The following is a 144,179-nucleotide window of genomic DNA, read 5'->3' as shown; positions in this document are numbered from 1 at the left end:
ATGCTGCAGGGAGGGACCCTTGGGTCACTGTTTGTATTGTCCGAGAGGGGCACGTAAATCTCTAGGTCCGTTTTTGAGGCAGTTTCCCCAAGTAGTGATTACACATGTGTGTATTACGCCAATGCCTTCCTATAGGGAAGGTATTGTGTGAGAAATTGTCATTGCCTACTGTGGAGAGGCAGTCTTTTCTCAGATTTCACCCTATTCGGACATCAGTGTAACATTTAGGTATTACAGGTGAAGTATTACCAGCTATAAAAGAGAATAGAAGTAAAAACAAAAACAGTTAACAATTAATAAAACTATAACCACCTTATATCTCTATCGTGCTTTCAGCCTATAATGGGGAGGGAGGGGTAGGTGAGAGGGGAGAAGGTGGGAGTGGGAGAAAGGGATGTGGAGAGAAAAGGGGGGTTAAGGGAGGAGGGGGGAAGGGGGAGGGAGGAGAGAGTAAGGGTTGTAGTGAAGCACGTGTATAGCTGGTTATGAATGACGATAAGTTCAGCGGTTGTCTTCTGGCTGTCTTCAGGAATCAGGTCCTCCAGTCAACTTGTCTGTATCAGTCTAGTATGAAGCTTAAGGGCCTGTCTCCTTGCTGAACTTTTTGCTTGAGAAAGACTAGTGTTTTTGTAGCCTTGTATAGTAGATGTAGTTGAAGAAAGTTTGAAACACTGGTAATCCTTTTCTGGTTGTGATATCAGTTTCCTAGTGTCTAGGGTATGATAGCGTCATGTCTGATCCATAAAAGTAGGGGGGTTATCCGAATGGTGGCAATAATATAAAGTCCAATAGTTATTGGATGATCCGTTTGGTGGCTTGAATGTAATGAGATCAAGGAAAAGGTTGTTAAGGCTGCGGAAGTTCTAGTTAGTGGTATCCCGTTCATTGTTTCCTCATGGGGGATATATGGGCGCAGTGTTCCATCATTTGGATGTTAGGAATGAGTAGAATATATATGTTGATTGTGTAGGAGCAGTAAGTCTCAGGTTAGTGAGGGGTATACTTGGTGTCGTATTCATGTTGTACAGCAGGTATGAGCTTTACGTATCTCTCTGGTTAGGTTAGACGTGCCCTGCCGGGGGCTGGTGAAGCAGTTGGGCTGCCATTACGGGGCGTTTCTGAGGATCTTGTATTCGTGCGAGAGGGAAAGTGGTGTGGGCGGCGGCAACCCAAAGTGAAATTGCCTGCTTCATCTATTCCTTCCATGGATAAGGCTCTGTTGAGGGGAGGTAGGCGAAAGTCACTGTACCAATCTGGAACATCTACAAATGGGATGTCCAGGGTGCTGAAGAAATGTTCTAGATCTTCTGGTACTCTGAGATTCGCAGTGCAACCTTGATGAGTCGCAGATAAACAGAATGGGAACTTCCAGCGATATAGGATTGATCTGGCCCTTAATGCTTCCAGCAGGGACTTTAGTTCCCTTCTGCGTTGGAGTGTGATATTAGAGAGATATTGGTAGATTTTAATTTCTGTGCCCTGAAAGAGTATTTGGTTGCAACCTCTGGCTTTTCGGAGGATTTCTTCTTTAAGTGGGAATTCAGAGAGACAGCAGACTGTGTCTCTGGGGGGGTCTGTGTCTCTGCCTCTCGGGCGCAATGCTCTGTGGATGCGTTCAAATGAAATCAGGGTACCAGGGGGCCTTTCCAGAAGATTATTAAAGATGTCTGCAACTGTTTGAGAAAGACGACTGGGGTCTATGGCTTCTGGGACACCCCTTACTCTCAGGTTGCATCTTCTCCCCCTATTGTCTAGGTCTTCCATATGGCGATTTATCTCCCTGAGATGGATGGCGTGCGATTCTGTGACCTGTTGTACTTGGCAGAAGGAGACATCATGGCGGGCCTGTGTTGATTCTATGTCATCCACTCTCAGTGCTATTGCCTGGATGTCTGATTTTAAATCGGAAATGGCTGCCTGCAGTGTACATTTAATATCTGCAGCTACATTGCGTAAGTCATCTAGGTTAAGAGCAGGAGGAGTTGGCGGTGGTCCCTGTTTTGTGTCTATTGAGGCCGCCATGTGAGCTCTGGCGCGCTGTGGACTGTAGCTGGGGGAACGGGACGTACGAGCGGAGGTGGATTGTGAGGCCTGCACTCTTTCCCTAGGCCGTGAGCGGAAGATCTCGGGGATCTGAGCACTTAACTGAGTCCTCGGAGAGCGGGAGCGGGTCGCTGACATACTCCTCGGAGTCCTCACCATGTCCCAGTAGCTTTTTGAAGGGGAAAGTTCTGTTCAGCTGTGAAACGCTAATGTAGAAGGACCTCGTGGAGCGGGAGCTCTTGTCTCACACGTCCATCTTGGATCGGCTCCAGGCCACGCCCCCCTCGATTTTCATTCTATATGAAATTCGAATTTCGCAAAATGGTTATATATAGTTTACTTTTTCAAATTCGGTCAAATTTTTTTCGAATTTGATAGTTTTTTTCGAATGCGGTAGAATTTTTTCGAATTTGATCATTTTTTTCGAATGCGGTAGAATTTTTTCGAATTCGAATACGAACTTAAACAAATCCCGAAAATGAATGTAATGAATGCAACTAATTTAACTAAACTAATTTAGTTAAATAACGAACCGAAACTAAACTAAACTAAACAAATTTTTTCATCCTGCACATGTCTAGTTGCAGGCAGGACTTTCAAGCATGCCCCTTTACCTCCCTAGTGGGCAGCATTCAGTATAGGTGACGGTGGATATGACCTCAGGGGGGCATGATATACATATGAATGCCGCCTTTATTTACATATCAATGCTGCTGGCCACCACTATTTAAATATGAATGTCGTTGCTATTTACATATGAATGCCGGTTATTTACATGTAAACACAGGGTCTGCAGGTGAGTCATCCATACACAACAATAGGGCAGAGCTGGGCAGCATTAGTAGCTGCACTTCACACTGAGATAACGGGACAAAGTACGGGACTAAAACTTCAAGGGACAAGGGAATTTAAACCAGGATAGTTGGCAAGTATGAGACAGCTGCTTTGGGCCCCACAACAATGAAAGGGCTCAGGGCAGCTGCCCCTTTTGCCCTGCCTTAAAGACGGCCCTGAGCAGAGGAGTTGCCCGGGGTCTGTGTAAAGAACATAGCACATATCATGAGGGACTCCATTTTAATTCTAAGACACCATCTTATGTTTCACAGGAAAATTGAGAAAACTCATATTTGAGTTTCAACTGAAACCCACATAATCTTTAAGCTGTTATCTATAGAAAACCTTCTCAAGGTTACCTATACATTTTAATATAGCTAGAATGTGAAGTTTGTCCTAGCTCATGTTTGTTCTTGATAAGATAAGTGCCTCCTTCAACACCTGTTTAAGAATACTCTAATAGTAAAAATGATGCAAGATTTTGTCTTATAACACCAGCTAATAGATAAATATTAACTGAACCTATTTTCATTTCAATGACATGTATAAGGTTAGTAAAACTCCTCCCATCCCTCAAATAACATAAATACTGAATGTCTGAGAATTGATAATTAGATGTCATTAAGTGGCTAAGCAAACCTGTCTCCTGTGTCACTTTATTGATATCTCCAGGCCTGGGGGTCAACGGAGGTCTTCCTGCATTACCTGAACCTATCTGGGTGGTCTTAGAAGCTGAAATTTCCTACAGAATCTGGGGGCTCGTCCTCTGGGATAAAAGCCAAAAAAAATCATCTGAAGGTAAGTCTTTATTTTGTCTTTATTGACGAAATATTTCTTGCCTCAGCTCTGATTAAAGCTTTTTAGACCCGTAAATTAGTAGGGGATAAGAACCACGCCAGAGGTTAATATTGGAGGGTTTTTGGGAAACCCACAAAGATAAGCAGTACTGCATACACATATATAGAGACATTCCTTTTGGGAAGGGATATGAAGTGGTTAATGAGGAAATAGACTCCGGTGACCCCAAAATCTTTTGCTTTTTCTTATCTATCGCATTAGAAGTTATAAGATAATCTGTCGTGTGTGTGTGGGTCAGAAGACTGGGTGGTAAGAACAGTCGGCTCCCACTGTCAATATGGGTCAGAAACAAGGTAAAGAAGATCCTCCCCCTCTTCCCAATCCAGGAGAAACGTGTAAGGATTTTGTAGCCAGAATTTGTGGTACTAATTATGAATTCATAGTCCCATGGGTTTCAAATTTAGCGGGATGGACTGAAGCCATACACAGTGTAGACCCTTTTCCCCGGGATGGCGCTAATGACGAATTTCACATAGATGTGATAAAAGGATTGTGTTTAGGAGATAAGAGAGCTTTCCCTTGGTACCCCGGGGATCCTCAATGGGATTTGGATTATATGGAAAAGGGAGGAGAGAACTGGTTAAAATACGCCCCATATTGGTTTCAGAGGGATAATAAGAAACAGAAAAAGCCCACCATATGTTTAAGTAAGGAAGATTATGACCAGAAACATAGAGAAGAAGCCAATAAAAAGAGATTTGTCCCTGACCCAATAGCCCCACCCCTGCCAATAGTCAGTCATCCTCCACCCGCATATGTACATGTCTATCCAAGTTTAAGAAAGGAAGATATTGATCTTCTGGCTGGACATTATGCAACCAGACAACGGCAGGTCCCCCCCGCTCCACAACCACAACAGCAGATGCCTCCCGCTCCACAACAAGATAGACAGCACCCACAGAGGGCCCGAGTCGAGGTAGGTGAACCAGAAGATGATCAGGGAGCTATAGGAGGGGTAGTTTCACCACCTGGCCAAGAGCAGGAGGAAGAAGACATTAAAGGGGATAGAATACTTAGTCCCCCTAAAACAAAGAGTGGAACTGTATATAGTAACACTAGCCTTCAAGCACCTTTCATGACCATTGGAAATGAATTATTAAAAAAGGTAATAGACATTGAGGACATTGACAGGATAGTAAAACATTGCCCCAAACCCACCGCCTCTGCAGGTGGCACTTTAACTTACTTAAAAAAGGCCTGTAAGGGTAGAAATTACACACAGGAAGACATGCGTCTTATCATTGATGGTATCATAGGACACACCAGTTCCTGGAGCTGGGCAAATGTTCCAAGTATAAACACTATTGACACTGGAAACGCGGGAGCATATGGGCTAAACACAGTACCAGGTAGGGACACCATGTGGACAGAATTAGAGACTGAAATGATGAGAGTATTTAAAAATAAAAGTTCCCTCCCTACTGCCATAGCATGCAAACAAAAGTCAGGAGAAACTGTAGTTAAATTCTGGAAAAGGTTTCATGAAAATTGGACAACAGAAGCTGGATTAGCTACAACTACTGATGTGGGAGCTTTGTTTATTCAAACTTTTATGAATAATCTAAAACCCCAGTTCGCCTTAGTGGTAAAACAGATGATATCTGAATGGACCACACAGACGATTGACCAATTTCAGGAAACCTTAATACAGAAAGAAGCAGCAGGGTGTTTTGATGTAATAAAAGAGAAAGCAGTGAGTAGCCTTTATCAGGGTGGAGTGCGAACTCAGTCTCCCCAAGATAATGGTGGACAATGGGGCAGTGGAAACAGAGGCAGAGGAAGAGGAAGAACAAAAGGGAGAGGGCATGGTTTTTCCAGACCACCCCAGCAGTCCCGCACATGTTGTTTTAACTGTGGACAAGAGGGTCACTGGAGAAATCAATGTCCTTATGAATGGAATAACCCAAATACTCAAGATCAAGATCAAATGCATACACAGGGGCCCCAATCTAGCCAACCGAATCAAGTTGCCCCAAAGCAACAGGGTCCCCGATTCCCTATACAGTGGAATCAACAGCAACTGAAATGAAGCTGCCCGGAAGGTAGTATCCCAGCATTTCCTTTGATCTCACACTCTTACAATGAACAACCAATTGTGACCCTATATATCAAAAATAGGCCTGTTCCATTTTTAACCGATTCAGGGGCAACTCGGAGCACCCTCAGTGAGGACTACTACAGAGGTGAGACTAAAATTGCTGAACCTTCTATGGGAATTAATGGGATACTTACCAAAACATACAAAACACCACCTTTACCAGTAAGTGATGTTGAAAGGGGAGGTGCAACAGTCTTGCATCATTGTTTCAGGATTATACCAGATTGTCCTGTGAATCTCTTGGGTAGAGATTTGATGGGAAAATTGGGTATAACACTGAAAATGACTACTGAAGGAGGGGTCTTCGTACACTCCAAGGTAATACCAATATATTACACTGAGGATAGTGATCTCCCTTCACCAGATGATCCGGTATGGTCAAAAAGCTCCTTGGATGTAGGTCTTATTTCTTGTACTCCATACAAGGCAGCTTTAAAATCATGGGCACAGCCGGTTTATCACAAACAATACCCCATTTCAAAAGAAAAAGAGGAAGGAGTGGCCCCAATGGTGGAAAGGTTCCTGCAGCTAGGAATTCTTAAAGAGACACTGTCACCCTACAACACCCCCATTGACCCAGTAATGAAGCCAGACGGCTCTTACAGGTTTGTACAAGACCTCAGAGCTATAAACAACCTAGTGATACCCATCGCTCCCATAGTGCCTGACGTGCCATCACTCTTAACCTCCATACCATGCGATGCAGAGTATTTTTCGGTCATTGACCTTTGTAATGCATTTTTTTCAGTTTCTGTTGACGAAGAGACACAGCCTATCTTTGCATTCAATTTCAGAAACCGACAGATGACGTGGTGTAGATTACCTCAGGGCTATGTAGACTCCCCTGTAGTGTACACAGTGGCCCTCCAGGCAACCCTGCGGTCTTGGACACCCCGCCATGGTTCCGTCCTACTTCAATATGTTGATGATTTGTTGTTGTGTAGTCCAAGCCAGAAAGCATGTAAAAATGATGGTTTAGATCTGTTACATTGGTTAGCAGACAATGGTCACAAGGTTTCTAAGAAAAAGCTACAATGGTGTCAGGAAACTGTTGAATACCTTGGTTTTGTACTCTCCAAAGGAGAAAGGAAAATCAGTCACAAGAGAGCTGCGGCTCTCGTGGGTCTGCCCCCCCCACTTACTAAGAAGGACATGCTATCCTTTCTTGGAATGATTGGTTACTGCCGCCAATGGATACCTGATTGTTCCTACTATGATAATCTCCTGAGGCAAGCCACAGGTACTGACATGCCAGATTGTGTAAAATGGAATGATGAAATGTACAATGCTTTTGTGTATCTTAAAACTGCAATGGTCACATCTCCTGGACTTGGACTACCTGAATATGGTAAAATGTTTCACTTGTTTGCAAGGGACAACTGTAAAACAATGGCGGGGGTCCTGGCTCAGGAGCATGGGGGGAAACTCCGCCCAATTGCGTTTTTTTCAAAAGTTGTGCCGATGCCAGTACAGGGAATGCCGGCATGTCTCAGAGCTCTGGCATCCTGTGCGATGGTGGTGGAAATGGCTACATCATTCACTCTAGGACATGCCACCACACTACACACCACTCACAATGTATCCATTCTACTAAAGAATATCCATACCCAGCATATGTCAGCCCAGAGGCTGAGCGGTTATGAAGTAATTTTACTTTCTAACCCAAAACTTGAGATAAAATATGCCTCTCCCACTTCTGGCCCAGCTCCAATCCTGAATGCCTTGCTAGGCTTGAAAGGTGAAGAAGATGAGGTAGTGCCTCAACATGAATGCATGGACCTCATCCACCAAGACACATCCCCGAGACCAGACATGTCTTCAACTGCTCTCCCTGGAGCACAGAATGTCTTTGTGGATGGGTCTTGTTCAAGACCAAATGATAACACATACCATGCAGGGTATGCTGTTGTTCAGCTGCCTGATAAAATACTGGAAGCAAACCCTGTCCCATTCCAATCAGCACAAGCTGCAGAACTTATAGCCCTTACTCGAGCTTGTCAGCTTTTTGAAGGGCAGGATGTAAACATTTACACAGACTCCAAGTACGCGTACGGTGTTGCGCATGATTTTGGAGTCATATGGAAAAGGCGGGGCTATATAGCAGCAGACGGTAAATCCATCTCACATTCCACGCTTGTCACAAGTCTGTTAGAAGCTATACAATTACCAAGGTCCATAGCTATACTACACTGTAGGGCACATACAGGGCAACAGGATGACATAGCCAAAGGCAACGCCTTAGCTGACAAAGCAGCAAGAGAAGCAGCATCCACACAGCCTGCAAACATACAAATGCCATTACTCTCACCAGAAATTCCTCTTTTGGATCAAACATTGCGTGATCTCCAAGCATATGCCACAGAACAAGACATCCAGCAATGGAACTCAATAGGTGTGCAGACAAACCCAGAAACTGACCTTGTCTGCCAAGAGGGGAGACCATGTATCCCTGTAGCCAGTGCACCCATTTTTATTTCACAATACCATGGGATAGGTCACAGAGGGTGGAAAGTCACATGTGAACTTTTGGATAAGGATTTTTACATTCCAGGTCTTCCCTCTCTCGTTAAGGCATATGTTTCCAGATGCATCACATGCATTCGGAATAACCCTAGCAACCCTCACAAAGCAAAACACGAACATCTGATATATCCATCTACACCATTCACTCATCTGCAGATAGATTTTACACACATGCCCAAACTAGGTAAAAGACAGGAATATTTGCTAATAATAGTGGACATGTTTTCAAGATGGATAGAATTGTTTTTTAACTACAAAGGAAAATGCACAAACAGTTGTGAGGATTCTGATACAAGAAATTATCCCAAGGTGGGGTTGCCCACTACAGATCAACTCTGACAATGGTCCTGCATTTGTGGCCAAAGTTTGTCAAGACCTGGTAAAAACACTAAAAATAGAATGGAAGTTTCATATTCCTTACCACCCCCAGAGTTCAGGTATAGTGGAAAGGATGAACAGAACCATTAAAGATAAGATCAGGAAGGCCACTGGAGGTACGTATGCAAATTGGAAGAAGGTCCTACCAGCTGTACTAGCCGAGGTAAGAATGACACCCTCTAAAAAGACAGGATACTCTCCTTTTGAAGTCTTAATGGGTAGGCCATTCCCCACCCCATGGGCCAGACAGCCACTTATGTTAGAAAGAGGGGACCTAGATCTTATTCAGGAAGAATATGTAAAAAAACTTATTGAAACTTTGGATAAAGTTGAAAGGAATGTTGCTCGCACCTCTCCTTCTTCTTCACAGGAACCTACACACCCTTTCCAGGTGGGTGACACCGTGGTGGTCCAGAGATTGAACCGCACCAAGAAACAAGAGTTTCCCTTCGGACCCCCAACCACAGTGATCGCAGTCACACGCACAGCTATTTTGGTAGAAGGACAACAGGCCTGGATTCATGCAAGTCGCGTAAAGAAGGTCAACCAGGACCCTAAGAAGCAAGGCAAAGATAAAGCACAGAGAGGTGAAGCAAATGATATAAATCCTCGAACACTGAGTGAAGCAGGTGGTCAAGACTCTGAACAAGATGACGTCGCTTATTTCACCACGGACTTCTGGGAAGGCCTTGTGCCTCCTATGCTGGGCTGCCCTGATTGTGTTCCTGCCAACTTGGCTGATAACTAACTGTATTTATTATTCTGAAGATTTGGGACTCATAAAGGGTATTTGTGGGGCTTCTAACACTCTACAACAGAATAATACACATGACAGACACAAGAGAAATGAAAACTCAGAAAGTTTTACAGATAAAATGTTATTGTTGAAGTTTAAATATAGCTACGCCCAGAAATCTGGATTTGAAAAATGTTGGATATGTAGTAAACTCCATCCTAGCACTGCTAGAATCCCCTTAATGGCAGTACCTCTAAACTTTACCCCACTCCTTAATGGCACACCTCCTGTCGTCCTTACAGAAGTCATAAGAACACTTTCAAATAATACCCTTACTTTCCAAATTACTGGTAGAAGTCATTCCCCAGACTGGTGTTTTAGGCTGGGAAACTCCACAAATGGAGCTGAAGTTTGCCAACAAGCTAATATTAATTTTTCAATGACTTCAATTGAAAGCCCTTTCTTTCATACTTCAGAACCTGCCCTAAACACCACTCTAATAAACTTTCTTAACTCCAGTTCCACTTCCACAGTAGGACAATTATTGTCGAGTTTAACTTTTTCCAGTTTTTCTGATGAAATGATGACAATATTCAACAAACGATCCTTAGCTCTAGGAAACAGTATTTATATTTGTTGTGGAAAAATCTGTCACCCTTGGATCCCCACCGAACCCCAAGGATGGTGTTATCTTGCATCCCTAGTCCCCATCATGGGCGTAGTAGGAGATAGCAAGGGAAGACACCTCCTTGAAGCTAGCATGCATCCTAGGTACCCCCTCAAACACCGCAATAAAAGGGAGTTATTTCTTACAAAGGATAAGGCATGGGCTTGGTTCCCCTCATGGACTGGGTGGGGAATAGACTTAATGAAAAGGTTGAATAATTACACTGGAATCATTGATGAAATAATGGAAAAGAATTCTGATGATATTACTAAATTAAATATAGAAACTAGGGCAATTAGAAAACAATTAGAACTACACGAGTTAGCCATAGAAAGCATGAGTGCTGCTTTAACTGGGTTATGTGAAAACACAGAAGATTATGAGTGTTGTACCTGGTTTCATAACACAAGTATGGAGGTACCAGATTATTATGATATAATTGCACAACACCGGAAAGAAGTAAGCAAATTACAAGATGAAGCTAGAAACATTGCTAAGACATGGGATCCTTTTGCAAACCTAAGTTCTGGGATAGGAATTTTGGCATGGATAAAAAGTGCTGCCATAACTATAATTATGATTACTCTTTTTGTTTTGTTCCTATATGCCTGTTACAAGCTTATAATGTGCATAATTGTTAAGGCATCCCGAACCCCTGATCCTGCTGCTGCGAATAGAATTTATCTGAGTATGTATTATGATAGAAGAAAATTTACGTAACTGTGAAAGATAGTGAGCCATATAATAATGTCTCAAAGAGGGGATTGTAAAGAACATAGCACATATCATGAGGGACTCCATTTTAATTCTAAGACACCATCTTATGTTTCACAGGAAAATTGAGAAAACTCATATTTGAGTTTCAACTGAAACCCACATAATCTTTAAGCTGTTATCTATAGAAAACCTTCTCAAGGTTACCTATACATTTTAATATAGCTAGAATGTGAAGTTTGTCCTAGCTCATGTTTGTTCTTGATAAGATAAGTGCCTCCTTCAACACCTGTTTAAGAATACTCTAATAGTAAAAATGATGCAAGATTTTGTCTTATAACACCAGCTAATAGTTAAATATTAACTGAACCTATTTTCATTTCAATGACATGTATAAGGTTAGTAAAACTCCTCCCATCCCTCAAATAACATAAATACTGAATGTCTGAGAATTGATAATTAGATGTCATTAAGTGGCTAAGCAAACCTGTCTCCTGTGTCACTTTATTGATATCTCCAGGCCTGGGGGTCAACGGAGGTCTTCCTGCATTACCTGAACCTATCTGGGTGGTCTTAGAAGCTGAAATTTCCTACAGTCTGCACCTCTGCTTATGAGGTGCGGCTGTTTACTGTGGCTTTTGCACTGGCCTTTTTTGGATTGGGTAACTGGTTAGCAAGAACAGGTGTGATGTGGGTGGGCTGCGAGCCTCGGATATGACAGTGGCTGACAACTGTGTCCAGATTTATATTGGGAAATCTAAAACTGATTAGTTGGGAAAGGGGGTTATTGTGTCCTTATTTCGGGTGCTGCCAGCCTCGGTTTTCCCAGTCTCTTCTGTTCAGTAGTTTGTCGAGGCGAGGGAGTCGGTGCCTTTTTTGCTGCACGAGGATGGATTGTCCTTGTCGCAATTTCAGTTTTTGGCAGCTTTTCGCTGTTGTTTGGCTGGGACGGGCAGCAGGGTTTTTCTCAGTTCAATACTTATTCCTTTCGTGTGGGGGCAGCTACGGAGGTGGCCAGATGGGGTTTCGACCCTCAGGTTTTGAGACCCATAGGGAAGTGGGAGTCCGATCGTTTTTAAGATTTATGTTTGCCTTCATTTGCTCTGAAGTTGTCAGCTGTTCTTTACATTTTGTGTGGCTCTCTGTTTTCTTTTGTTTTCTTTCAGATCTTCCTCCTGGGCTTGTCTGGATCTTGTTGGATTCTTATGTTTTGGGGGGCTGTGAGGGCTGACACTCATCCTGAGGGAAGGCAACTTGGCAGTCTGCAGAGTGAGGCTATTCTGAAATGGCTGGGGATTCGGGGCATGATGTGGGGCCGGGATCTCCCTGCATTTCATTACTATTCTAAAGTCGACAGGCCCCTGGATGTTTTAGTGCTGTGGGTTGTGGGTACTGAGTTGAGGGTCTGGGCCGCCAGGGACCTGGTGAGGGAAGTCAAAATTGACATTTGCGCATGATGCGTATTTTATCCAGATGCATCATTGTATGGTCAGATATCGTGGCTAAAAAGGTTTGGCGTTTTGCTCACTCCATTGGTCATCTGAACAAGAGAATTAAGTTAAACAGGGAGGTAGGTGGGTTTGTGGCTAAGCTCCGGGACATGGTGGTTCGCCACCGAGAGCTGGAGGATCAGTCTGTCTGCTATTGGAGGGATGATGGTATTCACCTGAATGCAGTAGGGACAGATATTTGGTCTTTGGGCCTAAAGGAGGGGGTGCTGAGGGCACTGCAGTTGTGGAGGGATTCACTTGAATAAGGTGTCACTCAAGCTCATGTGGCGGGTCAAGGGGTCTTTGGGGGGTCAGTAATTACATGGTTACAAAATTGTGGGGCCCATCTAAGGCATGGCGCTTCCACTTGGTTAGTGGTTGTTCTCCCAGGAGTGAGGTCTCCTGGGTGAGGGGAATATGGAATTATGTGTGATGTCAGAACGTCTTTGAGCTGCTTGGGGCATGGCTGAGGACAGTTAAAATTGGTTCTTAAGGACACCCAAAGAACTCTTGTTGTTGGGCATTACATTGTTGAATTTCCACTTATTGGATGTTTTAATATTATGTTATTTTATTCTTTGGTTAATAAAATTGGCTGCTGTGGCCGTATAAAACCCATGTCACTCAGTCTGTGTCTTTATTCTAAGTTTGTAAGGACCTAGGTTGATTAATCCTTTAGTCAAGTGAGACCTGGAGGAGAAAATGGATGGAGGAACTGCATGACTAAGGGAGGAACAAGGTCAGGGAACGGTCAGCTAGGTCAGTGTATTGGTGGAGGTGTAGCCCTTACCTGATTGGAGACAGAGGTCAAAGGGGCAGGGTTCAGATTAGAGGATCTTTGTGGTGAGGTAGTTCTCTCACATTCTAAGGAGACAGGAGAAGTCGCAGCTTTCCACCGACCCGCCTTGGTGTTAGGGGTTTACCGAAGTGGATAGCTAAGTGGTTGTATTTATGTGTCTAAAGTTTTTATCAAGTTTATACAACACAAAAAAAACCAATAATAATATAACATAATATATATATATTAGCAATGTGCCTGTAAAACGAGTTAAAATTACAGGAAATGTGATTGATGGGATATATGTTCCTCCACGGATTCTTAGATTTGCAATCTAAGATAATTCCAGCAAAGACTTTAGGGTAAAGAAGGATAGTTCTTTACCCTGTATTGGTAAAGTCCGTTCCGGGGCTGGTTTTATTGGGAGTCTGATAGAAATCCGGGTGGGACAGACTCCCAAGTCCATGGACCGCAGTTTAATCTTTTCGTTTCAGGTCTTGATTAAGGCAGCTGGTCCTAGCTCTCAGAGAGTGTATGTCTCCATGTGAGGAGGCAACTAGGAGCATGGCTGCTTGTTTTCCCTAACTTTGGATACAAAGTGTTTGAGTTTGGAAGGATATTTGCTACATAACCAAGGACTGGTCAGACTACGGACACAGTAAGGCTCGGTTGAGCAGAAGTTTGTTTTTGTTTGATTGATGGCAAGATGCCCTTTTTCTTCTGTTTGGAATCTCCTGTGCATTAAACATGGTGTTTTCCTAAAGAGACTGTGTGTTTGTCCCTACCGTGAGTCTGATCCCTTACAATTAGTGTAGAATGCGGGCACAAGACCCAGAGACTGTACCCCTTGCAGTGGCATTTTTGAAAAAATAAATAAGAGCAACAAGAAACTAACCAATTGTTGATAACCGCTACCCAAGTGGCCATGCAGGAGCAGAAGGATTTCAATAGGCTTATACAGACTCAGCTGCAGTCCTTGACTGACATAGTCCTACGTGTGGACAATGTTGCAGATTTACGCAAGCGAGTGCAGGCTGCATTACAGAAAATGACGGCCGAGGATGATGTGGAGGCTTTCCTCACGGTTTTTGAGAGGGTGGCAGAGCGTGAAGGGCTACCCCCGGACCAATGGGCTGAGGTCCTTGCCCCTTTTTTGACCGGAGACCCACAGAAGCCTATTTTGATTTAAATGCTGCAGAGGCCGGGAAATATGAAGCTCTGAAAACTGAGATTCTAGCCCACCTTGGCGTAACAATGGCTGTGAGAGCTCAGCGCGTCCATGCTTGGCAATTTAAGGTGGACCAGCCTGCAAGGTCCCAGATGTACGACCTCATTCACCTCACACAGATGTGGTTAGAGCCAGAGGTCGTCACTCCAGCCCAAATCTTGGAGAGAGTTGTAGTAGACCGCTTTGTGAGAGCCCTTCCAACCCCTATACAGCGGTTTGCCGGGAAAGCTGATCCTAAAGATGCCAATGAATTGGTGGCCCTCGTCGAGCGGTGCTTGTGTACTGAGGATTTTCTTTGGGTGTAGTACCCACAGAATCCTTCTCCAAGAGACAGAAGCCCACCAACCCGGGAAAAAGCGATCCCTCTAAAGTGGGGGAAAAGGGAAGTAAATGCGATGGAGGATCCTGAGGTGCAAGGAGTGAAGAGGCTCAATCACCAAAGAGAGACCCACCAGGACAGGGGTCCTATAGTGTGCTGGTGTTGCCAAGAACCAGGACACCTCGCCGCCAGTTGTCCGCTAAACCAGAAATCTATGGATTACAGTATGACCCAGAAAAGCTCTTTTGTTGCTACACCAGGAGACACCCCACAACAGCCAGGCGGCACTGAGAAACAAATATGTGCCATTAAAGAGGACGGTTGCCAAATGACTGCCTTGCTGGATTCTGGCAGTCTAGTAACTCTAGTGCATGCCAGTCTCGTGAACCCCCAAAACCGTGCTACCCCACGGGCATTGTATCTATCGAATCTCCCTGTGGCACTATGGACCATGAGGTGGGAGTAGTCCCATATCTCATGTAAAACACTTTACTTGGACGAGACTTCAGTTTTTCTGGGATTTATGGGATAACGCCAAGGGAGCAAGGCCCCAGTGGGATCGGATTCCTACTGCCCAGAACTGTTGGAGGGGCAGAACAAAGAGAGAGTCTGCCCATTTTCCCTTGGAGGTCCTTGCAGGTGACACAGAGAACCCCCATCCAGAGTTAGATCTGCCGGACCTGCCCACGACCCAGGAAAACTTTGGCACAGCCCAGCTTAGGGACCCCACTTTAGCTAGGGCAAGGGAACGGGTAAAAGTGATAAATGGGGTATCCCAAGAGCTTGGGGAGGAGGCCATATTCCCACATATTGCTATGGAAAATAACCTGTTATACAGAGTCGATGAAGTTCGAGGAGAGAGACTTGAACAGTTGCTAGTACCTCAACCTCATAGACACATGGTACTGGACCTGGCACATTCTCATGTTCTTGGGGAACATCTGGGGGTGGATAAAACTAAGCAAAGAATATTGCAACGTTTTTATTGGCCAGGTTTACACAAAGAGGTAAAAGTGTACTTTGAATCTTGCCCAGTTTGTCAGCTCACTGCTCCGGTCTCATGTTTCCGGAGTCTAATGGTACCTTTACCCATCATTGAGGTGCCCTTTAACAGGATTGCCATGGATATTGTGGGTCCCTTGGTTAAGTCCGCTGGGGGGCACCAGTATATCCTGGTTGTCTTGGACTATGCTACCCGGTATCCAGGGGCAATCCCGTTAAGGAACCCCTCAGCTAAGAGTATTGCTAAAGAGCTTTCTCTTATATTTTCACGTGTGGGTATTCCTCAGGAGCTGCTAATTGACCAGGGCACGCCCTTCATGTCAAAGGTTACTAAAGAGTTATGCCAATTGTTTAAAATTAATCACTTACGTACTTCTGTGTACCACCCACAAGCGGATGGACTAGTGGAAAGGTTCAACAAAATGCTGAAATAAATGTTAAAACAAGTGGTAGCGGCAAATGGTAGGGACTGGGACTGCCTCTTGCCCTATCTCGTGTTCGCTATACGGGAGGTACCCCAAGCCTCCACCGGCTTTTCCCCTTTCGAGTTGCTGTATGGCAAACACCCGAGGGGCCTATTAGATATAGCAAAAGAGACCTGGGAACAAGATGCGACCCCACTCAAAAGTGTAGTGGAACATATTGCTCAATTGCAAGACTGGATTGGAAAGGTCATGCCCATTGTTAAGTCCAACTTGCAACAGGCTCAGCAGGCTCAGGCTAGAGCCTATAACTCTTCCGCCAAAATCCTAACCTTTAACCCCCGTGACAGAGTCCTTGTGCTGGTACCTACAGTGGAGAGCAAATTTCTAGCGAAATGGCAAGGGCCATACGAGGTCGTAGAACAGGTGGGAGAAGTTAACTATAGGGTACATCAGCCTGGTAAAAGGAAACCCTACCAAATCTACCATGTCAATCTATTGAAGCCCTGGAAAGACAGAGAATCCCTTATGGTCCAAGCACCCTTGGCGATGACTACCACAGGTCCTTCTACCATGCCAGGGGTAGAGATCGCTGAGGCCTTGTCCGTAAGCCAAAAACAAGAAACCAAGGAATTTCTGCTAAGAAATAGGGAGTTCTTCTCTGATCTTCCAGGGGTAACTTCAGTAATAAAGCATGATATTGTGACTGAGCCAGAGGTGAAAGTTAACTTAAAACCTTATTGCATCCCCGAAGCTCGATGCCAAGTAGTTGCAGAGGAAATAAGGAGGATTTTGGATCTTGAGGTAATAGAAGAGTCCCATAGTGAGTGGTGTAGTCCAATCATCCTTATTCCCAAGCCGGATAGGAAGCATCCGATTTTGTAATGATTTCCGAAAGTTAAATGAGGTGTCAAAATTTGATGCTTATCCAATGCCCAGGGTAGATGAATTAATTGAGTGTCTAAGACATGCCCGATATATCACCACCCTGGACCTTACGAAGGGGTATTGGCAAATACCACTTACAGAACGTGCAAAAGAGAAGACAGCCTTTTCTACTCCTGAGGACCACTGGCAGTACATGAGGATGCTATTCAGCCTACATGGGGCCCCAGCCACTTTTCAGAGGATGATGGATCGCATCCTTAAACCCCACCAAGCCTATGCATCTGCGTATTTAGATGACGTGGTAATTTTTAGCGCAGACTGGGAGAGCCACTTACCTAAAGTGCAGGCTGTTATTAACACCCTCCAGGGTGAGGGTCTGACAGCCAATCCTAAGAAGTGTGCTGTGGGATTAGAGGAGGCTCGGTATCTGAGGTACAGTATTGGCAGGGGGATAGTAAAACCCCAAGTCACAAAGATCAAAGCAATCCAAAGTTGGCCAAGACCCCTGAATAAAAAACAGGTCAGGGCTTTTTTGGGGTTAGTAGGCTATTGCAGAAGGTTTGTCCCCAATTTTGCTACATTAGCCGCTCCCCTTACCAAGGGCGGGAGGTCCACAGGAGTAACTTGGTCCCCAGAAGCTGAGAAAGCTTTCCAGAACCTAAAGACAGCTCTGTGTAATAGTCCTGTCTTAATCACCCCAAATTTCACACAGGAATTTATAGTACAGACGGATGCTTCAGAAGTGGGATTAGGTGCAGTGTTGTCCCAAGTGGTGAATGGGGAGGAACCCCCATAGCGTTCTTAAGCAGAAAATTGACCCCTGCTGAAAAAAGGTACGCCATTGTAGAACGGGAATGTTTAGCCATCAAATGGGCTCTTGAAAGTTTAAAATATTATCTGTTAGGGCAACAGTTTAGGCTCCTAACTGACCATGCCCCACTCAAATGAATGGCTCAAAATAAGGAGAAAAATGCAAGAGTTACTAGATGGTTCTTGGCTCTAGAGAATTTTAAATTTTTAGTAGAACATAGACCAGGTAGCCAACAAACTAACGCTGATGCCCTCTCCAGAGTTTACAGTCTGTTTGCCCAAGGTGCTCAACCCCCCAAGTTTGAGCAGAGGGGGGAGATATGTAGCAGGGTGCCTGTAAAATGGGTTAAAATTACAGGAAATGTAATTGATGGGATATATGTTCCTCCACGGATTCTTAGATTTGCAATCTAAGATAATGTAATGGAATGTGATTATGAGCGTTATTGTGAAATGCCTATTTCTAATATAATCGCATAGATATAAGTGCTTATTTTCTTATAACCAGCTATTAGCCTTAATCATGCTCAAATTAGATGTCTGCCAGCTTCTCCTTTCATGTGAAACAGAACTGCAAGAGTTAAAGTACAAAGAACAAAGTTAAGAAGATTGCACCTATTTTTCAGGCCTATGAGGCTACACTCAAGACAAACAGGAACTGAAAATAAGACATAATTAGCTATGATAGTCTGCTATCTCCTTATACAGATATAACCCAGCAAAGCTTACATTTTGTCACCATAATGAATATGTATAATTTGCGGTTTGTACACGCTTGTTTTATTCGATATTTGATTTGATAACGAAACATCCGGCTCTCAATATATCATTTTTGAGCCCAGGAAATAAACGTCAGAAGTAGGGATGAGCCGAACACCCCCCTGTTCGGTTCGCACCAGAACATGCGAACAGGAAAAAAGTTCGTTCGAACACGCGAACACCGTTAAAGTCTATGGGACACGAACATGAATAATCAAAAGTGCTAATTTTAAAGGCTAATATGCAAGTTATTGTCATAAAAAGTGTTTGGGGACCTGGGTCCTGCCCCAGGGGACATGGATCAATGCAAAAAAAAGTTTTAAAAACGTCCGTTTTTTCAGGAGCAGTGATTTTAATAATGCTTAAAGTCAAACAATAAAAGTGTAATATCCCTTTAAATTTCGTACCTGGGGGGTGTCTATAGTATGCCTGTAAAGGGGCGCATGTTTCCTGTGTTTAGAACAGTCTGACAGCAAAATGACATTTTGAAGGAAAAAACTCATTTAAAACTACCCGCGGCTATTGCATTGCCGACAATACACATAGAAGTTCATTGATAAAAACGGCATTGGAATTCCCCAAAGGGGAACCCCGAACCAAAATTTAAAAAAAAAAAATGAAGTGGGGTTCACCCTAAATTCCATATCAGGCCCTTCAGGTCTGGTATGGATATTAAGGGGAACCCCGGCCAAAATTTTAAAAAAAAATGACGTGGGGTTCCCCCTAAATTCCATACCAGACCCTTCAGGTCTGGTATGGATTTTAAGGGGAACCCCGCGCCAAAAAAAAAAAAAAAAATGGCGTGGGGTCCCCCCAAAAATCCATACCAGACCCTTATCCGAGCACGCAACCTGGCAGGCCGCAGGAAAAGAGGGGGGGACGAGAGTGCGGCCCCCCCTCCCTCCTGAACCGTACCAGGCCACATGCCCTCAACATTGGGAGGGTGCTTTGGGGTAGCCCCCCAAAACACCTTGTCCCCATGTTGATGAGGACAAGGGCCTCATCCCCACAACTCTGGCCGGTGGTTGTGGGGGTCTGCGGGCGGGGGGCTTATCGGTATCTGGAAGCCCCCTTTAACAAGGTGACCCCCAGATCCCGGCCCCCCCCCGTGTGAAATGGTAAGGGGGTACATAAGTACCCCTACCATTTCACGAAAAAAGTGTCAAAAATGTTAAAAATGACAAGAGACAGTTTTTGACAATTCCTTTATTTAAATGCTTCTTCTTTCTTCTATCTTCCTTCATCTTCTGGTTCTTCTGGTTCTTCTGGTTCTTCCTCCGGCGTTCTCGTCCAGCATCTCCTCCGTGGCGTCTTCTATCTTCTTCTCCTCGGGCCGCTCCGCACCCATGGCATGGGGGGAGGCTCCCGCTCTTCTCTTCTTTTCTTCTCCTCTTCTCTTCTTCATTTTCTTCTCCGGGCCGCTCCGCAATCCATGCTGGCATGGAGGGAGGCTCCCGCTGTGTGACGGCGCTCCTCGTCTGACAGTTCTTAAATAACGGGGGGGCGGGGCCACCCGGTGACCCCGCCCCCCTCTGACGCACGGTGACTTGACGGGACTTCCCTGTGACGTCACGGGGAATGCCACAGGGAAGTCCCGTCATGTCCCGTGCGTCAGAGTGGGGCGGGGTCACCGGGTGGCCCCGCCCCCCGTTATTTAAGAACTGTCAGACGAGGAGCGCCATCACACAGCGGGAGCCTCCCTCCATGCCAGCATGGGTTGCGGAGCGGCCCGGAGAAGAAAATGAAGAAGAGAAGAAGATGAAGAAGATGAAGAGAAGAGCGGGAGCCTCCCCCCATGCCATGGGTGCGGAGCGGCCCGAGGAGAAGAAGATAGAAGACGCCGCGGAGGAGATGCTGGACGAGAACGCCGGAGGAAGAACCAGAAGAGCCAGAAGAGCCAGAAGAACCAGAAGATAAAGGAAGATAAAGGAAGATAGAAGAAAGAAGAAGCATTTAAATAAAGGAATTGTCAAAAACTGTCTCTTGTCATTTTTAACATTTTTGACAGTTTTTTAGTGAAATGGTAGGGGTAAGAACCCCCTTACCATTTCACACAGGGGGGGTGCCAGGATCTGGGGGTCCCCTTGTTAAAGGGGGCTTCCAGATTCCGATAAGCCCCCCGCCCGCAGACCCCCACAACCACCGGCCAGGGTTGTGGGGATGAGGCCCTTGTCCTCATCAACATGGGGACAAGGTGTTTTGGGGGGCTACCCCAAAGCACCCTCCCAATGTTGAGGGCATGTGGCCTGGTACGGTTCAGGAGGGGGGGGCCGCACTCTCGTCCCCCCCTCTTTTCCTGCGGCCTGCCAGGTTGCGTGCTCGGATAAGGGTCTGGTATGGATTTTTGGGGGGACCCCACGCCGTTTTTTTTTTTTTTTTTTTGGCGTGGGGTTCCCCTTAAAATCCATACCAGACCTGAAGGGTCTGGTATGGAATTTAGGGGGAACCCCACGTCATTTTTTTTTTTTAAATTTTGGCCGGGGTTCCCCTTAATATCCATATCAGACCTGAAGGGCCTGGTATGGAATTTAGGGGGACTCCCACGTCATTTTTTTTTTTAATTTTGGTTCGGGGTTCCCCTTTGGGGAATTCCCATGCCATTTTTATCAATGAACTTCTATGTGTATTGTCGGCAATGCAATAGCCGCGGGTAGTTTTAAATGAGTTTTTTCCTTCAAAATGTCATTTTGCTGTCAGACTGTTCTAAACACAGGAAACATGCGCCCCTTTACAGGCATACTATAGACACCCCCCAGGTACGAAATTTAAAGGGATATTACACTTTTATTGATTGACTTTAAGCATTATTAAAATCACTGCTCCTGAAAAAACGGCCGTTTTTAAAACTTTTTTTTGCATTGATCCATGTCCCCTCTGGCAGGACCCAGGTCCCCAAACACTTTTTATGACAATAACTTGCATATTAGCCTTTAAAATTAGCACTTTTGATTTCTCCCATAGACTTTTAAAGGGTGTTCCGCGGCATTCGAATTTGCCGCGAACACCCCAAATTGTTCGCTGTTCGGCGAACTTGCGAACAGCCAATGTTCGAGTCGAACATGAGTTCGACTCGAACTCGAAGCTCATCCCTAGTCAGAAGTACCAAACTTACTGAACGTGTCCGTGTCAGTGATTGTGGTTAAATGTGCACATTTTCACATCGAAGGTTAATTTGGCCAGGGGGACAGAAACAAGACTACCGAGCGGTTCTGTTCGGTCCAAAACATTTGGCGCCCAACGTGGGGCTCGAGATTTTGGCCCAAAAGGAAGCCGTACTTAGAGGACGCTGAAACAAAATCAAATACGGGCGGAGCAGAGCCTGATCAACTCTGGAGAAAACGGTAAGACACTTTTTAATAATTTGTCTGCTGTTTGATCCGCATCCGTATTTGGTTAATTTCTGTCTCCGCATTGGCTTCCCAAGGTCCACAAAGACAGGTATATATCTTGTCTCGAGCCTATTTATATAGTACGAACCTGCGATTGTTTCTGACCCGCCTGTATTTGTATTTGGAGTATATTGTGTTTTGTTTTGTCGAACGATCGTGTTGTGTGACGGCTGTTGTGAATGGGGGATTGATTATATGTTCGCAGATGGAGGTGACGTGGTTAAACTTCTCTTGAGGATTGATATCAAGAGAGGGCGTCAGGACGCGGTAAACTCCTCCTGGGGCAAATAAAGCACGGGTGCGGTAAAGCACGGGTTACCAGGAAAGGGGGCGTCAAATTACGCCCAGCGGTGGCGTGGGGATCCCGTGAGGATCTGATTAAGTCCAGAATTCACTCCAGTCGTCACATCAATTGTTGTTGACAATGTCATGTCCTAGATGTGTCTGTGGACTGTTATTTGGCATTAATGAGGAGGCCTGGGGCTTGGTCACAAAGGTAGAGCCAGGTTATAAGAGATCTATTCTCGGTTACAAACCCCTAGTGCCAGAGGTCCCCCAAGTAATGGTATTCAGATTGAATGTACATTATCCAGTGAAGTTTTCAGTTGGTAAGAAATTGGAAGTTATTTAGGCTGAGGCTAGGATAAGAGGACAGGGAAGTAAAAGTTGTCCCCTGCAACCTCAGCAGCCAGAAGATTACGAGGAGGCAGAGAAAGCCAGAGTAAGGAGTTTGTGTTTGAGTTGGGACGTGTAGAAGACGTTTAAAATGGGTCACTGAATACCAGTTGTTGACTCACATTCTGTGTTTTGTCTGGTCTGTTTCATGTCTCCCCTTTTGCAGATTTAACAGAGATCTCTTCACTTCCTCATCTTCTATATCACCCTGTCACTGCACATCATTTATTTTCTGTTTTATTTCAACCTTTCTTCCTTTCCTCTCCTCCTATTCAATTCAAGAGTTGTGTGAAATGGGAAATAAGTTAATTATGCCCACAGAGGGCAGTTTGGCTTGTGATTTGGTATTAGAATGGGAGGGAGAGGCTGCTGTAAAAAAGGGAAAGAAATTAGCAAAAGTTTGTGGAATTGATATGCATTTGGGTGGGAGATTACAAGTAGATGAATGGCGTACTGTTTTTTGAAACGTAAATAAGGTCTGTTGCCAGATTATAGGTTGCTACGGGCAGCAGATGCTTGGTTTAAAGTTGCAAACGCTATTCATGAAGAAGAGGGTGGATGGAACCAAAATGGTTGCATCGTGTACATGTACAAGAAAATTAGAAAAGAGGAAGCTAAGTAGTCAGCCACTGCCCTATAATGGCGTCTGGTCCCCAAGTAGACACTGCCCTTCGTCTACCACCCCTCTGTTCTAAGTGACACCTCCCCCTGTGGCAACATGCTCTATGCAACCGCCTACACCGAAACCCGCCCACATGTTTCCAGTGATGGTGCATAGTAGCAACCAATGTAGCATTTTAATTGAATAAATAATTTATGTATAGGATGTATTGAATATTTCTGAATATTTCAGTCAGAGTCTGAATTTATTTTGGTTTTAATTGTGTTTAAGTTGTATTAGCAAAAGAGGAAGTTTATGTATTCTAGGCATTATGCCAGAAGAGCAAAAGAGGAAGTGCTTTCTTTGCTTAAATCTATGTGCTGAGCATTTTGTATTCTAAAAAAAAAAGACTCAGTATCTAATTAGAATGTTTAGAAAGAAAGATAAATATCTATGTTGTGGAGATCGGCTGGACCGAGGCTCCCTATAAAAAAATTATTCTGTATGGAGATGGTTCACATCTCTACTCTAAAATGCCTGAAGTCAATATGTGTACAAGAAGTTTGCTGATTTGAGTTTTAGCGTGCTGAAGAGAGAGCATAGACACATGTTAGCTGCCGCATTTATTTCAGGTCTTAAAGAGTCGATCCGAAAGGGTCTGAGTATAGAGAACCCACAACCTTTGAGCTTGAGGCATTGTTATTAGTAGTTATTAGGTCCAGAATCCTCACAGAACAGTAGAGAGTAGCTCCTCTCATGATGGCCTCTGACACACCCTATCTGCGCCCACCAGTACCAACTCCATGTGTCTGCTTGCTACAACTGCGAAAGACCCAGCCATTCCAGAAGGGAATACCGAAGCCCATGGAAATTCACCCATAGTCCCCCAAATCCCAACCACAGTCAAACTGGGCCATACAGAACCAGTCACACTCGTTGTCAAGAATCTCAGGACCCACCTCACCAACCGCCACACCCCACTTCGGAACACATGGACCTTCTCCGCTAGGATTCCAGCAAGCCTGTGTCACCTGCCCCTGTCATGACACAGGTGCAGCCCGGTCCGTAATCAGGGCAGAAGAATTACCCGATACCTCATTCCTATCGGACATTAACATTGCATGTGTAGGGGTTGATGGAACGCCCAGAAAGAGCCCGTTGACCCGCCCCCTGCAAGTCGGCAACTTTCCTGACTTATTAGCGAAATTTGTGGTCTCATCCACATGCCCCTTGAACCTACTAGGAACTGATGTTCTGTCCAGGCTCCAAGCCTCTATCTCCTTCAAACCTGATGGTGGTGTTCTGATCACCTCACCACTGGCCATCAATGACGCATCGGCACTCTGCCTCATCCCACTCCTGTTATCCCTGAACTGAAAAGACGAACCTAAAGTCCCTGAAGAATCTTTGGATCCGGTCCCCACATGCCTATGGTCCACAGGGCCGGAAGACATAGGATATCTGAAAGTGCCGCCAGTCATGGTACAACTGAAATCTGGGGCTCTCCTACCCAGAAAACCACAATAACCCTTGAAGCCTGCACAATCGACATCCATCTCAAGACAAGTTGAGGCTTTTCTGTCAAATGGAGCCTTGGTACCCTGTAAATCTCCTTGTAACACACCACTGTTCCCAGTGAAGAAGCGAACCACAAAAGAGGAACCAGAAAAGTACAGGATGGTACAAGACCTCAGAGCAGTGACTGAAGCTATCATCCTGGAGACCCCCACCGTCCCCAATCCCCACATGTTGCTAGCAGAGCTACACCTGGACTGTTATGCCACAAGGTGCCCAGAACTCCCCTACTCAATTTGCCAAAGCAATGGCTCTCATCCTGGACACATGGATGAGACTACACCCAGATGTTGTACTTCTCCAATATGTATATGACCTCCTGCTGTGTGCAGATTCCTTCGGTGACGCCTCCATATTTTCAGAAAGTCTCCTCCACTACCTGGTTGAGCAAGGTTGAAAAGCCTTAAAAAGCAAAAAGTCCAGAAAGAAGGTGATTTTCCCAGTCCTCTGCATCTCCCAAGGCACCTGACATCTCACTGAAGAAAGAGTTGCTGCAATCAAGGGCATCCCTTTGCCTCAAGGTCAAGCAATCCCTTTATGATGCCCTGAGATCTGACCCTTTCCTGCTTTCTCCAGAAGCTGTGGACAATTTTGAAACTCTGAAGGAGATCCTCTCAACAGCCTCTGCTTTTGGACTAAAAGACTTTCAAGACTTTTCAAACTGTTTGTCTCAGAGAGGCAAGGACATGTCACAGAAGTTTTGGCTCAGGCCCATAATAACAGACTCGGTATCACTCCTATCAACTGGACTCAGTGATCAAGGGGGGACCTTCCTGCCTCAGAGCCGTCTTTGCAACCCAAGTTCTCTTGGACAAGACTGCGGACCTCGTCTTGGGTCACCCCTTAATCCTCCTTGCTCCTCATGACATCCCTGCCATCCTGAACCAGATCCAACCCAGACACCTGTCTTCACAAAGGCACCTCAGACTCCAGTGTGCCTTACCTCCCCCTGACAATATCACCATTCTCCAATGTGATACCCTCATCCCATCCACTCTACTTCCCCTTCTCGAGGGGGGAACCTCTGTGGAAGATGATTACCACTATACCGCCCATGACTGTTTTGAAGTGATGAAGATGGAGACATCACACCTGCTGACAGTCAGTGAAACTGCCCTTGAAAATCCTGACCTGACAATCTTTGTGGATGGTTCCAGATATGCAGATGATGCTGGGCGGTACCATACAGGATATGCAGTTACCACAGAAGATACAGTCCTCCAAGCCTCAGCGTTACCCCCCTCCATGTCTGCACAAGAAGCAGAGTTGCAGGCCCTAACTATGGCATGCAAGTTGGCAGAAGGAAAATGAGCTAACATCTACACAGACTCAAGATATGCTCTGGGAGTAGCCTGTGATTTTAGGATCATCTGGAAAACTAGAGGATTCCTGACAGCAGCAGGAACTCCTGTAAAACACAGCACAGCTATCAAGAACCTAATGGATGCCTTACTGCTCCCAACGCAGGTGGCCATACTTAAAGTGAAAGCACACGGCAAGCTGGTTTCCCAAGAAGCACGAGGCAATTATTTGGCAGATACTGCCGCAAAGCAAGCTGCAGATGGAACGCGAGAAGTGGTCAGCAGAGTGAATGCACCTATCCTGGATGACCCAATAGACAGCCCTGAAGAGACAACACAAACGACCATGATTCTACAAAACCTTCATGTAAACAGGACTCACCTCAAGGAGCAACAAGAGACAGCTGACAAAGAGGAAAAAGAAGTGTGGATCAAAAAAGGAGCCACAGAAGTTGAAGGAATCACTGAATTAAACAAGAGACTGCGTCTGCCACGTAGGCTGGAAGCCTATCCCGTTACCAACATGACGGCGAACACCACAGCTAAAAGACTTTTAACAGAATTAGTGTGCAGATATGGTGTTCCAGAGGTTATAGAGAGTGATCAGGGGCCGGCTTTCACGGCCTCAGTAACCAGGGAGATATGGACAGCCTTAGGGGTCACACTAGCTTTCCACACTCCATACCATCCTCAGAGTAGTGGGAAGGTGGAAAGACTAAATGGCACAATAAAGTCTAGAATGCTAAAAATGTCTCAGGAAACAGGAATGAGTTGGCCAGACAGCCTACCCATTGCCTTGTTCAGTGTCAGGTACACCCCAAGGGGAAATCATGGTTTGTCACCCTATGAGATATTGTTTGGTTCAGCCCCCAGACTGGGTTGTTACTTTCCACAACAGCTGCAACTGCAATCTGATGTATTAACTGATTATGTGACTGCCTTATCTCGAGAATTAATCCATGTGCAAGTGTTTTCTTCCATTCCAGATCCTGAGTTAGACACAGGACCGCACAAGTTGGTCCCTGGTGATTGGGTCCTGATAAAGAAGTTTTTGAGGAAACACACCCTTGAACCCAGATATGATGGTCCTTTCCAAGTCCTTCTGACAACCACCACATCAGTAAAAGCGGCCGGAAAGAACTTGTGGATACACGCCTCTCCTTGCAAGAAAGTCCCTGTGCCCAAAGAGGAGGCTGAGGAGACCAAACCATGATCCTGCTTATCCTTTTTGTCATAATCTTTGCTCAAGCCCAAGAGGTGGCCATTAAACAGGAAAATGGTATAACTCAATTCTGGTACAACTCATCCAACACACATGTTGCCACGTTTATATCCCCTTATAGTAAGATACTTCCAGGTACAGATTACAAAATCCGAACCTATGAAGGAACAGTAGGTCCCATGACTGTGTATGTATGTGTCACTGATGACTACTGGGGCGACAACTGTGATTACTGGGGAACAGTGGGTTGGAACACTGGGGACACAAACTGGGGGTATAAGCCTGAAATCGCCCAAAATAAGAAAGACAAGAATGGGAAATCACTCCTAGACAGAATGACAATCAACAAGCACACAGATCAATACTTCACAAAAGAGTTTAGACTAACCATTGAGAATCCCAGCCCAGGGGACAGTGGGACCTATGTATTGGGTCTGTGGTGGGCAAATGGGTATCCCAGCTTTAGGAAACCTTTTCAACTGAAAGACATGTTCAATAACCCAGAGTGGACAGTTCCCCAATCTACATCCAATTCGAACCCCCTAAAGCCTCACATACAATAATTAGGAGACATGGTAGCCATAGCAGACCCTACCTTTGAGGACACCATGGCTGCTGAGACCGTTTTTTCAGATGTCAACTTATCGCTCGAATGGATGAGGTACAATGCAGGGAAACATAACAAGACTAATTGCTACGTGTGTGGAGGGGCTAAACCACATCTAGGAACAGTCCCCCTTAACATACCCCCAGAACATGAGACCTGTGTCCTTAGTTTGTTCACAAACACAGCTACAAACCACTCCCTATGCGAGTATTGGAAAAAGGAGTACCCCATAGTCACTAAAGCCCCTAAACCAGCAGAAGGTATTACCATATATCCTGGCAATTATACATGTTATGAGAAGTACCATGGGGTGGGAAAACCCCTTGGGAACTTCACTGAGGGTTACTGCAAGTCTTATAGTAAGGTGTCTGCAGACCTAGTGCAGAATCAAGTCCAGTCCCTAGGAGATGTGTACTGGATTTGTGGGGACATGAAAGTTAGAAGTAGAATGACAGGACAGTGAACAGGAGAATGTGCAATGGCTAAAACCATAATGCCCCTGCATATTTTCTCAGAGAACCCAGAGCCAGAAGCAAGCGATGTACCCAAACCCAACAGGAAATGTAGGAGTGCCCCAGCAGGGAGCTTTGACCCCCATGTATACATAGATGCCATAGGGGTCCCAAGGGGGGTCCCAGATGAATTCAAAGCAAGAGACCAAGTAGCAGCAGGTTTCGAGTCACTGATTCCCATTATCACTGTAAACAAGAATGTAGACTGGATAAATTACATCTACTACAACCAGCAAAGATTTGTCAATTACACCAGGGACGCACTACAAGGTCTGGCCGAACAGTTAGAGGCAGCATCACACATGACTTTCCAAAACCGTATGGTCTTAGACATGCTCCTAGCTGAGAAGGGGGGTGTATGCAAGATGATCCCTGAGACAAGTACATGCTGCACTTACATCCCAGACAACACTGGTCCAAATGGTAAAGTGACTTTAGCCATCCAAAAACTAGAGAATCTGTCTAAAGAATTAAAACAGAATTCAGGGCTCACCAACCCATGGGACCAGTATTTTACCTGGATAAAAGGAGGATGGCAGGGACTACTGACCCAGATAGGGATAGCCGTCCTGACAATAGCTGCCATAATCTGCTGTGTCTTCCCCTGTATTAAGAAGTGTGTAGAAAAAGCTGTTGACCAAAATATCCCCACGTTTGTGAACCAAAAGATCCCAGATGACGACGATGTCGATGTAGGGCTTGATGAAACCCATGATGAAAGTTACACATTACGCTCTGTTACAGTCACCCTTCCCCGAGATGCAACACCGTAGGGCTATAGGGACAGATAGCACCTGGCGGCGTTTCACCAGCTGTATTGAGGGGGGTGGTGAGCTAGTTACAGCCCTTTCTCTACATACAGCCTAAAAGAGTTGCAGTCAGTGAAATGAGCCGGGTGAAAATGACAGGTTGTTCTCCAGTGTGAGGGACAGTTTTAGAAAATACGCATTTCAAGGGGGGACTGTAATGGAATGTGATTATGAGCGTTATTGTGAAATGCCTATTTCTAATATAATCACATAGATATAAGTGCTTATTTTCTTATAACCAGCTATTAGCCTTAATCATGCTCAAATTAGATGTCTGCCAGCTTCTCCTTTCATGTGAAACAGAACTGCAAGAGTTAAATTACAAAGAACAAAGTTAAGAAGATTGCACCTATTTTTCAGGCCTATGAGGCTACACTCAAGACAAACAGGAACTGAAAATAAGACATAATTAGCTATGATAGTCTGCTATCTCCTTATATAGATATAACCCAGCAAAGCTTACATTTTGTCACCATAATGAATATGTATAATTTGCGGTTTGTACACGCTTGTTTTATTCGATATTTGATTTGATAACGAAACATCCGGCTCTCAATATATAATTTTTGAGCCCAGGAAATAAACGTCAGAAGTACCAAACTTACTGAACGTGTCCGTGTCAGTGATTGTGGTTAAATGTGCACATTTTCACATCGAAGGTTAATTTGGCCAGGGGGACAGAAACAAGACTACCCAGCGGTTCTGTTTGGTCCAAAACAATAATTCCAGCATAGACTTTGTCATGTACCTGATGGTGGAGCCCGATATGCAGGGAGAGGCCTCTCTTACAACCCTGACTCGAGAACCCCTGATAGGACAGACAGGAGGCTCGGGAGTACAGCGCAGCACAAGTGCCTGACAGGAACTCTGGTGCTGGAGCTGAGCTGGGTCTCAGAAGACTCTGCAAAGATACTGGCAGTGTAGAAGATGACTGGAACTGCAGACTGGTTGAAGACAGGAACAGCTGGAAGCCGGACACAGCAGTCAGAGAGGGAGGTGTTCTGTAGATCGGAGCACAAGCAGATGGAGACAGGCCGGGTCGGTAACAGGCAGGCAGATCAGGTACAAGTTCAGAGGCAGAAGCAGAGTCATGGTGCAGGCCGGGTCGGTAGCAGGCGGGCAGCAGGCAGACACGGGGGGAAGACAGGAGCATAGTCAGGACAAGCCGGGATCAGAGGCAGGCAGAAGGCAGGGGTAGTCAGGAACAAGCCGGGTCAAACAGAAACAGGTATACAGGAATAAACAGGCAGCAGGGATCTCCAGGAAATGTTGTAGACCAAACAGCAAGAGGCCTGGGCATCAGTCTCCTCTAAATAGCGCATCTAGCGCCAAGAATTGTCTCAATGCGCGTTCGCCTGCCGCCTAATGCACGTCTGCGCATGCGCAGGCGCCAAACAACTCTTCTTGCGGGAGAACTGCACACAGGTGTTCTTCTGCCATCTTGGTTTCTGGCTGCCCTTATTGACAGACTTTAGGGTAAAGAAGGATAATTCTTTACCCTCTATTGGTAAAGTCAGTTCCGGGGCTGGATTTATTGGGAGTCTGATAGAGATTCGGGTGGGACAGACTCCCAAGTCCATGGACCGCAGTTTAACCACTTGAAAACTGGGCACTTTAACCCCCCTCCTGCCCAGACCAATTTTCAGCTTTCAGTGCTCTCACACTTTGAATGACAATTACTCAGTCATGTAATACTGTACCCAAATTAATTTTTTGTCCTTTTTTTCATACAAATAGAGCTTTCTTTTGGTGGTATTTGATCACCTCTGGGTTTTTTATTTTTTTGCGCTATAAATGAAAAAAGACTAAAAATTAAAAAAAAAAAACAATTTTTCTTAGTTTCTGTGATAAAATTTTGCAAATTATTAATTTTTCTTCATAAATTTTGGCCACAATTTATACTGCTACATATCTTTGGTAAAAATAACCCAAATTAGTGGATATTATTTGGTCTTTGTGAAAGTTAGAGAGTCTAAAAGCTGTGGTGCAAATTATAAAAAATTGATCACAACTGATGTACTGTCGGCCTCATTTCTTGCAAGCCGAACAAGTCAGGGAAATAAAAAATACCCCCCAAATGACCCCTTTTTTGAAAGTAGACATTCCAAGGTATTTAGTAAGATGCAATGCATGGTGAGGTTTTTGATGTTGTCATTTTTTCCCACAATTCTTTGCAAAATGAAGATTTATTCCCCCCCCACAAAATTGTCATTGTAATAGGTTATTTCTCTCACATGACATGTGTATACCACAATTGACACGCCAAAATACATTCTGCTACTCCTCCTGAGTATTCTGATACCACATGTGTGGGACTTTTCACAGCCTAGCCACACAGAGAGGCCCAACATGCAGGGAGCACCATCAGGTGTTCTAGGAGCATAAATTACACATCTAACTTGTTGACTACCTATTACACTTTTGAAGGCCCTGGAGCACCAGGACAATGACACATGACACTGACGTGGCACTGATGACAGATGGCACTGATACGTGGCACTGATGACACGTGACTCTGATGTAACACTGATGACAGATGGCACTGATACGTGGCACTGATGACACGTGACACTGATGTGGCACTGATGACAGATGGCACTAATATGTGGCACTAATGACATGTGACACTGATGACAGATGGCGCTAATATGTGGCACTGATGACAGATGGCACTGATGACAGATGGCACTGATACGTGGCACTGATGACACGTGGCACTGATGACAGATGGCACTAATACGTGGCACTGATGACAGATGGCACTAATACGTGGCACTGATGACAGATGGCACTTATACATGCAGGGCCAGATTAAGAGCAACATGGGCCTGGTGCTAAGGATTTTGGTGGGCCTTTTTATAATAATAATTAAAATTAAAACGCAAAAATTTTTTTTGTTGAATTAAATTAAAGAGAGAGAGAGAGGGGGGTGATAGCGAGATGGGGGGCTGAAAAAAGAGGGGATGAAAGGGACGGGAAAAGAGAGAGAAAGGCGTTGAATGAGAGAGAGGGGGACGAGAGAGAGGAGGTGAGAAAAAGGGGAATAGAGAGAGGGTGAAAGAGAGAGAGGGTGGTAGGAAAGAGGGGGATGAAGGGGGCGAGAGAGAGAACAGGGTGAAAGAGAGAGAAGGGGGGCATAGTACATTACACGGGGGGGTGTATAGCACAGTACATTACATGGGTTGGCACTACACATTACATGGTGGATACATGGATACAACATTTAATGGTGGGCGAAGCACAGCACATTACACTGTTGGCACTGCCCAATACAGCACATTACAAGGTAGGCACAGTACATTATATGGTGGGCACAGCACATGACATGGTTGGCACTGCACAACACATTGCATGGTGGGCACAACACAGCACATGCACACGGTGGGCACAGGACCTTATATGGTGGGCACAGCACATGACATGGCGGGCACAGCTGAGCACATTACATGGTGGGCACTGCACGTTACAAGTGGGCACTGCACAGCACATTATAAGGTGGGCACAGCATATTATATGGTGGTTACTGCACATGACAAGGTGGGCACTGCATGACACCACATTATATGGTGGGCACTGCATGACACAGCACAGCACATTACATTGTGAGCACAGCACATTAATTGGTGGACACCGCACATGACATGGTGAGCCCTGCATAGCGCATTCCATTGTGGGTACTGCACGGCACATGCCATGGTGGACAATGTACAGCACATTACATGGTAAGCACTGCATGGCGCAGCACATGACATGGTGGGCACAACAAAGCACGACAGGGTGGGCACTGCACAGTAATTTACATGGTGGGCACTGCACATGACACGGTTGGCACTGCATGGCACAGCACATTACATGGTGGGTACAGCGCATTACATGGTGGGCACTGCATGGCACAGCGCATTACATGGTGGGCACTGAATGGCACAACACATTACATGGTGGGCACTGAATGGCACAACACATTTCATGGTGGGCAATGCAACTGCACATTACATGTTAGGAACTGCACATGACATGGTGGGCACTGCTGAACAGCCCAGCACATTGCAAAGTGGGCACAACACACTACATGCTGGGCACAACACATGGCAGGGTGGGCACAGCACATGACATGGTGGGAACTGCATATGACATGGTGGGCACTACAATGTACAGCACATGACATGGTGGGCACTGCAATGTACAGCACATGACATGGTGGGCACTGCAATGTACAGCACATGACATGGTGGGCACTGCAATGTACAGCACATGACATGGTGGGCACTGCAATGTACAGCACATGACATGGTGGGCACTGCAATGTACAGCACATTACATAGTGAGCACTGCAATGCACAGAAAATGACATACTGGGCACAGCACATTACATGGTGGGCACAGCACATTACATGGGGGCACTGCAATGCACATGACATGACATGGTGGGCACAGAACATTACATGGGGGGCAATGCAATGTACAGCACATGACATGGTGGGCACAGCACATTACATGGTGGGCACTGCAATGTACAGCACATGACATAGTGGGCACAGCACATTACATGGGGGCACTGCAATGCACATGACATGACATGGTGGGCACAGCACATTACATGGGGGCACTGCAATGTACAGCACATGACAGTGTGGGCACAGCACATTACATGGGGGCACTGCAATGCACATGACATGGTGGGCACAGCACATTACATGGAGGGCACTGCAATGCACATGACATGGTGGGCACAGCACATTACATGGGGGGAAGCAGCAGTCTTTCCCCTAGCACAATAAAACACCTCCCTAACAAATGTACTAACCTTATCTCAACAACAGCATGTAAGATGTCCTTCCTCCCGGGCTCCTGCTGGTTAAGACATCAGCGCCCCTCCCCCAGACAGCTCCCAGACACTGAGGAGGATAGGAGGATCTGTGTGAATGTAACAGATCCTGTGATAGGAGTCAGGCATCGGTAGAGACAAGACTGGGCTGCACTGACTAACTCTTGTCTCCTCCATGTGTGCACAGAGGGCTCCTCTTCCTTCAGGAAGGCACACAGATATTCAGAAGCCACTGCTATGGGCCTATATTGAGGGAGGGGCCTGGAGCTGCAGCTCCACCAGCCCCTATGTTAATCCGGCCCTGTATACATGGCACAGATGACAGATGGCACTAATACGTGGCACTGATGACACGTGACACTGATGACAGATGGCACTAATACGTGGCACTGATGACACGTGACACTGATGACAGATGGCACTGATACCTGGCACTGATGACACGTGACATTGATAACAGATGGCACGTGACACTGACAGGTGGCACTGATGACAGATGGCACTGATACACGGCACTGATGACAGATGGCACTAATATGTGGCAATGATGACAGATGGCACTTATACGTGGCACTGGGGACAGATGGCACAGGAGACAGATGGCAGTGGGGACAGATGGCACTAACAGATGGCAGTGGGGACAGATTGCACTGACAGATGGCAATGGGGACAGATGGCAGTGGAGACACATGGCACTGACAGATGGCAGTGGGGACAGATGGCACTGAGGTACTGTGATCACTTTATTTGCCTTTTTTTTCTGACACTCACAATCTGCAGCCGTTAGCCGGCGATGAGAGATGATCTCATATGTTTACATATGAGATCATCTCTCATTGGAAGCTCTGAATGCGCTGTAAACGGCCGCTGTGATTGGCCACTTACAGTGATCTGTGACTGGCTGTGTCCAAGGGACATGGCCAGCACAGAATTTCCAAGATGCGGGAGCGTGCATCGCGGAAGTAAACAGGAGGACGTCCAGGGATGCCGTCCCGACAATTGACGTCCGCGCTGTGGCCGTCTTTTGGCTATAGCGCGGGCGCGAAGTGGTTAATCTTTTCTTTTCAGGTCTTGATTAAGGCAGCTGGTCCTAGCTCTCAGAAAGTGTATGTCTCCATGTGAGGAGGCAACTAGGAGCATGGCTGCTTGTTTTCCCTAACTTTGGATACAAAGTGTTTGCATTTGGAAGGACATTTGCTACATAACCAAGGACTGGTCAGAAGTTTGTTTTTGTTTGATTGATGGCAAGATGCCCTTTTTCTTCTGTTTGTAATCTCCTGTGCATTAAACATGGTGTTTTCCTAAAGAGACTGTGAGTTTGTCCCTACCTTGAGTCTGATCCCTTACAATATATATATATATATATATATATATATATATATATATATATAATATTTTACTAAATGGTGTATGTTGCTTATTTTGTCACAGCAGTTGGCGGATCAAGGGGTCTTTGGGGGGTCAGTAAATACATGGTTACAAAATTGTGGGGCCCGTTTAAGGTATGGCGCTTCCACTTGGTGGTTCTCCCAGGAGTGAGGTCTCCTGGGGGAGGGGAATATGGAATTATGTGTGATGTCGGAACGTCTTCGAGCCGGTTGGGGCGAGGCTGAGGACATGGATGATTCCAGTTAAAATTATGCCTTAAGCACACCCAAAGACCTCTTGTTCTTGGGCATTACATTGTTGAATTTCCACTTATTGGTATGTTTTAATATTATGTTATTTTATTCTTTGGTTTAGAAATTTGGATGCTGTGGCCGTATAAAACCCATGTCACTCAGTCTGTGTCTTTATTCTAAATTTGTAAGGACCTAGGTTGACAAATCCTCTAGTCATGTTTTACACTTTTTTTTTTTTTGGTAGAGGTTTCAGTACTTCGGCATGCCCCTACAGAGATTATCATATTATATTTTATATACTAAACACTTAGCTTATTGCTTCTAGACTTTTCTCAGTGGACACTCTGATTGGTATGCATTGTTTATTATGCTTTTTCTCAGTGCCGTCACAAAGTAATCTAGAGCGATGTTGAGATGTATGAGCATTATGTGTCAGCAAAAATCCCCCCCCAAAATTGAGCACTAATCTGCATGCTTACCCCCAAGTACAAATCTGCCCCCCTGCTGAAATCCCCCCTTCGAGCACAAATCTTTGCCCCCATCCCCTAAACCCCCCCCAACACAAATACCCCTCCCCAAAAAAGTCACGTCTCCTACCACAAATCCTCTATCCCTCAAAATTCCCTCCAAGTCTACATAGCCTCCCTCTCAACCTCCTTGCAGCGTCCCCCCTCCCTCACATGAACCCACAGTGCTTTTTATTTTTCCCTCTTTTTATTATTTTCTTTCTTCCTTTATCATTTTTGGTTATTATCTATTAATTAATTCATTCCATTAGGGTAATTAAATATTTTGGTATCAATACAGATATCATCCATGAGTCATACAGACATTCTCATTATCAATCATCAAGAGGAGTTGTCTACAGTTAATTTTATTAAGTCATAGGTTTTGGTTTCTTCATAATTTTTAATATTTTTTATTTTTATGTTTGGTTTGTAATAGGTCTTTACAGGGATTTTTGGCATTATTATATATATATATATATATATATATATATATATATATATATATATATATATATATATATATATATATATATATATATATATATATATATAGTTATATATATATAGTTATATAATATTTAATTCTTATTTAATTAGATTAGATTTATCATCAGCTCTGGATGGCTTACAATGAGACATTCTGCATTTCGTTTAGATATGCAGCATCGTTTATGTGACAGCAATATGCATCTTGACATGCACTCTGGGTCAATCTGGCTGTATGTGTGACGGAACAGCCTCACATCGACTTGTTTGTCACTTCATCCATAGGATGTAACACTTGTACGTTGTTCAGTACGAGCGCCACGTTCATAACAATGTTTGGAATGCACGTATCGGCAACATATCGAGTCATGGAATGCACGTCGGTCTGCCATTTTGGACGAACCGGAAGTAACTACCAAATCTGTCCGTGACGCGGCGTGAGCTGGATTCTCGTTATTGGGGTCACATTTCTTTTATAAGTAAATTGGGCTGCAGTGGAGGGATACCCCAGAAGAAGTCTAATGAGACGAAACGCATTGGGAGGACTCCACTGCCGCCATTATTTTATACAAGCGCTTCGTCCTAAATGTGAGTTTGTTTTTTATATTAATACATTTTAACAGTTCATACGGAATTATGCTATGTGGCTCTTCTTTCTGCATTTCTCCTATCCTATCAATTGAAATCTGATATCACTCGATGTGCAATCACCTACATATGGAGACGGATTGTCCATGCGTTTTGGTTCGAAGTCAGAGAGGATTCCTAATACTACGCACTGGTTGTCAGTTGATAACACAAAGTATGTTTGACTCATAGAGCGTATGTTCTTTTGAGTTCAAACCATTTGGTAAGCTTACAACTGTCTCGGTGGAGGTTTTGCTGCACTGGTGTTCTCAGCCTTTTTTCATTTATATATCAGATTGGATGTCTAAGCGGTGATTTAGAACTTTCCTTTTATTCAATCAACACTGTGGATCGTTCATTTTATTTCACGGACACATTTATTTGAATTTTTCCTTTTCATCATCACTTTTCTGCAATGTTTAATTTTTAGTCATTCACATTTGTGGAATTTTATGATTTATTCATGTATTTATTTATTTTTTGCACATTGTATTAATTGTCACTTTATTGGGTTACATATCAATTTATTTACAGTCATTTGTGATTATTTTTGAAATATATATATATATATATATATATATATATATATATATATATATATATATATATATATATATATATATATATATGTGTGTGGTTAAGTTTAGTTTAGCCAAATTTAACACTTTAGCGCTACACTTAGTTTACCTTTACAATTAGCAAAATGATCTGTTTGTTGTGCTAGCTGCTATCACTTATTTTGGCAGCACGGGGTACCCTTTTTTAATATAAAGTACTTCGGCATGCCCCTACAGGGATTATCATATTATATTTTATATACCAAACACTTAGCTTATTGCTTCCACTTAGACTTTTCTCAGTGAACACTCTGATTGTTATGCATGGAACACATGAACTTCCCCACCAGTGTAGCACATTGAGAGGGTGGTCTTGTATTTACATTAGTAATATTTGCATATTTGAACCATTTTGACGTTTTGTTTGGATTATAGTCTATTCCACTATCAAGGAGAGTATCACCATCCTTTCATATGCATTTAATCAGATCAGGATTGAAAATATTTCTACCATGAGGACTTGTTTACACCATACGTGCATGAAAACTGATGGGAACTGAAGTGAAAACCGCACAGGTTTCACTTGGAGAGACATCAGTTTCACATCAGTTTTCATGCATGTCAGTTATGTGCCCTGGTCACACCAATGTTGATGTCATGTCAGTTTTTTTCCCATGCAGAAAACTGCATACAGTTTGCAGATTCCTACACAGAAAAAAATCTGCATGTTGAGGTGTGAGGCCTTAACCCCTGGATCACACCATTGTGCAGAGACTCCAGTTTTTCTGCATGTGTTCTGAAAGGGCACAAAAAAATAATGGTTCTCTATGTGCCCTGTTCACACCACAACACTGGTATCACGTGTGGATTTTTTCTGTACAGAAATCTCATGAGAGACCCCTTTAGCACCTGTGGTATGAGGAATTCAGAGAGGAGAATTTAAGAGAACCTGCTTGGAAAGGACCAAAGGAAGCAGTCAGGTAAGTGTAAAAATAGTACAAAAATGATTTTTATTAGTAATTAATTTCTTGCTAGGGACAGTAGCTGCATCCTATTACTGTGAGGATAAAAAAAAGGATTCTGATGCTAGGTAGAGTTTTTTTATTTATGGAGTAGTCAGCCTTGTAGCCCTGTAAGGTTTGACCCATCAATATGCTGCCATGCCATGCACAGGAAAGGACTATTAAGCAGGCTGCAAAAATGAGAAATGTATTTAGTTGAAGGTAAAATGTATTGAAATGCAATCACAGTGAATAATCAGTTAAGAGAATGAACTTAAAGAGGAGGCCCCTGAAAAATTAAAAGTCATCAGCTACAAATACTGCAGCTGCTGACTTTTAATATATGGACACTTATCTGTCCAGGGAGCCTGCAATGTCGGCACCCCAGGCGATCTTCTGATTGACTGTCGGGTGCAGTTGCCACCATTGCAGGTAAGGGAACCCGGCTTTTGGCTTCACAGCCAGGTCCCTACTGCGCATGCGTGTAGCGCACTGTGCTTTCTAATTGGTCCAGCGGCGGAGGAAGGAGTAGGGGGCTGAACTTCCAAGACACGGGGCTGCGGCCCCCTCTCCTGGAAGTGGGAAACAGTACCTGTCAAAAACAGGTACACGTTCCCCCCCCCCAAAGGTGCCAAATGTGGTAATGGAGGGGGGGAGAAGACGGATAAGCAGAAGTTCCACTTTTGAGTGGAATTCCACTTTAACAGGTGCTGACCAAAGAAACAAATTGTGTGTTATAAAGGGACAGCAAGAGCTTGGATTGTGTTTGGTTGTATTGTATGCTATGTGGTAAGAAATATCAAATAACATTTAAATAAATGCACTCATTATATTGCCTCTTTGTTTTTTAGGGTGCTATTATCACACTTTTTGGAGTTAATTTCCTAAAGACAAATAGACATTGCAAGGGAGGTTGTAGTTTGCAAGTTAATTTTACCCTGCACTTAGCGAATAAGGTGAAGTTCTGCTGGCTTCCATCATCTAATACATGCAAGTAAAACATTTTTTTTTCAGTTTCTTTGTACTTGATTGGATAATGTTTGCAAAGTGAAATATCACCTCATTCACTAAGCTCTGGGAAAATGCCCTTGCAAACTTCACTTTCAAAGTCAACAGCCTTTTTGCCTTTAGTAAACCAACCCCATTGTCTTACCAGTTCAAGGAACAACAAGCAAACACAAACATGTTATTTCAGTGATAATAGCTTGTCAAGCAGCCCTCCAGAGGACCTAATTTAAACATAAAATATGACCTCCTATTGACTGCAATGTAATTCAATTTCAAAATCCTAGTGTAGCACCCTTCAGTGTGTGCTACTAGAAGGGAGATTAGGCAAACTATAGTCTAGCCCAGGGATAAACCTGAGTCACTGGATCTAGGTCAGGGTTATTAGAGGCCAGGGCTGGATGATTCATAGCAGCTCTCTGATGCCCCCACCCTGTTTCTAGAATGTTGAAGAACATTCTGGAAGATAGTGGGCGAAAGCTGGGAGGCTTTGCCTTGAATATTTAGGGGTCCTTAGCCAATACCCAGGTTGGGGGCCTGCCAGGGAACTAATGAGCCATGCCAACAGAGGAGTTGAGTGGCTGAAGGACAAGCAGTGTTGAAGAGAGTCTCTCGGTGGCCCTTGAGGGACCCCAGCCAGGAGGGGTTTTACCTCAGGCTGGAGCTCGGGAGGCTGGCCTGGTAGAATCCCATTACAGGAGTGGGAAGAGAAAGCAGCCAGGTGGGCTGGTGGCAGCCAGGTGGGCTAGCATTTCTGCAAGCAGTAGAACTGGGACAAGTGTCTACAAAGAGGCAGAAGGTTATGTGAGATGCTGTTCACTCCACATTGCAAGTTTACCAAGGGACTGTTCCTAGCCTGTAATGGGCTTTCGCTGAACTAACTAGGGACAGTTAGTTCCCACAGGAGTGAACCAGCAGGATCTGTACAATGGAACCAAGTTTGTGCAGGTGGAAGGAAGAAAAGGAATCTGTAAATAGGGAGGAAGTTGTCCCTGGTTTTAATTGTTGGACATTTTCAAGTTGGGTATCCCATAATCCCTTAACCAGGGCCATCTTAATGCAAAGGCACTCCTGGGCACTGCCCAGGGGTCCCAGGTGCATGGGGCCCCGCAATAATCTTGCATGACATCATATTTGCCAACTGTCTGGAACATTCATGCTTTTTACTAAACTGTCCCAAGATGGTCGTGTCCCAGGAAGCATCCCAGAACCTATACTGTGCCCTCCTGATCCCAGTATTGTCCTGACCCCTCCTGTACTGTGCCCTTCTGCATTCCCCACTGTACTGTCCCCTTTGTGTTGATTAGTCTTTGATTTATGGAATGTTTTCTTTTTGAAAAATTTATTTTATTGAAAGTACTAATGAATCTATGTTTAATTCTATCAACTATTTCTTGAAAGTAGGTGCGTAAGTTGGGGCAAGCTGTTAGGGGCCCCAGTGCATTACTTTGCCCAGAGGCCCATGATGCTATTAAGATGGCCCTGCCCTTACCCCATCCAAGTTATTATCCCATAATAAAACAACAAAAAAACAAGCCAAAGGTCTGATAGTGGGGAACCCTGCCATTAGCAACTCCTACAGGGGTAGTGCTACACTAGTATGACAATTTTATTTTAACTTGTCAAATTAAAGTCTAATGTCGCGTACACACGAGCGGACTTTACGGCAGACTTGGTCCGGCGTACTGGATTTCGTCGGACTATTCGATCGTGTGTGGGCTCCAGCGGACTTTGTTTGCTCCAAAGTTGGACGGACTTATGCCGCGTACACACGATCTGACTTTACAGCAGACTTGGCTCGGCGGACTTTTCGCCGGACTTTGTCGGCTCCTTGCGCCGGACTTGAAAAGGGACGGACTTGGCCACACACGATCACTGCAAAAGTTCGCTGGTTTGGAACGCGGTGATGTACAGCACGTACGACGGGACTATAAAAAGGAAGTTCAAGTCCCACTACGGCACCCTTTGGGCTCCTTCTGCTAATCTTGTGTTTATCTCGTGTTAGTAGAAGTTTGGTTAGAGACGATTCGCGCTTTTCACACTTCAGCTTATTTCGATCATTTTCTGTGGTTCAGTTTGTTCTTGTGAGGTTTGTATCTGCTTTTCAGTGCGTGTTGGTCAGTTCGTAACCTGCCTTGCAGGCCGTTCTGGTCCGCTCGTTCCTGATTTTCAGGTCGTTCTTCATAGGCTTTGCTGTTCTTCAGTGCGTTTGTTATAAGTTTGTTTGTTTGACCAGCCGACCGTTTTGAAGCCATGTCGTGTGGACGTACTCGTTCTCGAGTTCATGCTGCATGGGGACATGGTGTTGGGGTTAATACTTTGACCCGAGTCCAGTCCATGAACAGGGCGAGGAGGAGTTCATGGATGAAGAATTGGTTGCGCCAGCGTGACCAATTCTCGCACATGCCTTTGCTCCGAGAGATCCGTGAGAATAATCCTGAGGATTTCAGGAATTATCTCCAGATGACAGACCACGTTTTTGAGCGTCTTCTGGCTATGCTGACCCCCTATATCAGCAGGCAGGATATCTGTATGAGGCAAGCCATCAGTGCAGAGCAGAGGCTAGTTGCCATGTTACGTTACTTAGCGACTGGGAGAAGTCTTCAAGACTTGAAGTTTTCGACAGGTATCTCCCCCCAGGCTCTGGGGATAATAATCCCAGAGACCTGTTCTTCCATCATTCAGGTCCTGCAGAAGGACTATATGAAGGTAAGTTTTCTACTTTAACATTACATGATATGTATTAAATGTTTGCTAATGTATTGTAAAAATGTCCTCCTTACCTAATTGCCATGCTTTCAATATGCTGTGAATGTCCCCTTTATCTTCATGCATGCCTGTTTTTGAACATTAATTATTTATTGCCCTACATGCATATTTACCTTCAATAACCTCCCCACCATGCAATCCTGGGTCCATTTATATCTCTAGCCTATAGTCCCTTGAACAATGTATATTGTCTGCTCCATTGTCTTGTTTGCCCCTCCCCCACTCCACAAATGTTTAAAACAGTCAGGTGTGTTTGTTAACCTAATTAGAACCCCTCCCCCACCCCACATATGTTTAAAACAGTCAGGTGTGTTTGTTAACCTACTTAGAACCCCTCCCCTACCCCACAAATGTTTAAAACAGTCAGGTGTGTTTGTTAACCTAATTAGAACCCCTCCCCCACCCCACAAATGTTTAAAACAGTCATGTGTGTTTGTTAACCTAATTAGACTCCCTCCCCCACCCCACACATGTTTTAAACAGTCAGGTGTGTTTGTTAACCTAATTAGAACCCCTCCCCCCACATTCAAATGGATCAATGGGCCATCAGAGGGGGTGATTAATCTTATAAGTGGGCCTTATGTTTTTTACAATTTAAATTACACACACACATATTAATAATGTTTGACTGCTGTTGTTCAATGTTTGTGTGTAATCTGATATCCAAGTTATGTTTAAAAGTCCTTATCTTAATGTTTGTATTTTTTTTTCACTTTTTCACTCCACAGTTTCCTTCCAGTACACAGGAATGGCAGACTGTGGCCTCCCAGTTCGCTGACCGTTGGGACTTTCCCAACTGTGTTGGGGCGATTGAGGGGAAGCATGTCCGCTTTGTGCCACCACCGCATTCGGGGTCTTATTTCTACAACTATAAGGGGTTCCATAGTGTAGTTTTGATGGCGGTGGTCTCAGCACATTTGGACTTTCTGCTTGTGGATGTAGGGAAGAACGGCTGGATGTCTGATGGAGGAGTCTTTGCACAGACTGAGCTGTGCCAGCGTCTCCAGACTGGTGGCCTGGGATTGCCACCTGATGACCAGAATGTTGATGGACTCCCCTCAGTTTTTATCGCTGATGAAGCGTTTGCTCTCGGTGAGCACTTGATGAGGCCATTCCCCCCAAAGGACACTCACCCCTGAGAGGAGGCTCTGGCCAGAGCAAGAAGAGTTGTGGAGAATGCCTTTGGGATTCTGGCCAACCGGTTCCATTTGTTCCTTTCAGCAATAAATCTAGCAGACTATAAACTAAATTAGGTCATACTTGCTTGCTGCATCCTACATAACTTTTTACGGAGACATTCTGCGACATATAATTCTTCTGTTGGGCCTGAGGCTGGACTGGTACAACATCAAACAATGACAGGCCTAGAAATTGGCCGTATTGACTTGGCCCCCCGAACCGCATGTCAAGTGCATGAGCGATATGTGAATTATTTTAATGGTCGGGGGGGCCATTGCTATTCAGCAAGAGCTTTAATTTTTCAAAAAAATACAATAAAAAAATTAAAAAATATCTTGTTTTTATTCTTGTTTGCATTTAGTTTGGTCTGTCTTCTAGTGCACTTGTAATAGTGGCAAGTGCATTTACCTTTAGTTAATCAGGCCCTTTGTCACTGTAACCACACACAAAAAAAAAAATATTATTGAGAAATAATCAGCCACACACATTGTAGTAGTAAAAACATTTTACTGTGTGCACATTGAAAGGTGCATTTTTTGAAACTTTTTTTTTTTTTTAGAATATATATATTTTTTGGTAAAAATATTTATTTTATTTTAACGTTATTAAAGGCATATTTTTACAAAAATAGACCTTGTTTAAAATCTTTACATTCACAACAGTGTTTTGAAAAACATACCAAAAAATTAAAGAACTTACAAAGTTCAACATTTTCAGAACGGTGCATGTGATGTCACCCTTGTAAATCGTTAATTTTTAATATGCTCAAAATTGAGCATTACAAAAGGGCCAAGTCAACATGTGCTATGTCCCATCATGGGTGAGCAATGTACGTGTTTTGTGTGTGCAATCCCTTTGTTTCTATCACCACTAAATAATTTTGAGGATGAAGGGGTTGCAAACACAAAACAAGTACATTGATAACCCATGATGGAAGATAGCACATGATGAAACACCGTGTGCATCCAAAAAATATTTTTGGGATCCAAAAAAAAATTACAAACAAATTTCTAGAAGAAACAAACTTCACAAGGAAATGAAGAACATGATTGATGTTTTTAGGAAAAAAGTTATTATATTCTGCCCAAAACATCAATCATGTTCTTCATTTCCTGTTGCATGGAGTCCAGGCGAAGTTGCATGCTGTGAATTTGGTCACGTATTTTATCAATTTGGCCATTCCACAGCATTATCTGGCCAATCAGTCTTTGGGAACTGTCTGTGCTGAATGGCTCTGCCGCTTGGCCTTCCACAACCAGAAGCTCACCTAAAATGAGTGAATAAAAACAAGGGTTAAAATATGCACGCCAAAATACATTACCTTAAGCTGGGGTGTCAGTCACTCACTTGGTGGGGTTGAAACCTCGCACACTTCCTCCACCTCTCCTTCCTCCAGGTCGTCTGCTGGGCGTGGTCTTGGGCTGGGGCTTGGGGTATCTTCAGCCTCAGGCTGGTGACTTGGGGGGGGTCCTGGGATCCTTGGACTGTTGTATGAGTCTTTTCTCCCCTATGATAATTCAACAAAAGGTATAGTTAAAACACAGTGATATTTTAGATTTTATCAAATAATATGAAACGTTGGTTAGGAGTTGTGGACAATTGCCTTTTTTTGTCCTCAAAAATTTAGAAGACAGGATGAACATTCCCTCTGAACAACAATTATAAATAATGCACATTTTCAGGCAAGTTTCACAGATGCAGACACCTCAATTATCTCCTATGTGTATTACCCCTCAAAAATGTATTTATGGTCACATAGTACACTATAGTGCTCGTAAATGCAGATGTGGAACCAGCTCCTGTGTCCTGTCCTTACATTACATTCATTTTTGAAGAAGCATTATATTTTCAAACACATCTACACCACATCAACAAATTGTGGGAATACGAAAAATTATCAAGACATAAATGTATGTCCAACCCTGTACCATCGTATTTGGCGAAAAAATAACGTCATTTTCGAAAGTATCATATGTATTTTACAAAGAACGGTCTTTATGAATGATGCTGTATAAATTAAAAAAATATGGATCAGCATGCAAGTTAAGTATCTCAATATGAAAACGCAACAAGTACTTACTTTTTTTAAGCAGCTTCTTTATTCGCCAATATTGTTCTGGCTCCCGACTTTTGATGTCAGACCACCGCTTCCGCAATTGTTCTTTCGACCGTTTAGTGCCAAATTTTGCTTCTAGAGCAGTGACAATTGAGGACATTATTTTGTCCTTACGCATATTCGGTCGTGTGTACGGTCCTTTTTTGCCATCGTAGTCCTCCCTTCTCAATATGGACACCATCTCCACCATCTCTTCAAAAGCCATGTTGGTGGCCTTATATCGCCTCCGGGATGTGGATGGTTGTGGCTCCGGGCTTTCCTTCACGCTACTTCCACTGATTTTCTCCGCCATCTTTAGCTATATACTCCCACTGCGCAACGAAGAGTGAAGGGGCGGGGACAAATCGTACTAAAGAATGTCAGGGGCGGCGACGCAGGCGGAGCATGACACATGCACAGTGTATATAAAGCTATTATGATGACCTACGTATGTCCGTGTGGAAGTAGTGAGCGCCAGAAATGAAGGTAAGATTAAAGTGGGTTTGTGTGTGTTTGGTGAATGTGTTTGGTGTGTGTGTGTGTTTGGTGTGTGTGTGTGTGTGTGTGTGTGTGTGTGTATGTATGTATGTGTCCCGTAGATTCCAAACACAAATAATCCTGTGATTTGTGACTGACATTAGTTTGGATCTTGTGTCTTGTCTTTCAGAAACAATGAATCCCTTTAAAGAGGCAGATTTTTTGTCCCAATTTATTGAGCTATATCAGGAAAAGAAAAACCTGTGGGAGGTCAAACACCCACTATAATACAATAGAGATGTAAGGAAGGCAACACTGGGCACACTTTTAGAATTTGTGAAGACTCGAGTCCCCCAGGCAGACCTCAAGTTTGTGGACAAGAAAATTGGTATCTTGCAAAACCTGTACAAGCGGGGACACAATAAAATACAGGAGTCGCTCAGATCCGGTGCAGCAGCTGACCAAGTTTATGTACCGAAGTTGTGGTACTACCACAAAATGCAATTCCTGGATGACCAGACAGAAGCCAGGCATTCACTTTCGACCCTCCCCCCCCACCCTTCCCCCCACCCTTCCCTCCAGCCTTCCCCCCACTCTTCCCTCCAGCCTTCCATCCACATCCACCCCAGCTGAGGAGTCCCAGGAAGAACTGGGCCTTTTCATCATTGATGAAGTGGATGCGCCCAGCTTCAGCCAGGTATCCTTTTTTGTGGAATTTGTGATTGTGTAAATGTTATTAATGATGTTAAAATTTAAGTGCTTCATAAAAAATTATTTCATCACAAATATTAATATGTAGACATGTCACTAGACAGTAGTGGCCAAAAATATACTTCTGATATTGTCGATCAACTGAAATAATGGTGGTGTCAAATAGATAGCCTTTACTATTTGTTGAGAATTATATTTGCAAGTCATGAGCTGAAAACTGTATGTGATTGCGTAACACAAAATTACAACTATGTCCCTTTTTTGGACACAGGATGACCTCAGCCAGGAGGAGGCCTTGACTAGTGGGAGAGAGGAGGAGGCTGTGGCTGGGACAAGTAGAAGCCGCACAGAGTGTCAGGTGCCTCCCCTCTGCAATTTCTAAAGTGAACTTTTCACTAGTACTTTTCACTTGATTTTAGAAATGATTTAGCCTTTTGGCAAAAACACACATAGGGGTTGATTTACTAAAAGGAAAAAGACTGTGCACTTTGCAAATTGCAGTTGCCCTCTGCAAGAGCAGTTGCTCCAGAGCTTAGTAAATGAGCAGAAGCTCTGCTGACTTCCACCATCCAATCATGTGCAAGCAAAAATGCTGTTTTTAGAATTTTCCTTGCACAGGATTGGGTACTCTTTGCAAAGTCAAGCCTTACCTCATTTCCGAAGCTCTGGAGCAATTGCAAAGTGCACAGTCTATTTGCTTTTATTAAAAATGGCGTTTTTGAATCAAAACACATAGTCAATAGTGTAAGGTAACATAAAAATCCATTTATTTTGGTCAAAAAAAATTAGGAAGACAACACTGGAGACACTTTTAGAATCTGTGAAGCCTTTCGTCCCCCAGGACACACATCAAGTTTTAGGACAAGAAAATTGGCATCTTGCAACTATAGGGAGCACAGGGAGCACAGTCAGACCAGACAGAAGCCAGGCAATCACTTTCGACTCTTTCGTGGAGCCTTCCCTGCACGCTTCTCTGCAGCCTTCCCTCCACGCTTCTCTGCAGCCTTCCTCGGAGGTTGGGCCTCTGGTGGTGTACTTGGGGCAGGAGGAAGAGGAGGAGTGGCTTCATCTGCCAGATACGTGGTAGCAGTAAGCTCCCCTCTCAAGCCCTTCTGATATGCCTGAAAAATCAAACCCTCACAGAGGAGGCGTTGGCCCTTTTCCAACTCCAGCAATCTGCTGGCTATATAGGTGCCATACGCCTCCTCTGCATTGGGTGGTGTACTCAGGATTTGGCTTGCTTCCCGTATGAGGGCTAGGGATTCCTGCTCAGTTTGTGTCATTCTCCTGGGCCTTTGGTGGAGAATGCAGAGGGGAGGCACCTGACACTCCGTGCGGCTTCTACTTGGCCCAGCCACAGCCTCCTCCTCTCTCCCACTGGGCAAGGCCTCCTCCTCTCTCCCACTGGTCAAGGCCTCCTCCTGGCTGAGGTCAACCTGTGTCAAAAAAAGGGACATAGTTGTAATTTTGTGTTACGCAATCACACACAATTTTCAGCTCATGACTTGCAAATATAATTCTCAACAAATAGTAAAGGCTATCTATTTGACACCACCATTATTTCAGTTGATCGACAATATCTGAAGTAGTATATTTTTGGCCACTACTGTCTAGTGATATGTCTACATATTAATATTTGTGATGAAGTAATTTTTTATGAAGCACTTAAAAATTTTACACGTTAACATCATTAATAACATTTACACAATCACAAATTCCACAAATAAGGATACCTGGCTGAAGCTGGGCGCATCCACTTCATCAATAATGAAAAGGCCCAGTTCTTCCTGGGACTCCTCAGCTGGGGTGGAGGTGGATGGAAGGCTGGAGGGAAGGGTGGGGGGAAGGGTCGAAAGTGATTGCCTGGCTTCTGTCTGGTCATCCAGGAATTGCATTTTGTGGTAGTACCACAACTTGGGTACATAAACTTGGTCAGCTGCTGCACCGGATCTGAGCGACTCCTGTATTTTATTGTGTCCCCGCTTGTACATGTTTCGCAAGATACCAATTTTCTTGTCCACAAACTTGAGGTCTGCCTGGGGGACGCGAGTCTTCACAAATTCTAAAAGTGTGCCCAGTGTTGCCTTCCTAACATCTCTATTGTAATATAGTGGGTGTTTGACCTCCCACAGGTTTTTCTTTTCCTGATATAGCTCAATAAATTGGGACAAAAAATCTGCCTCTTTAAAGGGATTCATTGTTTCTGAAAGACCAGACACAAGATCCAAACTAATGTCAATCACAAATCACAGGATTATTTGTGTTTGGAATCTACGGGACACATACATACATACACACACACACACACACACACACACCAAACACATTCCACAACCATCCACATCCCGGAGGAGATATAAGGCCACCAACATGGCTTTTGAAGAGATGGTGGAGATAGTGTCCATATTGAGAAGGGAGGACTACGATGGCAAAAAAGGACCGTACACACGACCGAATATGCGTAAGGACAAAATAATGTCCTCAATTGTCACCGCTCTAGAAGCAAAATTTGGCACTAAACGGTCGAAAGAACAATTGAGGAAGCGGTGGTCTGACATCAAAAGTCGGGAGCCAGAACAATATTGGCGAATAAAGAAGCTGCTTAAAAAAAGTAAGTACTTGTGTTTTCATATTGAGATACTTAACTTGCATGCTGATCCATATTTTTTTAATTTATACAGCATCGTTCATAAAGACTGTTCTTTGTAAAATACATATGATACTTTCGAAAATGACGTTATTTTTTCACCATATACGATGGTACAGGGTTGGATATACATTTATGTCTTGATAATTTTTCGTATTCCCACAATTTGTTGATGTAGTGTAGATGCGTTTGAAAATATAATGCTTCTTCAAAAATGAATCAGTGTAATGTAAGGACAGGACACAGCAGCTGGTTCCACATCTGGACTCACAAGCAGTATAGTGTACTATGTGACCATAAATACATTTTTGAGGGGTAATACACATAGGAGATAATTGAGGTGTCTGCATCTGTGAAACTTGCCTGAAAATGTGCATTGTTTATAATTGTTGTTCAGAGGGAATGTTCATCCTGTCTTCTAAATTTTTGAGGACAAAAAAAGGCAATTGTCCACAATTCCTAACCAACGTTTCATATTATTTGATAAAATCTAAAATATCACTGTGTTTTAACTATACCTTTTGTTGAATTATCATAGGGGAGAAAAGACTCAGACAACAGTCCAATGATCCCAGGACCCCCCCCAAGTCACCAGCCTGAGGCTGAAGATACCCCAAGCCCCAGCCCAAGACCACGCCCACCAGACGACCTGGAGGAAGGAGAGGTGGAGGAAGTGTGTGAGGTTTCAACCCCACCAGTGAGTGACTGACACCCCAGCTTAAGGTAATGTATTTTGGCGTGCATATTTTAACCCTTGTTTTTATTCACTCATTTTAGGTGAGCTTCTGGTTGTGGAAGGCCAAGCGGCAGAGCCATGCAGCACAGACAGTGCCCAAAGACTGATTGGCCAGATAATGCTGTGGAATGGCCAAATTGATAAAATGCGTGACCAAATTCACAGCATGCAACTTCGCCTGGACTCCATGCAACAGGAAATGAAGAACATGATTGATGTTTTGGCCAGAATATAATAACTTTTTTCCTAAAAACATCAATCATGTTCTTCATTTCCTTGTGAAGTTTGTTTCTTCTAGAAATGTGTTTGTATTTTTTTTGGATCCCAAAAATATTTTTTGGATGCACACGGTGTTTCGTCATGTGCTATCTTCCATCATGGGTTATCAATGTACTTGTTTTGTGTTTGCAACCCCTTCATCCTCAAAATTATTTAGTGGTGATAGGAACAAAGGGATTGCACACACAAAACATGTACATTGCTCACCCATGATGGGAGATAGCACATGTTGACTTGGCCCTTTTGTAATGCTCAATCTTGAGCATATTAAAAATTAAAGATTTACAAGGGTGACATCACATGCACCGTTCTGAAAATGTTGAACTTTTGTTGAAGTTCTTAAATTTTTTGGTATGTTTTTCAAAACACTGTTGTGAATGTAAAGATTTTAAACAAGGTCTATTTTTGTAAAAATTTGCCTTTAATAACGTTAAAACAAAATAAATATTTTTACCAAAAAAATATATATTCTAAAAAAAAAAAAAAAGTTTCAAAAAATGCACATTTCAATGTGCACACAGTAAAATGTTTTTACTACTACAATGTGTGCGGCTTATTATTTCTCAATAATATTTTTTTTTGTGTGTGTGGTTACAGTGACAAAGGGCCTGATTAACTAAAGGTAAATGCACTTGTCACTACTACAAGTGCACTAGGAGACAGACCAAACTAAATGCAAACAAGAATAAAAACAAGATATTTTTAACAATTTTTTTTATTGTATATTTTTGAAAAATTAAAGCTCTTGCTGAATAGCAATGGCCCCCTGACCATTAAAATAATTCACATATCGCTCACGCACTTGACATGCGGTTCGGGGGGCCAAGCCAATACGGCCAATTTCTAGGCCTGTCATTGTTTGATGTTGTACCAGTCCGGCCTCAGGCCCAACAGAAGAATTATATGTCGCAGAATGTCTCCGTAAAAAGTTATGTAGGATACAGCAAGCAAGTATGATGTAATTTAGTTTATAGTCCGCTAGATTTATTGCTGAAAGGAACAAACGGAACCGGCTGGCCAGAATCCCAAAGGCATTCTCCACAACTCTTCTTGCTCTGGCCAGCCGGTAATCAAATACCCTCCTCTCAGGGGTGAGTGTCCTTTGGGGGAACAGCCTCATCAAGTGCTCACCGAGAGCAAACGCTTCATCAGCGATAAAAACTGAGGGGAGTCCATCAACATTCTGATCATCAGGTGGCAATCCCAGGCCACCAGTCTGGAGACGCTGGCACAGCTCGGTCTGTGCAAAGACTCCTCCATCAGACATCCGGCCATTCTTCCCCACATCCACAAACAGAAAGTCCAAATGTGCCGAGACCACCGCCATCAAAACTACACTATGGAACCCCTTATAGTTGTAGAAATAAGCCCCCGAATGCAGTGGTGGCACAATGCGGACATGCTCAATCGCCCCGACACAGTTGGGAAAGTCCCAACGGTCAGCGAACTGGAAGGCCACAGTCTGCCATTCCTGAGTACTAGAAGGAAACTGTGGAGTGAAAAAAAAATACAAACATTAAGATAAGGACTTTTAAACATAACTTGGATATCAGATTACACACAAACATTAGTGAACAACAGCAGTCAAACATTATTAATATGTGTGTGTGTAATTTAAATTGTAAAAAACATAAGGCCCACTTATAAGATTAATCACCCCCTCTGATGGCCCATTGATCCATTTGAATGTGGGGGGAGGGGTTATAATTAGGTTAACAAACACACCTGACTGTTTAAAACATTTGTGGGGTGGGAGAGGGGTTCTAATTAGGTTAACAAACACACCTGACTGTTTAAAACATTTGTGGGGTGGGGGAGGGGTTCTAATTAGGTTAACAAACACACCTGACTTTTTTAAACATTTGTGGGGTGGGGGAGGGGTTCTAATTAGGTTAACAAACACAACTGACTGTTTTAAACATTTGTGGGGTGGGGGAGGGGCAAACAAGACAATGGAGCAGACAATATGCATTGTTCAAGGGACTATAGGCTAGAGATATAAATGGACCCAGGATTGCATTGTGAGGAGGTTATTGAAGGTAAATATGCATGTAGGGCAATAAATAATTAATGTCCAAAAACAGGCATGCATGAAGATAAAGGGGACATTCACAGCATATTGAAAGCATGGCAATTAGGTAAGGAGGACATTTATACAATACATTAGCAAACATTTAATACATATCATGTAATGTTAAAGTAGAAAACTTACCTTCATATAGTCCTTCTGCAGGACCTGAATGATGGCAGAACAAGTCTTTGGGATTATTATCCCCAGAGCCTGGGGGGAGATGCCTGTCGAGAACTTCAAAGTCCTGAAGACTTCTCCCAGTCGCCAAGTAACGTAACATGGCAACTAGCCTCTGCTCTGCACTGATGGCTTGCCTCATGCAGGTATCCTGCCTGCTGATATAGGGGGTCAGCATAGCCAGCAGACGCTCAAAAATGGGGTCCGTCATCCGGAGATAATTCCTGAAATCCTCAGGATTATTCTCACGGATCTCACGGAGCAAAGGCATGTGCGAGAATTGGTCACGCTGGCGCAACCAATTCTTTATCCATGAACTCCTCCTCGCCCTGTTCATGGACTGGACTCGGGTCAAAGTATTAACCCCAACACCAAGTCCCCACGCAGCACGAACTCGAGAATGAGTACGTCCACGCGACATGGCTTCAAAACGGTCGGCTGGTCAAACAAACAAACTTATAACAAACGCACTGAAGAACAGCAAGACCTATGAAGAACGACCTGAAAATCAGGAACGAGCAGACCAGAACGGCCTGCAAGGCAGGTTACGATCTGACCAACACGCACTGAAAAGCAGATACAAACCTTACAAGCACAAACTGAACCGCAGAAAACGATCGAAATAAGCTGAAGTGTGAAAAGCGCAAATCGTCTCTAACCAAACTTCTACTAACACGAGATAAACACGAGATTAGCAGAAGGAGCCCAAAGGGTGCCATAGTGGGGCTTGAACTTCCTTTTTATAGTCCCGTCGTACGTGCTGTACGTCACCGCGTTCCAAACCAGCGGACTTTTGCAGTGATCGTCTGTGGCCAAGGCCATCCCTTTTTAAGTCTGGTGCAAGGAGCCGACAAAGTCTGGCGAAAAGTCCGCCGAGCCAAGTCTGCCGTAAAGTCCGATCGTGTGTACGCGGCATAACTGAATTTTAGCAGAATTGCTTATCAAACCATATCACTTTATATTGAAATATTTCCTGTAATGTCCATATTATGTTTTTTTTTTCTTTCAGAGATCAGCTTCAGGAGCAAGACATGCGCCTAAGGTCATCCATCATGCAGATTTTGAAATGTGATTTTGAACAGGAAAACATATCTTCCCCGGTGCTACTTCCACTTGCTGATTGTATTATCAGTGTGTGGATACTGGAAATTATCAGTAAAAATGAAGATGAATACATGAAGAATCTGGAGAAGACAATAAAGCTGCTTCCATAGTTTTAAATGTAATGAGGAGTTTGTGAAAAACGCCTTTGGTAAACTGGGTTTAGTCATTAATTACTGTGCAGTGCAGAGGAGAAGCAATATTAGTGATTTAGCTGATTATAAAGCTGTTCTATTCATTGTAGGACTTAAAGGGGAGTAGATGATTGGAGCCAATAGCATTCATCTGGAGCCAAATCGAGCCAAATAGAATTATGTTGGCCTCCGGGTTTTATTGCAGTCAGAAATCACAGCAGTTGCGCTAAAGTCAGCAATGTTATTTTGCATTAATCTGTGTTAAATTGTGTTAACAAATATCGCTATCTTAATAAAGATCATTCAGAATATAAATGTGTGTTGACTTGTCTTGGAACAATATTGTAAATCTTTTATGTATACAATATATCTTTTTATCTATTTATTGATAACAAACACATTTCAGGACATTTACTGTGTTTCATCAGAATATGGATAAAGATTATTTAAAACTACAATATCAGATACAGTGTATGGACAATATATTAGAAAACATAAAAAATTAACATTGTCAGGTTCAATACCTAAACATTATTAAAAGATTGTGAAGAGAAAAAATATAGAAGAGATTAAATTGATAAGTGTTGTACAGGACGGCAGGGATGGGTCCTGGATGGCAGCTATATTTCCCCACTATTTATTCCCTTTGTGTTCCCTTTAACCACTTGCTTACTGGGCACTTTTACCCACTTCCTGCCCAGGCCAAGTTTCAGCTTTCAGCGCTGTCACACTTTGAATGACAATTCGAATGACAATTCAGCGCGGTCATGCTACAGTTTACCCATATGACATTTTTATCATTTTTTCACACAAATAGAGTCTTTTGGTGGTATTTAATCACAACTGGGTTTTCAATTTCTTTCTAAACAAATGAAAAAAGTCTGAACATTTTTCAAAAATATTTTTTTTTCATAGTTTGTTATAGATTTTGGCAAATGTAATTTTTCTCCTTCACTGATGGCCATTATTAGGCTGCACTGATGGGGACTGATGAGGCGGCGCTGATGGGAACTGATAGATGGCACTGATGTGCACTGATAGGTGGCACTGGGCACTAAAAAGTAGCACTGGTGGGCATTAATGAGGCTGTCCTGATAGGTGGCACTGATAGATGGCACTGATAGGCAGCACTGATGGGCACTGGTAAGCAACACTGATAGGTGGCACTGATGATGAGGCACTGATGGTCACTGATTGGCAGCACTGGTGGGCACTGTTGGGACTGCATTGATAATCAGTACACTGATAATCAGTGCCCTTATTAACAGTGTTGATGTCCCTTTAATACAAGCCGGTTTTTGGTTTCCTTCCTCTCTCCTAGCGCTGTCAGTGTGAGGTAAGAAATGCAGATAACCGGCTTGTGTTCACATCCGTGATCAGCTGTCATTGGACACAGCTGATCACGTGGTAAAGGACCGCTGTGATTGGCCCTTTACCCCAAACTGTGATCAGTGAGTCTGAACCCAAGGGAGAGAAGAGGACTGACTTATGGTCCCCTCTGGATCGATAAGTCCTCATTTGTGACCAGAAACTTGGAGTTTCAGAGAGATATTTGGGTGAGAATGAACTTCCATCCCTCATTACAGGGACTTTTACCCTGAAAGGGTTCACCCGTTTGCATCAGAGTCATGTTTTGTTCCAACAATTGATCGACAGTTTTTGTTTCCGGAGGACCAGCTGTTTTTTCTGTTTGCCTGTTTTTGACCGTAAAAGGGACTGTCTGCTTTTCCTAAGGTGCTTGGCTGATGATCTCCGGCTCCAATATCACAGTGTATATATAATAAATAAACTACGTTTTATAAATAGCATGCCAAATAAATTATTTTAAATATTAATTAAATATACACATCATAGAAACTAAAAAGTAAATGTTTACATTATTACAAAAGGTGACTTTCTTTAGTTTTACTTTTTCGATTCTATAATGTGTTTATATATGTAGTAATAACTGATGATTTGTTATTACTATACATAAAGCTTTAGGTTAGTGTTTTTTTTTTAAACCAGTACCAGGGACAGTACTAACATAAATAACTTTTGCAAAGTACCTACAAAAGGGCATCTGCAGGTCTTCAGGCAGAAGCTGCATAGTAGCCAATTACAAGATGTGCTGACCAGGATATTTGAGGCCACATAAATGGAGTGATGTAAGTAAAGAACTATACTTTAAAAAAGATGTCTTTTTCACAAGATAGAATATACAAGACTACCGAGATTGTTATAGAATAAAAATCACACTACATAGGTTTAACTTGATGTATTTTTTTCAACATTATAAACTGCATAACTATGTAAAGGAACATAAATGAGGGTAATTACAAGATGCAATAGGCCAGGCCTAGTCTTATCTATACCTGTTTGCCAATGCTGTGTCTTAGACCAATAGAATTGGAAAAACAAATTATCAAAGTAATCTCTACCTCCTGGAGTTGGTGATGTTTGAAGTCCTGCATCCAGAACCTTCCTAAAAGATAGCACTGAAATTGACAGCTGCAGTCCTCATTTTCTATGACCTATGGTGATGAGGAAAACCCCTTGGCGCCAGAGCCTCCTGGCCCTTTAAGGGGTTTCAGATGCCAGGAGGCAGGGCGGGGTTTATGATCATGTGACCACCATAATTGTCTGTCACAGCAGTCACATTATTGGAAAGCTTTCTGTTAGTCGCCGGTAACTGTGCTGGGAGCGCACAGAGCGCGTGCTTCCGTTACAGCTGTGTTTACAAAATGATATGAAAATCTGCAGCCAAGAGCTGTGCAGTGAATACTCCAAGTGTGAGGTCTGTTACACAGGCTGGTGTGGGTGGTCATAATATACTGTATAAGTGCAGCAGAGATTGGGGGAAGGGTGTTAGGGTGATGTGAGCTAGTCCATCTTTTCATAAAAATTCAAAAATTCTTTGGTTTTCACTTGTTAGAGCCTCAAAATTATTACATATACCTTCTCAATGAATTATACTAATCAACCTCTGGATAAACCTTTTAATACAGAAAACTAAAAGACTCTGAGAATTTGCCCAGAGTCTAAAAGGTTGTTTGAACTTCAGACCTTAAGAACTTAGGACCTGGACCCAGAAAGAAGTAAACTTTTTTTAAACTGAAACTATTCCATGTTTACAAGGCTTTCAAAACTTACAAGTGTTACTGCTGCCAACCTTTCTATTTAGCTTACCAAGAGTCAACACTCTTAAATTCGATGACGGTGTCCTCTATTGTTCAACTTAAAGTGAAAGTAAACCCAACTATCATTTTCAGCCAAGGAAGCTTTCATCTTGGTCTCTGTTTACTCCTCAACTGCCATTAAGCTGCACATGTGATCAGTTGATTGGATTGTTTATCGTGTTCTATCGGGTTGAGGTCAGAACTCTCTGCAGGCCAGTCAAGTTCCTCCACACCAAACTCGCTCATCCATGTCTTTATGGACCTTGCTTTGTGCACTGGTCCAAAAAAAATCATTAAAAAACATTTTTAAAATTGCCCCTTTAAGAAAAAAAAGTCCTTTAACTTTTTCTTTATAATCAAATTTTTTTATTTTTTTATTATAAATTTCATCTTCACAATTCAATATTATCTATACCTAATATGCCTGGACACATATTCAGCCACTGGTACCATGCAACATCACCTATTGCTAGGGCAAGGGGGGTTACAATAGTGTTCAAGAAAACTTACCCATGGGTATTGACGTCTGTACAAGCAGACAGAGAAGGTCGCTTCCTATTTGTCAAAGGTACAATACATAGCCAGCAATACATTCCATACTGGATATCAATAGTTTTGTAAGAAATCTAATGCTTAGGAAACATTTCAAGGATATACCTTCTGATAGCGAATCCACAGTGTGTCACAATGTTCAAAATGAGACCACCTCCTTCAGATTTGATTATTTAGTAGCAAGGTCTGCATTGGAGAGTCTGCAAGCAGAATCAGAGGGGGGATCTTTTGGTATAAAGGAATCAAACATCAACATGGGGGATAAATATTTTTACCCTGTTCAAAACAGGAATGACATTGTGGATTTGTTTCAGAATATTGTGGAATCAGAATTGGTTAAATTGCAGGAATTGTGTCAACAAGACAATAATAGAAATAAAATTAATTTGACCAAGCAAGAAACCACAGCCTTGAAAATTAGATCTGACATAGTGATTCACCAGGCAGATAAGGGGGGTACTGTAGTGATCCTAGATACTGCTAGTTACAAGCAGGAAGCACTCAGGCAGCTGGAAGATCGCATCACATATCGCCCCCTCAGTTCTGATCCCACAGTAACGATACAACAAAAATTGTTACACTTATTGGATGAAGGCAAGGAGATGGGTGTTTTAGATCAAAGAACTGGAGATTATCTCATGGTGACACATCCCATTACTCCGGTTTTTAACCATCTCCCCAAAGTGCACAAACAAGACAATCCAGTGAAAGGTTGCCCCATAGTTGCCGGCATAGGATCAATATTGGAGAGATTAGGAGAATGGGTTGATCAATTTCTTCAACCGCTTGTTGTCCGTCTACCTGGGTTCATAAAGGACACTGGACATTTGTTAGCCTACACACAGGAAATTTTTTGGTCCACAGAATGCATTTGGATCACCATAGATGTTAGATCTCTGTATTCCTGCATTCCTCACTCTCTAGCACTATTAGCCATCAAACATCATCTTTCATGCTACAGTAGTTACAGTCCTAATGTACGTGAGTTTATTTGTAGAGCAGTAGAGTTTCTCCTGACACACAATTTCTTCATGTTTGATGAACGATACTACATTCAGAGTCAAGGTGCGTCCATGGGGGCTAAATTTTCCCCCTCTTTGGCGAATCTTTACATGGGCTGGTGGGAAGAATCCACTTTATTTGCCCATGGTAACCCATTCAAAACCAACATCGCTTGGTATGGTCGTTTCATTGATGATCTGATTGTGGTATGGCATGGATCGAGTGGTGACATAGGTGACTTTATGAAATATATTAATACCAACTCCTTAAACCTGGAGTTCACCTGTGTGCACCACCCGACCCAAATAGACTATTTGGATTTGACCTTGATGGGGCACCCAGATAGCAAAACAGTGACCTCCAGAACTTTTAGAAAGCCCTGTGCAGGAAATTCCCTTTTATTGGCCAATAGCTGTCACCCCAGTCACACCATCAAGTCTTTGCTGGTGAATTCATCAGGGCCAGGAGAAACTGCTCTACAGATAAGGATTTCTTGCAAGAATGCACAGCGATTAAAAAACAACTCAAAGAAAGGGGCTATAGTAACACAATCAATAGCTAGAAGTCAAAATATAGAATTTTATAGAGATTGGTTGGAGATGATTCAGAATAGTGGCACAAATAAACACAAACAGTGTGGGGATTACAATAGAGATAAAGTTCATTTTGTCACTACTTTCTCCTTAGAATACAACAAAATCGTTGCGATTCTTAAAGCGCATCTCCCCATCTTGTATGCTGATAAGGATCTGTACTCTGTTATCCAGGGTGGTTGTCAATTTTCCAGTAGAAGGGCCCCCAGTCTGGGAAGTATGTTGTCACCCAGCTTATTTTGCTCCCAGAAGTCAAACAAATCGCAGACCTGGCTTTCCACTGTAGGTTCCTACATGTGTGGCCATAACACCTGTAGGCAGTGTCATAAACATAAAAAAAGCACCTCAGTTTTTTCTTTTTCTACCAAGAAAACTTATACCACCAAACAGTATATAAACTGTAACTCTAAATCGGTGGTATATGTTATTCAGTGTAGTGCCTGCAGTCTACAATACGTTGGGTGCACAATACGCCCGTTGAGAGTTAGAATCTCGGAACATGTGAATGACACTACAAATACTATCGCTAAAAATATCTTAAATGTGTCAAAACATTTCCGGGATTTCCATCATGGTAATCTTGACACTTTTTTCCTTTTTTGGTGCTGAACAGGTTAAAAAACCCCCAAGAGGAGGTGACACTCATCGTATTTTGCTCAAGCGTGAAGTATGGTGGATACATACCCTCAATACTAGAAAACCATATGGTTTGAACGATAGGATGGATATAAATCTTTTTTTAACATAATCGCATTTTTCAACATAGTCGCATTGTTTGATACATTTATCGCACCATTTTGAATATGCTTTATTTGTTCATGATATGTTTCTCATGTGCCTGCTGTGCTTCTTTCTTTTCTCCATGTGTTTTTAATTGTTTTGATTGCTCTGATTAGGATGCACCCGCCCTATTTGGAGTGCTTACTCTGTTATAAATATCAGTTTTTAAATCAAACATGTATGCTTTGATGAAGGCTTCTTAGCCGAAACGCATCAGCGTAGCCTGTACCCGTGTATCCATGTAACCCAATAAAGGACTTTTATTCAAGAGCATCCGAGTTGCCAGCCCTTTTCTGATTCAAGTATTGCATTTTGGGGCCTGAATGTCCTGGCTAGAGCACCGGATCACAGTTCATAGAACATCATACTGGCAGTGGAACTGGGGTATCATTTTGCTTCTTCTATAGCCAGCAATACACATTTGCTGCAATTTATGCTCCAAATACAGGGACAGTTAATTTTCCTGCCAAAATGTTGAAGACGCTGGAGAAATTTAGGGAAGGGTGTTTGATCTTGGGTGGAGATTTTAATATTGTGCTGGATCCAGGTCTGGACACAACATCAAGGAAAACTTCCCTAGCCTTTAAAGCCCTAAAGCATTTCAAACAACTTTTACGCACTCAACATCTGGTTCAGAGCTGGCGGGTAATGCACAGTGGAGTAAAGGATTATAGTTATTACTCTAAAACACATAAAATGTACTCGCATATCGATGTATTTATGGTAGATCAATTCTATTTAGAAAAGGTCCGAAATTGTACCATTGAGTCTATAACTATCTCAGATCATGCCCCAATAACGTTAACATTCTCTCCAATCCAGGCAGGCTACATAGAACGAACTTGGCGATTGAATGAATCAATATTAGATAACAAAAGGATAGCCGAAGAATTATTAGTCAAAATAAGGGACTATTTTGAGAGGAATATGCCAGGTGAGGTGTCAGACCAGTCAGTATGGGAGGCCCATAAATCGGTCATAAGAGGAGAATTAATAGCTTATGTATCCCATATTAAGAAAGAAAGAAAGAAGGAAGTGACAGAGTTATTAGAGAAAATTAATACACTGAAGATTAAACATAAAAAAAATTAGACCCCTTAGATATCCAACAATTAGGGAACCTTCGAGCAGAACTTGCACAATGTCTAGATCGAAAAGTCAATAATAAATACAGATACTTTGCCCATAGGTTCTATGAGCAAGGGAACAAATGCGGTGCGATTTCTGGCTAAACAACTTAAAAAGCAACAAGAATCTAGACATGTCCATAACCTATTAATATGCAACAAAAAGGTAATGGAAACACAGGCCATAGCGACAGAATTTCATAGATTTTATGAAACCTTATATAATATTCAGACACCTGAGACCGTACAATTAGAAGATGGGGAGGACCAAAGAAGGGAAGAAATATGAGAGTACATTAGGGAATCATTAATGCCGACCCTAACGGAGACAATTACAGCAGAAATCCAATCAAAGTAGAAGAGTTGAGCAGAGCAATAGCAGCCTTACCGACAGGGAAAAGTCCTGGTCCGGATGGTTTGACAAACATTTACTATAAAAAATTTTCTTCGGAGCTGATAAAACTGTTATGAAATTATTTTAACACAATTAATGCAGTTAATCCATTGCCTCCAGAAGCCCTGTTGGTGTACATTACTGTACTCCCGAAGGAAGGGAAAGACTCTCAGTACTTGCCAACTATAGGCCTATTTCTCTGCTCAACTCGGATACTAAACTGCTCACCAAAATTTTAGCTCTGAGATTGCAAGAACATATCGGGGATTTGGTGCACCCTGACCAGACAGGTTTTATGAAAGGACGTGAGGCAAGGGATAATACCATCCGGGCACTTCACCTGCTCCATTGGATGCAGCATGGCCCAGAGAAAGACCCAAATATCGTACAATCGATGGATCCTGAAAAAGCCTTCGATAGGGTGAACTGGGGCTTTATGAATGAAGTCTTGAGGGGGGTGGGTCTGGGTGACTGTATGATGGGATGGATAATGGCTCTCTATGTGGACCCAAGAGCAAGGGTCAGAGTAAATGGTACAATATCTGACTATCTTAATATACGAAATGGAACAAGGCAGGGGTGCCCACTCTCACCATTATTATTTGCTATAATATTAGAGCCATTTCTATGTAGGATCAGAAGCAATGGGGAGATATTGGGGATATGTATTGGGGATGTGGAACATAAAGTTTCAGCCTACGCTGATGATTTACTATTCTACCTTTTGACACCTCAGGCATCCTTAATAGCTCTCATGCAGGAAGTGGATAGATATGGGCATTTATCTAACTTTAAAATTAATTATGAAAAATCAATACTCCTACCCAGCCATGTCCCTCAAGAGATGGCGAGGAGGGAGTACCCCTTTGTGTGGAAGAAGGATTCCCTGTTCTATTTGGAGGTACATATCACTTCGGATCAAAAAATGTTATATGACCTTAATTATGCCTCCCTAATGGCAGGGGGGACTTGAAATGGACAGGACAATATCTAGCATGGTTTGGAAGGGTGAGTGCCATTAAAATGTGTATATTACCTAGAATTATCTACATATTACACACAGTTCCGATTAAGTTGCCAGGAACCTTTTTTAAACAGATACGGAAGGCTTTTGTAGCATTTGTGTGGAATAGTAAACGACCAAGGTTGACTTATGACTAGGGATGAGCTTCGTGTTCGAGTCAAACCCATGTTCGACTCGAACATCGGCAGTTCGATCGTTTGCCGAATTGCAAACGATATGGGCCGTTTGCGCCAAATTCATGTGGCGCATCACGGCCCATAATTCACTGCGGCATCGCAGTGCACTGCTGGCTGATGATTGGACAAGCATGCACTATGACCCGCATGCTTGGCCAATCCCAGCGCCATCGGTAGAGAGAGCTGTAACTGGCCAAAGCCACGGTGGCTTTGGCCAATTGCGGCTCAGGTAGTTTAGAACACGCCCCACACTATATAAGGCCACCTGCACGGCGGCCCTGTGTAGTGTGTTCCGGCATGCTTACAGAGAGAGAGAGACAGTGTCATTTCATTTGAGTTAGCTAGATTAGGCAGGACAGTCAGTGAATTAGCTGCACTTACAGTATATTGTGTATATATATGCATCCCAGGTGTTGTGTATATATATATATATATATACACTGTATTCAGTTTAGCTAGATCCGTTCCTGTTATCTTCCTACTGACAGGCAGGCTTGTCTTGTTACAGTATTTACAGCTACCTGAAGAAAATTGCTGGTGTTCTTTTGATCCTATTAGTACCACAGTCAGGCAGCTAGACTATTTACAGTTAGTGTAGTGCGTCCTCCTCACAGTGTTCAGCTAAAGCTACAAGTTAGTTTAGTGTGACCTCTGCACAGTGTTCAGCTAAAGCTACAAGTTAGGGTAGTGCATCCTCCTCACAGTGTTCAGCTAAAGCTACAAGTTGGTGTAGTGCGTCCTCCTCACAGTGTTCAGCTAAAACTACAAGTTAGTGTAGTGCGACCTCTGCACAGTGTTCAGCTAAAGCTACAAGTTAGTGTAGTGTGTCCTCCTCACAGTGTTCAGCTAAAACTACAAGTTAGTGTAGTGCGACCTCTGCACAGTGTTCAGCTAAAGCTACAATTTAGTGTACTGCGTCCTCCTCACAATGTTCAGCTAAAACTACAAGTTAGTGTAGTGCGACCTCTGCACAGTGTTCAGCTAAAGCTACAAGTTAGTGTAGTGCGTCCTCCTCACAGTGTTCAGCTAAAACTACAAGTTAGTGTAGTGCAACCCCTGCACAGTGTTCAGCTAAAGCTACAAGTTAGTGTAGTGCGTCCTCCTCACAGTGTTCAGCTAAAATTACAAGTTAGTGTAGTGCGACCTCTGCACAGTGTTCAGCTAAAGCTACAATTTAGTGTACTGCGTCCTCCTCACAGTGTTCAGCTAAAACTACAAGTTAGTGTAGTGCGACCTTTGCACAGTGTTCAGCTAAAGCTACAAGTTAGTGTAGTGCGTCCTCCTCACAGTGTTCAGCTAAAACTACAAGTTAGTGTAGTGCGACCCCTGCACAGTGTTCAGCTAAAGCTACAAGTTAGTGTAGTGCGTCCTCCTCACAGTGTTCAGCTAAAACTACAAGTTAGTGTAGTGCGACCTCTGCATAGTGTTCAGCTAAAGCTACCTGTAGAAGGTTGGTGGTGTTTTCCTGATCCTATCACTACCGCAGGCAGCTAAATAAGCTACAAGTTAGTTTTTTGCGAGCTCTGCACAGTGTTCACCTAAAGCTACCTGTAGAAGGTTGGTGGTGTTTTCCTGATCCTATCACTACCGCAGGCAGCTAAATAAGCTACAAGTTAGTTTTTTGTGAGCTCTGCACAGTGTTCACCTAAAACTACCTGTAGAAGGTTGGTGGTGTTTTCCTGATCCTATCACTACGGCAGGCAGCTAAATAAGCTACAAGTTAGTTTTTGGCAAGCTCTGCACAGTGTTCACCTAAAGCTACCTGTAGAAGGTTGGTGGTGTTTTCCTAATCCTATCACTACCGCAGGCAGCTAAATAAGCTACAAGTTAGTTTTTGGCAAGCTCTGCACAGTGTTCACCTAAAGCTACCTGTAGAAGGTTGGTGGTGTTTTTCTGATCCTATCACTACCGCAGGCAGCTAAATAAGCTACAAGTTAGTTTTTTGTGAGCTCTGCACAGTGTTCAGCTAAAGCTACCTGTAGAAGGTTGGTGGTGTTTTCCTGATCCTATCACTACCGCAGGCAGCTAAATAAGCTACAACTTAGTGTAGTGCGAGCTCTGCACAGTGTTCGTCTAAAGCTACCTGTAGAAGGTTGGTGGCGTTTTCCTGATCCTATCACTACCGCAGGCAGCTAAATAAGCTACAACTTAGTTTTTTGCGAGCTCTGCACAGTGTTCACCTAAAGCTACCTGTAGAAGGTTGGTGGTGTTTTCCTGATCCTATCACTACCGCAGGCAGCTAAATAAGCTACAAGTTAGTTTTTTGTGAGCTCTGCACATTGTTCACCTAAAGCTACCTGTAGAAGGTTTGTGGTGTTTTCCTGATCCTATCACTACCGCAGGCAGCTAAATAAGCTACAAGTTAGTTTTTTGTGAGCTCTGCACAGTGTTCAGCTAAAGCTACCTGTAGAAGGTTGGTGGTGTTTTCCTGATCCTATCACTACCGCAGGCAGCTAAATAAGCTACAAGTTAGTTTTTTGTGAGCTCTGCACATTGTTCACCTAAAGCTACCTGTAGAAGGTTTGTGGTGTTTTCCTGATCCTATCACTACCGCAGGCAGCTAAATAAGCTACAAGTTAGTTTTTTGTGAGCTCTGCACAGTGTTCAGCTAAAGCTACCTGTAGAAGGTTGGTGGTGTTTTCCTGATCCTATCACTACCGCAGGCAACTAAATAAGCTACAAGTTAGTTTTTTGCGAGCTCTGCACAGTGTTCACCTAAAGCTACCTGTAGAAGGTTGGTGTTGTTTTCCTGATCCTATCACTACCGCAGGCAGCTAAATAAGACACAAGTTAGTTTTTTGGGAGCTCTGCAGTGTTCACCTAAAGCTACCTGTAGAAGGTTGGTGGTGTTCTCATATATATATATATATATATATATATATATATATATATATATATATATATATATATATATATAAATATATATATATATATATATATCCCAGCTTAGTGCAGCTACAAGCCATTAGTATGTCTGGAAGGCCAACAAGGAGAGGCAGACAGTCACAAGCCAATAAAAGAGGGCAAGCAGGCTCTGTGTCTAGAGGCAACAGTGCTGGTCGTGGAGACGGTGCATCCTCATCAGCACGTGGCCGTGGGACACGCTTGGCCTTTTTTTCGGCAGCTGGCCGCATTGAGCCGCAACATGCGGAAGCCTTGGGCGAGTGGATGACCAAGCCATCCTCATCTTCCTCATCCTCTCTCACCCATGCTCAGGATACTTTGTCTGGCAAAGCAGCTGCCAACGCTGCCTCTTCCCTCGGCTCAATGGAATCAGTGACTCCTTCCCTAGCCCCACCATGTCCTCCTCAGGAGTCCCTCGAACTGTTTTACCACAGTGCTGGGTACATGCTCCAGGAGGATGCCCAGCATCTGATGATGATACTGAGCTAGATGAAGGCAGTAACGTGAGCACGGACAGAGGGGGTGCCCAAGAAGGACAGCAATCTGGCAGTCATGCTCCCCCTGCTGCAGCATACTGCCAGGTTTGCCCCAGTGATGAGGAGGGAGGGGATGATGAGGTCACTGACTCAACATGGGTGCCTGATAGGAGAGAGGAGGAGGAGGCACATCACCAATCAGGCAGGATGCCCTCCAGGGGCCAGCCTAAGGGCAGCACACTGACTGCATCACACCCCAAAGCTCCGCATGTGCAGGGCGCTTCAGTCTCTGCGCATTATTCAAAAAGTTCTTTGGTGTGGGCCTTTTTTGAGACGTGTGCATTAGATCGCACCTCTGCTATTTGCAACATATGTCTAAAGCGTATTTCGCGTGGCCAAAACATCTCCCGCTTGGGCACCACATGCTTGACCAGACATATGTTGACCTTCCATGCAGTTCGTTGGCAAGTGTATCTAAAAGACTAGGCATGTGCATTTCGTTCCGCATTAGTTTTTTAATGAATTTCGACAAATTCATTAATTCGGAAATATCCGAATTAACGAAAACCAGTTTAACAAATTTTTCCGAATATTCGTAAATTCGAAAAATTTGTACATTCGTAAATTCATACATTCGTAAATTCGTACATTCGTAAATCCGTACATTCGCACATTAGTAAATTAGTGAATTTGTAAATTTGTAAATTCGGAAATTCGGAAATCTGAAATAATAATTAACTAATAATAACTTAACTATTACTAGTAACTATTAAATTATAGGTATTGTAATTTCCTTTCAAATTTGTCTGTTAGTGAACGTAACACATACTAATTTATCCGAAGTTATGAATGATCTGAAATAACAAATGCCGTATCCAAACGAATGGAGCGTAGTGAATTAAAAATACTAAATAACAATAATGATAATAAAAACGTTTTATTATTATTATTTATTATTAATTTGTTCTGTTCCATTTGTTTAGATGCAGCATTCGTTTTGGATAATTCGTAACGTCAGATAAATTCGTATTTGTTACATTCACTGACAATCAAATTTGAAAGGAAATTACAATACCTATAATTTAATAGTTAGTTACTATTTCAGATTTTCGAATTTTCGGGTTTTTAGATTTTCGAATTTACAAATTTCCGAATTTTCTAATTTACAAATGTACGATTTTACGAATTTACGAATGTACGAATTTACGAATGTATGAATGTAAGAATGTACAAATTTACAAATGTAAGAATGTACGAATTCACGAATGTACGAATGTAAGAATGTACGAATTCACGAATGTATGAATGCACAAATTTACGAATGTACGAATTTACAAATGTATGAATGTATGAATTTACGTATTGCAATCATAACGAATGACCTGAAAAACGAAAAAAAAAAAAAAACGAATGAAACGAAAACAAAAATGAACGAATGTTTTGGCTGTGCACATGTCTATAAAAGACCCACACCAAAGAACAAAGAGGACCTCTCCTTGCTCCTCATCAGCTGAGATCTCCAACTCCACTATACCTTCAGTCCTCTCTGAGACCTGCACTGAGAGGAATAAAGGTGTAGAATTAGGTGTGTCACAGCCAAGTACTTGTGGGCAATCTGCTTTCGGTACACCGACGTCAGATTGTACCAGGCAAATTTCCCTGCCCCAGCTACTGCACCGCCGAAAGAAGTTCGCTCCCAGCCATCCACATGCCCAGCGGTTGAATGCTAGCTTGGAAAAATTGCTAGTACTTCAACTGCTGCCTTTTCAGTTGGTAGACTCTGCCCCCTTCCATGAGTTTGTGGAATGTGAGGTTCCTCAGTGGCAGGTACCCAAACGCCACTTTTTCTCACGGAAGGCGATCCCGGCTCTCTACTGGCATGTGGAAGGCAATGTCCATGCCTCGCTGGACAGGGCGGTCAGCGGTAAGGTGCATATTACCGCTGACTCATGGTCCAGCAGGCATGGACAGGGACGTTACCTAAGTTTCATCGCGCATTGGGTGACTCTGCTGGCAGTTGGGAATGATGCAGGACAAGGTGCAGTAGTGTTGGAGGTTGTTTCGCCACCACGCCTCCAAAATGCCACTACTAATGATTGTGACAATTAAAAAATGGAACTGCGCTAATGAAACAAACTATACAGATGACAGTTAACCATCATAAAGTGCAAAACCTCGTGAAAGGTATATGAAACATATATGTAGTGCACATTACTAAACATATGCATTACATGGACATAAAAAAGTGCATATTCATGTGCAACAGTGCAAATTATAGAGTATTAAAAAGTCCATGAAGTTAATAGGATGGTCACCTTGATGATTAGGAATAAAGTGTCTGATCCACCATCACCAATGAAAATGCTGGCCGCTTACCAGAGACCCATGACCCCCCACTACAGAGGGTCTGGGTAGGCTGTTAAGAATGGTTACTCCGGACCACCATCAAGGAACCAGATAGTATCGCTATGTTGAGATATTGGGAGCCTCGATGTCAGATGGATCAATGGCACAATGGCATCAAACTCTCAGCAACGAGGTTGACCAGAAATGGAAAAGAGAGCTCCTCTGCTGCCTCTTCCAGCAATGTCTTCTCTCTACTTCCTCCCGACTCACCTCTCACCGGAACTTCCTGTCTGTACCTGGCAGACAGGAAGTTTATGTTTAGTAATGTGCACTACATATATGTTTCATATACCTTTCACGAGGTTTTGCACTTTATGATGGTTAATTGTCCTCTGTATAGTTTGTTTCATTAGCGCAGTTCCATTTGTTTAATTGTTTACCCTATGTTTGTGTTACACATAGGAATTTGCAGCTTCACTTTTTGTTTACACATTCACCTATGCGCAGTTTTATTTCCTTATTTTTCTAATGATTGTGGCACACCTCTCTCCTCCACCCCCTCCTCTTCTTCTTCCTCCATGGCCTCTTCCTGTACTTTGTCCTCGAAACCAACGGTGCTCCGTAGGCATTCAAGGGACTACACAAGTACACAGGCCAAAAGATACCATGCGGTGCTTGAGCTGGTGTGCTTGGGGGATAGGAGCCACACTGGGGCAGAGGTTCTGTCAGCTCTGCAGGGGCAGATTCAGAGGTGGTTGAAGCCATGCCAAATTAAGGCAGGAATGGTGGTTTGCAACAATGGCACCAACCTCCTCTCTGCCCTCCGACAGGGACAAATGACCCATGTGCCCTGTTTGGCTCATGTCCTTAACTTGGTGGTGCAGCGGTTCTTGGGCAGGTACCCGGGCTTACAGGATGTCCTGAGGCAGGCCAGGAAAGTCTGTGTGCATTTCTGCCGGTCATATAATGCCAGTGCTTGGCTGGCGGACCTCCAAAAGGAGTTTAAACTGCCCAAGAACCACCTAATCTGTGACATGCCCACCAGGTGGAACTCAACGTTGGCCATGCTGCAGTGGCTGCACACACAGCAGAGGACCATCAATGAGTACCTGTGCGACTATGGCACCAGGACAGGGTCAGGGGAGCTTGTTTTTTTTTCACACACCAGTGGGCCATGATCAGGGATGCATGCACTGTCCTGTCACCATTTGAGGAGGCCACGAGGATGGTGAGCAGTGACAGTGCATGCATCAGTGACACTGTCCCCCTTGTCCACCTGTTGGAGCACACGCTGCATGGAATAATGGACAGGGCACTTGAGGCAGAACAGAGGCAGGAAGAGGAGGACTTCCTTAGCTTTCAAGGCCCCCTTTATCCAGACAGTGTTCCTGCGTGCCCGCCGATCACACAGGAAGAGGACAAGGAGGAGGAGGATTGTGTCAGTATGGAGGTGGAGCCTGGCACTCAGCATCAGCAGCAGTCTTTAAGGGATCAGTCCCAAGAAACACATGGACTTGTACGTGGCTGGGAGGAGATGGCTGCGGACCATGTCGTCCTTAGTGACCCAGAGGACTTCGGACCGAATGCCTCAGCAAACCTACGCTGCATGGCCTCCCTGATCCTGCAAAGCCTGCGTAAGGATCCTCGTATTCGTGGTATCAAGGAGAAGGGCCAATACTGGCTAGCGACCCTCCTTGATCCACATTACAAGGGTAAGGTTGTGGACCTTATCTTGCCGTTGCAGAGGATGAAACATCTTCGGGAGGCCTTGCAGAAAGGTCTGTGCAACGCATTCCCAGAGACTGGGAGGTTACAAACCCCTGTTTGACAGCGTGTTGCTGAGGCTTCGGTCAGTCAAAGAAGGAGCGGTGGAGAAGGTGGCCGTCTGACCGATGCGTTCAGACACATTTTTAGTCCGCAGCCCCAAGGTATGATCGGTTCCAGCAACCATCGCCAGCGTCTGTTTTACATGGTGCAGGAATACCTAGGGGCAAGATCTGACTTGGACACCTTTCCCACCGAAAATCCTCTGGGTTACTGGGTCTTGAGGATAGATCACTGGCCAGAGCTTGCACAGTATGCAATTGAGCTACTGGCCTGTCCTGCATCCAGCGTTCTTTTGGAACGCACATTCAATGCTGCTGGAGGCTTTGTAACCGATCACAGGGTGCGTCTGTCCACCGACTCGGTCGATCGACTGACCTTCATAAAAATGAATCAGTCTTGGATCACCACCAGCTACCAAGCACCTGATGCTGATGTAACCGAATAATTTTTTTGAAATCTCAGATCCCTTCAAAGACTGCCTATGCTGATGCTGAGTGACTATCCTGAGTAATTATCCTCTTCCTCCTTAATGATCATGCTGATAGCTTGTAAGAACATTTTTGGTTCTGGGAGCCGCCACCAGTGCCTAAGGCCCAATTTTTCAGCCCCTGTTTAACAGGGGCGTGTAATTACAATTTTTGATGCAATACTTTGCAGCAGGGCTTGTTCCTGCGTTCCAACTAGAGTTTCTGTGAGGGGTTGCAGTGTTGTGGCACCAGCACCAGTGCCTAAGGTCCAATTTTTCAGCCCCTGTTTAACAGGGGTGTGAAATTACAATTTGTGATGCAATATTTTGCAGCAGGGCTCGTTCCTGCGTTCCAACTAGAGTATCTGTGAGGGGTTGCAGTGTTGTGGCACCAGCACCAGTGCCTAAGGCCTAATTTTTCAGCCCCTGTTTAACAGGGGCGTGTAATTAGTCCCGACGTACATGTTTTACGTCACCGCGTTTAAAACGATCAGATTTTCCGACAACTTTGTGTGACCGTGTGTATGCAAGACAAGTTTGAGCCAACATCCGTCGGAAAAAATCCTAGGATTTTGTTGTCGGAATGTCCGAACAAAGTCCGACCGTGTGTACGGGGCATAAGTGTTATTCTTTTATTTAATTAAAGAGTTTTTACTGTATTACGCTATGGAGTATTCTCTTTTCTTGCTTACCTGTGGATTGGGAGCGGAAACATCTTTATTAGGTTGATTTCCTGGAGCGGTGGACATATACCTTAACAGAGACCCAGTGGCTGGGGGATACAGCCACTTGCGTGTAAGATCTCTGTGACAGGAGATCTTTGGATCTGGTAAGGGGCCTACATACTTGAGGTGGAGGAACTCCCTGCAACATCACGCTCCTTAGGGAGACAGTTTTTCTTGCATGCCTTACATCACTTCAAGAAAGGGTGTCTTTCTCCTTCTATCCATACATTTTTTGTATCCATAAGGACTTTATTCTCTGATTATATGGACTCATTCTAATTGTTTTCGATCATTGAATCCCTTTTTTCACCATCATTTATTATTTTATCAATGTCATTTAAATTTTTCAGATTTGAATTCTTTTTATTTTTTCTGTTTATGCTTGATTGTTACTGAGTTGGTTTTATCAATTATGATCACGTTTATTCACTGGTAGCGCAGCCTAATATTTGTATAGTTATTAAGGTGGGGGTTGTCTCACATTTAAGGTTGCAGCAGCTTTTAGTTTTTTTGGCCTTTTTTGTTTTTTGTTTTTTCACTAAACACTTGTGTGGATTATTTTACCTAAGGGATAGCGCAGTATTTTTCTTTTCGGGTTTACATACGTTTTATTTAAACTATGGCCATTAGAGGCCTCTTATATTATATGAAGTTGGATAAACACATGGAAGTAGGAGAGGGGATTATCCCTCTTTTCTTTCTTCCTTTTTTTTTGTTTGTTTGTGTTTGGAGTGTCACTTAGAGTTGAGGAATTATGCCACATAGGCCGATATACACAATCATGGATAATTATTATTTAATCACATGGCACAATTTTTATTATTATATTAATTAATTAATTAATTATTTAATTATTTATTTTTGGAGTGTCACTTAGAGTTGAGGAATTAGGCCATGAAGGCTGATATACACAATTATGGATAATCAATATTTAATCACATGGCACATTTTTTTTTGACACAGAAGAGCACAGTAGGAGAATACATGACTTAAAGTGGAAGGAATGGAGTGGGAAGGGACAGAGCAGACTTACCCCATGGCAGGGAGAGGGGGGGAAGAAGAAATTGACAACCTTTCTTGGAATCTTTTTTCCTTTCCTTTTTTTTTTTTTCTTGGGAGGGGGAAGGGATAGTATAACTGGTTAACTGTTGACAAGACAAGCTTTTTTCTTGTTTATGTTTATTTCTGTGTATTTTTATGTAAACCATGGAATGCAAAAAAGTCCTTTAACTTAGTGCACTGAGTTCGAGCGCCGGACACAGTGCACTATGGGAAGTGCCATGTCAATGCAATCACAAGATTGTAGACGTGGCGCTTCATTTGCGGGCTTGTAAACCGCCTATGGGAAAGTGCACTATGGGAAGCGTCATGTCAATGCAATCACGAGATTGCAGATGTGGCACTTCATTTGCGGGCTTGTAACCCGCCTTGCGGCGAAATACAAAGCACCGAGGAGCTTCCGCTCGTAGAATCAATACAGGCGGGAGCATTGTTGTTTAAATATTGAAGTTACTTCTGGGTTTCGTGTAATAGACAAAACCAGAAGTGACGTCTGCAGCTCCGTTCTTTGGCCTGAGCGGAGCTGCTGGAAGCCAGGTAAGGTAATGAGATCTCGCGTGCCATGCAGCATGAGGTTCGGTTCAGTTCTTAAGTTATTTAGGGGCTTTTGTTTTTTTTTACCCCCTCCCCACGTATCTACAACAGTCTCCACTTATCTGGGAAGGCTTCCAGCATGGTTTTGGATTTTATCTGTGGGCATTGCATTTTTAAGAACTCTGACTAACTTCGGAGTCAACCCATCTGGGGTCTCCTCCTGTGTTAGTCTACTGCCGAAAGGGGAGAAATGTGACAGACCTAGCGGGGAGAGAGACTTTTGGAGGGGGCTGAATGCTAGCCTGTTGCCGATCGATCGTGGGCCCTGGCATTTGGGGGAACGGTGCTGTTTGTGAGCTGTATGCCTGGGGACCCTTGAGGTGGTATTACTGTGGATTCAGGTCCTGGTCCCCCAGGACACACAGACTCTGGGGACCCTGGATTTGCCATATTAGAAATAGTGGCTGATTCATAATGCTGGGACAAATACTGTTAGGAGATGCTGATGTCAATTCCAGCCACCTGTCTGTTGCCTGCTAGAATGTGTATTGTAAATAAGCCTAGTATGGGATCTAAGAGTCATTAGATCCCAATTGTTGTTTGTGTTAATTAACTCTGCTATTGTGTGAAGAAGAGTTCTGTGATAATGTTGATTGGGTTTTCTGAGCTACAAGACGGCCAGTCTGGCCTAAAGGTCATGTCTGAGTCATCTAGACTGTCTAAAGGGATTAGTTAATTAGCCCATGTTAATTAGGTTTCTGGTCACAGGTAGGGATGAGCTTCGAGTTCGAGTCGAACTCATGTTCGACTCGAACATTGGCTGTTCGCAAGTTCACCGAACAGCGAACAATTTGGGGTGTTCGCGGCAAATTCGAATGCCGCGGAACACCCTTTAAAAGTCTATGTGAGAAATCAAAAGTGCTAATTTTAAAGGCTAATATGCAAGTTATTGTCATAAAAAGTGTTTGGGGACCTGGGTCCTGCCCCAGGGGACATGGATCAATGCAAAAAAAAGTTTTAAAAACGGCCGTTTTTTCAGGAGCAGTGATTTTAATAATGCTTAAAGTCAATCAATAAAAGTGTAATATCCCTTTAAATTTCGTACCTGGGGGGTGTCTATAGTGTGTCTGTAAAGGGGCGCATGTTTCCTGTGTTTAGAACAGTCTGACAGCAAAATGACATTTTGAAGGAAAAAACTCATTTAAAACTACCCGCGGCTATTGCATTGCCGACAATACACATAGAAGTTCATTGATAAAAACGGCATGGGAATTCCCCAAAGGGGAACCCCGAACCAAAATTAAAAAAAAAAAATGACGTGGGAGTCCCCCTAAATTCCATACCAGGCCCTTCAGGTCTGGTATGGATATTAAGGGGAACCCCGGCCAAAATTAAAAAAAAAAATGACGTGGGGTTCCCCCTAAATTCCATACCAGACCCTTCAGGTCTGGTATGGATTTTAAGGGGAACCCCGCGCCAAAAAAAAAAAAAAAAAAACGGCGTGGGGTCCCCCCAAAAATCCATACCAGACCCTTATCCGAGCACGCAACCTGGCAGGCCGCAGGAAAAGAGGGGGGGACGAGAGTGCGGCCCCCCCTCCCTCCTGAACCGTACCAGGCCACATGCCCTCAACATTGGGAGGGTGCTTTGGGGTAGCCCCCCAAAACACCTTGTCCCCATGTTGATGAGGACAAGGGCCTCATCCCCACAACCCTGGCCGGTGGTTGTGGGGGTCTGCGGGCGGGGGGCTTATCGGAATCTGGAAGCCCCCTTTAACAAGGTGACCCCCAGATCCCGGCCCCCCCCTGTGTGAAATGGTAAGGGGGTACATAAGTACCCCTACCATTTCACGAAAAAAGTGTCAAAAATGTTAAAAATGACAAGAGACAGTTTTTGACAATTCCTTTATTTAAATGCTTCTTCTTTCTTCTATCTTCCTTCATCTTCTGGTTCTTCTGGTTCTTCTGGCTCTTCTGGTTCTTCCTCCGGCGTTCTCGTCCAGCATCTCCTCCGCGGCGTCTTCTATCTTCTTCTCCTCGGGCCGCTCCGCACCCATGGCATAGGGGGGAGGCTCCCGCTCTTCTCTTCTTCTTTTCTTCTCTTCTGTTCTTCTTCATTTTCTTCTCCGGGCCGCTCCGCAATCCATGCTGGCATGGAGGGAGGCTCCCGCTGTGTGACGGCGCTCCTCGTCTGACAGTTCTTAAATAACGGGGGGCGGGGCCACCCGGTGACCCCGCCCCCCTCTGACGCACGGTGACTTGACGGGACTTCCCTGTGGCATTCCCCGTGACGTCACAGGGAAGTCCCGTCAAGTCACCGTGCGTCAGAGGGGGGCGGGGTTCACCTGGTGGCCCCGCCCACCCGGTTATTTAAGAACTGTCAGACGAGGAGAGCCGTCACACAGCGGGAGCCTCCCTCCATGCCAGCATGGATTGCGGAGCGGCCCGGAGAAGAAAATGAAGAAGAACAGAAGAGAAGAAAAGAAGAAGAGAAGAGCGGGAGCCTCCCCCCTATGCCATGGGTGCGGAGCGGCCCGAGGAGAAGAAGATAGAAGATGCCGCGGAGGAGATGCTGGACGAGAACGCCGGAGGAAGAACCAGAAGAGCCAGAAGAACCAGAAGAACCAGAAGATGAAGGAAGATAGAAGAAAGAAGAAGCATTTAAATAAAGGAATTGTCAAAAACTGTCTCTTGTCATTTTTAACATTTTTGACACTTTTTTCGTGAAATGGTAGGGGTACTTATGTACCCCCTTACCATTTCACACAGGGGGGGGCGGGATCTGGGGGTCACCTTGTTAAAGGGGGCTTCCAGATTCCGATAAGCCCCCCGCCCGCAGACCCCCACAACCACCGGCCAGGGTTGTGGGGATGAGGCCCTTGTCCTCATCAACATGGGGACAAGGTGTTTTGGGGGGCTACCCCAAAGCACCCTCCCAATGTTGAGGGCATGTGGCCTGGTACGGTTCAGGAGGGAGGGGGGGCCGCACTCTCGTCCCCCCCTCTTTTCCTGCGGCCTGCCAGGTTGCGTGCTCGGATAAGGGTCTGGTATGGATTCTTGGGGGGACCCCACGCCGTTTTTTTTTTTTTTTTTGGCGCGGGGTTCCCCTTAAAATCCATACCAGACCTGAAGGGTCTGGTATGGAATTTAGGGGGAACCCCACGTCATTTTTTTTTTTTCATTTTGGCCGGGGTTCCCCTTAATATCCATACCAGACCTGAAGGGCCTGGTATGGAATTTAGGAGGACTCCCACGTCATATTTTTTTTTTAATTTTGGTTCGGGGTTCCTCTTTGGGGAATTCCCATGCCGTTTTTATCAATGAACTTCTATGTGTATTGTCGGCAATGCAATAGCCGCGGGTAGTTTTAAATGAGTTTTTTCCTTCAAACTGTCATTTTGCTGTCAGACTGTTCTAAACACAGGAAACATGCGCCCCTTTACAGGCACACTATAGACACCCCCCAGGTACGAAATTTAAAGGGATATTACACTTTTATTGTTTGACTTTAAGCATTATTAAAATCACTGCTCCTGAAAAAACGGCCGTTTTTAAAACTTTTTTTTGCATTGATCCATGTCCCCTGGGGCAGGACCCAGGTCCCCAAACACTTTTTATGACAATAACTTGCATATAAGCCTTTAAAATTAGCACTTTTGATTATTCATGTTCGTGTCCCATAGACTTTAACGGTGTTCGCATGTTCGAACGAACTTTTTTCCTGTTCGCATGTTCTGGTGCGAACCGAACAGGGGGGTGTTCGGCTCATCCCTAGTCACAGGTGTATGTTCAGAGTAATATGAGCAGGAGGTATGCACCTCCTCTTTTACTGTATAAAAGAGCCTGTATTCCTTTCAATAAAAGAGATTCCTGGTTGAACTTACATACAGCCTGCCTGGTGTTTGTTCTGAGCTACACAACTGGATTAGAATGACACATAGCTGTAGTTCTAGTCCCGGAGCATCGGATGACCGGACCATCAGATGTTGCGATCTGCAATCTGATTCTGTAGCCGCAGAGGAGTGTCGGGAGAGTGGAACCGAGCGAGCAGGGGCTCGTTACAACCCTTTCTTATCGTTTATCCGCTATAAGGATAAAAGAAAAAATTCTATAAGGGGGGTGGTTTATGAAAATTAGGAGGGGTCAAAAATGATGGGTGGGGTCTGGCACCCCCCCATCCAAAAACTTCACCAGCCGCCACTGGTGTGGTGTTTTTTTTTAGGGGTTGGGCTTGGCCCCTTAGTTTCAGTGAGGGGTTCTCTTAAGCCATCAGCATACCAAGACATTTTGTACAATTTCATGCTCCCAACTTTGAGGGAACAGTTTGAGCATGGCCCCTTCTGGTTCCAACATGACTGTACACCAATGCACAATGCAAGGCCCATAAAGACATGGATGAGCAAATTTGGGGAGGAGGAACTTGACTGACCTGCACAGAGTCCTGACCTCAACCCAATAGAACACCTTTGGTATGAATTAGAACAGAGACTGCGAATCAGGCCTTCTCGTCCAACATTAGTGCCTGACCTAACAAATGCACTTCTGGAAGAATGGTTAAACATTCCCATAGGCACACTCCTAAACCTTGTGGACAGCCTTCCCAGAAGAGTTGAAGCTGTTTTAGCTGCAAAGGGTGGGTCAACTCAATATTGAACCCTATGGACTAAGACAGGGATGCCATTAAAGTTCATGCACATGTAAAGGCAGGTGCCCCAATACTTTTGGTAATAGAGTGACTATACCCAGGTGCATGTGCAAAATTCCTTTTGCTGATATACCTTTTTGTACATTGGGTGTATGTACTGTTAATAACCTTTTCTTATATAAAGCTTGTATTATTTCCATACAGATGTGTATCTTTATACTTATACAAGAGGAAAAGGAAAAAAAGCGCCAAGCAGGCATCGTGAAACATAATTTGTTAAAGGATAAAAAATTATATAAACAGCAATGGCACTCACAATCGGGTGTGGTGGGGGATGAAGTTTGCAGTGGATGAGAAGGTCAAGTGTGAACCGGGAGCTATGGTCTTTTTCCATTATAGGAAGAAGGCAAGCTGTATAGAGGGAGCGAGATCAGCCTGAGATCTGTCCAGAGGGAGCCGGCATTAAGCTGCCCTGATAGCAGGGATGATTCATTTGGTGTTCGGATATCCGTCCAAAGTATGTATCTCCAGTGGGAGTGTAGAGAGGAGCTGCCAGTCCATCTGCCATGAGAACCAATGGGAATGCGTTTCGGAAGCAAACCACACTACCTTCAACAGCCTCTTTTTTCATTATTGACGTTTATTCCTATATCTCCGGGAATAAGACTTTTTTTATGCATTAAGATAAAAAGCCTTCTGTGTGCAGCAGCCCCCCCAGCACCCTTAATACTTACCTGAGCCCCATCCCGACCATCAATGTCCATGAGTGTCTTGGCCATCTGAAACTCTCCCACCTGATTGGCTGAGACTCAGCAGCGGTACCCACTGCTGTCAATCAAAATTAGTCAGCCAATCAGGAGAGAGAGGGGGTGGGGCCGGCCCGCAGTTCCATGTCTCAATGGACACAGGGAGCTGTGACTTGGCTTGGGTGCCCCCATAGCAAGCTGATTGCTGTGGGGGCACTCAACAGGAGGGAGGGGCCAGTAAAGCCGAAGAGGGACCTGAGAAGAGGAGGATCCGTGTTGCTCTGTGCAAATCCACTGCACAGAGGAGGTAAGTATGACATGTTTGTTATTTTTATAGAAAAAAAATGAGACTTTACACTCAATTCTGAATATGACTTGTAGATGTTGCTGATAAATTCATTGCGGAACCAAGATTTACGTTCTTCACTTGCAGAATATTGGAAAAATTTCCCTGTAATGCCCATTTAATATTTTATTCAGAGAGGAAATTCAGGAGAAAGAAATGCACCTAAAATAGTTTATCAAGCAGGGTTTTAAATGTCATTCTGAACAGGAAAACATAACCTCGCCGGAGGTGTTACCACTTGCTGATTGCATTGTTAATGCATGGATACTGGATTTCATCAGGAAAAATGAAAATGAATGCATTTTAATCTCTGACCACCTCTGTACCATGTACACATCTTCAGACCACCTCTGTATCATTCATGTCCGCATCTTCTGACCACCTCTGTACCATGTCCACATCCTCAGACCACCTCTGTATCATTCATGTCCGCATCCTCTGATCATCTCTGTACCACATTCACATCCTCTGACCTCCTCTGTACCATGTCTGCAGCCTCTGACCACCTCTGTACCATGTCTGCAGCCGCTAACCATCTCCTGTATCATGGCTGCAATCTCTGACCATCTCTTGTCTTGTATCATATCTGCAGTCTCTGAGGGGGAGCCTGGAGAAGCATTGAAAGTTTTGAAAGTTAGAACGCCGCTGGGATGGGGATTACGGGAGGAGTCAGTGTGGACTGTGGAGAAGAGACTATAGGATAAAACCAGAGCCACCAAGCTGGAGCCGACTGACTGAGCCCTGCACGGTGCACCTGAGAGGAGGTCAGTGACATCACCATCAGGCCAGTCTGGGGGGGGGGTCACTGCTAAGGGGGGAGTGAATACAATAATGTAAGGGGGCTCTGATATAAAGGTTCCCCTTTATATCAGGAACCCCCCCACCTTAGTGTATTCACTCTGCAGAAGGTGGCCTCTGGTCACCAGAGTGCCCCCCCCCCACATCAGAGTTCCAGGTGTTCCCCTTTCCATCAGTCTGCAGGGGGAGTTCTGCAAAACCTGATGTAAAGAGGAACTCTGATGTAAAAGGCAAAGCTGCAGACCCTAATGTAAGTGGGAACTCTGGTATAAAGGGGAATGGAGTGAACTCTGATAAAAGGTGGTCTCTGGTAACCAGAGCCCCCCCTTTACATCAGAGTTTCCCTTTAGATCATGATCTGCAATATTCCCCTTTATGTCAGAATTCCCTTGCACTGTAATGCCCCATACACACGGTCGGATTTTCCGATGGAAAATGCGTGATAGGACCTTGTTGTCGGAAATTCCGACCGTGTGTAGGCTCCATCACACATTTTCCATCGGATTTTCCGACACACAAAGTTTGAGAGCAGGCTATAAAATTTTCCGAAACAAAATCTGTTGTCGCAATTTCCGATCATGTGTACACAAATCCGACGCACAAAGTACCACGCATGCTCAGAATAAATAAAGAGATGAAAGCTATTGGCTACTGCCCTGTTTATAGTCCCGACGTACGTGTTTTACGTCCCCGCGTTCAGAATGATCGGATTTTCCAACTTTTCGTCAACTTTGTGTGACCGTGTGTATGCAAGACAAGTTTGAGCCAACATCCGGCGGAAAAAATCCTAGGATTTTGTTGTCCGAATGTCCGATCAATGTCCGACCGTGTGTATGGGGCATTAGGGGGAATCCTGCAAACTCTGATGTAAGGAGGAACTCTGTGTTTTTGACATTTGTTTAACTTAAACACTACTACTTTAAACATTACTAATAGCACTAGCTATATGTTTATAGTGGAAATATTAATATTTGCATTGTTTAGCACTGAAAACTGGCATTTTAGGTACTTTTGCAGTGGCAGTAAAAAAATTGGCTCGTTCAGTAAATTTCATGATTTTTACCAGTAAAAAATTGGTGTTGTTTGTAAATTTTGGCATCCTGCCAGTAAATTGCACTTCACGGGGGGTTGGCAACACTGAGTCCTGGTAACCAACTACAAGAAACGTCTTACCTCTGTGCTTGCCAACAAGGTTTTCTCCACAAAGTACTAAGTCATATTTTACATGGGGATAAAATACTTATTTTACTCACTGAACTGCAACTCAATTTATAGCACTTGTTTTATGTGTTTTTTCTGGATTTTTGGTTGATATTCTGTCTCTAGCATTACAAAAATACACCTATGATAAAAATTATAGACCCTTCATTTCTTTGTAAGTGGAGAAACTTACAAAATCTACAGGGGATCAAAAAATTATTTTCCCCACTGTATAATATTTGGGTATTCTAAGTAATTTTATAGCAAAAAATACAGATTTATACTTGAAAACAACAAATGTAAAAAAAAGCCTGGTCTTAAAGTGGTTAAACCTTTGCAAACTCAGATGGCAATCATACCTCAGTCAGCACTATTCCCATGACTGCTTTATAAAAATATTTATGATTATATTACAATAACATGTAAACACCTTATTTCAAAAGAATATAAATAGGAATCAAACATTAAAGTTTAGTTGAAAGCAGAAATCAAAGAGGTGAATTTCAGCATTGCAGGACGATGGATTCCACAACACATAAACTCTATCATGTACATGGAATGGATTCCAGAAGTTATCTTGATACATATTTCTCTAATAAGGAGGACATGGCCTTTGCAGAGGATACTTTAAAATTTCCAATGGCGATGATTCACTATCAGTTCAGCATTGGTATGTACAGCATAGATTGATATTTTCAACAAAAATGTTGCTAATAAATCTAAGAGTATCATTCACATAAGTGGCAGTCCCCATAGCTCTGACCTCACAGCTTCCTATTGCTGGTAGAGGGGGAATGCTTTATTTCTTATTTAAAAATCAAGCTGTTTCTATAAAAAAAAATTATATACCTCACTATGGTCTCTTCCACATGTTGTCTTACAACCTGCAATTATAACACCGAGGTACATTCAATTAAATTAAATTTGTAAATAAATAACAATAACAACACAAAAACATTGGGTTTCCTCTGGAGCAACCAATCTCCCTCTGATTTAGTATAATTGGTTGAATGAAGTCTACTTTTGGGTAATTAATGTTCCTGGAGTAAGCAAGTCCAGGATAAGGGTTTAGACAAGTACCAGTCAAGGTTGGGTTCTAGAAATAACATTTGGAAACTTCTCCAGTGGGTTTTAAAAAACATTTTATTGTGAAAAGCTGTCTTGGGTGCCACTTCCATGGGAGGCAAACAACAACTTCCAGATTAAGCCTCTGTCCATTTATTCCATCCAATGGCACAATGAAAGGATAGAGAACTCCAGCTTGAGGTGGAGAGGTCAACAGTGGCAGCCTGATCCAAAGAAGATTATTGTAAAACAGAATCATAAACTGGTACCACATTATGATGAGACAATAACAAATGATAATTTATTTCTTATGACTGTTTTATTTGGTGAATATGTCACTCTAATGCCGTGTACACACGCTCGGACTTTTCAGCAACAAAAGTCCGACGGACTTTCGACGGAGTTACGACGGACTTTTGACGGACTTTCTAACGACCGGACCAGACTTGCCTACACACGATCACACCAAAGTCCGACGGATTCGTACGTGATGACATACAACCATACTAAAATAAGGAAGTTGATAGCCAGTAGCCAATAGCTGCCCTAGCATCGTTTTTTGTCCGTCGGACTAGCATACAGACGAGCGGATTTCTGGGTCCGGCAGAGTTACGACGTAAAGATTTGAAGCATGTTCCAAATCTAAAGTCCGTCAGATTTTCGACTGGAAAAGTCCGCTGCAGGTCCAATGAAGCCCACACACGATCGGATTGTCCCCCGGACTCTGTCCGTCGGTCTAGTCCGGTCGAAAAGTTCGACCGTGTGTACGCTGCATTAGTCATTAGATTATCACTTTTTATGTATTTGCTTGCAAAAGGTCAATTCACAAACATTAATATACTTGTTTTCTATCTTTAACCACTTCAGCCCCGGAAGATTATACCCTCTTCCTGACCAGAGCACTTTTTGCGATTCGGCACTGCGTCGCTTTAACTGACAATTGTGCGGTCATGCGACGTGGCTCGTAAACAAAATTGATGTCCTTGTTTTCCCACAAATAGAGCTTTCTTTTGGTGGTATTTGATCGCCTCTGCGATTTTTATTTTTTGCGCTATAAACAAAATAAGAGCGACAATTTTGAAAAAAACGCATTATTTTTTACATTTTGCTATAATAAATATCCCCCAAAAATATATAAAAAAACATTTTTTTTCCTCAGTTTAGGCCGATACGTATTCTTCTACATATTTTTGGTAAAAAAAAATCGCAATAAGCGTTTATTGATTGGTTTGCGCAAAAATTATAGCGTTTACAAGATAGGGGATAGCTTTATGACATTTTTATTAATATTTTTTTTTTACTAGTAATGGCAGTGATCAGCGATTTTTATTGTGACTGCGACATTATGGCGGACATGTCGGACATTTTTGACACATTTTTGGGACCATTGTCATTTATACAGCGATCAGTGTGATTAAAAATGCACTGATTACTGTGTAAATGACACTGGCAGTGAAGGGGTTAACCACTAGGGGGCGGGGAGGGGTTAAGTCAGTACTAGGGAGTGATTACTAACTGTAGGGGGGATGGGCTAGCTGTGTCACTATGCTGATCTCTGCTCCGATGACAGGGAGCAGAGATCGAGTGACACTGTCACTAGGCAGAATGGGGAGATGCTGTTTACATCAGCATCTCCCCCGTTCGTACTCTCCATGAGGCGATCGCGGGTATCCCCACAGCGATCGAGTCTGCAGGATCCGACTCACGGAGCTCCCAGCCGGCACGCGCACACGCCGCCAGCGGCGCGCATGCAATGGCGCGGCGGGTAATTCAAATGGATGTACCTGTAAGTACATTTGCTGAGTCATGCCATTCTGCCGACGTACATCGGCGTGCGCCGGTCGGGAAGTGATTAAGGTCCAATTTACACTTGTACGACTTGTCATGCAACCTTGGACCCCAAAGTCACATGACAAGTAGCCCCCCATGTTTTCCAATGAGTACTGTTCATATTTGAGAAACTTAGGACTCAGGACTCTTTTTCTTCCACTTTTAGGAGCATCAGGCTTTTTTTTATTTTTTACAGATTAAAAACATCTCACCATGTTATTCTATGTGTCCACATAGGCTTTTAGGAGCTTTTAATGGCATAGGAGTTTTCAAGCTGCAAAAAACCCCTGGGCCAGCGTGTTCTTGAGCAGCAGCATTCCAGCTGTAAAAATGTCTGACGCGGCTAAAAGCATGGTAATGCTGTATATAGGGATGAGCTTCGTGTTCGAGTCGAACCCATGTTCGACTCGAACATCGGCTGTTCGATCGTTCGCCGAATTGCGAACGTTATGGGCCGTTCGCGCTAAATTCGTGTGGCGCGTCACGGCCCATAATTCACTGCGGCATCGCAGTGCATTGCTGGCTGATGATTGGCCAAGCATGCACTATGACCCGCATGCTTGGCCAATCACAGCGCCGTCAGTAGAGAGAGCTGTAATTGGCCAAAGCCAGGGTGGCTTTGGCCAATTATGGCTCAGGGGATTTAGTACACACCCCACACTATATAAGGCCGCCTGCACGGCGGCCCTGTGTAGTGTGTGTTCCGGTGTGCTGAGAGATAGAGAGAGAGAGAGACAGTGTCATTTGATTTGAGTTAGATAGATTAGGCAGAACAGTCAGTCAGTTAGCTGCACTTACAGTGTATTGTGTATATATATGCATCCCAGGTGTTGCATATATATATATACACTGTATTCAGTTTAGCTAGATCCGTTCCTGTTATCTTCTATCTAGACTATTTACATTTAATGCAGTGCGTCCTGCTCACAGTGTTCAGCTAGATCCGTTCCTGCTATTTACATTTAGTGCAGTGCGTCCTGCTCACAGTGTTCAGCTAGATCCGTTCCTGTTATCTTCTAGACTATTTACATTTAGTGCAGTGCGTCCTGCTCACAGTGTTCAGCTAGATCCGTTCCTGCAATTTACATTTAGTGCAGTGCGTCCTGCTCACAGTGTTCAGCTAGATCCGTTCCTGCTATTTACATTTAGTGCAGTGCGTCCTGCTCACAGTGTTCAGCTAGATCCGTTCCTGCTATTTACATTTAGTGCAGTGCGTCCAACTCACAGTGTTCAGCTAGATCCGTTCCTGTTATCTTCTAGACTATTTACATTTAGTGCAGTGCGTCCTGCTCACAGTGTTCAGCTAGATCCGTTCCTGCAATTTACATTTAGTGCAGTGCGTCCTGCTCACAGTGTTCAGCTAGATCCGTTCCTGCTATTTACATTTAGTGCAGTGCGTCCTGCTCACAGTGTTCAGCTAGATCCGTTCCTGCTATTTACATTTAGTGCAGTGCGTCCTGCTCACAGTGTTCAGCTAGATCCGTTCCTGTTATCTTCTAGACTATTTACATTTAGTGCAGTGCGTCCTGCTCACAGTGTTCAGCTAGATCCGTTCCTGCAATTTACATTTAGTGCAGTGCGTCCTGCTCACAGTGTTCAGCTAGATCCGTTCCTGCTATTTACATTTAGTGCAGTGCGTCCTGCTCACAGTGTTCAGCTAGATCCGTTCCTGCTATTTACATTTAGTGCAGTGCGTCCTGCTCACAGTGTTCAGCTAGATCCGTTCCTGCTATTTACATTTAGTGCAGTGCGTCCTGCTCACAGTGTTCAGCTAGATCCGTTCCTGCTATTTACATTTAGTGCAGTGCGTCCTGCTCACAGTGTTCAGCTAGATCCGTTCCTGTTAAATTCCTACTGACCGGCAGGCTTGTCTGGTTACAGTATATAAAGCTACCTGAAGAAAATTACAGGTGTTCTATTTGATCCTATTAGTACCACGGTCAGGCAGCTAGACTATTTACATTTAGTACAGTGCGTCCTGCTCACAGTGTTCAGCTAGATCCGTTCCTGTTATCTTCCTACTGACAGGCAGGCTTGTCTGGTTACAGTATATAAAGCTACCTGAAGAAAATTACAGGTGTTCTATTTGATCCTATTAGTACCACGGTCAGGCAGCTAGACTATTTACATTTAGTACAGTGCGTCCTGCTCACAGTGTACAGCTAGATCCGTTCCTGTTATCTTCCTACTGACAGGCAGGCTTGTCTGGTTACAGTATATAAAGCTACCTGAAGAAAATTACAGGTGTTCTATTTGATCCTATTAGTACCACGGTCAGGCAGCTAGACTATTTACATTTAGTACAGTGCGTCCTGCTCACAGTGTTCAGCTAGATCCGTTCCTGTTATCTTCCTACTGACAGGCAGGCTTGTCTGGTTACAGTATATAAAGCTACTTGAAGAAAATTACAGGTGTTCTATCCCAGCTTAGTGCAGCTACAGGCCATTAGTATGTCTGGAAGGCCAAGAAGGAGAGGCAGACAGTCACAAGCCAATAAGAGAGGGCAAGCAGGCTCTGTGTCTAGTGCTGGTCGTGGAGACGGTGCATCCTCATCAGCACGTGGCCATGGGACACGCTTGGCCTTTTTTTCGGCAGCTGGCCATGTTGAGCCGCAACATGCGGAAGACTTGGTCGAGTGGATGACCAAGCCGTCCTCATCCTCCTCATCCTCTCTCACCCATGCCCAGGGTGCTTTGTCTGGCAAAGCAGCGGCCTCTTCCCTCAGCTCAATGTCATCAGTGACTCCTTCCCTAGCTCCACCATGTCCTCATGAGGATTCCCTCGAACTGTTTGACCACAGTGTTGGGTACATGCTCCAGGAGGATGCCCAGCGTTTGGAAGGCTCTGATGACGATACTGAGCTCGATGAAGGCAGTAACATGAGCGCGGACAGAGGGGGTGCCCAAGAAGGACAGCAATCTGGCAGTCATGCTCCCCCTGCTGCAGCATACTGCCAGGTTTGCTCCAGTGATGAGGAGGGAGGGGATGATGAGGTCACTGACTCAACGTGGGTGCCTGATAGGAGAGAGGAGGAGGAGGAGGAGGAGGAGGAGGAGGAGGAGGAGGAGGCGGCAGCACATCACCAACGAGGCAGGATGCCCTCCAGGGGCCAGCCTAAGGGCAGCACATTGACTGCATCACACCCCAAAGCTCCACATGTGCAGGGCGCTGCAGTCTCTGCGCGTTATTCAAAAAGTTCTTTGGTGTGGGCCTTTTTTGAGACGAGTGCATCAGATCGCACCGCTGCTATTTGCAACATATGTCTCAAGCGTATCTCGCGTGGCCAAAATATCTCCCGCTTGGGTACCACATGCTTGACCAGACATATGTTGACCTGCCATGCAGTTCGTTGGCAAGCGTATCTAAAAGACCCACACCAAAGAACAAAGAGGATCTCTCCTTGCTCCTCATCAGCTGAGATTTCCAACCCCACTAGACCTTCAGTCCTCTCTGAGACCTGCAGTGAGAGGAATGAAGGTGTAGAATTAGGTGTGTCACAGCCAAGTACTTGTGGGCAATCTGCTTTTGGTACACCGACGTCAGATTGTACCAGGCAAATTTCCCTGCCCCAGCTGCTGCACCGCCGAAAGAAGTTTGCTCCCAGCCATCCACATGCCCAGCGGTTGAATGCTAGCTTGGCAAAATTGCTAGCACTTCAACTGCTGCCTTTTCAGTTGGTAGACTCTGCCCCCTTCCGTGAGTTTGTGGAATGTGCGGTTCCTCAGTGGCAGGTACCCAAACGCCACTTTTTCTCACGGAAGGCGATTCCGGCTCTCTACCGGCATGTGGAAGGCAATGTCCATGCCTCGCTGGACAGGGCGGTCAGCGGTAAGGTGCATATTACCGCTGACTCATGGTCCAGCAGGCATGGACAGGGACGTTACCTAAGTTTCACGGCGCATTGGGTGACTCTGCTGGCAGCTGGGAAGGATGCAGGACAAGGTGCAGTAGTGTTGGAGGTTGTTCCGCCACCACGCCTCCAAAATGCTGATTGTGACACACCTCTCTCCTCCACCCCCTCCTCTTCTTCTTCCTCCATGGCCTCTTCCTCGGAACCAGCGGTGCTCCGTAGGCGTTCAAGGGGCTACGCAAGTACGCAGGCCAAAAGATGCCATGCGGTGCTTGAGCTGGTGTGCTTGGGGGACAGGAGCCACACTGGGGCAGAGGTTCTGTCAGCTCTGCAGGGGCAGGTTCAGAGGTGGTTGACGCCACGCCAACTTAAGGCAGGAATGGTGGTTTGCGACAATGGCACCAACCTCCTCTCTGCCCTCCGACAGGGACAAATGACCCATGTGCCCTGTTTGGCTCACGTCCTTAACTTGGTGGTGCAGCGGTTCTTGGGCAGGTACCCGGGCTTACAGGATGTCCTGAGGCAGGCCAGGAAAGTCTGTGTGCATTTCCGCCGGTCATATAATGCCAGTGCTCGGCTGACGGACCTCCAAAAGGAGTTTAACCTGCCCAAGAACCGCCTAATCTGTGACATGCCCACCAGGTGGAACTCAACGTTGGCCATGCTGCAGCGGCTGCACACGCAGCAGAGGGCCATCAATGAGTACCTGTGCGACTATGGCACCAGGACAGGGTCAGGGGAGCTTGGTTTTTTTTCCCCACGCCAGTGGGCCATGATCAGGGATGCATGCACTGTCCTGTCACCATTCGAGGAGGCCACGAGGATGGTGAGCAGTGACAGTGCATGCATCAGTGACACTGTCCCCCTTGTCCACCTGTTGGAGCACACGCTGCGTGGAATAATGGACAGGGCACTTGAGGCAGAACAGAGGCAGGAAGAGGAGGACTTCCTTAGCTCTCAAGGCCCCCTTTATCCAGACAGTGTTCCTGCGTGCCCGCCGATCACACAGGAAGAGGACGAGGAGGAAGAGGAGGAGGAGGAAGATTGTGTCAGTATGGAGGTGGAGCCTGGCACTCAGCATCAGCAGCAGTCTTTAAGGGATCAGTCCCAAGAAACACATGGACTTGTACGTGGCTGGGAGGAGGTGGCTGCGGACCATGTCGTTCTTAGTGACCCAGAGGACTCCGGACCGAATGCCTCAGCAAACCTACGCTGCATGGCCTCCCTGATCCTGCAAAGCCTGCGTAAGGATCCTCGTATTCGTGGTATCAAGGAGAAGGACCAATACTGGCTGGCAACCCTCCTTGATCCACGTTACAAGGGTAAGGTTGCGGACCTTATCTTGCCATCGCAGAGGGAGCAGAGGATGAAACATCTTCGGGAGGCCTTGCAGAAAGGTCTGTGCAACGCGTTCCCAGAGACTGGGAGGTTACAAACTCCTGTTTCTGGACAACGTGTTGCTGAGGCTTCGGTCAGTCAAAGAAGGAGCGGTGGAGAAGGTGGCCGTCTGACCGATGCGTTCAGACAATTTTTTGGTCCGCAGCCCCAAGGTATGATCGGTTCCAGCAACCATCGCCAGCGTCTGTTTTACATGGTGCAGGAATACCTAGGGGCAAGATCAGACTTGGACACCTTTCCCACCGAAAATCCTCTGGGTTACTGGGTCTTGAGGATGGATCACTGGCCAGAGCTTGCACAGTATGCAATTGAGCTACTGGCCTGTCCTGCATCCAGCGTTCTTTCGGAACGCACATTCAGTGCTGCTGGAGGCGTGGTAACCGATCACAGGGTGCGTCTGTCCACCGACTCGGTCGATCGGCTGACCTTCATAAAAATGAATGAGTCTTGGATCACCACCAGCTACCAAGCACCTGATGCTGATGTAACCGAATAATTTTTTTTGAAATCTCAGATCCCTTCAAAGACTGCCTATGCTGATGCTGAGTGACTATCCCTGAGTAATTATCCTCTTCCTCCTCAATCATCACGCTGATAGCTTGTAAGAACATTTTTGGTTCTGGGCGCCACCACCAGTGCCTAAGGCACAATTTTTCAGCCCCTGTTTAACAGGGGCGTGTAATTACAATTTTTGATGTAATACTTTGCAGCAGGGCTCGTTCCTGCATTCCAACTAGAGTGTCTGTGAGGGGTTGCAGTGTTGTGGCACCAGCACCAGTGCCTAGGGCCCAATTTTTCTGCCCCTGTCTAACAGGGGCGTGTAATTACAATTTTTGATGCAATACTTTGCAGCAGGGCTCGTTCCTGCGTTCCAACTAGAGTGTCTGTGAGGGGTTGCAGTGTTGTGGCACCAGCACCAGTGCCTAAGGCCCAATTTTTCTGCCCCTGTCTAACAGGGGCGTGTAATTACAATTTTTGAAGCAATAATTTGCAGCAGGGCTCGTTCCTGCGTTCCAACTAGAGTGTCTGTGAGGGGTTGCAGTGTTGTGGCACCAGCACCAGTGCCTAAGGCCTAATTTTTCAGCTCCTGTTCAACAGGGGCATGTAATTACAATTCTTGATCTAATATTTCACAGCAGGGCCCTGTGAGGGCTTACAGTGTTGTGGCCACAGCAACACCTAAGGCCCAAATTTCTGCTGAGTATATAGGGCAGGACCCTACTTTCAAACATCTAACTTACAAACGACTCCTACTTGCAAACGGAAGGAGACAACAGGAAGTGAGATGAAATCTACCCCTAGGAAGGGAAATTCTCTCCTGTAAGAGTTAATATGGGAAAACAATTTCTCCTTTCCACTGATGCTTTCCAATCCTTGTTCCACAAAAAAACCCAAATTTTCAAAAAACATTTTTCATTGGGACAAAAAAGTGAGGTGAAATCTTCTGAAGAGGAGGAAAGACAGCAAAACAAATGTCACAGGGGTGATAACCCTTCCCTATGTTTTCCAAAAAGCTTAGAAAAGATTTTTTGGCTGGAGCTAAACACGTTAAAAATGTTCAAAATTACAAACAGATTCTACTTAACAACAAACCTACAGTCCCTGTCTTGTTTGCACCGCCTGTATACTGCTGTTCAGAGTATATAGGGCCTGGTGGCCCCACACCTTTCCTTATTTTAATTTGGGTGTGGGGTTCCCCTTAATATCCATACAAGACCCAAAGGGCCTGGTAATGGACTGGGGGGTACCCATGCCGTTTGTCTCACTGATTTTCATCCATATTGCCATGACCCGACATGACATTAAACCCGCAAGCAGTTTTAAATGAGATTTTTTCCTTTAAAAATGACATTTGGTGCAGGGACTGTTCTAAACATGGGAAACACGCGTCACTTTACAGGCATACTATAGACACCCCCCAGGTACGATATTTAAAGGAATATTTCACTTTTTTTTTTTTACTTTAAGCATCATTAAAATCACTGCTCCCGAAAAAACGGCCGTTTTTAAAAGTTTTTTTTGCATTGATACATGTCCCCTGGGGTAGGACCCGGGTCCCCAAACCCTTTTTAGGACAATACCATGCAAATTAGCCTTTAAAATGAGCACTTTTGATTTCGAACGTTCGAGTCCCATAGACGTCAATGGGGTTCTAACGTTCGTGCGAACTTTCGGTCCGTTCGCGGGTTCTGGTGCGAACCGAACCGGGGGGTGTTCGGCTCATCCCTAGCTGTATACAGCGTTAGGCCGCGTCAAGCATTTTTAAGCTGTAGTAATTGGATTTGGGAGTGGAAAATAGAAGAGGGCAGAGAAACGCTGCTAAATGCTAATGCAGCTAAATGCAGCTAAACACAGCTAAATGAGCATTAACGCCAATGCGAAACGCTTCTAAAAGCACGTTTTTCCAGGTGTCGGTACTGGCTTTGCAGCTCGTTTTTTTCACGCCCTGTGTGCATGAGGCCTTAAAGTCACAGTGACTTTAAAGTAGTTCCTGTACTACTTTGGACAGACTTTTATGCAACATGAGGGCCATAGACTTCAATGTAAACCCTCAAAAGTCGCATGAAAGTCACACCTGAATCATATACATGTGTGCGCGACTTTGTAGAACACACACAGTCACATGGCCAAATCCAAAGTTGCCGCAAAGTCGCAATTGTCCAAAGTGGCATCAAAGTGGCATCAAGTCACACTGTAAAGTCGCAGTGGAAATCACACAATTTTGAAGCCGCACAAGTGTGAATGGAGCCTAAATGATCACAACAGATGTAGAGCAAAGTTTCTCTGCAAATGGCCCTCTGACCCCTTTATACTCACCTTACCCTCCCTCTCTCTCTCTCTGTCATTAAAGAGGAGTTCCCATTTTTTTAAAATAATTAAAAGTCAGCAGCTACAAAAACTGCAGCTGCTGACTTTTAATAATCGGACACTTACCTGTTCCACGGTCCAGCAATGTGGGACCCCTCTGTTTGGCGGCACCGGCATTGCAAGTGTGGGCGCTGGGCTGTGGCTTCACAGCCGGGCACCCACTGCACGAGCGGCACCATGCGCCGTGATTGGCTGCTCAGTCATCTGGGACCTGTAATGTGTCCCAGATGACTGACAAGTGGGAGGGAGCATAGCTGAGCCCTTCCTGCGCCGAGGGGAAGTGATGTCACCAGCCCAGGCACCGAAAGAGGCAGACTATGAGGGACCCCCTAGCAACAGGTATTTAGAGGTGAGTTTAAAAGAAAAAAAATGTTTTTTTAATTTTTTTTTTAGGCACATTCATGCATTTTTTTTTTGGGTGGAACACCAAATGTTATGAAAATTTGAAATCTCTTTTTTGCCAGTGAAATTAGTTTCGGTTAAGATAACATCTGAATATCTAATATTCCTCCAGGTCGAGCTGAGGGTACATTTTTGATTGACATCAGTCTTGGTTCCATCATTCACCATCTTTATTTCATCTCTAAGTTTTTCAAAAAAATAGTCCTATTAAAATTCCAAGAGAGATGTATTATGGAACTGAACAGATGGCTACATGACCGTACCGGAGCATATGATTGGTCGCATACATCATCAGCCGCAGCTGAGTTAGAAGGAACGAGGTGATTTGTCCTCTTTCTGATTTTTGCATTTTAGGTTGCAGAAGATTGTTTCTTTAAAGGCAACTTCTATTGTTTTTGAGTATATTTAATTTATTAAGTTCTTTAAAATACAAACTTTTTTTTCATGTTTTTAGTCAGGTAACTTTGAAATATTGTATTTCAAAAGTTCAAATCTATGTTTTCATCCAGCAGATGGAGCTCTCAGCTATTTATAATGTTTTTATTCCGGCTATCCTTATCTACTGTGCTGAAAAAGCCTATTCACTTTGTTTAAAGTAGAAGTCCAGTCAAATCTAAACTTAACCCTGCTCTCACCCCCATTCTAAGCCCTATACTAACAACCCTGTAAAGGAAGGATGCTTACCTATTCTGAAGGCCCTCTGGTCCGAACCGACTACGGATGCCCCATAGTAAGCCTATGGGTGAAGAGTAATCACCGCTCAAGGTTGGTCTCCACCTGTACCACCTCCACTGCACACTACCAGGTGCTGGCCCTGTCCATTACAGGCTTCACAGTAGAGGAAAAGGGTCTGGTCGGTCGCACATTTGATAAAATCACTTTTATTAAAGTGGAGTTCCACCCAAAAGTGGAACTTCCACTCATCGGATTCCTCCCCCCTCCGGTGTCACAGTTGGCACCTTTCAGGGGGGAGGGGGGTGCAGATACCTGTATATTACAGGTATCTTTAACCACTTCCGGCATAGATAGCCGCAGAATCTGTGGTTATTTACGCCACTTCCTGTTCCCCCCCGCTGTTTGCTGGGAAACACACGGGTCCCAGAGACAGCATGGACCATCCGTATTGCGCTGCGTGACTCGCGCATGCGCAGTAGGGAACTAGGAAGTGAAGCTGCAAGCCTTCACTTCCTGATTCCCTTACCGAAGATGGAGGCGGCAGCACCTGAGGACCGAGAGACGGTTCGGCCTCGGGTGCCGACATCGCGGGCGCCCTGGACAGGTAAGTGTCCATGTTTTAAAAGTCAGCAGCTGCAGTATTTATAGCTGCTGACTTAAAAAAAAAAATTTCAGCGGAGCTCCGCTTTAAGAAGACATATTCCAAATAGACACTCCACAATGTACAATTAAGGGAAAATAGCACTAGCTGGTGTGCCATTTTCCCTCGATTGTACATTGTGGAGTGTCTATTCGGAATATGTCTAAATTAAGGTGATTTTATCAGATGTGTGACCGACCAGACCCTTTTCCTTTACTGTGAAGCCCATAACGAACAGGGCCAGCACCTGGTAGTATGCAGTGGAGGTGGTACAGGTGGAGACCAACCTTGAGTGATGATTACGCGCAGGCCCGGACTGGCTATAGTGCAGACCGGGCACTTGCTCGGTTGGTCGGGGCCGCCCGCTCCATGGCCTGTTGATGATCAGGCCACACAGCAAGAGGTAAGTGGTGCCCGTGGCCTGGAGAGGGTTAACACAGGCCGCTGCACACCTACCACTAAGTGGTCAAGCCTTTGTCATCTCTGGGCTCCGGCGCAACTACAAATGACGTTAGCGGCTGATTGGCTGAGCTGTGTGTGAGAGAGACATATAGCTCAGCCAATCAGTCGCTAACGCCAACTGCTCAGACACTGCTCCTCCTCCTCCAGCCTCTCTACTCCTGTCTGCCGTGCCCACACTCCCTGTGAATGCCCCTTCCATACCCCTGTGTATGCCCTGCCCACGCCCCCTGTGTCTGCCCCACCCACACCCCTGTGTCTGCCCTGCCCACACATCCCCGGGGAGATGTGAAGGAAGATTTAACACAAAATTAAAAGCTGCAGGCAGCCTGCGCCTCCATCCTGGGGTGAGTAAGGTCACCCTCTTTCCTGCCTCCCAGTGTATACATAAAACAAATTTAAGGGGTGCTCTGTGGACTCTGATGCAAGAGGGGGGCTTTGGTGAGCAGAGACCCCCTTACATCAGAGTTCCCCTTTACACCAGAGTCCACAGCATTCCCCTCTAAATCAGGGTTCTCAGAACACCACTGTGTGGACTCTGATGTAAGGAAGCAGAATAAAAGGGGGGGGGCAAGATTGCAGGGACACTGTAATATAAACGGGACTGCACTGTAAAGGGGCACTGTAATCATTACAGTGCAGTCACCTTTATATTTTTATCACAGTGTCCCTGCACATTAGAGCATGGAGGACCAACACCCCCCCTCGGGTCCCTGGGCTGCTCACTCTAAAATGCCTGGACGTATTTTTTGTCCCAGTCTGGGCCTGATTACGTGTAACCTATAGACTTACTATGGGGCATCCTTAGTTAGTTGTCCCTCTAATACACTGAAGCTGGCTCTGGGAGCTGATCATGTAACCAACCAGACCGTTTTCCTCTACTGTGAAGGCTATGGGTGACGTCACCACCCAGGCACTGCAACCGTTGTGGGCGATCTCTCCTCTCCAAGGAAGCCGGCTGCTGAGAAGATCATGTGACCGGACCAGAGCACCTTCAGAATAGGTACTCTGGTACCTATTTCCTTTACAGGGTAGTTAATATAGGGTTTAGAATAAAGGTGGGAGCATTTGCAGCACTGGTGGGCACTGATCAAATGGCAGTGCCTCTCTGTGTAAATGACCGATGTCCAATTTACAGAAGCCGGTGATCTGCATTTTCTTTCCTCCTCACACTGTCAGCACGAGGAAAAAAGCTTATTACTTGCTTCTGTTTACATCACGTGATCAGCTGTCAGCTGGTTGAAATGTAATAATAATTTTCTATAATGAGATGTATTTTAAATATATATTAAAACTAAATTTTAGGCAGATATAAAAGACTCAGATTAACGGAGCTCTGTAATCATTTTAAATGCAAACAGTGTACCTGAATCCAACCTGTTATCCACCTCTTGCAGTCTCTGATTTACGGGACTGGGGTGTGAGAGGAAAAAGCAGCACACGGTGACGCTTGAGGAAGATACTAAAGTAAGAAGATTAGAAGAACTCATGGGATTCAGTGGCAGTGAATCAGCAAGTCTAGAGGGAAAGACTGGGAGCTCAGTGGGCTGAGAATCTACAAGAAGTGATTGTATAAAAGTAAAGGAGTTTGTTACAATTTGTGTTAGGAACTGTTCTAAGACTGTTGCCAAAGGAGACAGCTCTACTACACATGCAGATGTGGTGTCTTACTGGATGCCTTTCCCTGCATGGCTGTCTACCTGTAGAAGTCTCGGAGTCTGCCAATTGACATTTCAACTACCTAAGGGTGTCCTGGCTCTAAACTCTCCCTCCCACCGTTCTGTTCAAGAGAACATAAATATCTTTGCATTCAAGAAGTGTCTGGCACCCATAAATCTACCTTACATTACACTCTATACAGAAGGATGTCAGCTGTCCCTGGCTCTGGAGGTTCTCATTAGAATAAAGGAGGCCTGGGACCTTGCTACACCAGATATGTTGGAGTAGCTGGTGGGTATTAGAGTGGTGTATTAGGCTGTCCATAGATGAGCGGGCTGAATGAAATAAAATGATCAGATCCCCCTATCCACACATTCAAGGTGGATGAATGAATCCTCCCTGCTGTGTTATTGTCTTCCTGCAGCACTGATCGAGCATGGAAAATTCAACAGGGTGGTTTTACAGAAGTCAATCAATAGATTGAATTCTGTATAACTACAGTGACCATACAAAGTCCCTGCTGAACCGGTCTAATTTTGATCCATGTATGGCCAGTAGGGATGAGCCGAACAACCCCCAGTTTGGTTTGCACCAGAACTTGCGAACAGACCAAAACTTTGCACGAACGTTAGAACCCCATTGAAGTCTATGGGACTCGAACGTTCAAAATCAAAAGTGCTCATTCTTCTCTTCATCTTCTTTTTGGGCTGCTCCACATCCATGATTGGATGGGAGGCTCCAGCTGTGTGACACTTCTCTCTTCACCTTTTTCTCTTCATCATCTTCTCTTCATCTTCTTCTCTTCTCTTCAAGGGTTGTGGGGATGAGGCCCTTGTCCTCATCAACATGGGGACAAGGTGCTTTGGTGGGCTACCCCAAAGCACCCTCCCAATGTTGAGGGTATGTGGCCTGGTATGGTTCAGGAGGGGGGGAGAGCTGCTCTCTCGTCCCCCCCTCTTTTCCTGCGGCCTGCCAGGTTGCGTGCTCAGATAAGGGTCTTGTATGGATTTTTGGGGGGACTCCACGCCAATTTTTTTTTTTAATGTTGGCGCGGGGTTCCCCTTAAAATCCATACCAGACCTGAAGGGTCTGGTATGAATTTTGAGGGGGACTCCTACGTCATTTTTTTTAAATTTTGGTGCGGGGTTCCCCTTAATATCCATACCAGACCTGAAGAGCCTGGTATGGAATTTAGGGGGACCCCCACGCCAGTTTTTTTTTAAATTTTGGTTCAGGGTTCCCCTGTGGGGAAATCCCAAGCAGTTTTTATCAATTAACTTTTATGTGTATTGTCGGACCGGCAATTCATTAATAGCCGCGAGTAGTTTTAAATGACTTTTTTTTCCTTTGAAATGTCATTTTGCTGTCAGACTGTTCTAAACACGGGAAACATGTGCCCCTTTACAGGCATATTATAGACACCCTCCAGGTACGAAATTTAAAGGAATATTACACTTTTATTGTTTGACTTTAAGCATTATTAAAATCACTGCTCCCGAAAAAACTTCAGTTTTTAAAACTTTTTTTTGCATTGATACATGTCCCCTGGGGCAGGACCCAGGTCCCCAAACACTTTTTATGACAATACCATGCATATAAGCCTTTAAAATTCGCACTTTTGATTTCTCCTATAGACTTTTAAAGGATGTTCCGTGGCTTTCGAATTTGCCGCAAACACCCCAAATTGTTCGCTGTTTGGCGAACTGGCGAACAGCCGATGTTCGAGCCGAACATGAGTTTGACTCGAACTCGAAGCTCATCCCTAATGGCCAGCTTTAGATAGTAGATACTGAAATATAAAATATTGAAAGGCACATACAAATCAGAAAACTGTATACTTACCTGTGGTCATTTTCCTTTATTAACATGTACAATATGTATGGCATCATAGTGATAGTATATAACAATCTAAAAACGGAGTAAAAATTACCTATAAAGTTTAAAGGAGAAGTCCAGCCAAAGCTTGTTTGGCTGAGCTTCTCCTATGGATCACAGGAGTGCAATTTGTTTTGCACTCCTGTGACCCGTTTTCAGCAGAGAGGGGACGCCAGGCATCTCGTCATCCCGACAATGGGATTTGGGATCCACCAGGTGCCGCCTGGACTGACACCCATCTCAGCTTCTCAGCGAGCTACCCCTCCACAGCTCAGTGCTCCAATGAGCATGGAGGGAGATGAGCAGAGAGCTGTGACTGACAGTCTACAGCTCTCTGCTCACAGAGCTGTGAAAACTGAGCGATCGGCGGTGTTCAATCGCTCTGTTTTCAGTGCAGAGGCGCCAGGGGGACAGATGCAGCATCGGACTAATGGCGCGTACAGACGGGCAGACTTTCCAACCGGACTGGTCCGACGGACTTTCCGACAGACTTTTGACAGACTTCCGATGGACTTTTTTTACAAACCGACTTGCCTACACATGACCGGACTACGGATGGACTTGCCTACGCACGACCGGACTTTCCAGCAGATTATGTCCACTGGTCTTCCCGATGGAATTACGACGGACTTTCCGAATTAACGGACCCGACGTGACTCGGGTACGACGGGACTAGAAAAGGAAGTCAATCTCGCTGCTTTTATCGGCGAGATTGACACCTTGCGAGCCCCATCGTGGGGCATACCAGGCCCTTAGGTCTGGTATGGATTTTAAGGAGAACCCCCTACGCTGAAAAAACGGCGTGGGGGTCCCCCCCTATCCGCAGCCCGGCCGGTGAGGAAAGGGGGTGAGGACGAGCGAGTACCCCCCTCTTGAACCGTACCAGGCCGCATGCCCTCAACATGGGGGGTGGGTGCTTTGGAGGAGGGGGGGCCCTGCGGCCCCCCCACCCCAAAGCACCTTGTCCCCATGTTGATAAAGACAAGGGCCTCTTCCCGACAACCCTGGCCGTTGGTTATCGGGGTCTGCGGGCAGGGATCCTGGCCCCCATCCTATGTGAATGAGTATGTGGTACATCCTACCCCTACCCATCCACCTAGGGAAAAAGTGTCAATAAAAAAACACACTACACAGGTTTTAAAGTAATTTATAAGACAGCTTCGGGGGTCTTCTTCTGACTTCGGGGGCCTTCTTACGACATCGCCGCTCTCTCCGGCCTCTTCTCCCGATGTCCGGTTCTTCTCACGCTCTCCCGCCTCTTCTCTTCTCTTCTCTCACCCTTACTTCTCTTTTAATTATTAATATTGGAAGTAGAAGAGAAAACTACAAATCTTCCAAAGTCCACCGTGGTAAAGGCAATAGGATTGACCTTGTCATGTGTTAAGGACGTAGCATAAGACGATCATATTGCTGCCTTAAAAATCTCCAATGGAGTGAAATCTTCTGCATGTTGCTATAGACAAGGAATCTCAAAACTACGGCCCTCCAGCTTTTGCAGAACTACACATCCCATAAGGCATTGAAAAACTGACATTTACAGACATGACTAGGCATAATGGGAATTGTAGTTACTGAACAACTGAAGGTTCATAGTTGTGCAAGTAAATTAATTTACTTGCACACAAACAATATAATACCCAACTTTTGGTAAAATATAAAAGATGATGTTACGCCTAGTAAATAGATACCTAACATGTCACACTTTAAAATTGCATATGCCTGTGGTATGGTGCCTAACTACGGTACTTAAAATTCTCCATAGGCGACTCTTTAAACACTTTTACAGGTTACCCGTTTAGAGTTACACAGAGTTACCTTTTACCTGCTACCACTTGGGCCAAGTGAGGCGTGCAGTGGCTGGACTATAGTTTCCTATTTCTGCAGTATTCTTTGGGTCTGGGCAGACCTCTTCTCAGCCTGCAACTTCACTAGTCAGCAGCATCCAACTCATGGGACCTTGACAACATGAGCGGGTACCCTTTATCATGGGTCACAGTGAGTACTTCCTGGTTCCCTGGTCTCAGCTTTGGTCCATTGTGTACTTATTGAAGCTATGCACTTTAGAGCCTGAATTCTATACATGATCTTGCTGCTTGGTCCGTTTATATTTATATTTATTCTTATCTTCATTGCTTATGATTTATGCCTCACCTGAAGGCACTACTCTGGTGAATGAGCTGTCAGCTGGGGCACATCCCAGCATGTACACAGGTCTAAACAATCTCAACAATGAGGCTACGTTCTTGTCTCTGACTGGATCAAATGGACTGTTGTGAACAGTTGGACAAATTACCCTTTTTTTAAGACTTTATGATGGTTTAGCTGCAAGTATAATGGCTCCTTGGATGTCTCAATCTGACACTTAGCTGAATGTGTGAGCCATGGCTGATATTATTAAGTTACACAGCTGGATCATTTTTCCTTAACCTTTTAGATGCAATTTCCTGCACAATTGACCTTTGTTTAGGGGTCTAAACTTATCAGATTATTTTATCTTTCATTTGTATATTCACTTTTTAGTGATCACGTATAAAGTGAGACCTGGAGGAGAAAATGGACAGAGGGGCTGCATGATTAAGGGAGGAACAAGGTCAATGAACGGTCAGCTAGGTCATTGTGCTTGGTGGGGGTGTAGCCCTTACCTGATTGGAGGCAGAGGTCGAAGTAGCAGGGTTCAGATTAGAGGGTCTTTGTGGTGAGGTAGTTCTCTCACATTCCAAGGAGTCAGGAGAAGTGGCAGCTTCGGTCACCCCCCTGCTGGAAGAGAGAGACAGAATGAGTGAAGTGGAGGCCTGGTTGGGCCAGCTCAGGGCTGCAGCAGAGGATCGGGGTCCGCAGTGATTGCAGCAGCAGCTATCAGACATGCTGGGGGGGTCAGGAGTGGCTCCCTCACCTGCTACTTACCCATCTGCTTGGAAACAGGCTAGGAGGGTTCCCCCTCCTGAGCGCCTGAGTCCTTCACCTGTCCCCCAGGTCAAGCATTCAAGTAGGAGCCCCTGTCTCAGGGACCCTACAGAGCCTGCTGCTGGGCTTCCTGCTCTAAGTTCCAGTGGTGGCCCCGGGAGGAATCCTCGTCGCCGGCGGGACCCGAGGGGGGAGGGGGCATCCTGCTCTTACTCCCCCTCCTCCCCCTCTCTTCAGATGCCAGAGTTTGTGGCTGCCCCCCGCTGAGGTTCCAAGCGGGGGAGCGGCTCAGTATTGGAGATGATCGGGAACACGCAGTGGGGGGTGACACGGCCCCTCAGCTGCTCCCAGCGGCACATGATCTGCCCTGGATGCTGGAGGAGATTGCACAGAGGGGTGTCCACTTTACTCCCCTACCCGCCTCTGCAAGCATTCGTAGCCATCAGCTCTCTCTGTGGCTTCAGTGTAGAGAGGACCTCAGCCAGAAATTAGATCAGCTATGGGCAGCAGGAGGGTTCGGGCGCCGAGGGGGGAGGGGGCATCCTGCTCTTACTCCCCCTCCTCCCCCTCTCTTCAGATGCCGGAGTTTGTGGCTGCCCCCCGCTGAGGTTCCAAGCGGGGGAGTGGCTCAGTATGGGAGATGATCGGGAACACGCAGTGGGGGGTGACACGGCCCCTCAGCTGATCCCAGCAGCACATGATCTGCCCTGGATGCTGGAGGAGATTGCACAGAGGGGTGTCCACTTTACTCCCCTACCCGCCTCTGCGAGCATTTGTAGCCATCAGCTCTCTCTGTGGCTTCAGTGCAGAGAGGACCTCAGCCAGAAATTAGATCAGCTATGGGCAGCAGGAGGGTTCGAGCGCCCTCTGCTTGCCCTGAAGCATTGCTGCAGCCTGATAATGCCAGTTGAAAGAGACCGGAGACTCCACTTTAAAGAGACAGCATGTCCCTGCTGCAGCTGAGGGTTCTAAGGTACCCTGCAGCTCATCATCCTTGCAAGATACAGCTGGGGAGTATGATGCGACGATGATGCTTACGGGAGCCCTGAGCCAGTGTCGCCAGAACAAAGGGTGCAAGGGACGCCGATGCAGTGGGAATCTTCTGCAGCATCCGGTGAGGTCACCAGCGAAGATGATGACCGATGGTCGACTGAGAGGCACCCTGCCTTGCAGAGCCAGCTGGGATCCGGACGAACGGCTGAGGCAATCACGTCCTCCATTTCCACTGTTATGCCTGCATCGCAGATGGAGACGGATGGGGGTTGGAACCCCTCAAGGCAAAGGAGCCACGGAGGATAGGGGCGGTTGGCAGATGCAGCAAAGTGCAAGATTTACATGTGCTTTGAGGGCCCGCTAGGGGTCCATCCTAAGCAGGATGTCAGGGACAAATCTGAAAGAGGGAATATGTTGAACTATTCTATATCTATAGAGAAGGGTAAGGCGGATGAAAGCAAGAAAGAGGAGGAGGCAAAATGCCACTGGCGGCTTATCCCCTGCACTTTTTCTAATTGGCTTCAGGCTTATGCCATCTTGGCCAGCGTCATTGGCGAAAAAGGCACCGGAAAATTGTTCTCTACTTTTTACTATCTTGACGCCATAGGGGAAGCCTAAAGAGTTTACAGGGGTACTGCTTGGCTGCGTTATGATGAGCAGTTCTGCCAGCAGAACGCCCTGCGGCCTGCTTGCGCTGGGATCATACGGACATTGGACTTTGGATGAAGCTCATGGCTCAGGTGAGGGCTCCAGGGCGGCCCTTTCTCAGGGGGGCTGGAGGCACGGGTGCTACTAGACAGTTGCCAACCTTAAAAAGGAGTTTGGCAGTTCAACGAGGGGTCATGCCGTCTTGGCGTGGCCTGTTGTTTCCGCCATGAGTGCTCAGGTTGTGGGGGTCACACAGTTATGCCAAATGTTTTAAGAGAGGGAAGTCCCAACTCGGGTATTCTGCTTCAAAAGGGAGGGCACCGGTAAGCCTTCCCATGATGGTGCCATATCTAGGTAGATATTCACAGAGGGAGGTGGCAAATTTCCTGGCTGATGGTTTTGCTCATGGTTTTCGCGTTCCGTGTTCTGTGCTGGTGGCTCCATCTTCATTACCTCGGTATTTGAAATCCACGCAGCATTTTCCTCAGGTTGTTTGACAAATTGGCAAAAGAGGTGGAACTTGGGAGAATGGCTGGACCATTCGACCTTCCGCCCAGTCCGTCTTTGCAGGGGGTGGTCCCCAAAAGGGAACCCAACAAAAAATTTGGTTAATACACCATTTGTAGTATCCGAAGGGAGCTTCGTTGAACTATGCCATTTCTCTGGATTTGGCTTCGGTGACGTAAACATCAATCAATGCCGCAGTCGGTTGGGTGCAACATTATGGCCTGGGATCGTTATTGGCGAAGACAGATATCGAATCTGCTTTTCACCTGCTGCCGGTTCACCCTGGGAGCCGACATTTGCTGGGTTGTTTTGGGATGGGCAGTTCTTTCTGCTGTCTCCCAATGGGTTGTTCCATTTATTGCGCTTCTTTTGAGGTTTTTAGCACCTTCGTTAAATGGGTGGTACGGGAGGAGACGCAGGTAAGATTGGTGATACACTATCTTGACGATTTCCTTTGTATTGGCCCCCCAGACTCCTCGGTTTGTTCTGTTTTGTTACACACTTTGGAATCTATTGCAACACGGTTTGGGATTCCTCGGGCGCCTGAAATCACGGAGGGTTCTGCCATGGCCATACAATTCTGGGGTATTGTCATTGACATGCAAATGATGGAATGTTGCTTGCCGATTGACAAATTGGAAGATCTGCATCGGATGGTTGACGATGTCTAGACAGTGAAGAGGGTTAGTCTTGAACAATTGCAGTCCTTATTGGGTATGCTTAATTTTGCCTGCCGCATTATGCCTATGGCTCTAAGTTTCTGGATTGTCAAAGTTGTTTTCATTGCGACAACATGGGTGTGGTGGAAGTTGTGTCCAGCCTGTCTGCCTCGCCACTGCCGGTGGTGCGCTTACTGCGTCACCTTGTCTTGCGGTGTTTAAGTTTGAATTGTTTTGTGCAAGCTGTTCATGACCCAGGTGTTCTAAATTCCATTGCCGATTCATTGTCTCGTTTCCCGAGCAGCTGTGGAGACTGGCATTGGAGTAGCCGGGGAGCTGTTACGTCAATTTGTGAGGGAATGTACGTGGGCTGCATATTCGTCGGTTTGGAGTGAGTGGTCTGCTTTCGTAAGTTTGGTCGGTGGTTGTTTTTTCCACTCCGGATCAATTGTCTTTGCTTTTGGATTTTTTCGTTGGGATGGAATTTGCCAGGAGCACATCAGTTTTGCAACTGAACAGAGGCTTGGCCGCTTTAGCTTTCCTCTTCCAGATGCATGGCTTGAGTGATGTTACCAAAGACTTTATGGTGAGACAGGGCATGAAGGGTTTTCGGCACGGGAGGGTGAGTTAGATACCAGGCACCCGATCTTGTTTGTTTTGCATCAGGAATTAGTGGAGGCAGGGCCGTCTTTAATATTGATTGGACCCTGTGCAAAAAATTTCTTGGGCTCCCCCATGCAATTTCGCTCTCCACCTTCTCTGAGACATACAATAAATAGCAGCTAGACTCAAAATCAGTTTACTGAATCAGATCAGGCAGCAATTGCGATTGGTTGCCAGAGGTTACAGTACATCATTAAAACTTACTGACTGGTTGCTAGAGGTTACAGCACACATTACGGCTCACTAGTTGCTAGGGGTTGCAGCACATGATTTTTGCTTGTTGATTGGTTGCTAGAGATTACTGTACAGTAATACTGCTCACTGATTGGTTGCTAGAGGTTACAGCACATCATCTCCTCATTGCCTGCACACCATGGACTGGGGAGGTGAGCGGAATCATCAATAGACAGAAAACTCCTCGGGATCCTAGAACTCCTGGGATCAGTGGCAGTGCTGGGGGGAGGGGAGGGTGAGATAAATGGCAATGCTGATTTTTTTACCGACTACCAATTTAAAGAGGAGTTTCAACACTGGCCACCAATGTAATAGGGGTTTACACTGACCACTAATGTAATAGAAGCATTCACAGTAACCACCAATGTAAGGAGGGATTTACACTGACCACTAATGTAAGGGGAACATTCACATAGGCCACTAGTGTGAATGAAAATATTCTACACCAAGCACCAATGTAATGAGAAGATTTACATTGACCATGAATGTAACTGAGAAATTTAGCCAGTATTCACATTTGTGTATCGGGAACGCATGCAGAATCACTTTTCCTGACACCACAGAAATGTGCTACCCTTTAGCAGATACACAGCAGTGCCATTAATTGCTAATGACATGCTTACGTATCTGTTGACATGTGCCTTGGCACCGTGTGATTTTGAAAAAGGGTTAGGGACTTTCTTTGACATTTCTTGCGCATAGAGCAGCTCATTGAAATGAATGGGCTGCCCTACACACCAACTACATCTTTATCCACCCTGTCAGTACACCTTTGCATCCTAAAACTCCTGCTAACCTCCACACCCCAAACCTCCCCCATCCTCTCCATTCCAACCCCCCCTTAACTCTACCTGCCTCCTCTGCTCATCTTTGCACCCACCTTCCTTACCTCTATATATCCCCTCCTTGCTCCCTGTGCACCCCATACTGTAATTCCTTCTCTGCCTACCTCTGCTCACCCCACACTACTCCCTTTCCCTCTACCAAATTTGCTTACCTTTGCAGAACAGGTGGATGTTAGGCTTAATGACCACAGTTGCAAGCAGGACTTTCAAGCATGCCCCTTTACCTCCTCAGTGGGCAGCATTCAGTATAGGTGATGGTGGATATGACCTCAGGGGGGCATGATATACATATGAATGCCGCCTTTATTTACATATCAATGCTGCTGGTCACCACTATTTAAATATGAATGTCATTGCTATTTACATATGAATGCCGGTTATTTACATGTAAACACAGGGTCTGCAGGTGAGTCATCCGTACACAACAATAGGGCAGAGCTGGGAAGCATTAGTAGCTGTACTTCACATACAATTACAAATACCAGGAGAAAAATGATTAAACACTCCAACGGCCAATAAGAATCGGTGAGTGGTGTGTTGAAAATTTGATAGTATCAAATCCTATATGAGATAACAGGACAAAGCACGGGACTAAAACTTCAAGGGACAAGAAAATTTAAACCAGGATAGTTGGCAAGTATGAGGCAGCTGCTTTGGGCCCCACAACAATGACTGGGCCCAGGGCAGCTGGCCCTTTTGCCCTGCCTTAAAGACAGCCTTGAGAAGAGGAGTTGCCCGGGGTCTGCACCTCTGCTTATGAGGTGCGGCTGTTCACTGTGGCTTTTGCACTGGCCTTTTTTGGATTGGGTAACTGGTTAGCAAGAACAGTTGTGGTGTGGGTGGGCTACGAGCCTCGGATATGGCAGTGGCTGACAACTGTGTCCGGATTTATATTGGGAAATCTAAAACTGATTAGTTGGGAAAGGGGGTTATTGTGTCCTTGTTTCGGGTGCTGCCAGCCTCGGTTTTCCCAGTCTCTTCTGTTCAGCAGTTTGTCGAGGCGAGGGAGTCGGTGCCTTTTTTTATGCACGAGGATGGATTGTCCTTGTCGCGATTTCAGTTTTTGGCTGCTTTTCGCTGTTTGGCTGGGACAGGCAGCAGGGTTTTTCCCAGTTCAATACTCATTCCTTTCATGTGGGGGCAGCTATGGAGGTGGCCAGATGGGGTTTAGACCCTACGGTTCTGAGACCCATAGGGAGGTGGGAGTCTGATCGTTTTAAAATTTATGTTTGCCCTCATTTGCTCTGAAGTTGTCAGCTCTTCTTTACATTGTGGGTTTTTGTGTTGCTCTCTGTTTTCTTTTGTTTTATTTCAGATCTTCCTCCTGGACTTGTCTGGATCTTGGGGGATTCTTATGTTTTTGGGGGCTGTGAGGGCTGACACTCATTCTGAGGGGAGGCATCTTGGCAGTCTGCGGAGTGAGGCTATTCTGAAATGGCTGGGGATTCAGGGCATGATGTGGGGCCGGGTTCTCCCTGCATTTCATTACTATTCTAAAGTCAACAAGCCCCCAGATGTTTTAGTGCTGTGGGTTGGGGGTACTGAGTTGAGGGTCTGGGCCACCAGGGACTTGGTGAGGGATGCCAAATTTGATGTTTGCGCATGATGCGTGATTTATCCGGATGCATCATTGTATAGTCAGATATCGTGGCTAAAAAGGTTTGGTGTTTTGCTCACTCCATTGGTCATCTGAACAAGGCGAGAATTAAGTTAAACAGAGAGGTAGGCGGGTTTGTGGCTAAGCTCCGGGGCATGGTGGTTCGCCACTGGGAGCTGGAGGATCAGTCTGTCTGCTATTGGAGGGATGATGGTGTTCACCTGAATGCAGTAGGGACAGATATTTGGTCTTTGGGCCTAAAGGAGGGGGTGCTGAGAGAGCTGCAGGTGTGGAGGAATTCGCTTGAATGAGGTGTCACTCAAGCTCATGTGGCGGGTTAAGGGATCTTTGCGGGGTCAGTAATTACATGGTTACAAAATTGTGGTATCTAAGGTATGGCGCTTCCACTTGGTTAGTGGTTGTTCTCCCAGGAGTGAGGTCTCCTGGGTGAGGGGAATATGGAATTATGTGTGATGTCAGAACGTCTTTGAGCCGGCTGGGGCGTGGCTGAGGACATGGATGATTCCAGTTAAAATTGGTCCTTAGGGACACCCAAAGACCTCTTGTTGTTTGGCATTACATTGTTGAATTTCCACTTATTGGTATGTTTTAATATTATGCTATTTTATTCTTTGGTTTATAAAGTTGGCTTCTGTTGCCGTATAAAACCCGTGTCACTCAGCCTGTGTCTTTATTCTAAGTTTGAAAGGACCTAGGTTGATGAATCCTTTAGTCAAGTGAGACCTGGAGGAGAAAATGGATGGAGGAACTGCATGACTAAGGGAGGAACAAGCTCAGGGAACGGTCAGCTAGGTCAGTGTGTTTGGTGGGGGTGTAGCCCTTACCTTATTGGATACAGAGGTCGAAGGGGCAGGGTTCTGATTAGAGAGTCTTTGTGGTGAGGTAGTTCTCTTACATTCCAAGGAGTCAGGAGAAGTCACAGCTTTCCACCCACCCGCCCTAGTGTTAGGGGTTTACTGAAGTGGATAGCTAAGTGGTTGTATTTATGTGTCTAAAGTTTTATCAAGTTTATACAAAACAAAAAAAACAAATAATAATAATATAAAATAATATAAAATATATATATATATATATATATATATATATTAGCAATGTGCCCGTAAAACGGGTTAAAATTACAGGAAATGTAATTGATGGCATATATGTTCCTCCACGGATTCTTAAATTTGCAATTTAATATAATTCCAGCAAAGACTTTAGGGTAAAGAAGGATAGTTCTTTACGCTGTATTGGTAAAGTCCGTTCCGGGGCTGGCTTTATTGGGAGTCTGATAGAAATCCGGGTGGGGCAGACTCCCAAGTCCATGGACCGCAGTTTAATCTTTTCTTTTCAGGTCTTGATTAAGGCAGCTGGTCCTAGCTCTTAGAGAGTGTAGAGAGAGTGTATGTCTCCATGTGAGGAGGCAACTAGGAGCATGGCTGCTTGTTTTCCATAACTTTGGATACAAAGTGTTTGCGGTTGGAAGGACATTTGCTACATAACCAAGGACTGGTCAGACTACGGACACAGTAAGGCTCGGTTGAGCAGAAGTTTATTTTTGTTTGATTGATGGCAAGATGCCCTTTTTCTTCTGTTTGGAATCTCCTGTGCATTAAACATGGTGTTTTCCTAAAGAGACTGTGAGTTTGTCCCTACCTTGAGTCTGATCCCTTACAATTGGTGGAAAATGCGGGCACAAGACCCAGAGACTGTACCTCTTGCAGCAGCATTTTTGAAAAAATAAATAAGAGAGAGCGCTCTTAAAGGGACAGTACGTTAAGAAAATTGTTTTTTCACTGGTACCAGTAAACTGATAAGAGAATGGAGGAACTAATCAAACAGCTGTTGCAAGTACGTATAAACCAACAAGAAACTAACTGCTTGTTGATAACTGCTACCCAAGTGGCCATGCAGGAGCAGAAGGATTTCAATAAGCTTATACAGACTCAGCTGCAGTCCTTGACTCACAAAGTCCTACGTGTGGACAATGTTGCAGATTTACGCAAGCGAGTGCAGGCTGCATTACAGAAAATGAGGGCCGAGGATGATGTGGAGGCTTTCCTCATGGTTTTTGAAAGGGTGGCAGAGCCTTGGCGTAACAATGGCTGTGAGAGCTCAGCGCGTCCATGCTTGGCAATTAAAGGTGGAACAACCTGCAAGGTCCCAGATGTATGACCTCCTTCACCTCATACGGATGTGGTTACAGCCAGAGGTCGTCACACCACCCAAAATCTTGGAGAGAGTCTGAATTGGTGGCCCTCGTGGAGCGGTACTTGTGTACTGAGGATTTTCTTTGGGGTGTAGTACCCACAGAATCCTTCTCCAAGAGACAGAAGCCCAGCAACCCAGGAAAAAAGCGATGCCACCCTAAAGTGGGGGAAAAGGGAAGTAAATGCGATGGAGGTTCCTGAGGCGCAAGGAGTGAAGAGGCTCAATCACCAAAGAGAGACCCGCCAGGACAGGGGTCCTATAGTGTGCTGGCATTGCCAAAAACCAGGGCACCTCGCTACCAGTTGTCCGCTAAACTATCTATGGATTACAGTATGACCCAGAAAAGATCTTTTGTTGCTACACCAGGAGACACCCCACAACAGCCAGGCGGCACTGAGAAACAAATTTGTGTCATTAAAGTGGATGGTTGCCAGATGACTGCCTTGCTGGATTCTAGCAGTCTAGTAACTCTAGTGCATGCCAGTCTCGTGAACCCCCAAAAGTTGCAACGACAGTTTTTGGGTGTGGTTTGTATTCATGGGGATACCAAGTGCTAACCCACGGCCATTGTATCTATTGAATCTCCCTGTGGCACTATGGACCATGAGGTGGGAGTAGTCCCAAATCTTATGTATGACACTGTCCTTGGACGAGACTTCCCCTTTTTCTGGGATTTATGGGATAATGCCAAGGGAGCAAGGCCCCAGCGGGATCGAATTCCTACTGCCCAGAACTGTTGGAGGAGCAGAACAAGGAGAGAGTCTGCCCATCTTCCCTTGGAGGTCCTTGGAGGTGACACAGAGAAACACCATCCAGATTTAGACCTGCTGGACATGACAACTTTGGCACGGCCTAGCTTAGGGACCCCACTTTAGCTAGGGCAAGGGAATGGGTAAAAGTGATAAATGGGGTATCCCAAGAGCCTGGGGATGAGGCCATATTCCCACATATTGCTATGGAAAATGAACTGTTATACAGAGTCGATGAAGTTCGAGGAGAGAGACTTGAACAGTTGCTAGTACCTCAACCTCATAGACGCATGGTACTGGACCTGGCACATTCTCATGTTCTTGGGGGATATCTGGGGGTGGATAAAACTAAGCAAATAATATTGCAACGGTTTTATTGGCCAGATTTACAGAAAGAGGTAAAAGTGTACTGTGAATCTTGCCCAGTTTGTCAGCTCACTGCTCCGATCTCATGTTTCCGGAGTCCATTGATACCTTTACCCATCATTGAGGTGCCCTTTGACAGGATTGCCATGGATATTGTGGGTCCCTTGGTTAAGTCCATGGGAGGGCACCAGTATATCCTGGTTGTCTTGGACTATGCCACCCGGTATCCAGAGGCAATCCCGTTAAGGAACCCCTCAGCTAAGAGTATTGCTAAAGAGCTTTCTCTTATATTTTCAAGTGTGGGTATTCCTCAAGAGCTGCTAACTGACCAGGGCACACCCTTCATGTCGAAGATTACTAAAGAGTTATGTAAATTGTTTAAAATTAATCACTTACGCACTTCTGTGTACCACCCACAAATGGATGGTCTAGTGGAAAGGTTCAACAAAATGCTGAAAGGAATGTTAAAGTGAGTGGTAGCGGCAGATGGTAGTGACTGGAACTGCCTCTTGCCCTATCTCATGTTCGCTATACGGGAGGTACCCCAAGCCTCCACCGGCTTTTCCCCTTTCGAGTTGCTGTATGGCAAACACCCAAGGGGCCTATTAGATATAGCAAAAGAGACCTAGGAGCAACAGGCAACCCCACTCAAAAGTGTAGTGGAACATATTGCTCAAATGCAAGACCGGATTGGAAAGGTCATGCCCATTGTTAAGTCCCACTTGCAACAGGCTCAGCAGGCTCAGGCTAGAGTCTATAACCGTTCTGCCAGGATCCGAACCTTTAACCCCGGTGACAGAGTCCTTGTGCTGGTACCTACACTGGAGAGCAAATTTCTAGCGAAATGGCAAGGGCCATACGAGGTCGTAGAACAGGTGGGAGAAGTTAACTATAGGGTACATCAGCCTGGTAAAAGGAAACCCTACCAAATCTACCATGTCAATCTATTGAAACCCTGGAAAGACAGAGAATCCCTTATGGTCCAAGCACCCATGGCGATGACTACCACAGGTCCTTCTACCATGCCAGGTGTAGAGATCGCTGAGGCCTTGTCCGTAAGCCAAAAACAAGAAACCAAGGAATTTCTGCTAAGAAATAGGGAGTTCTTCTCTGATCTTCCAGGGGTAACTTCAGTAATAAAGCATGATATTGTGACCGAGCCAGAGGTGAAAGTTAACTTAAAATGACACTCGACGCCAAGTAGTTTCAGAGGAAATAAGGAGGATTTTGGATCTTGAGGTAATAGAAGAGTCCCATAGTGAGTGGTGTAGTCCAATCATCCTTATTTCCAAGCCGGATGGAAGCATCTGATTTTGTAATGATTTCCGAAAGTTAAATGAGGTGTCAAAATTTGATGCTTATCCAATGCCCAGGGTAGATGAATTAATTGAGTGTCTAAGACATGCCCGATATATCACCACCCTGGACCTTACGAAGGGGTATTGGCAAATACCACTTACAGAACGTGCAAAAGAGAAGACAGCCTTTTCTACTCCTGAGGACCACTGGCAGTACCTGAGGATGCTATTCGGCCTACATGGGGCCCCAGCCACTTTTCAGAGGATGATGGATCGCATCCTTAAACCCCACCAAGCCTATGCATCTGCATACTTAGATGACGTAGTCATTTTTAGCGCAGACTGGGAGAGCCACTTACCTAAAGTGCAGGCTGTTATTAACGCCTCTAGGGTGAGGGTCTGACAGCCAATCTTAAGAAGTGTGCTGTGGGATTAGAGGAGGCCCGGTATCTGAGGTACAATATTGGCAGGGGGATAGTAAAACCCCAAGTCACAAAGATCCAAGCAATCCAAAGTTGGCCAAGACCCCTGAATAAAAAACAGGTCAGGGCTTTTTTGGGGTTAGTAGGCTATTATAGATTTGTCCCCAATTTTGCTACATTAGCTGCTCCCCTTTCAAGGGGGGAAGTCCACTGGAGTAACTTGGTCCCCAGAAGCTGAGAAAGCTTTCCAGAACCTAAAGACAGCTCTGTGTAATAGCCCTGTCTTAATCACACCAGATTTCACACAGGAATTTATAGTGCAGATGGATGCTTCAGAAGTGGGATTAGGTGCAGTGTTGTCCCAAGTGGTGAATAGGGAGGAACACCCCATAGCGTTCTTAAGCAGAAAATTGACCCCTGCTGAAAAAAGGTACGCCATTGTAGAACGGGAATGTTTAGCCATCAAATGGGCTCTTGAAAGTTTAAAATATTATCTGTTAGGGCGACAGTTTAGGCTCCTAACTGACCATGCCCCACTCAAATGGATGGCCCAAAATAAGGAGAAAAATGCAAGAGTTACTAGATGTTCTTGGCTCTACAGAATTTTAAATTTTTAGTAGAACATAGACCAGGTAGCCAACAAGCTAACGCTGATGCCCTCTCCAGAGTTTACAGTCTGTTTGCCCAAGGTGCTCAACCCCCCAAGTTTGAGCAGAGGGGGGAGATATGTAGCAGGGTGCCTGTAAAATGGGTTAAAATTACAGGAAATGTGATTGATGGAATATATTTTCCTCCACGGATTCTTAGATTTGCAATCTAAGATAATTCCAGCAAAGACTTTCTCACATACCTGATGGTGGAGCCCGATATGCAGGGAGAACCCTGACTCAAGAACCCCTGATAGGACAGACAGGAAGCTCGGGAGTACAGCGTGGCACAAGTGCCTGACAGGAACTCTGGTGCTGGAGCTGAGCTGGGTCTCAGAAGACTCTGAGAAGATACTGGCAGTGTAGAAGATAACTGGAACTGCAGACTGGTTGAAGACAGTTACAGCTGGAAGCCGGTCACAGCAGAGTGGGAGGTGTTCTGTAGATCAGAGCACAAGCAGGTGGAGACAGGCCGGGTCAGTAACAGGCAGGCAGATCAGGTACAAGTTCAGGGCAGAAGCAGAGTTGTGGTGCAGGCCGGGTCGGTAGCAGGTGGTCAGCAGGCAGACCAGGGGGAAGACAGGAGCGTAGTGAGGACAAGCCGGAATCAGAGGCAGGCAGAAGGCAGGGGTAGTCGGGAACAAACAGGCAGCAGGGATCTCCAGGAAATGTTGTAGACCGAACAGCAAGAGGCCTGGGCATCAGTCTCCTTTAAATAGCGCATCTGGCTCCAGGAATTGTCACGATGTGCGCTCTCCCATGAGCGTTCGCGCGCCGCCTAATGCACATCTGTGCACACGCGTGCGCCAAACAACTCTTCTTGCGGGAGACCTGCACACAGGTGTTATTCTGCCATCTTGGTTGCTGGCTTGCCCTTCTTGACATTGCCCCCTCCCAATGGGCAGCCTGCGGATGCCCAACTGGGCCATCTTAACTGGGTGGTAATTCTTAAAGGATTGGATCAATCTTTCGGCATGGATATTACGTTCTGGTTCCCACAAGTTTTCTTCCGGGCCATACCCCTTCCACTTAACCAAGTATTGAATCTGGTTACGCCTCTTTCTACAGTCCATGATAAATTCTACTTCAAACTCCACACCACTGTTGACTAGTATTGGTTCAGGGAGGCCAGTGTTTCAGCTGGTGAAGGGATCAGGAATTGTGGGTTTAAGTAGGGATACGTGGAAGACAGGATGCATCCGAAATGACTCCGGTAACTCTAATTCATAGGCCACATTGTTAATCCTTCTTTTAATCGGAAAGGGCCCACAAATTTTGGACCAAGCTTCTTTGACGGGCAAGCAAGCTTCAAATTTAAGGTAGAAAGCCAAACCTGATCTCCAGGTTCTATATTAAGCTCACCTCTTCTTATTGAACACTTCCTTATTGTACTCCTGCAATCTTGTCATTGTTTCTTGTAACAACTTTTTGTTGGTATCAAAAAAGTTCAATGTTTCCTGGGCAGCAGGTACTATACTTTCTGGAATACTGTTGGAAAGGAACAATGGGTGAAAGCCGTAATTCGCAAAAAATGGAGACTGCTTTGTGGCGGAATGGACAGAGTTGTTGTATGCAAATTCGGCAAGAGGTAGTAATGACACCCAATCATCTTGAGAAAAGGACGAAAAACAATGTAAGTATTGCTCAAGCGTCTGGTTTGTCCTTTGCGTTTGGCCATTCACCTGTGGATGATAGGCAGATGAAAAGGATAGATCGATCTTCAGGGACTCACATAGTGCTCTCCAGAATTTGGAAGTAAACTGTACCCCCCGGTCAGGTACAATATTTGCAGGAATGCCATGGAGCCTCACAATTTCCTTAATAAAGATTTTAGCGGTCTCAAGAGCAGAGGGTGTACCTTTCATGGGCAAGAAATGCACCATTTTCGATCCACCACCACGAAGATAGTAGTGTAGCATTCAGAAGGAGGGAGTTCCACAATAAAATCCATGGAGATCATCCTCCATGGTCTCTCAGGGACGGGAAGTGGCTTCAACAAGCCCCATGCCTTGAACTTGCTACCCTTATTCTGGATACAGGTAATACAAGACTCCATGTATTTCCTACAGTCCTTCAATAACTGCGGCCACCAAAATGTGCGCTGTAAAAGTTCAGAAGTCTTGTACATACCGAAGTGGCCGGCCAGTTCGTGGTCGTGGCAAGAACCAAGGACAGCAACTTGCAAGTCTTCTGGTACAAAAATTTTATCCTGGTACCACAGTAAACCGTCTCTTAGTTGCAGGTCTGTACCCGATGGGGAAGGAGCCCCCAAGGAAGCTTGCCTGATTTGGGACAACAGATCTTCCTGAAGCAACAGAAAGTTCCCTGAAGACAGGATGGTGTCAGGAGGTGTGGAGACTTCTGGGTTGCTGAACATGCGGGAGAGCGCATTGGGCTTTGTATTTTTTTACCCTGGCTTGAACGTTATATAGAATACAAATCTGGTGAAGAAGAGTGCCCACCTGGCCTGGCGTGGTTTCAGTCTCTTGGCAACTTTCAGATATTCCAAGTTCTTATGGTCCGTATAGACTAGAATTGGATGTGCTGCTCCTCCAAGGAGGTACCTCCACTCTTCAAGTGATGCCTTTATTGCCAACAGTTCTCGATCTCCCACATCATAGTTTCTTTTGGCTTCAGATAATTTGCGGGAAAAGAAGGCAACCAGATACAGGAGAGCCTTGGGTCCCTGTCTTTGGGAAAGGACTGCTCCTACTGCCGTTTCAGATGTATCCACCTCCAAGATGTATGGCAAGGCTGGATCAGGAAGCTTTAGAACGGAAGAAGAGGTGAATAAGTTCTTGAGGGTTTCAAATGTGGTTTGGGCTTCAGAGGACCAATTAAACCGAACAGCCTGTTTATTCAGTTTGGTAATGGGGCAATAATGGTTGAAAATCCTCTGATGAATTTCCTATAGAAATTTGCGAACCCCACAAAGCATTGGATACCATTCTTATCCACAGGGACCGGCCAGTCCAGAATGGCAGCGACCTTCTGAGGGTCCATCTTAATACCTTCCACTGAAATAATTAATCCTAGGAACTTGATACTTTGGCGTTCAAATTCGCATTTTTCGGATTTTGCGTAAAGGCCGTGGAGTCGAAGTCGGGTTAACAACACTTTTTTAACATGTTCACGATGCTTGTCCAGGGATGGGGAAAAGATCAGGATATCGTCCTGGTATATTATAACAAACAGATCAAGGTAATCTCTAAAAATATTGTTTACAAAATGCTGGAATGTAATAGGAGCATTACAAAGTCCAAAGGGCATCACTAAATATTCAAAGTGCCCGAAGCGGGTGCGAAAAGCAGTCTTCCATTCATCACTGCTTCGGATACGCATCAAGTTATAGGCTCCACGGAGATCCAATTTTGTGAAGATAACTGCAGTCCCAAGTCTCTGAAACAGTTCAGGAACCAAAGGAAGAGGGTACCAGTTCTTAATTGTGACTTTGTTTAGTTCCCGATAGTCTACGCAGGGGCGTAGGGCATGTTTTTTTTTTCTACAAAGAAAATTCCGGCACCTGCCGGAGAGGTAGAGGGATGGATAAACCCTTTCTTTAGGTTGTCATCTATATAAGTCTTTAAAGTCTCAAGTTCAAGTTCCGTTAAAGGAATAATTCTTCCAAAAGGGATTTCGCCCCAGGGAGGAGCTCAATCGGACAGTCATAAGACCTATGTGGGGGAAGAGCTTCTGCTCCCTTCTTACTGAAAACATCCAAGAAGCTATGATAGCTCCGGAACAGATTGACGGGTTTCAGCATCAGTCCAGGCAAAGCAGAGGAGAAGGGGCATACGTAGCTTCTTGTAAACAGTGTTGCTGGCAGTAAAGGGAACAGAAACTGATCTTTCCCGTGACCCAATCGATTTGCGGGTCATGTGCCTGTAACCAGGGCATGCCCAAAATGATGGGGAACAGGGGAGACTTGATGACGTCCAGACACAGTAGCTCCTGACGGTTTATGGCAACGGTAGTGGTTAAAGGCACAGTTTCCTGTGTGACTGGTCCGGATTTAATGGCTGACCCGTCGGCCAGATGCACAGAAAGTCTCTTTGCCTTGGATCACAGGGGAACTTGATATCTTGCAGCAAATGACCATAAAAGTCCATAAAGCAACTGCAAGCTCCTGAGACAATGATAGCACTGACCAGGGTACTCCCTCCTGGGAGCTGCAAAGAGATGGAAATAGCCAGATGGGAAGAGTTGCTTGGCAAGACAGGTGCATGAACAGAAGATAAGGAGAAACCTCTATGAAGTTTTGCGGGGCAAGTCCTTATGTAATGTCCAGATTCTCCACAATAGAGGCACAGGTTGTTGACCCGCCGGCGTAAGCACTCCTCTGGCATGAGCGAGGGCGGAGTAGGCCCAATCGCATGGGAGCAGGATTTCTGGTGTTGGTAGGTACTGGAGCCGAGGAGATTCGCTCAGACCTACGTTCTCTTAAACGTCTGTCAATTTGAATGGAGAGATTGATGAGGGCATCCAAGGACTTTGGGACACCCACTCGAAACAGCTCATCTTTTATCAATTTAGAAAGGCCCATACGAAATTGGAAACACAAAGTGGCATCGTTTCCAGTTTGTATCGATCTGCCAACGCCTGAGCTCAGATATATAGTCCTCAGCCGCTCTGCGGCCTTGCTGGAGGGCATACAGGACCGCTTCTGCGGTGGCAGTCTGAAAAGGACCCTCATATAGTTGGGATAAGGTGTGGAAAAAGGTGTCCAAGTTTTTGAGGAAGACATCCTCTTGTTCCAGGAGATGGTGAGCCCAGGACTGTGGCTCACCAAGCAGAAGAGAGATAACAAAGCCCACTTTGGTGGACTCCAAAGAAAAAGTCCGTCTTTTCTGGGCAAAAAAGAGTTTACAGGCGTTATAAAAGTCCCTGGATTTACTTCGCTCCCCAGAGAATCAGGCGTAGGGACCTTGGGTTCGGAAGGCAGTGTTATTACTGAGGGCGTAACAGAAGTCCCAGACGAGATATAGGCAGGAGAAGATAGGTCCTGCATACAACCCTCTAATCAAGTATAGCCTCCTTGCAAGTCCTTGACCGCCTGGGCCAATCCAGCAAGATGCTGGCAAAGTTCATCCAAAGGGGAGGCTCCCTGTGCGGGCTCGGACATGACTGTTCGGTACTGTCACATACCTGATGGTGGAAACCGATATGCAGGGAGAGGCCTCTCTTACAACCCTGACTCGAGAACCCCTGATAGGACAGACAGGAGGCTTGGGAGTACAGCGTGGCACAAGTGCCTGACAAGAACTCTGGTGCTGGAGCTGAGCTGGGTCTCAGAAGACTCTGCGAAGATACTGGCAGTGTAGAAGATGACTGGAACTGCAGACTGGTTGAAGACAGGAACAGCTGGAAGCCGGTCACAGCAATCAGAGAGGGAGGTGTTCTGTAGATCGGATCACAAGCAGGTGGAGACAGGTCAGGTCGGTAACAGGCAGGCAGATCAGGTACAAGTTCAGAGGCAGAAGCAGTGTCATGGTGCAGACCGGGTCGGTAGCAGGTGGGCAGCAGGCAGACCAGGGAGAAGACAGGAGTGTAGTCAGGACAAGCCGGGATCAGAGGCAGGCAGAAGGCATGGGTAGTCAGTCACAAGCTGGGTCAAACAGAAACAAACAGGTATACAGGAACAAACAGGCAGCAGGGATCTCCAGGAAATGTTGTAGACCGAACAGCAAGAGGTCTGGGCATCAGTCTCCTTTATATAGCACATCTGGCGCCAAGAATTGTCACAATGCGTGTTCGCGCGCTGCCTAATGCACGTCTGCGCACGCGCGTGCGCCAAACAACTCTTTTTGTAGGAGACCTGCACACAGGTGTTCTTCTGCCATTTTGGTTGCTGGCTGCCCTTCTTGACAGACTTTAGAGTAAAGAAGGATAATTTTTTATCCTCTATTGGTAAAGTCAGTTCCAGGGCTGGTTTTATTGGGAGTCTGATAGGGATTCGGGTGGGACAGACTCCCAAGTCCATGGACCGCAGTTTAACCACTTGAAAACTGGACACTTAAACCCCCCTCTTGCCCAGACCAATTTTCAACTTTCAGTGCTCTCACACTTTGAATGACAATTACTCAGTCATGTAATACTGTACCCAAATTATTTTTTTTGTCCTTTTTTTCATACAAATAGAGCTTTCTTTTGGTGGTATTTGATCACCTCTGGGTTTTTTATTTTTTGCGCTATAAATGAAAAAAATACCAACATTTTTGAAAAAAAAAGCATTTTTCATAGTTTCTGTGATAAAATTTTGCAAATTATTAATTTTTCTTCATACATTTTTGCCACAATTTATACTGCTACATATCTTTGATAAAAATAACCCAAATTAGTGGATATTATCTGGTCTTTGTGAAAGTTAGAGAGTCTACAAGCTGTGGAGCAAATCATAAAAAATTGATAAAACTGATGTACTGACAGCCTCATTTCTTGCGACCCGAACAAGTCAGGAACGTACAAATACCCCCCAAATGACCCCTGTTTTGAAAGTAGACATTCCAAGGTATTTAGTAAGATGCATGGTGAGATTTTTGATGTTGTCATTTTTTCCCACAATTTTTTGCAAAATGAAGATATTTTTTCCCCCCTACAAAATTGTCATTGTAATAGGTTATTTCTCTCACATGGCATGTGTATACTACAAATGACACCCCAAAATACATTCTGCTACTCCTCCTGAGTATTCCGATACCACATGTGTGGGACTTTTTCACAGCCTAGCCACATAGAGAGGCTCAACATGCAGGGAGCACCATCACGTGTTCTAGGAGCATAAATTACACATCTAACTTGTTGACTACCTATTACAATTTTAAAGGCCCTGGAGCACCAGGACAATGACACGTGACACTGATGTGGCACTGATGCCAGATGGCACTGATACATGGCACTGATGACACGTGACACTGATGTGGCACTGATGACAGATGGCACTAATACGTGGCACTGATGACACGTGACACTGATGACAGATGGCACTAATACGTGGCACTGATGACACGTGACACTGAAGACAGATGGCACTAATATGTGGCACTGATGACAGATGGCACTAATACTTGACACTGATGACATGTGGCACTGATGACAGATGGCACCAATACGTGGCACTAATGACAGATGGCACTAATATGTGGCACTGATGACAGATGGCACTAATACGTGGCACTGATGACAGATGGCACTAAAACGTGGCACTGATGACATGTGACACTGATGACAGATGGCACTAATATGTGGCACTGATGACATGTGACACTGATGACAGATGGCACTGATACGTGGCACTGATGACACGTGACACTGATAACAGATGGCACGTGACACTGACAGGTGGCACTGATGACAGATGGCACTGATACGTGGCACTGATGACAGATGGCACTAATATGTGGCACTGATGACAGATGTCACTTATACGTGGCACTGGGGACAGATGGCACAGGGGACAGATGGCAGTAGGGATAGATGGCACTGACAGATGGCAGTGGGGACAGATAACAGTGGGGACAGATGGCACTGACAGATGGCAGTGGGGACAGATGGCAGTGGGGACAGATGGCACTGAGGTACTGTGATCACTTTATTTGCCTTTTTTTTCTGACACTCACAATCTGCAGCCGTTAGCTCTCCCTCCTCACACGCTGTCTCTGTGTGAGGAGGGAGAGCCGGCGATGAGAGATGATCTCATATGTTTACATATGAGATCATCTCTCATTGGAAGCTCCGATCGTGCTGTAAACGGCCGCTGTGATTGGCCATTTACAGCAATCTGTGACTGGCTGTGTCCAAGGGACACAGCCAGCACAGAATGTCCCCGATGCACACCCACGGGAGCTTGCATCACAGAAATAAACAGGAGGACTTCCAGGGACGCCCTCCCGGCAATTGGTGTCCGCACTGTAGCTGTCTTTCGGACGCGAAGTGGTTAATCTTTTCTTTTCAGGTCTTTATTAAGGCAGCTGGTCCTAGCTCTCATTGAGTGTATGTCTCCTAGGGATGAGCCGAACACCCCCCTGTTCGGTTCACACCAGAATATGCGACCAGGCAAAAAATTTGTTCGAACACACGAACACCATTAAAGTCTATGGGACACGAACATGAATAATCAAAAGTGCTAATTTTAAAGGCTTATATGCAAGTTATTGTCATAAAAAGTGTTTAGGGACCTGGGTCCTACCCCAGGGGACATGGATCAATGCAAAAAAAAGTTTTAAAAACGGCCGTTTTTTCGGGAGCAGTGATTTTAATAATGCTTAAAGTCAAACAATAAAAGTGTAATATTCCTTTAAATTTCGTACCTGTGGGGTGTCTATAGTATGCCTGTAATGGGGCGCATGTTTCCCATGTTTAGAACAGTCTGACAGCAAAATTACATTTCAAAGGAAAAAAAGTCATTTAAAACTACTTGCGGCTATTAATGAATTGCCGGTCCGACAATACACATAAGAGTTCATAGATAAAAACGGCATGGGAACCCCGAACCAATATTAAAAAAAAAAAAATTATGTGGGGGGTCCCCCTAAATTCCATACCAGTCCTTTCAGGTCTGGTATGGATTTTAAGGGGAACCCGTGCCAAAATTTTTTTAAAAAATGGCGTGGGGTCCCCCCAAAAATCCATACCAAACCCTTATCCGAGCACGCAACCTGGCAGGCCACAGGAGAAGAGGGGGGACGAGAGAGACCCACCTCCTGGTATCACCTTATCTATGAGCACTCCATTCTCATTAGGTGTCACATAAACGGGAGCTCCTCCTGGTATCAGCTCTGTAATGAGCTCCCACCACCTTCTCATGTTCTCACCTTATCTATGATCTCCCTCACTCCCCCGGTCAGCCTGTATCACTCATCCATTCTGCTTGATGGTGTTTTTCAGTCCAGCACAGGCCACGGCGTCCCCCCTCCTCACAGTGCTGAGGCTCCTGGAGAGCAGATGACAGACACCTTCGAGCTCTGTGCTCTCAGGACTGAGGGAACCAACATCATGGGCAGCATGCAGCAGGCGGTGGCAACCTCTCTTGTCATGTGATGGCAGTCGGCAGTCAGCTGACACCTCTGAGGGCGGAGCCTTCTGTACCCTGGGCACTCATTGGCTAGGACACCCCTGCTATCTCCTTAGATAGTAGCTGGCTGCTACATCCCTCCCAGCATACTGTGTGGGCGGCACCGGGTGACAGCTGAGCGGTTCACATTTTTTAGGGGGGGGGATCAGACACCTTGGCCCAGTTCGTCCCTGTCCAAAACCGATTTTTCAAGAAACTACCCGGGGCGTCCACAGGTCCAAAACTCGGGAATGTCCTAACAAAATTGTGACTGTTGCTGGCAAGTATGTGGTAAGTGCCTTGCTGCCCGGCCACTCACGAGCGCCCCCTTCAAATGGCACCCATAGCATATGCCATATCTGCCATACCCTAGATACGCCACTGGCTTCCACTTTTCTCAGTGGACACTCTGGTATGCATGGTTTATTATGCTTTTTTCAGTGCCGTCACAAAGTAATCTAGAGCGATGTTGAGATGTATGAGCATTATGTGTCAGCAAAAATCCTCCCCCAAAATTGAGCACTAATCTGCATGCTTAACCCAAGTACAAATCTGCCACCCTGCTGAAATCCCCCCTCTGAGCACAAATCTTTGCCCCCATCCCCTAAACCCCCACCCCAACACAAATACCCCTCCCCAAAAAAGTCACGTCTCCTACCACAAATCCTCTACCCCTCAAAATTCCCTCCAAGTCCACATACCCTCTCCCTCAACCTCCTTGCAGCGCCCCCCCCCTCACATGAACCCACAGTGCCCAGTGCAGCCACCCATCCTGCCCACCCCTTGTCCCAGGCCTGCTTTTTTACATATGAACTTCCCCACCAGTATAGCACATTGAGAGGGTGGTCTTGTATTTACACTAGTAATATTTGCATATTTGAGCCATTTTGAAGTTTTTTTGTGATTATAGTCTATTCCTCCATCAAGGAGAGTATCACCATACTTTCATATGCATCTAATCAGATCAGGATTGAAAACATTTCTACCATGAGGGCTCATTCACACCATACGTGCATGAAAACTGATGGGAACTGAAGTGAAAACCGAGCAGATTTCACTTGCAGAGACATCGGTTTCACATCAGTTTTCATGCATGTTGACATCAGTTTTAATGTGTGTCAGTTATGTGCCCTGTTCACACCAATGTTGATGCCATGTCAGTTTTTTCCCATGCAGAAAACTGCATACAAGTTGCAGATTCCTACACAGAAAGAATCTGCATGTTGTGGTGTGAACAGGGCACGAGGCCTTAGCCCCTGGATCACACCATGGTGCAGTTTTTCTGCATGCATTCTGCAAGGGCACAAACAAATAATGGTTCTCTATGTGCCCTGTTCACACCACAACACTGGTATCATGTGTGGATTTTTTCTGTGTAGAAATCTTAAAAAAACCTGACATGACATCAACATCGGTGTGAACAGGTCACAGAACTGACATGCATGAAAATTGATGTAAACTGACGTGAAACTTATGTTTCTGCAAGTAAAATCTGCATTCCCTTCAGTTCCCATCATCATTCAGTTCCCATCATTTTTCACGCATGAATGGTGTGAACGAGCCCTTAATCTTGCCTCAAGGTTACTTTTATCTGTTGGCTACATCACAGTCTTGTGATATTTAACCACACATATTTACCTCTGAGTTCAGCACTTAATTTATTCCTGTGGACTTATTTTTACATTTACACATTCATCATCTTTGCTGGATTCCATGATATCTCGTGAACCTACACAGACTATTCATATTATTCCCCTTTTCTCAGTTGGAGATCATTTATTCACTCAAGTGAATCCTGTAAATAGACCCATCCCAGTTTATTGTATTTTTATTGTACACTTGTTCAATCATTTTTTTGAAGCCTCCACATATAGACAAATCGGATAATCTTAGATTTCATACCCTCCTCTGCCCCACTCAGATGCAATAAATAAATAAAAAAACACTCCTGCCTCCTGGGATGGCCTCCTGTCGAATGCCTGCTCTGCGCTTTGACATTTCTTATATAGGTAAGGGGCGGAGCCACGTGGATATGTCACCCGGTGTCACCACCCTCTTATGACTTCATGGACTGGTGCATGCTGGGCCTGTGATGTCACAAGGGGCCCCTGGATGACCTAGATAGGTGGCACCACCCCTTACCTATGTAAAAAATGTCAAAGTGCAGAGCAGGCATTTGGCGGGAGGCCGTCCCAGGAGGCATAGCAATTTCAATCTATTTTTATTTTTTGGGGTCGGCGGTGTGGCGGGTTGCCTGATTGATGATGGATTTACATCGAGGGACACCTTTTTTTTATTTTTTTAGTAAGGGATTTGTCAAAAACTTGTTTTTATTACATTTTGACACTTTTTTGGTGAATGAGTAGTGTTACTATGTACCCGATACCCATTCACATGGGGGGGATCTGGGGGCCCCTTGCTAAAGGGTGCTTCCAGATTCTTATAAGCCCCCCGTCTGCAGACCCCCTTAACCCATGGCCACAGTTGTGGGGATGAGGCCCTTGTCCCCATCAACATGGGGGCAAGGTGCTTTGGGGTGGCCCCAAGGCACCCACCCTCCATTTGAGGGCATGTGGCCTGGTATGGTTTTCTGACCTGCTGGGTTGCATGCCCGGATAAGGGTCTAGTATGGATTTTGGGGGAACCGTATGCCATTTTTTTTTATTTGGCATGGGGTTCCACTCCAAACCCATACCAGACCACGCCTTTTTTTTCTTTATGTTTTAACTGCCACTTTTTTTGCTGAGCTGTCAGCGGGGGAAACCCCTTGACAGCTGATGACTCATTGGTTGTTAATGACACTGTGGCCGGCTTCCCGGCCATGCTCCTTAACAACCAGCTTACACTGTGCCATGATTGGGCTTTGCCCAATCAGGGCGCATAATGCAGCACTCATTGACTTGGCCCCCTTCAGGATGGTATGGCATTTCATTCTCCCTTGCTTCGGAAAATAGGACATTACCATCTTGTTTATTTGAATTAGAATTTTCTTCCTCTTGATTAGAGAAACCAAGAAGTACAATGTTTGTCATGCTGCTCAAAGTTCCAGAATATTGAAGACTGTTGTTATTTCTGACCTTGGCGATTTGCCCTGGACTAGAATATCCTGAAAATGAGCTGTGCAGCCTTGAGTGCTGACATCTGACATATGGTGATCCAAGTTCCCATGTCCAGCTGCTTTTGCAGATTCAATACCTAGAGCCAATTTGGCTTATCTGAAGTAATGATCTCGATATGCACTGGCTCAGGAAGCCTGTTTGAAAGCATGGAACACATTTCCTGTGCTTCATTGATAGAACACCACATTACTCTGTTACCTGCTTACTGGACATTACCCCCACAACCACCAGAATAGGGATCCTCATGAGGGACCCCTTTAGCACCTGTGGTATGAGGAATTCAGGGAGGAGAGTTTAAGAGGACCTGCTTGGAAAGGACCAAAGGAAGCAGTCAGGTAAGGGTAAAAATAGAACAAAAATGATTTTCATTAGTAATTAATTTCTTGCTAGGGACAGTAGCTGCATCCTATTACTGTGAGGATAAAAAAAGGATTCTGGTGCTAGGTAGAGTTTTTTTTTTATTTATGGAGTAGTCAGTCTTGTAGCCCTGTAAAGTTTGACCCATCAGTATGCTGCCATGCCATGCACAGGAAAGGACTATTAGGCAGGCTGCAAACAGGGTCGGACTGGGAATAAAAACCAGCCCCAGTGACGTAGCATGGGTTGTCAGCACCCAAGGTAAGGCAAGTAATTTGCACCCCTAACCATTTAGCGCTCCCTGAGTCTCTTCCACTCATACTGTATTAAATCTCTTAGTTCCTCTTTGTTCTCCTTTCTTTCCCCTTTATCTCTCTCTATCATAATGTCTTGTTTTTTTTCCCCATCTCTCTCTCTATGCATCTTTCTTGTTCTCTCTCTTATTATGTCTCTTCCTTTTTCTTTGTTCCTCCCCCTCTTTTCTTCTCTCTTCCATGCAGTCTCTTTTTTTTTTCCTTTCTCATCTCCTTTCTTGCTCCCTCCCCTCTCCCGCTTTCTTTCCGGAAAGTGAATGGCTACATGCCCATTTATTGTATATATATATATATATATACACACATACATATGATGCGAGTTGTATATGTGTAAAAAACAAAATCATACTTGGGGGGCACACCCTATGCGTTTACATTCAAGATGGTGCTGATAAGACCAATAAACAGTACAAAATATTACAGCGCACACATACAAAAATGACATTTAAATCCTGCAAGGCTATTTAAAAACACTTGAACACATTCAAAAAATATGGGGGATTTGGTCACACTATATGGCAGCCCTCTTACTGCATGAAAGTACCCCATTATTAGTGGGTCCTACACTGATAAAAGAATGAAAGATCCTGCGTCTCAACCATTGGAGATACATTCCTCTTTATGGGAGAACTCCACCCCCCATTACCTCTTATTAGTGTCCACCAGTATATAGGAGGAGTCCCTTCAGTTCTCCCATAAAAGAGGAATGTATCTCCCATGGTTTAGACGCAGGATCTTTCATTCTTTTACTAGTGTAGGACCCACTAATAAAGGGGTACTTTGACGCAGTAAGTGGGCTGCCATATAGTGTGACCAAATCCCCATATTTTTTTAATATGTTCAGGTGTTTTTAAATAGCTTTGCAGGATTTAAATGTCATTTTTGTATATGTGTAAGACACATTACAAGAGATGGTCAGAGGCTGAACATGATACATGAGATGGTCAGAGACTGCAGACATGATACAGGAGACGGTCAGAGACTGAAGATATAATACAGGAGACGGTCAGAGACTGCAGACATGATACAGGAGACGGTCAGAGACTACAGACATGATACAGGAGAGGGTCAGAGACTGCAGACATGATACAGGAGAGGATCAGAGACTGTAGACATGATACAGGAGACGGTCAGAGACTGCAGACATGATACAGGAGAGGGTCAGAGACTGCAGACATGATACAGGAGATGGTCAGAGACTGCAGACATAGTACAGGAGATGATCAGAGACTGTAGACATGATACAGGAGACGGTCAGAGACTGCAGACATGATATAGGAGACGGTCAGAGGCTGCACATATGATACAGGAGACGGTCAGAGACTGCAGACATGATGCAGGAGGCGGTCAGAGACTGCAGACATGATACAGGAGAGGGTCAGAGACTGCAGACATGATACAGGAGAGGGTCAGAGACTGTAGACATGATACAGGAGACAGTCAGAGACTGCAGACATGATACAGGAGGCGGTCAGGGACTGCAGACATGATACAGGAGATGGTCAGAGACTGCAGACATAGTACAGGAGATGATCAGAGACTGCAGACATGATACAGGAGACGGTCAGAGACTGCAGACACAGTACAGGAGACGTTAAGAGACTGCAGATGTAGTACAGGAGACGGTCAGAGACTGCAGACATAGTACAGGAGACGGTCAGAGACTGCAGACATAGTACATGAGATGGGTAGAGACTGCATGTATGGCTGAACACAGTGTAAAAGCGTATAGTAGGGCTGCGCCACTCTACTTAAACAAGCTCTTCAAAATCAAGTTAGTAATCCTCCTTTTAAAGTACAACCAAGTGCCAGAAGACAGCAACACATCCAATTTACAAAATTCAAATTGTCTAATGCCCCGTACACACGGTCGGATTTTCCGATGGAAAATGTCCGATCGGAGCGTGTTTTCGGAAATTCTGACCGTGTGTGGGCTCCATCGGACATTTTCCATCGGATTTTCCGACACACAAAGTTGGAGAGCAGGAGATAAAATTTTCCGACAACAAAATCCGTTGTCGGAAATTCCGATCATGTGTACACAAATCCGATGGACAAAGTGCCACGCATGCTCAGAATAAATAAAGAGATGAAAGCTATTGGCCACTGCCCCATTTATAGTCCCAACGTACGTGTTTTACGTCACCGCGTTGAGAATGATCGGATTTTCCGACAACTTTGTGTGACCATGTGTATGCAAGACAAGTTTGAGCCAACATCCGTCGGAAAAAATCCTAGGATTTTGTTGTCGGAATGTACGAACAAAGTCCGACCGTGTGTACGGGGCATTACAGTGAACTGATCAGGATTGGTGGAGAACAATAAACAGTTAATGAGTCTGTGAAGCTTCTAGTCTGAATCAGCAGTAAATCATCCAAAAAACATCAAACTGTGCAGCACACACAGAGCTCTGGCTAAATAGCTGAGCTGAAATGGTTAACAGACAGCCATCGGCAGGCTGTCTCCCAGGGATCTTATCAATCAGTTTGCAGGTTAGGAAGCTAAAAAAAGAAAGAGTACAGAGCCAGACAAGAGGGAGAGGAGGCTGATCAGTAACCTGCACACTGTCCAAAAGGCAGAGATTTCTGGATGACACCGGTCGGCCAGCATTACATATAACATTGCTCCCGATGATCTTGTTTCCATTTAGCCAGAGCTCTGTGTGCTGCAGGATTAGTTTTGCTGTGGCTGTGGTCATACCATCCTTTATCTCCTCGGCTTCAGGTACTGTGTATCTCCCTCCCGACGCCCCCATTCATCCCCTATCCAGCACCTGTGTACATTCAAATGTGGCGGGCTCGAGAGGGAGGGGTTACACTGTCTGCTGCACAATGGCTACTTACTCCTCCGGTCCTCGCTGCTACACATTTCTTCAGCCAGCCCGCCAGCACAGGCGCTGCCGCTTCTCTCTCAGCTGTTCTATTTAAAAAAGTTCAAGAGCTCCTAGCTGACAGCGTCCCCAGAGCAGGCGGCCTACCGGGAAATTTCCCGCTATCCCGGTAGGCCAGTCCGGCCCTGGCTGCAAAAATGAGAAATGTATTTAGTCGAAGGTAAAATGTATTGAAATACAATCACAGTGAATAATCAGTTATGAGAATGAACTTAAAGAGGAGGCCCCTGAAAAATTAAAAGTCATCAGCTACAAATACTGCAGCTGCTGACTTTTAATATATGGACACTTATCTGTCCAGGGAGCCTGCAATGTCGGCACCCCAGGCGATCTTCTGATTGACTGTCGGGTGCAGTTGCCACCATTTCAGGTAAGGGAACCCGGCTTTTGGCTTCACAGCCAGGTTCCTACTGCGCATGCATGTAGCGTGCTGTGCTTTCTAATTGGTCCGGCGGAGCAGGAAGGAGTAGGAGGCTGAACTTCCGAAAGACGTGGCCGCTGCCCCCTCTCCTGGAAGTGGAAAACAGTACCTGTCAAAAACAGGTACACGTTCCCCCCTCCCCCCTAAAAGGTGCCAAATGTGGTAATGGAGGAAGGGGAAGAAGACGGATAAGCAGAAGTTCCACTTTTGAGTGGAATTCTGCTTTAACAGGTGCTGACCAAAGAAACAAATTGTGTGTGATAAAGGGACAGCAAGAGCCATTTACTGTGTTTGGATGTGTTGTATGTGGTAAGAAATATTAAAAAAATTAAAATAAATGCAAACATTATATTGCCTCTTTGTTTTTTAGGGTGCTATTATCACACTTTTTGGAGTTAATTTCCTAAAGACAAATAGACATTGCAAGGGAAGTTGTACTTTGCAAGGGAATTTTATCCTGCACTTAGCGAATAAGGTGAAATTCTGCTGGTTTCCATCATCTAATCACATGCAAGTAAAACATTTTTTTTTCACTTTCTTTGTGCTTGATTGGATATTGTTGCAAAGTGAAATATCACCTCATTCACTAAGCTCTGGGAAAAATGCCCTTGCAAAGTTCAACTTCACTTTCAAAGTCAACAGCCTTTTTGCCTTTAGTAAACCAACCCCATTGTCTTACCAGTTCAAGGAACAACAAGCAAACACAAACATATTATTTCAGTTGAAGGCAGGGAGAAATGGGATTATCACGGTGCCATGAACAAATTAGAACAAAATTAGTTTAAAATTTATATTTTTTATTTATATCAAAAGGTAAAAAGTATATATAATTCATACATATACATGGTACATAGCAAAAAATCAAAACAAGAGAAGCATAATACAATTCCAAATAATGACCGTCACCACAGATGTTGAGAGGTGATCGCTGGTCAATTCATCCCAACTAGTTTTGCCAAAACATTGGCTTCATCAGGGGAATATACAGACTAAAGCAAAAAGTAAAATCACTGAAAGGAAAAAGGAGTGTATTAATTAATTAAATCCACATGATATAATATAATAGAGGTGAACAGTCATGTCACCAAGTGGTCAAGATCTTATCCAGGCTGTATCCCCCGCCCTCCAGCCCCCACATCCAGGACATACCGTGCCAGAATCCCAGGATACAAGGTAGACACCACCAAGCCACTGAGAACAGTAATCACACCCAACCCTGTATTTGGCTATAGGGGACCCAATAAGGCGCCTAAAGAAATTAGAAATTGGCATATAAATATTCAACTCATCATTAATTAATAATGGGGACTAAGCCTCAATTACATACCCTAATTACACATAGAAGAGACACCCAATGGTGCACGAGATGAATCAAGACAGGATGCTTGGATGTAGAGTTCACAGAATATGTATAAAGCCAAAGGAGCTAAAAAGTAATATAGATGATAGTATTAATGGGATAGCCATGGTGTTTTAAATGCTAAACATGTTGGTGGCAGGCGCTCATAATGGAAAATTAACTGATCAAATGGCTAATTAACTGTGGATGCTTACCAAAGGTGCATACATCAATGATGGCAAAGAGTGCACGCTAGACATGAGATTCAGCCATTATAAAGGCTGAGCATAGGAACCTCCCCAGGATATCCTCCAAATAGCACCAGTAAATTTGATAATCTATATAGGAATCAAATGCAGATAAGTGTAATGTCAGCATGGAGTTTTCCCAGCGTTACATAATTAAACAGCGGTAGAAGGAACAAAAGTTCCCACATAAGGTGAAGGAAAGAAAGGAAGGTCAATAGTTTTACCTTAATCAGATATCGCCTGGCCGCCGCACTTATCCCACAACAGGTGAGTAAAAGAATGAAATTATGTGGCAGCCTTATAAGTCCCCCACCCGATCAGCATGAATTAATCAGCCAATCCGGAGCAGACAAAAGGTGGATGGGACACATGCGCAGTAGCCGAAGCACACAGCCTACACTACCCAGAAGACCGAGCGTCAGCCGCATCACGTGGTATTGTTTACCAGTGATGCGGTCTGAATAGATGTAATACGGGCTTCGGACCTATCAGAGGAAAGGGGGAGGGAAGATCGAAGCCGTCACCGCCGTCCAAAGATAGAGGGGGAAAGGAGGCAATTAGTTGACTGGGAATATCTGTGAGGGTCCCGGCCGAAGGGGCGGGATGACTCAAAAGTCAGCCCCTGGGTGTCCATGCAGCCAAAGGCTGTAGTGGGATACATTCTCAGATGGCATGGAGGTAAAACCACCCCACATACCTGAACCAACCAGGCAGACCAGGAGAGGAAGCCAGGATAGCCAAAGGCAGAGGGATACAGATAGGACAGCCAGTCCAGTGGACATGTGTTGTTACCATGACCACCAGAGGGTGACCGATTGGACAGGACGGCCACAATAATTGAAAGATATGAATGAAATTGAAAAAAAAATAAAAAACAAAAACAATATTATAATGTTACGGTAATAGACATGTTGTATTAAATTTCATATGGTTATACAAAAATAGTAATCATCATAACAAAGAACATTCCAGTCAGCAATAAGTACAAAATGTCAATACACCCTAATGAAAATACAAATAAAATGGAAAATAAGACTGGAAAAAACATAACAAAGATAGTTCATCATCTTAGCATACAAAAGGAGTCCCTACTTGTAGAGACAATAGCAGTGGGTACAGGATGGAGGCAGGGAATGAGGACAAGATCAAAAACAGAACTCTGAGGGCCCAGACAGGCAATAAGGAGGCATACGACGGATAGACCAGTTGGACAAAAGCAAAATTAATGAAGACAAACAAATGTCCCATTTTAGAGAAAAGATTTAAAACTAATATATTCATTTAAACCAGGGAATTTTACAGCGTCCAACGAGTATATCCATATAGTCTCTATTTGAAGCAAGATATTATCGATATTGCCACCTCGAGCATGTTGGGGAACATGCTCGAGGGCAGCAAATCGAATGACATCGGGATCATAATTATGTTCCATCGCAATGTGTCTATTCAAAGCAGTGGTGGTTAGATGTTTGTATAGGGGTGCGATATGGTCCTTAATACGTTTAAGAAATGGGCGCTTGGTCTTCCCCACATAGAAACAGCCACATAGACATGAGGCTAGATATACTACTCCAATTGTCTTACAGGTAACTCTATGTCTCAAACGATGAATCCTGCCATTGGGGAGAACAGAATGCTTAGAATTATGAATAAAAGGGCAAAAATCACATGCACCACATGGGAAGGTACCCACGTTGGAATGATCCATGGGACCTCAAATCATATGGTGACTGTGAACTAGAAGATCCCTCATGGATGGAGCACATCTATAAGTGATTTCAGGGTATGGTTTCAAGAATTTTTTAATAGTATTGTCAGCCGTTAAAAGTGGCCAATATTTCTGGACAATACCTCTCATTTGACTATGTTGTTTAGAAAATTGAGTAATAATCCTAACAGACGGGTTTAGTTTCACAGATTTAGTTAAATTAATAAGATCGTGTCTGTGTCGTTTAATAACTCTATTAAAAGATCTCTTCAGCAGGGAACGACTGTATCCCCGCAAACGGAGTCTATCATACAGATCGTTAGCTGCCAGATGAAAATCCGAATCCTGAGTACAGTTCTTTCTAAGTCTCAAAAATTGACTATAGGGTATGCTGTCTAGTAAGGGCTGGGGATGTGCACTGGCCGCATGTAAGATCAAGTTGCCCGAAGAGGGCTTGAGGTACAAAGATGAATGCAAGACACCATCCTTACCTATATGTATTTGCAAGTCTGAAAACTTATTTTGGATTGACTGCATTCCATTGTAAAACTTAAATTATAAGCATTTACAGCCAGTAAGTCCATCAGCCGAGAGAGTTCATCTCGACTACCCGACCATAAAATGAAAACATCATCAATATACCTATACCAGGCTACAATGTGTGAACGCAGTTCTGATATGGATTCTTGGGAAAACAAGTCCCTCTCCCACCCCCCAGGTACAGGTTGGCATAGGAAGGGGCACATTTAGTCCCTATAGCTACCCCCTGTACCTGGAGGAAGTGGAAGGAACCAAACATAAACACGTTTCTAGTCAAGATGAACTCAAGCAGCCGAAGAACAAACCGGCTGTAGCTGTCAAAAGATGATCCCCGCTCCTGAAGATGAGTACAAATTACTTCAATACCTTGTGTGTGTGGAATTGAGTTATATAAACATTCAACATCTAGGGCAACCAGTCAAGTATTGGGAGGGACTTGTTTTCAATCTATATGACGCAGCAGGTGAATAGTGTCCTGAACATAAGAAAATAAGGCAGTTACATGAGGTATTAGATATTTATCCACCAGGGCACTAGCATTCTCTGTTAAGCTCTGGCAACCAGAGACGATAGGTCATCCAGGTGGCTTCTCCACTGATTTGTGCACTTTTGGTAAGGAATAGAAGGTAGGGATTTTGGATCCTTCACATTTAAATAACTCCATGTACTGTAGTCGATAATGCCAGATTGGTAGGCCTCGAAAATTAGACTATAATATTCATTGTTGAAATTAGTTATCAATGTTTTAGAGATAGGGCGGTTCCAACGTGTGTTGCCAAGGACATCCCGGCACATAGTTTCATATGCGAGGACGTCCATGACAACAACGTTGCTGCCCTTATCGGCAGGTTTGATGACCAAACCAGGATGGCATTGTAGTTCTCGAAGAGCTTTCCGATGTCGAAGGGACAGATTGTGTGTTTGGACTTGTTGTAAGTCCAAATTCTCAATTTCAAAAGTTATCTGTTGAACAAAAGTCCAAATGTTGGGATTCATTTGAAGTGATGGGAAATTGCACGATTTAGGTTTGAATGACAGTGGTGGGGGTAAAGAGACACCGGGGACGGCTATGCCACAAGGATGAATTTGTGGCTCATCATCCACAACGTGCCCCTCCCCCCATAGTTGTTCAAGATCCTCCAGAGCCCGAAGTTCAGGCTCAGAGGGTTCGAAAGAAGTAGATTCGATAGGTCCCGGAGATGGTGTTTTATCATAGATAACCTTGAATAGGAGGCGTCTGGCAAATAAATGTATGTCTTTAATGAGTTGAAAACTATCAAGATCAATGGAAGGGCAGAAAGTAAGGCCCAATTTTAAAACATTAATCTGATCGACTGTAAGATTGACCGATGAGAGATTGACAATATCTAGTTCCAATGGATTTGTATTTAAAGGGGTTGAGGTGGGTTGGTCAAGTCTGGTGTCTTTCCTAAAAAAATAGGTGCCAACTTGGGATCAATGGAATGTGTACTAGTGGAGAAAAGTGAGGATATAGTAGGTTCACTTGCTCGACGGCCAATGACTGACAGGGCCGAAGTTGAAGGGATAGGAGTGGTAGTGCCAAGTGGAAGGTGTACTGAGGTGTCAGAGGGGATAAGTGTGGATGCAGGTCTACCCAAGGATGGAAATGGGGTAGACGATAGTGCTTTAGAGGAGTGTGTACGAACCGTGGAGGGTTGACGTGTGGAGGTAGGACCTGGTGTGCGGTGAAGGGAAACAGTGGAGGTTGTGACGGTACGATCCCCTTTCCTTTTTTTGTGGAGTCTTTCTTGAGAAAGTTTGTGATAAGTAGTGGAAGAACTGGGAGAAAAAGTCACAGAATTAACATTAGGTACTACATTCTCCGACTTGGGAACTTCAGTGGTATGAGGTTTGGAAAAGGGCTTGTTATAATTGGTTTGACTCCATTTATAAGCAAAGCCATTTTCGTGAGCTAATTTGTCGCAAAGGAATTTACCTTCTTTGATGTTTATAATTTCTAACGTATATTCTTCCAGATGTGACCGTAAGTCTTTGTCACGTTTGATAAATCTGGGAGAAGAGATGACAAGACTGTATTCATCATACCAGTTGCCAATCTGTACATCAAGTTGACTAAGTTCAGATTCGTATTGTTTACATAATAAGGAAATCATTTCAAAGGAGCACGTTTGAAGATTTTGCTCCCAAGATTATATAATAGGTTAATTTATTTTAACAGTAGCTGCCCTTCAAAATTAATAGAAAAAAGTTTTATAAAATGAAAGAAAGTGAGAAATAATTGTGAAGGGCGGCTACTGTTAAAATAAATTAACCTATTATATAATATACCTCTATCTACGAGCAGTGGGACAGGATGGTGGATTTTTGTGGTGAGGCCTTTGCGGATCTGATGACAAAAATTCGGTCATCCAAAACGGAGGCCAATGTTTCTGATGATGACCTCGATCGTGCATTTATGAGACTGCAGCGTCTTCTCGAAAAAAAGGTACGCACATATTGGCACAAAGCCTATTTTGAAAAATATTCCCTGAACGGTATAGTACCCTGGGGTTTGAGGATCCAGATGTTCCCCAATATTAGGAATATCAATGATTCTCTTAAACAATCTTGGGAGCAAAATCTTCAAACGTGCTCCTTTGAAATGATTTTCTTATTATGTAAACAATATGAATCTGAACTTAGTCAACTTGATGTACAGATTGGCAACTGATATGATGAATACAGTCTTGCCATCTCTTCTCCCAGATTTATCAAACGCGACAAAGATATACGGTTACATCTGGAAGAATATACGTTAGAAATTTTAAACATCAAAGAAGGTAAATTCCTTCGCGACAAATTAGCTCACGAAAATGGCTTTGCTTATAAATGGAGTCATACCAATTATAACAAGCCCTTTTCCAAACCTCATACCATTGAAGTTCCCAAGTCGGAGAATGTAGTACCTAATGTTAATTCTGTGACTTTTTCTCCCAGTTCTTCCACTACTTATCACGAACTTTCCCAAGAAAGACTCCCCAAAAAAAGGAAAGGGGATCGTACCATCACAACCTCCACTGTTTCCCTTCACGGCACACCAGGTCCTACCTCCACACGTCAACCCTCCACAGTTCATACACACTCCTCTAAAGCACTATCGTCTACCCCATTTCCATCCTTGGGTAGACCTGCATCCACACTTATCCCCTCTGACACCTCAGTACACCTTCCACTTGGCACTACCGCTCCTATCCCTTCAACTTCGGCCCTGTCAGTCATTGGCCGTCGAGCAAGTGAACCTACTATATCCTCATTTTTCCCCACTAGTACACATTCCATTGATCCCAAGTTGGCACCTATTTTTTTAGGAAAGACACCAGACTTGACCAACCCACCTCAACCCCCTTAAATACAAATCCATTGGAACTAGATATTGTCAATCTCTCATCGGTCAATCTTACAGTCGATCAGATTAATGTTTTAAAATTGGGCCTTACTTTCTGCCCTTCCATTGATCTTGATAGTTTTCAACTCATTAAAGACATACATTTATTTGCCAGACGCCTCCTATTCAAGGTTATCTATGATAAAACACCATCTCCGGGACCTATCGAATCTACTTCTTTCGAACCCTCTGAGCCTGAACTTCGGGCACTGGAGGATCTTGAACAACTATGGGAGGAGGGGCACGTTGTGGATGATGAGCCACAAATTCATCCTTGTGGCATAGCCGTCCCCGGTGTCTCTTTTCCCCCACCACTGTCGTTCAAACCTAAATCGTGCAATTTCCCATCACTTCAAATGAATCCCAACATTTGGGCTTTTGTTCAACAGATAACTTTTGAAATTGAGAATTTGGACTTACAACAAGTCCAAACACACAATCTGTCCCTTCGATATCGAAAGCTCTTCGAGAACTACAATGCCATCCTGGTTTGGTCATCAAACCTGCCGATAAGGGCAGCAACGTTGTTGTCATGGACGTCCTCGCATATGAAACTGTGCCGGGATGTCCTTGGCAACACACTTTGGAACCGCCCTATCTCTAAAACATTGATAACTAATTTCAACAATGAATATTATAGTCTAATTTTCGAGGTCCTACCAATCTGGCATTATCGACTACAGTACATGGAGTTATTTAAATGTGAAGGATCCAAAATCCCTACCTTCTATTCCTTACCAAAAGTGCACAAATTAGTGGAGAAGCCACCTGGATGACCTATCGTCTCTGGTTGCCAGAGCTTAACAGAGAATGCTAGTGCCCTGGTGGATAAATATCTAATACCTCATGTAACTGCCTTATTTTCTTATGTTCAGGACACTATTCACCTGCTGCGTCATATAGATGGAAAACAAGTCCCTCCCAATACTTGACTGGTTGCCCTAGATGTTGAATGTTTATATAACTCAATTCCACACACACAAGGTATTGAAGTAATTCGTACTCATCTTCAGGAGCGGGGATCATCTTTTGACAGCTACAGCCGGTTTGTCCTTTGGCTGCTTGAGTTCATCTTGACTAGAAATGTGTTTATGTTCGGTTCCTTCCACTTCCTCCAGGTACAGGGGGTAGCTATAGGGACTAAATGTGCCCCTTCCTATGCCAACCTGTACCTGAGGGGGTGGGAGAGGGACTTGTTTTCCCAAGAATCCATATCAGAACTGCTTTCACACATTGTAGCCTGGTATAGGTATATTGACGATGTTTTAATTTTATGGTCGGGTAGTCGAGATGAACTCTCTCGGCTGATGGACTTACTGGCTGTAAATGCTTATAATTTAAGTTTTACAATGGAATGCAGTCAATCCAAAATAAGTTTTTCGGACTTGCAAATACATATAGGTAAGGATGGTGTCTTGCATTCATCTTTGTACCACAAGCCCTCTTCGGGCAACTCGATCTTACATGCGGCCAGTGCACATCCCCAGCCCTTACTAGACAGCATACCCTATAGTCAATTTTTGAGACTTAGAAGGAACTGTACTCAGGATTCGGATTTTCATCTGGCAGCTAACGATCTGTATGATAGACTCCGTTTGCGGGGATACAGTCGTTCCCTGCTGAAGAGATCTTTTAATAGAGTTATTAAACGACACAGACACAATCTTATTCATTCAACTAAATCTGTGAAACTAAACCCGTCTGTTAGGATTATTACTCAATTTTCTAAACAACATAGTCAAATGAGAGGTATTCTCCGGAAATATTGGCCACTTTTAACGGCTGACAATACTATTAAAAAATTCTTGAAACCATACCCTGAAATCACTTATAGACGTGCTCCATCCATGAGGGATCTTCTAGTTCACAGTCACCATATGATTTGAGGTCCCATGGATCATTCCAACGTGGGTACCTTCCCATGTGGTGCATGTGATTTTTGCCCTTTTATTCATAATTCTAGGCATATTGTTCTCCCCAATGGCAGGATTCATCATTTGAGACATAGAGTTACCTGTAAGACAATTGCAGTAGTATATCTAGCCTCATGTCTATGTGGCTGTTTCTATGTGGGGAAGACCAAGCGCCCATTTCTTAAACGTATTAAGGACCATATCGCACCCCTATACAAACATCTAACCACCACTGCTTTGAATAGACATATTGCGATGGAACGTAATTATGATCCTGATGTCGTTCGATTTGCTGCCCTCGAGCATGTTCCCCAACATGCTCGAGGTGGCAATATCGATAATATCTTGCTTCAAATAGAGACTAGATGGATATAATCGTTAGACGCTGTAAAATTCCCTGGTTTAAATGAATATATTAGTTTTAAATCTTTTCTCTAAAATGGGACATTTGTCTTCATTAGTTTTGCTTTTGTCCAACTGGTCTATCCGTCGTATGCCTCCTTATTGCCTGACTGTTTTTGATCACTCGGGCCCTCAGAGTTCTGTTTTCGATCTTGTCCTCATTCCCTGCCTCCATCCTGTACCCACTGCTATTGTCTCAACAAGTAGGGACTTCCTTTTGTATGCTAAGATGATGAACTATCTTTGTTATGTTTTTTCCAGTCTTATTTTCCATTTTATTTGTATTTTCATTAGGGTGTATTGACATTTTGTACTTATTGCTGACTGGAGTGTTCTTTGTTATGATGATTACTATTTATGTATAACCATATGAAATTTAATACAACATGTCTATTACCGTAACATTATAATATTGTTTTTGTTTTTGATTTTTTTTTCCTTGTCAAAAGAAGTTTATTGAGTATACAATATTATAAAGATACATAAAGTAAGTTTACAAGGATCTATAAAGTAAGCTCATTGTTTTACAGTAGGGTTTATATAGGTAAATATCATGGAATTTCATTGGGTTCACGTAAACCTAAATTAAAGATATATATCATTTCCTTAGTTACTTTTGTAGGTATTTAAATGATTTATACCTACTATACATATTGTTTACAGGTAGAGTGTATATAGGTCAAATAAATTCTGATAATGAGCTTTAATCGTAAGGTGGAGAAAAGGAAAGAGAAAGAAGAAAAAGGGTAGAAAGGCAGAGGTATGGTCCACAAGGTTGTCCCGCTCGTCAGTTTATTATTCTTTTTAGTTCTCTTTGAAGCCTTAGAATGGGTATCTCTGTAAGTCATTTAATCTGTTACCATGGCAACAGGACAGAGTCATTGAAATTTGACAGGAACTGTTGTTTTATCCAAGGATGCCAAAGTTTTTCAAATTTTGGAATTTGATTTTGATCGATGGCTACCATCTTAGCATGGGACATTGTATTATTCATTCTGTGAATTGTTTCTGCTAGTACCAATGTAGGAGATTTCCATGCCTTGGCCACTGTTTGTTTTGCAGCCGTTATTAGTTGGATCATAAGTTTGAATTGAGAGAGTGTTAACCATTCCGGTTTTAGATTAAGTAAAGTTATATATGGATCTGGTTGTTTGAATTTTTTTTCAATTTCATTCATATCTTTCAATTATTGTGGCCGTCCTGTCCAATCGGTCACCCTCTGGTGGTCATGGTAACAACACATGTCCACTGGACTGGCTGTCCTATCTGTATCCCTCTGCCTTTGGCTATCCTGGCTTCCTCTCCTGGTCTGCCTGGTTGGTTCAGGTATGTGGGGTGGTTTTACCTCCATGCGATCTGAGAATGTATCCCACTACAGCCTTTGGCTGCATGGACACCCAGGGGCTGACTTTTGAGTCATCCCGCCCCTTCGGCCGGGACCCTCGCAGATATTCCCAGTCAACTAATTGCCTCCTTTCCCCCTCTATCTTTGGACGGTGGTGAAGGCTTCGATCTTCCCTCCCCCTTTCCTCTGATAGGTCCGATGCCCGCATTACATCTATTCAGACCGCATCACTAGTAAACAATACCACGTGATGCGGCTGACGCTCGGTCTTCTGGGTAGTGTAGGCCGTTGGCTTTGGCTACTGCGCATGCATCCCATCCGCCTTTTGTCTGCTCCCGATTGGCTGATTAATTCATGCTGATCGGGTGGGGGACTTATAAGGCTGCCACATCCTTTCATTCTTTTACTCACCTGTTGTGGGATAAGTGTGGCGGCCAGGCGATATCTGATTAAGGTAAAACTATTGACCTTCCTTTCTTTCCTTCACCTTATGTGGGAACTTTTTTTCCTTCTACCGCTGTTTAATTATGTAAGGCTGGGAAATTGCCATGCTGACATTACACTTATCTGCATTGGATTCCTATATAGATTATCAAGTTTACTGGTGCTATTTGGAGGATATCCTGGGGAGGTTCCTATGCTCAGCCTTTATAATGGCTGAATCTCATGTCTAGCGTGCACTCTTTGCCATCATTGATGTATGCACCTTTGGTAAGCATCCACAGTTAATTAGCCATTTAATCAGTTAATTTTCCATTATGAGCGCCTGCCCCCAACATGTTTAGCATTTAAAACACCATGGCTATCCCATTAATACTATCATCTGTATTACTTTTTAGCTCCTTTGGCTATATACATATTCTGTGAACTCTACATCCAAGCATCGTGTCTTGATTCATCTCGTGCACCATTGGGTGTCTCTTCTATGTACTGTATGTGTGTGTGTGTGTATGCTGTGTGACCCCATAATCTCCTATTGCCTGGGGACCCCATAATCTCCTATTGCCTGGGGGCCCCATAATCTCCAATTGCCCGGGGGCCCCATAATCTCCTATTGCCCGGGGGCCCCATGAGTTGTCAGTCCGCCCCTGTTCACCTCTATTATATTATATCATGTGGATTTAATTAATTAATACACTCCTTTTTCCTTTCAGTGATTTTACTTTTTGCTTTAGTCTGTATATTACCCTGATGAAGCCAATGTTTTGGCGACACTAGTTGGGATGAATTGACCAGCGATCACCTCTCAACATCTGTGGTGATGGTCATTATTTGGAATTGTATTATGCTTCTCTTGTTTTGATTTTTTTTGTATGTACCATGTATATGTAAGAATTATATATACTTTTTAGCGTTTGATACTAATAAAAAATATAAATTTTAAACTAATTTTGTTCTAATTTGTTCATGGCACCGTGGTAATCCCATTTCTCCCTGCCTTCAATTGATTACTTTTCAAGGGATGAGGTGCCGTATCTACTAGGACATTCCTCCTATCACTTCTCTGTTCATATTATTTCAGTGACAATAGCTTGTCAAGCAGCCCTCCAGAGGACCTAATTTAAACATAAAATATGACCTCCTATTGACTGCAATGTAATTCAATTTCAAAATCCTAGTGTAGCACCCTCCAGTGTGTGCTACTAGAATGGAGATTAGTCAAACTATAGTCTAGCCCAGGGATAAACCTGAGTCGCTGGATCTAGGTCAGGGTTATTAGAGGCCGGGGCTGGATGACTCATAGCAGCTCTCTGATGCCCCCACCCTGTTTCTAGAATTTTGGAGAACATTCTGGAAGATAGTGGGCAAAAGCTGGGAGGGTTTGCCTTGAATATTTAGGGGTCCTTAGCCAATACCCAGGTTGGGGGCCTGCCAGGCAACTAATGAGCCATGCCAGCAGAGGAGTTGAGTGGCTGAAGGACAAGCAGTGTTGAAGAGAGTCTGTCGGTGGCCCTTGAGGGGCCCCTGCCAGGAGGGGTTTTACTTCTGGCTGGAGATTGGGAGGCTGGCCTGGAAGGATCCCATTACAGGAGTGGGAAGAGAAAGCAGCCAGGTGGGCTGGTGGCAGCCAGGTGGGATAGCATTTCTGCAAGCAGTAGAACTGGGACAAGTGTCTACGAAGAGGCAGAAGGTTGTGTGAGATGCTGTTCACTCCACATAGCAAGTTTACCAAGGGACTCTTCCTAGCCTGTAATGGGCTATTGCTGAACTGACTAGGGACTGTTAGTTCCCCCAGGAGTGAACCAGTAGGATCTGTACAATGGAACCAAGTTTGTGCAGGTGGAAAGAAGAAAAGGAATCTGTAAATAGGGAGGAAGTTGTCACTGGTTTTAATTGTTGGACATTTTCAAGTTGGGTGTCCCATAATCCCTTAACTAGGGCCATCTTAATGCATGGGCACTCCTGGGCACTGCCCAGGGGTCCCAGGTGCATGGGGCCCCGCAATAATCTTGCATTACATCATATTTGCCAACTGTCTGGGACATTCATGCTTTTTACTAAACTGTCCCGAGATGGCCGTGTCCTGGGAAGTGTCCCAGAACCTATACTGTGCCCCCCTGATCCCAGTATTGTGCCCTCCTGACCCCTCCTGTACTGTGCCCTTCTGCATTCCCCACTGCACTGTGCCCTATGTGTTGATTAGTCTTTGATTTATGGAATGTTTTCTTTTTGAAAAATTTATTTTATTGAAAGTACTAATGAATCTATATTTAATTCTATCAACTATTTCTTGAAAGGTGTGTAAGTTGGGACAAGCTGGTAGGGGCCCCAGTGCATTACTTTGCCCAGAGGCCCATGATGCTATTAAAAGGGCCCTGCCCTTACCCCATCCAAGTTATCATCCCCTAATAAAACAACAAAAACACAAGCCAAAGGTCTGATCACTGTGTCTGAATACAAGAAGGAAATGCTGTGTGACTGGCTGTGCAGTAATGGGGAACCCTGCCATTAGCAACTCCTACAGGGGTAGAGCTACACTAGTATGACAATTTTATTTTAACTTGTCAAATTAAAGTCTAACTGAATTTTAGCAGAATTGCTTATCACACCACATCACTTTATACTGAAATATTTCCTGTAACATCCATATTATGTTTTTTTTTTTCTTTCAGAGATCAACTTCAGGAGCAAGGCATGCGCCTAAGGTCATCCATCAAGCAGATTTTGAAATGTGATTTTGAACAGGAAAACATATCTTCCCCGGTGCTACTACCACTTGCTGATTGTATTATCAGTGCGTGGATACTGGAAATGATCAGTAAAAATGAAGATGAATACATGAAGAATCTGGAGAAGACAATAAAGCTGCTAAAACCCGGAGGCCAACTGTTACTTATTGTGGCATTAGATATGACGTACTGGTTTGCTGGAGCAGAACGGTTCCATTGTTTTAAATGTAATGAGGAGTTTGTGAAAAATGCCTTTGGTAAGGTGGGTTTAGTCATTGATTACTATGCAGTGCAGAGGAGACGCAATGTCAGTGATTTCGCTGATTATAAAGCTTTTCTATTCATTGTAGGACGCAAAGGGGAGTAGATGATTGGAGCCAATAGCATTCATCTGGAGCCAAATCGAGCCAAATAGAATTATGTTGGCCTCCGGGTTTTATTGCAGTCAGAAATCACAGCAGTTGCGCTAAAGTCAGCAATGTTATTTTGCATCAATCTGTGTTAAATTGTGTTAACAAATATCGCTATCTTAATAAAGATCATTCAGAATATAAATGTGTGTTGACTTGTCTTGGAAGAATATTGTAAACCTTTTATGTATACAATATATCTTTTTATCTATTTATTGATAACCAACGCATTTCAGGACATTAACTGTGTGCCTTTCATCAGAATATGGATAAAGATTATTTAAAACTAGAATATCAGATACAGTGTATGGACAATATATTAGAAAACATAAAACATTAACATTATCAGGTTCAATACCTAAACATTATTAAAAGTTTGTGAAGAGAAAAAATATAGAAGAGATTAAATTGATAAGTGTTGTACACGACGGCAGGGATCGGTCCTGGATGGCAGCTATATTTCCCCACTATTTGGGTTGTGTTCCCTTTAACCACTTACTTACTGAGCACTTTTACCCCCTTCCTGCCCAGGCCAATTTTCAGCTTTCAGCACTGTCACACTTTCAATGACAATTCGAATGACAATTCAACGCGGTCATGCTACACTTTACCCATATGACATTGTTATCATTTTTTCACACAAATAGAGTCTTTGGTGTATTTAATCACCACTGGGTTTCAATTTCTTTCTAAGCAAATGAAAAAAGACCAAACATTTTCAAAAATATTTTTTTTTTCATAGTTTGTTATAGATTTTGGCAAACATAATTTTTCTCCTTCCCTGATGGCCATTATTAGGCTGCACTGATGGGAACTGATAGATGGCACTGATGTGCACTAATAAGTAGCACTGGTGGGCACTAATGAGGCTGTCCTGATAGATGGCACTGATAAGCAGCCCTGATAGGTTAACACTGATGGGCAATGGTAAGCAACACTGATAGGTGGCACTGATGATGAG

General features: G+C 44.5%; 1 protein-coding gene across 1 annotated transcript; it reads left to right on the top strand.

Annotated features, from left to right (window-relative positions):
• Positions 1-81,602: 81,602 nt before the first annotated feature.
• On the top strand, positions 81,603-143,347 carry LOC141111263 (indolethylamine N-methyltransferase-like). The gene is made up of 3 exons (XM_073603406.1): positions 81,603-81,793; positions 92,649-92,856; positions 142,752-143,347. Exons 1-3 carry the CDS (start codon positions 81,643-81,645, stop codon positions 143,173-143,175), a joined length of 783 nt encoding a protein of 260 aa, XP_073459507.1. The 5' UTR covers positions 81,603-81,642; the 3' UTR covers positions 143,176-143,347.
• The last annotated feature ends 832 nt before the right edge of the window (positions 143,348-144,179 follow it).

This window comes from Aquarana catesbeiana, linkage group LG10 (assembly GCF_042186555.1).
Source record: "Aquarana catesbeiana isolate 2022-GZ linkage group LG10, ASM4218655v1, whole genome shotgun sequence".
Taxonomy (NCBI): domain Eukaryota; kingdom Metazoa; phylum Chordata; class Amphibia; order Anura; family Ranidae; genus Aquarana; species Aquarana catesbeiana.
The sequence above is the reverse complement of the archived record's forward strand: the minus strand, read 5'-3'. Positions and strand labels throughout refer to the sequence as shown.

Coding starts and splice junctions, on each gene's coding strand:
- LOC141111263 (XM_073603406.1), top strand. CDS start 81,643: ATGGATTCCACAACACATAAACTCTATCATGTACATGGAATGGATTCC. Junction 81,794..92,648: donor TCACTATCAGTTCAGCATTG/GTATGTACAGCA, acceptor ATATTCCTCCAG/GTCGAGCTGAGGGTACATTT. Junction 92,857..142,751: donor GCTGAGTTAGAAGGAACGAG/GTGATTTGTCCT, acceptor TTTTTCTTTCAG/AGATCAACTTCAGGAGCAAG.